A 116,888-nucleotide genomic window follows, 5' to 3' on the forward strand; every position below is an offset into this window, starting at 1 on the left:
GCCAAAAACAGTGCCTGGCACATAGGTAGTGCCCACTAAGTGTCTGAGGAAGGAGCAGAGACAGTGGGTGAAGAGGCTGTTCTTGGGGCCGGGAAGGTGGCGCTAGAGGTAAGGTGTCTGCCTTACAAGCGCTAGCATAGGGCGGACCGCGGTTCGATCCCCCGTCGTCCCATATGGTCTCCCCAAGCCAGGGGCGATTTCTGAGCTCATAGCCAGGAGTAACCCCTGAGCGTCAAACGGGTGTGGCCCAAAAACCAAAAAAAAAAAAAAAAAAAAAAGAGGCTGTTCTTGAGGATCCCTCACTGGAGAAGCCCATGTGACCTGGCAGGGTTGAACCCTGGCCTGTCAGTGAGAGGCCTGATCTGAGGAATGAAGCTCTCAAGTGAAATCATATTGGGTGAACTGCCCAGAGCAGGTTCCTACAGCAGTCAGGTGGGGAAGGTGGAGCTGAGGAGGTCGTGATACTAAACTAAAGTAGTGATAGTGAGCCAGGGAGCAGGAATGGAGGGTTGGAGTCAAAAGACATTTCAGAAGTAGAATTTAGTGACTGACTCAAGATGTACAGGGAAGGGAGGTTTATAAAAATTCATTCTAAGGCTGGAATGATAGCAGAGCAGGTAGGGCATTTGCCTTGTACATGGCCAACCCAGGTTTGGTCCCTGGCATCCCATCCGATGCCCGAGCCTACCAGGAGTAATTTCTGAGTGCAGAGCCGGTAGTAACCCCTAAGTACCACCCAGAGTGGTTCATTCTGTACTGTGAGTTTAAGCAACTTGATGTTAGATTTAAGCAATTTGGTGGAAGTGAAGTTATTCTTTTTTTTGTTTTGTTTTTGGGCCACACCTGGGGATGCTCACTGGCAGTGCTCAGGAAACCATACGAGATGCCAGCAATCAAATCCAGGTTGGCCACATACAAGGCAAATGTCCTATCTGTTTTACTATTGCTCTGGTCCCAGCACCCCAATTTAATTTTTTTTTTTGGTTTTTGAGCCACACCTGGTGATTCTCAGGGGTTACTCCTGGTTATGCACTCAGAAATCGCTCCTGGCTTGAGGGACCATGTGGGATGCTGGGGATCGCCTAATGCCCTACTGCTGAGCTATCACTCCGGCCCCAAGAGATAGAATTTTAAGGGGTCAGAGTGACAACACAGCATTTGCCTTGCATGCGCCCAACCTGTGGCGCATGGATCCCTGGCATCTCATATGGTTTCCCCCAAAAACAAAACAAAAAAAGACATACAATATTACGTATAATAGAGTTAGTTAAAAGCAGATGATTGGGAAAAGAGAAGCCATAAACAAACAGAGAAAAATATTGACTCACAAGGCCACAAAACCTGAGAGAGAAAAATATAAATATATCCAGGAACTGGGATAAACGCCTTGTATGTTCTGGGCCCCTGCAGTATCCCTGCCACTACGTTTTCTCTAGCATTGCAGGGTATATTCCTGGGGCTGGAGCTAGCCTTGGTGATGATCCCCAGCACCTCAAGGACCAAGCAGCACTATATCCTGAGATGCTTGGGAGCCCCCCAATACATATACACATAGACGCGCACACACATTTTTCTATATGTGCCATTCTGTTCACACAGGCTCACTTAGCCTGATCCGCCCCGGAGTCTTAGGACTCAGCGCCCCCTCCTGTCGACTGTGACCCGAAGGAGAAAGAGAATTTCGGGGAGCATCCTGGATCTGCGTCAGGGCAGGACCAAGAAGGCAGCCAGCCATCTTTGTTAAGGGCACAGGCTCGGGTTACGGAGCGCTAGAGGTTCCAAGAAAGTCCCGGAGCTGCCCAGGTAGACGCCGCTGGCCTGGGGCCGAAGCCGGGCGGGGGCCCTGGCAGCCGTTGGCAGAGTTAGGCCGGTCCCCGGCTCGATGGCCCAGGCGGGACGCGCAGGGGAGCTGCCCCCGATCGTCCCCACGCGCCGCAGCACTGGGGAGGAGCCGTGGCAGGCAGAGCCGGAGGTCTGGAGCGGGCGAGAGCCGCGGGGTGCAGCGGGGAGCCTCCCGTGCGTGAAGCCGGGGCCCGGCGGAGCCCCAGCGGCGGTGCCGACCGCGGGCGGCCCGATCCCTCCGGCGCTGATGCGGCTCCGCCGCGAATTGCTGCGATTGCTCCGCGAGCGGGAGCAGCTCCTGCGGGCCCGGGACTGCGCCCGCCGCTTGCAGGCCACCGCCCGCCTCCTGCAGACACCGAGCCCCGGCCCGTGGCTCCGGCTGAGCCGCGACTTGCTCGCCCCGGCCGCCCGGGAGCCGGTGCCGAGGAGAGCCGGGCCCCGGGAGGCGCCGGCGTCCCTGCTCCCGGCCCGCCCCGGCGCACTGGCCGCCCGGCGCCTGGAGGCTGCCCTGGAGGCGCAGCTGCGGGCCCTGGGCCGGGAGCCCGCCAGCCCCGCGCTGTCGTCGCGGCTCGCCGACGTGCTGGAAGCTCTCCCGGCCTTGCAGCGGCTGCAGGCGAGAGCCTGTGCCCACGTGCCGGGGGCCCCGCGCCCCTTCCCCGCCGCCCGGGTGCTGCGCCTCCTGACGGCCGAGCGGGGGTGCCAGCTGGCGGGCCGGCTGCAGCTGCAAGCGCTCCCGAGCTCGGCCGTGCGGGACCAGTTGAGGACGATGTGCCGAGAGGAGCGGGAGCTGCTGCCCGGGCTGCTGGGGCTGCTGGGGGGCGGGCAGGGCCCTGGACTGGGCGGGGCAGGCGCGCTCTGGAGCCAGTACTGGACCTTGCTGTGGGCCGCCTGTGTTCGGAGTCTGCGCCTCCACCTGGGGCCCTGGAGCGACCCCCGGGCAGCCGCGCACCAGCTGAGTCAGGCACCGGGCCAGGGTAAGAGCTAGCGGGGACCAAGGGGGACCCTTAGGTCGGACCCCACTCTCCCTCTGCTGCACCTGAGTGCCGTGGATGTGGGTGCACGGGTCTGCAGGCTCTCCATGAATGCTCAGAGACCCCCCTTTCTCAGTGAGCCCTGTCCCCCACTAGCCCCGCTGCCCCCCGAGTGTGAGAAGGAGCTGGCCCGTCTGTGTCGCTGCCTGTGGCGACAGTGTCTGATCTGGGACTGGGACCAAGGTGAGATGGGAGGGCCGCGGGTACTACGCAAGCACCCTGCGCTACTTGCCCCTGGGGCTCCTTCCACACCCCGCGCTCTGGCCCTTCACAGGCTTCTGCCGAGTCCTGGGATCTGCTCGCGATGACAGAGCCCTTTCCTCCTCGGCCCACACGGCAAACCTCTGGAAGCTGCTCTTCGCCCCACTCTCGGATGCTATCCAAGAAGACAGGACAGACCCCGTGCTCAGTGGACTTACTGGTGAGGTGTGGGGCCAGAGGATCCCAGCATTTCAGGGTGCCCTCTATTCCTTCCTTGCGATCCTACCTCCCACCACAGTGGCTTTGAACTACTCTGTCCTATCCAGGCCCCTGGCCCCTGGCCCTGGGCCTATGCACCCTGCAGTCCACATCACTTTGGTTTGGGAGCCGAGCTAGGCAGCATCTGGCCGCGTGGGCGCCTGGTTCTTTTCTGCTTCTGACCCAGAGGGACTTACCGGTGAGTAGTCAGGGAGTGGGGGAAGAAGGCCTGGAGCGGGACTCAGGCCTCACTCGCTCTCTCTGCCAAAGCCCCTGTTTCAAGAAGTAGTAGCCCTGTGTGGATTGGTTTCCGAGGGGAGCTGGGCCCTGGACATGGATCGGCAGCTGGGGGAGCAGATCCAGAGACTGGCCACACACATCCAGGTGAGGGTTGCATCAGGCCAGACAATGGTACCTTGTGTAGTTGGGGGTAAGAGGCCTCCCAAAAGGTGCTCAGGAGGGCAGAGGTCCCTCCTGAATCCTCAGCCAGCTGCTCAGCACAAGGATCTAGAGGTGCTGTGCTGGGGCTTCCTGGGGCCACCCTTATGGTGTAGGGAACCCATGTGGTGGATAGGCGCACGCCAGGACCTGGTACCTGATGGGCGTGCACCCTACCCACTGTACGGCATCTCTAGCTGTGACAGTGGCTTTTTTTTTAATTAATATTTTTGTTTCGAGGCTACACCCAGCCATACTCAGGGTTACTCCTGGCTCTGCGGTCAGGGATCACTTCTGGCGAGGCTCAGGGACTATATGTGGTGACAGGATCTAATCCCAGTTGGCTACATGCATGGCTACATGCCCCACTGCCCACCTCTCCAGTTCCCTGTAGTGGCACTGTAAGATGCAGCTCTGTGCCTGTCTCTGGAGTTGCTGATGCAGCTGGGAGTATCCTTAGAGTTCTTGTTCAATTTGTTAAATTGATCATTTTGGACTCTGCTTTTGGGAAGTTTCAAATAAATACAAGACATGTACAAAAGTAGAGAGGAATATAGTGGACTGTTGCTGCATTATCCCATCACTCTGGTTTTGACTAAGCGACAACTTCTGGAGGTGCTCAGGAGATTGTATGGGATGACAAGGATCAAATTCAGGTCAGCCACATGCAAGCCAAGCACCCTACTACTGTACAGTCTCTCTGGCCTCCAATTTTCTTTGGATGTTTGCCCCCTCTCAGATTCATTTTGTGCTAACAAGCTCTAATCTGCATTGCCTAGATCAGTGATGGCTAACCTTTTTGAGCCCGCGTGCCCAAACTGCCGCACAAAACCAAAGAATTTCCTCAAAAATGACAGCATGTCAATTAAACCTTAATAACAAGATTGTAGTATCTAAAAACTATTGCGGACTTTCCCGTGTGACAGCTGCAAGGCCTTCATGTGCCACGGTTGGCACATGTGCCATTGGTTCGCCATTGAGGGCCTTGATCCATGCTTTCTTTAGGGAGCACAGAGTGGTAATAGTCCAATTCAGTCATGCCTTCTTCATGTATTAATTGGGATACATCTTTGCCTGCGCTAGGCTATGATGGACTGCGGTTCGATCCCCTGGCATCCCATATGGTCCCCCAAGCCAGGAGTGATTTCTGAGCGCATAGCCAGGAGTAACCCCTGAGCGTCATAGAATATGATCCAAAAACCGAAAAAAAAAATCGCTCTGGCCAGCTCGAGGGGACCATATGGGGTACCAGGATTCGAACCACTGTCAGTCCTAGGTCAGCCGCTTGCAAGGCAAAAACCCCTACCACTGTGCTAGCTCTATCCCCTACTTACTAGGTTTTGATAAAGTATTTATTTTCTTAGATAAGTATTTTTATTAAAGTGATAGCATGTACGGAGTGGAAATGTTAAACAGGCTAACCTGGCTGTAATCTGTAGGAACACATGATCCTCTGAACATCCACTGCCTTGGTGGCACTCAAGAATCCTTAGGGGTTGTGAGATTTGGGGCATCGGTTATGGGAATGTCGCACTGGTGAAGGGGGGTGTTCTTTATATGACTGAAACCCAACTACAATCATGTCTGTAAACAAATTGTAAATAAAGACATTAATAAAGAAAAAAAAGAATTCTCAGGGGCCAGGAAGTATCACATTCTCGAGCCCTCATTCAATTGCTCACTTAGTGCTCCTCCTCCCCCCCACTGCTTGGAAGACTCCCCCCCCCCCCAAATGGCAGGGTATTTCCCAAGATTTCTAATGATAAGCTGGTGCAATAGTACAGGGGGTAGAATACTTGCCTTGTGTGCAACCAACCCAGGGTGGGTCCCTGGCACCTCATATGGCCCTTTAAGCATTGCCAGTAATGACTCCTGAGCATCGAGCCAGGAGTAAGCCCTAGCATGACTGGGTATGGCCTCAAATATAAAACAAAAAAACAAACAAACAAACAAAAAAAAAAACAAAAACTTCTAGTAATGGGGCTGGAGCATAACAGTGTGTGAGGTGCTTGCTTTGCATGTGACCAACCTGGGTTCCGTCCCTAGCACCACTTATAGCTTCTTGAGCCCTGCCAGGACTGATCCCTGAGCACCACTGGATGTGGGCCCAAAAGACTTCTAATGAGGAAATTGCACTTTAACTGCAACCCCACTTCTCCCTTCCTCCCTGTTATCTATCCCTCAGCTTGATATGTGTTGCACAGTGTAATCATTATATACTCTTGGAAGTTTTCTTCTCAATTTATGAATCAAACCATTATACTTCTATTGAAAATTCCTTCCATTCCGCAGAGTTCTTTTTCGTTGCTGTTTGTGGTTTTTTTTTTTTTGGGGGGGGGCAGTATTCAGGGCTGACTCCTGGCTTTGACTGGCATTGCCCACAGATGAGAGGTCCCAAGTGTCCACCTTGTATCTGCTCAGTAAAGAACTTCCTTCGAGCAGATATCACTGATGATGAAAGGGCAGCTGCCTCTATCAGAAGGAAGCAGGAAGGAAGAAGTTTAAACTAAGATGGGCTGTTGAAGGCTATGTACCAGGAGCTGCACTGGTTATTTCTGCTCCAGGGTTCTTTCAACCCAGCCTCTTCTCAGCAGGTTCAAAGACATCCAGTCTCCACTTCATCTCTCCAGAGTTGTCGCCACATACCCCATCTTCTGCAGTTCCTCGGCTCTAAGATGGGTAGTAGAGCTAACCTTTTTGTGTGTGTGGGCTTATCGCTCCTCTATCCAAACCTATCAAAAAAAGTAAACACAAAACTCATAAACTAAAACAAGCCCATGTAGGGACCTTGCCTTGTTTTCTGGGCTACAATGCTCTGAAGAATGGAAGGGAACTTGCCAAAAAAAAAAAAAAATCAGTGTAAGGGCATCCCAAAGGTTTTTGAAGAGTCAGAGTGATAGTACAGCGGTGTAGCCAACCTGGCATTCCACATTGTTCCCCAAGCCCCCCCCCTCCCCATCAGGAGTCATTCCTGAGGTCAGAGTCAAGAGTAACCCCTGAGCATCACAATTGAGACCCAAAAACCCAAGGGTATCACTCTCCTCTTTTCCTCCTCTTCTTCTTCCTCTTTCTCACTCTCTCTCTCTCTCCCCCTCCCCCAATTCCTTGGGCAAACCCAATAAAAACTGGTATGTCCCTCAGAAAATGCCTAAGCCCCAAAACACTGCACCTAACCCTCTTTGGGTTTTTTTTTTTTTTTGGTTTTTGGGCCACACCCGGCGGTGCTCAGGGCTTACTCCTGGCTGTCTGCTCAGAAATAGCTCCTGGCAGGCACGGGGGACCATATGGGACACCGGGATTCGAACCAACCACCTTTGGTCCTGGATCGGCTGCTTGCAAGGCAAACGCCGATGTGCTATCTCTCCGGGCCCGGGTTTTTTTTTTTTTAAATGTCAGAAGGGTCGTGCCCACATGTTGTAACAAGGTTGAAGGGAGGCATATATCATACAGGCGTGTGAAAACCCGATCATCATGCTTATGAACCGGGAAAGGATTCTCTTTGGGTTTTTTAAGGATATAAGGTTTAAACACACAGCTAGAGATCTTGACAGCCCACCGATACACACCTTCCACATTCTCCCTATCTCCACAGCTCCTGCCAGAACAGTGGGGAGACCTGTTCTTTGGGGAATGCAAGAAGCAAACAGCACAGGGCCTTGACATGTACATGCCTCGGGGTCGGTACTGGCGTGGTCAGCTCCGCCCAGGTAACTCCCATTCCAGCCTTTCCTTCCAGTGTCCCCAGGAACTAACAGGGTTCCTGACCCCTCCAAAGTCTACTCCTCTTCTGTCTCCATCCGTGTAGTCACTTTCTAGACCTCCTCTGCTTCTGAAATCTCACCACCTTCCCGAGCACACGCTGTTAGGGGCTTCTGGGCTTCATAACCTGTCCTTCTCTCGTCACTCCAGAATTGCCCAGCATTCCTAGCGAGTATGCAGGGCTGGTGGTCCGCACTGTTCTGGAGCCCGTGTTGCAAGGCCTACAGGGATTGCCAACCCAAGCCCAGGCTCCCAGCCTTGGCCAGGCGCTGACAGCCATCCTGGGTGCCTGGCTTGATCACATCCTCACCCAGGAGATCCGGTTCAGGTGGGGAGCTATGGAGGCAGTAGTTGGGGTTTGACTGGAATCAGAAAAGGTGAAAAGTGAAAGAGGTTGGAGGCTTAATTGGTAGGGCTACACTGTACTTTGGCTTTCAGCTTGCAGGGAGCGCTGCAGCTCAGGCAGGACTTTGGAGTGGTCCAGGAGTTGCTAGAGGAGCAGCGCTGGGGCCTATCTCCTGAACTTAGGCAGACTCTGCTCACGCTCAGCATCTTCCAGAGGCTGGATGGGGCCCTGCTGTGTCTGTTGCAGCAGCCATTGCCCAAGGCCCGTGGACCCAGGAGGCCTCTCTGCTGCTGTGAGTTATTTCCCTCTCTATGCTAGGTATCCTAGCACCCCAGTCTTGTCATCCCCTTCCTCAATTCCTTCAACCCCAATGCCTTACCAGGTGCATGCAATGAAGTCCAGACCCTGGAAATGACCAGCAGCAATCTCAACAGCCTGGAGAGCTTGGAGCCCCCTCTTCGACCTGGAGTGACCCCAACCCAGACAGTTCAGATGCTAAACACATTGCGGGGTGGGAGGCCAAACCCTGAGGCTTACCTGGTGGGAAATCAGGAAGCCTGGCTTGCCCTGAGACTGAACCAGCGCTCTCGCTGGCACTTGCTTTTTCTTTTCTGCCTGGGGATCAGTCCCGAAACATAAGGAACCTACCTGATCAGGAATGTGAGCTCCCCGTTTCTGGCTGGTAAGCGCAGGTATTTGGGAAAACAAACAAACAAACAAACCTATATTTGAGAGCTGGGAAGAAAGCATACCCGAGGTCCACAAACTACACAGGGCTTGACTTTAAAGATCACCCCAGCGTGTGGAATCCAGAGTAAAAGGCAAACTTCGGCCTGTAACAAGGAGGTCAGCACCCCTGGGACACTCATGCGTACATCGGATAAATCTCAGGGCGGAGCCTGGAAGGAAGAGCTAGATTCCAGGAGGGGCGCTTACAGGGTTCAAGCCTTTGGAAAAAGGAAGGAGAAAAAGACAGCCTAGCAGCCACTTTTCAAATCCTAGGAGCTAGGTAGAGTGTCCCTTAGAAACTCGTTAGTGCAACAGGCATTTTGATATCCAGGTCAGTCCCAAAGCCTGGACCCTGCACTCCCTCTCCTAGTCTGAGTCATTTAAGAATATTGGGCTGAAGGGCGATCGATCGTGTTACTTCTACAGCTCTTCCCTTAAGAAAGGGCACACCAGAGCGCAGAAGGGGCCTCCATCTTTAGTGTGCAAAGGGCTTCTTTTTGCATTTTTGATCTTCTCTCTCCCCGTGGCCCAAGCTGCCTATCCATGAGAGGAAGTATTAACTGATAACTGATCCTTTACTTCGGGCTGATCCTTTCCACCGTGGGCGAAGAGCATCGCGCTCCGGCCGGCCGGCCGGCCAGCTGTGGCTCTGCACCCGGGGTCAGCCCAGGCAGGCGCGCGGCTGGAGTGCAGCCGGAAGAGCACGCCCCACCAGCTGTGCCGAAACGTCACTTCTGCCCGGCGCGCGAGTGCTTCCGGGGGCGAAGGTCATCATGGCGGCCTCCTTGGCTCGGCTCGGGCTCCGGCCCGTCAAGCAGGTCCGGGTGCAGTTCTGCCCCTTCGAGAAGAACGTGGAGTCGACGAGGTGCGCGGGCGCGGGCGGGGGCTCGGGGGGCGCCTTGCGGGGGGCGCGGGTCCCCACGAGCGAGCTTGCCCCCGCACCCCTTCCCGCAGGGCCTTCCTGCAGGCGCTGAGCAGCGACAAGGTGCGCGCCACCAACCTCAACTGCGCGGTGACGGCGGACGTGCGGCACGACGGCTCGGAGCCCTGCGTGGACGTGCTGTTCGGTGGGCGCGGCTGCGGGCGGGCGGGGAGGGGGCAGGCGGGCGCGGGCGGGGCGCTGACCCTCTGCTTCTCCCCATCCCAACCTCCAGGAGACGGCCACCGCCTGGTCCTGCGCGGCGCCCACCTCACCGCCCAGGAGATGCTCAGCGCCTTCGCCGCGCACATCCAGGCCAGGGCCGCGGCCGCCGCGGCGGGCAGCGACGACAGCAAGCAGGGCGCCGGGGCCGGGCGCTGACGGGCAGCGGGGCGCCGGCCAGCCCGCCCTCCCGCCCGCCCCTCGACTCCCTGGGGGAGCCCCGGGAGTAGCAGACCACGCACGGCCTCTAGGACTCCAATGCAACCAACCGCCGGTTCTGAGAGGAGACCCGATCGGGAAGGGGTCTCGGCATACCTGCTTTTAGTTCACTTTCTTACCCTGCAGTCACAGCTTCTTGAATTGGGCTTCTTCTGTTCCTACTTGGCAGGTTCCCAGTTTTTCCCCCGAGCCCGTTTCCTCCCAGGTAGATCAGTCATGTAACTCCCTGTGTATCATCTGTTCCTCTTGTTTTTTGTTTGTTTGTTTTTTCTCCTGTTCTCTAACATAAAGGTGTATTACTCTTATTCCAGTTTTTCTTCTCTCTCGCTTTCTCTTTTCAATTCTTGGACTTTTTTTTTTTTTTTTTTTACCTCCTTTTGTCCAAGATCAGTGTTTTCCTTTCCTTTTTATTTTTTGGTTTTTGGGTCATACCCGGCAGCGCTCAGAGGTCATTCCTGGCTCTATGTTCAGAAATCGCTCTTGGTAGTCTCGGGGGACCATATGGGATGCCGGGATTTGAACCACCGGCCTTCTGCATGCAAGACAAACGCCTTACCTCCATGTTATCTCTCCAGCCCCGTTCCTTTTTAATACTACTTTTCTGAACCCCTCCGTTTCTTTCTGCTCTAATCTTAATTTCTGTGCAGTGATCAGCTTATTTGCCTACTGTCAGCTTTCTAATTTTCACCATCTCACCATTTCACCATCTGGATAATCTTACAAACTCATAGTTGCCTAATTCCCTGATGTTCCCTTTCCTTTTAATGGCACCACATCTCAGCAACTTGGGCTAGAAACCAGAATGTTGCTCTGGTTTTGTCTTATTTATCACTTTATCTAAAAATCCAATCCAAAGAATCATCCACAACAAAAAACCTTATTTGTGTTTGAAATGTAATTGCATTGAAAATTTGGTTTGGGGGAATGGAAGTTTCTATACTGTTTTCTTTCGCACAAGTAGATCTCTTTAAAACTGGCAGATCTGGGCCAGAGAGATAGCATGGAGGTAGGGCATTTGCCCTGCATGCAGAAGGACGGTCGTTCGAATCCCATAGGGTCCCCTGAGCCTGGCAGGAGCGATTTCTGAGCGTAGAGCCAGGAGTAACCCTTGAGCTCTGCTGGGTGTGACCCCAAAATAAAAAAGAACAAAACACTAATGTTTTCCAGGTGGTAACTAAATAAAATAAACCACAGTGCACGACCCATTCGACCGCGGGAACATTACAGAGGCTTAGGTCGGCTGGGAGAGGCGGGGACACGCACCCAACCCGACCTGACCCAGGCCCGCGCATGCCCAGTGTGGCCCAGCCCGAGCTGCTGGTGGCGCCGGGCGAGGCGGGACTTCCGGCGGGGAGCGGAAGCGAGACGCGGCTGACACTTCCGCGGTCCTGCGCGCGCGTCCGGCTCGATCGGCGCCGGCATGGCCCGGGCGGAGCGGCGGCGCCGGGGCCCGGCCGCGGACGGCGCCCGGATGGGCGACAAGCGCGCGGGGCCCCGCGCGGCGGGGCGGCGGGGCTCGGGGTGGCCCCGGGACGGCGGCGGTGGCGGCGGCGGGGGCGGGGCTGGCCGGGCTGCTGCTGCTCGGCCTGGCGGGCTACGGGCTGCTCGGCCGCCACCTGGCCTGGCGCCGCGCCGTCTCGCTGCACCCCGCGCCCCCCGCGCTGCCCCCCGGCCCGGCCGGCCCCGCCGCGGCCCCCGACCTCTTCTGGGGCACCTACCGGCCGCACGTCTACTTCGGCATGAAGACTCGCAGCGCCCGGCCCCTGCTCGCCGGTAGATGCCCGGCCCGGAGTGGACGGAGGCGGGAGGCCTGCTGGGGGGGAACTCGGGGGGACCGCGCCCCGTTCACCGACGCTCTTGTCCCCAGGACTGATGTGGGCGCTGCAGGGCGCCGCCCCGGGGACCCTCCGGCTCAGGCACACGTGCGAGCAGGGAGACGGCGTGGGCCCCTACGGCTGGGAGTTGCACGACGGCCTCTCCTTCGGGCGGCAGCACATCCGAGACGGGGCTCTGAGGCTCACCACCGAGTTCGTCAAGAGGCCCGGGGGTCAGCACGGCGGGGACTGGAGCTGGAGAGTGACGGTAGAGCCGCAGGTCAGGGCCTAGGACCCCCTCCTCCTTACAGGATGCTGGTGCTCTTCAATTTGTCTGTCCACACACACACACACACACACACACACACACACCCCGCCTGCTGAGCATCTGGAGGGAGGCCTACTTTGAACCCCGCCACCACACGGAGTCGTTTCTGATCACCTGTGGGTGGAATTCGCACCCCCACCCACGACAAAATTCCTGACCTGTCCCATCAGTCCCATCTGCCTCATGTCTGTTTGTTAAGGTGAAGATTGCAAAGCACCCAACTCACAGGCGTACATGCACATGATGTGAAATGATGTGTGTGAAGCTCTTGGCAGACGGCCCAGCACAGCGCTCTGCTCTGCTGCATCCAGAGAAGCCTGTGGGAACTGTCCTGGGCACTGCCCTGCCTGGCTTACCACGTGGCTGCCACCTGGTGCCCTCTCCTCACAGAGGAGGCTGGTTCGCCAGAGAAACAGCCTAATAGTATGTTTCTTCCCATTTCTGTCACCCAGGCCTCTCGGAATTCTTCCCTCCCTCTGGTCTCCCTGTTCTTCTACGTGGTGACAGACGGCCAGGAAGCCCTGCAGCCAGAGGCTGGGGCTCCTGGACAGGTGAAGTACATTAGTGGGCACAGCAGTGAGCTTGGTGACTTCCGCTTCCAGCTTCTGGCACCAACCAGTCCCGGGAAATCTACTCCCAAGCACAGCAGGTAAATGGGGGAAGAGGGTGTGGGGTGCTGGGGTGAGGTGGCGAAGATGCTGACTCAACCCAGCTTCTGTCTCCCCGCTCGCTACCCTCTCTCCATCAGTCATTTCAATTCTGACCAGGATCTTCCCTTCCTGATCACCTCCGTTTCATTACCATCTCCATCATTTACCCTGGCAGATTACTTTTTTTTTGTTTTGTTTTTGTTTTTGGGTCACACCCGGCAGTGCTCAGGGGTTATTCCTGGCTGCAGGCTCAGAAATTGCTCCTGGCAGGCACGGGGGACCATATGGGACGCTGGGATTCGATTCGAACCGATGACCTCCTGCATGAAAGGCAAACGCTTTACCTCCATGCTATCTCTCCGGCCCCAGAAGATTACTTTTTTATTTCTCGTTTTGTTTTGGAGCCACACCGGGCAGTGCTCATGCCTTACTCTGGCTCTGTACACAGGATCACTCTTGGTAGTGCTTGGGGAACCATACAGGTGATGGGGATCAAACCTGGGCTGGCCGTGTGCAAAGCAAGAGCCTTACTTGTTGTACTATCACTGAGGCCCCTAATATTGCCTATTTTTCTTCTGCCCTTCAAGCTACAATGTCTTCTGGTCCTCCAACCCAGGACTCCCATTGCTGACAGAGATGGTCGAGAGTCACCTTAATCAGTGGTTTCAGCACCGGCCTCCAGGGGCCTCCCCTGAACGCTACCTTGGCCTGCCAGGATCACTGAAATGGAGCGACAGGGGTTCCCATGGGCCAGAACTGGGGCAAGGGCAGTTCTTGATCCAGCAGGTGACATTGAAGGCCCCCCTTTCTGTGGAGTTTGTGTTTGAGTCTGGCAGTGCCCGGGCAGGAAGCAGCCAGTCCCCGGCACAGCTGGCAGGTGACCACCTGACTCAGGCCCTGGAGGACCGCGCAAACGCCTTCCGGGAGCGCTTTGACAGGACCTTTCAGCTGCAGGAGAAGGGCCTCAGCCCCGAGGAGCAGGCCTTGGGCCGGGCTGCCCTCAGCGGCCTCCTGGGTGGGATCGGCTACTTCTACGGACAAGGCCTGGTGCTGCCCACCATGGGAGCTGAGGGCTCTGAACAGAAGGCAGACCCGGCCCTTTTCCCACCAGCCCCTCTGTTTACTGCTGTGCCCTCCCGCTCCTTCTTCCCACGCGGCTTTCTGTGGGATGAGGGTTTCCACCAGCTGCTAGTGCAGCGTTGGGAGCCACGGCTCACGCGGGAGGCCCTGGGCCACTGGCTGGGGCTGCTCAATGCTGATGGCTGGATCGGGCGAGAGCAGGTGCTAGGGGATGAGGCCCGGGCACGGGTGCCCCCAGAATTCCTGGTGCAACAGGTGGCCCACGCCAACCCCCCAACCCTGCTTCTACCTGTAGCCCACATGCTGGAGCGAGGTGACCCGGATGACCTTGCCTTCCTCCGAAGGGCCTTCCCACGGCTGCGGGCCTGGTTCTCCTGGCTCCATGAGACCCAGGCAGGGCCAGTCCCACTCTCTTACCGCTGGCGGGGCAGGGACCCCGCCTTGCCAACACTGCTGAACCCCAAGACGCTGCCCTCGGGACTAGATGATTATCCCCGGGCTTCACACCCTTCAGCCAGTGAGCGGCACCTGGACCTGCGGTGCTGGATGGCGCTGGGTGCCCAGGTCCTAGCGCGACTGGCAGAGCAGCTGGGAGAGACAGAGGCAGCAGCTGAGCTGGGACCACTGGCCAGGATGTTGACGGCTGAGGAGAGCTTGAAGGAGCTACACTGGGCCCCTGAGTTGGGTGTCTTTGCTGACTTTGGGAACCACACCAAGGCAGTGCAGCTGAGGCCCCGGCCCCCCCAGGGGCTTGTGCGTGTGGTGGGCAGGCCTCATCCTCGTCTGCAGTTTGTGGATGCCTTGGGCTACGTCAGTATTTTCCCCTTCCTCCTTCGACTTCTGGGTCCTGAGTCACCCTATCTTGGGCCTCTGCTGGACGTTCTTGCCGACAGTCGCCATCTCTGGAGCCCTTTCGGCTTGCGCTCCATGGCCGCCTCCAGCCCCTTTTACGGGCAGCCCAATTCTGAGCATGACCCGCCCTACTGGCGGGGCGCCGTGTGGCTCAATATCAACTACCTGGCCTTGGGTGCTCTGCAGCACTATGGGCACCTGGCGGGCCCCCACCAGGCCCAGGCCACTAAGCTGCACCGTAAGCTCCGGGCCAATGTGGTGGGCAACGTGTGGCGGCAGTACCAGGCTACAGGGTTCCTGTGGGAGCAGTACAGTGACCGGGACGGGCGAGGCATGGGCTGTCGGCCTTTTGAGGGCTGGACCAGCCTAGTCCTGCTGGCCATGGCTGAAGACTACTGACAAGGGGAGGAGTCAGGCCTGTCTCCCTCTGACTGAAGAGACAAGGCCACCCTGTGGCCACCCCCCCACACCAGGGCTTCAACCCTCCTTTCATCTCAGGTGTCTCCACCTCATCCCATTAGCCCTGGGGTGAATGTGAATCAGAGTCTATTTTTTAAATAAATGGGGAAACTATCTCAGACAACTGCTTTTACCAGCTTTGCCCCTCCCCCCCCAGAAGTCTGCTTAAAGGCCAGGCTTTAGGGCCTGAGTCCTGCCGCTGAGTGGTGTCCTTGCCTAGGGCCCCTTTCTGCCTCACATCCAGTTGGGTGTTTGGTGAGTTGAACTCTGGTCTACCCAAATCACAAGCAGCTGGTTCACGTCTCTTTAATGAGATCAAAGGCTCCTGTGTATGTGCTGAGGGGCTGAGTTCAGAGTTTCCCCCAAACACTGTCCCCTAGCCATCAAGGTGCCAGCACTTTGGGGCAGAATATGGGAGGGCAGGGAGAGGCAGAGAACCCAAGGTGCAGGGTCCAGAATGCCATTCTCCCAGTGCTCACAGAATGTTGTCATCACCAGTTGCCAGCCCCACAGGGGAAACCTGGGGTGTAGGGTCTAGGGGCAGCACACAAGGAGACTGGGTCCCCATGTTGGGTGGGCTGGCATGAGCCGCCTTGAGCGGCTCCCCCTCACTAGAGTCAGGGCAAGGACAGAGTTCGATGCCTGAGTCACCAGTCAGGCGGCGGGAGCGGCAAGACCGGGGTGTGGGGACCAGGCTCCTGCAGACCCCTGGCTCATCCTCCTGATGGGGGGCAGCATGATGAGAGGAGACACCTTCAGAATTGGGTCCCTCACAGTGAGCAGGGCAGCCAGATGCGGAGGAGCGGCAGGTGCAGTCGCAGGCAGTAGTCAAGGGAAAGCCGGGGCTGCGGTGTAAGGAGGGTGGCGGCGTGCCTGGTCGGTGAAACCAACATCTTCATAGGCTGGGGGTTTGAAGGCGCTGAGGAGGCCTGGAAAGGGGGGAGCAGGGTTGGTTGAAGGCAACTGGGGGTCTCTCTCATCAAGGAACAGAAAAAAATGTGTTTTGGCATGTCTGGAAAGGGTACGTTTAAGGGCGACTTCAGGTACTGGAGAGCCCGCTGGTTGTGAGCCCAAAGCTCCAAATCACTCACGAAGGTCAAGCAGTGAACTGGCAGGGGCTGAGCCAGCACCATGGCACGCCCCGTGGTAGGCCAACAAGTTGATCTCCCGCTGCCGCTGCTGTTGCTGCAGTTGGAGTTTGGCTCTGCGATGACGGAAGGCGCAACAACAGCTAAAGAGGATGAGCACAGTCCAGAGGAGCCAGAACCCTGCAGGGGATGAGGAAGGATTACTTTAGATACCTCCCAAATGCAGAGGCGGGTCTTTGAAGTCTGGAAACCCACCGGGGAGACTCACACCACAGCTCATAGTAGTAGGTGCAGCAGCCGCTCTCCCCGCAGCAGTGGCCACTCTCACAGAGGTAGGGCTGGTTATTTATTCCTGGGCACACTTCACGAAGCTGAAAGCAAAGAAACACTCAGAAACAAAGGTGATTCTAGCTGAGACACCAGCTCTCCACCTGCACCCTGCACTGCAAACACGCACACAATCCCACTCCGTGAATCCAGTTTAGCTCAGAGGGCTCTATGGGAAGGAACAGTGGTGCAGAGTGGGGTGTCAAAAACCTGAAGGGCCATCACTTTACGATGGAAGAGAGTCGGGAGACGAGAAGCAAAGAAGGCTGACCCTCGGGCTATTTTCTGTTAAGGAACGGTCTAGCTCCCAAACCGAAACAGCCTTCCTCACCACCCCCCTCCACTCCCCAACTGGATCTTTCTGGCGGGATCTCGGGGATCCTAGGAAAGTGGAGGAGCAGCGGGAGTCCCACAGGATCGCGGTGGGTGATAACGGATGGCACCCAGGGCGCGAACCTGGGTTCCATTCAGCTCTTATCCAAACTGCTCCCTCAAAAGAAGGCGCTGGCGAAGTCGGCCGACAATAGGCACACAAAAACACAGGCCTGCTGCAAGCAAAGGGAGATTCCCTGGGGCCTCGCTGCGCCTCTAGTCGCTGGAGCCACGACTGGGAGGTGGGGGTGGGGTTTCTAGAAAGCGGCTGGAAGGAAGGCCAGCAGCATCTGCCCTACGAAGTTCAGACAAAGAGCAGAAGGGATGCATCTAGGAACCTCACCTCGCCTCACCTGCCCTAGACTCCCCCAAGTGCCTCCGCACCCCCACCCAAACGAAAGGGGAAGGGGCTAGAAAGAAAAGGCTGTCGTGCAGGCTTCGGGAGCGGACGGGATACCTGCTGTTGCAGCACTCGGAGTGCCCCCCCAGGCCTCTTCGCTGCCGTTCCCGCCGCCGGCCCGCGCCATGCCTCCACCTACAGTCCCCGGAGGGCCGCGGCCTCCGCCACCGCCAGCCGCCCCGCCCCTGCCACCTCCGCCGCCACCGCCACCGGCCCTGCCCGGCCCATCTTCGCTGCCGCCATCACTCCGCGGCCCGAGCCTCCATCTGGGCAGCGCGCTGCCAACTGGGACCGGCGGCGCCGCTCCGCCAGTCAGCGCGGCCCTCCGCCGGGCGCGCCAATCAGGGGAGCCCGGAGGCCGCTCCCGGCGCCAATGGGCAGCGGCGCCGCAGCCGCTCTCCCGGGCTCGAGCCGCACAAAGAACGGGGCCAGGCCCGGCCCAGCACCGTGACTGACAGCGCCGCGCGCCAACGAGGACGACGCGCCGGCTCGACGCCACCGGCCAATGGCCGGCCCGGAGGAGAGCCGAGCGTCTGCGGATTGGCTCGGAGCCTGCTCGGGGGGACGCCGGCCGCGGCCTCTCGGAGACCGGCCCAGTCCTCTGGGGGCCGGCGGTGCGGGGTGGGGGCCGAGTGAGTGCCTGGCCCGTCCAGCCCCCGCGCCCCAAGTCCGCACGAGTCGAGGCGCCGGATGACGTTTAATGGGTGGGCGGACACTACGATACGTTAGAAGGGCAGGGAGAGGCCGCGCGGCGGAGTCCAGCGCGGCGGCCGCCGGCCTTACGTGGCCAGCAGGGGCGAGCCCCGGGCCCCTCGGGGCCTCCCAGGCGCAGCTGCAGGTTGAATCCGGTAGCACTGCAGGCTGCAGAGCGCCTGGCCGGTGCGCGAGCAGGCGTAGCGGCGCGGGTGCGGGCAGCCGGGGCACGGAGCAGCGGGGGGCGGGCCCGGCCGGGCAAGTCCGCGGGCCGAGGGGCGCCGGGGCCGGGACGCCGGGGGGGAAGGAGAGGGTGGCGCCCTGCGCCCCCGCTGCAGTAGCGCACCGTGGGGGCGGGGGCCGCAGCCCGGCCCCCTCGCCGCTCGCCCCCCTCGCGGCCCCCCGGCCTCCCCGCCCGCTGGGCGCCGCGGTCTTGGTGAGGCGCTCGATCGTCTGGTTCTTGTGCTCCTCGGCCCGCCGCGCCGCCTGCAGCCTGCGCTTCCGCGCGCGCTCCTCCCGCTTCAGCAGCATCTCCTCGGTCAGGGCCCGGCGGCGGCAGCCCCCCCACGCCATGGGCAGCGGCAGCCGCGGGGGGACGCCTGACTCCTCGCCTTCTGCAGCAGAGCGCGCTGGGGGAGGCAAAGGGAGGGCGTCAGAAAAAGGCCGAAGGGGAAGGACCCCCTCCGGCAGCTTGCTCAGTCTTCTGGCCTTCCTTCGGCCTTGGATCTTTTATGTAAGGGCAGCGAGCATCAGTGACACCGACCTCCCTGCACAGGAGAACACGTCTGCTGCTGGTGGTGGTGGGTCGAACCTGGGGTCTCACACATGCAAGGCAAATGCCTACCACGGATCTATACGTCCCATAGATAGCATGTGTCAACTAACAGCTTGACCTAAAATACCTGGATTCTTTTCCCTTTACCCAGGACACCAATATTTGTCTGCCCTTCCAATAAACCTCGAATCTACCTTATTTCCTCTATCTTCACAACTTCACCTTATTCAAGCTACAACTCCCTCTCACCTGGTCATTTCAACATCTTCCTGGCTGATGTCTTCTTTACTCCCTCTTTCCCCCCAAGTCCAAGTAATCGCCTGAAATGTCAATTAAATCTACCAGACAACCATGGCAGACATGGCATCTGACACTTTTGCCCCACTCCCTTAGCAGATTCCACTGTCGGGGGTCCTTCAGGTCTGCGGGCTTTTCCTTTGGTTGATGAGAAATGTCTCTTCAGAAAAGTCTTCCCTAATAAACCTAGATAACAGCTGGGTAATACTCAATACTCTCCCGTCTTTTTCTCATCACCTATTTTTTTTTTTTTTTTGGTTTTTGGAGCCACACTCCCAGTAATGCACAGGGGTTACTCCTGGCTATGTGCTCAGAAGTTGCTCCTGGCTTGGGGGGGACCATATGGGATCCGGGGGAGATCGAACCGCGGTCCGTCCAAGGCTAGCGCAGGCAAGGCAGGCACCTTACATTAGCGCCACCCTGCGCCCCGGACCCCTCATCACCTATTTTTTGTTATAAATACTTATAGCTTAAACAAATCAAGTATGTAGCCCTGGAGAGACTGTCAAGTGGAAAGATGATTGCCTTGCATGCAGAAGAAATAGTCTTTGATACTCAGCACCAAATATGCTGCATGACAACAGAAATAGGAGTAAGTCTTGAGCAACAATGGGATGATATGAACTAACTGCTACCTCCACCAATTTTTTTTAATTGTTGGTTTTTTGGGGTATAGCCAGGGGGCACTCCAGGGATTACTCCTGGCTCTGCACTCACAAAGTCGCTCCTGGCAGGCTCGGGGATCATCATGGGATGCTGGAATTCGAACTGTCCTGTCTGGCCACATGCAAGACAAACACTTTCAGCGCTGTGCTATCGTTCGACACCCACCACACACCACCAAATTATTAATGAGGCTCAGGTGGTAGAGCAATTGTCTTGGATCTGACAGGTCCCTGGGTTCCATTCCCAGCACCACCCAAAAAATTTTACTACTTATATATCACTTCGATCCCCTATACAGCTGCACTGCTAATACCAGTCCATTGAGAAACATTTTAGTCTTGTACAGGATTACTATCCTCACTGCCCAGCAAAGTTCTTCAGAAAGAAAATTCTGCATATGTACTTGAGAAATGAATAAAGAGTAAACAAGGGGCTGGAGAGATAGCACAGTGGGAGGGCGTTTGCCTTACACGCAGCCTATCCACAATGGTGGTTTGAATCCCAGCATCCCATATAGTCCCCCAAGCCTGCCAGGGGTGATTTCTAAGCACAGAGCCAGGAGTAACCCCTGAGCATCACTAAGTGTGACCCCCCCCCCAAAAAAAAAGACCAGACCAGCTGAAGAGGCAGCTCAATGGTCTGAGCATATACTTTGCATCAATAGGCCAGAGTTCAATTACCCCCCCCCCACTCCCTTAAATACCACTGGTAGGGGCCAGCAACACCACAGCGGGTAAGGAGTTTGTCTTGCATGCCGCCAACCAGGGTTCAGTCCCTGGCATCCCATATGATTCCCCGAGCCTGACAGGAGTAAATTCTGAGTACAGAGCTAGGAGTAACACCTGATCACTGGGTGTGGTCCAACCTGCCCTCCCCCCAAAAAAAGCACAACGGGAATGATTCCTGGAGCAAAGAGCTGGGAGTACCCTCTGAGCACTGTCAAATGTGCCCCCCAAAGCCAAAATTCTTTTGAGAAAATGAGTGAGCGAACCTGTCGAGCAGTGAGTAGCCGTTCATTGATTTCTTTCTTGAGATCACCATTGTCATCCAGCTCCCCCTTCTCTAGAGCATCCAGCCACCTCTGCTCCTCTTCTTCTTCCTGACCCCCCAAGCTTCCTGACAGGTCCCGAAGTGGGGAGGGGGACAAATTACTGTCTTCATCTGCAAAGCAAAGTTGGAGAGAGAAAAGACTTACTCAGGGACTGAAAAGAAAGTTCAACAGGTTAATAATAAGCACATGCTTAGCGTACAGTGGAGATGGGTTCACCAGCACTCCATGTTTCTTCAACATCAAAGCAGAGGAACTCCACTCCCCCAGCATCAAACAAGGAGTAGTCCTCATACACTGTGGAGTGCGGTCAAAAGAAACCTCATCTCCGCAATTGTCACCAAGTATGAGAAACTCAGCTTCCCCACCTCCTCCAAATCCTCACCCAGCCAGGCACGGTACTGCTCCAGGGGAACCCCTTCCATAGGCTCCTCTTCATTGTCCACCACCATAAGGGGAGAGGGGGAGCGAGGCCCCTCGGGGATCACAGTGAAGGTAGGTACGCTGCAGGGAAGAGAAAGTGCTCAGTCAACTCAGCCTTCCCAGAAAGGCCGGGCCCCGCATCCTCGCCCGGTTCTGGCAACCTTTCCATCCGCGGGATCCTGGCGGCAGTGAAAGCCCGGCCGGCTTGTCCTTCTATCTAGCTCCTCGGGTCCCCGGGCCTCGCCTACCTCTTGGTGCCCAGCACCTGGCCCCCCAACTTGATCTTGAGCTTGAGCTGCGGCTTGGCGGGGGACGGCTGCGTGGGCCCCGCCTCCTCCTCCTGGTGGTGCTTCTTCTTGTGCTTCTTCTTGTGCTTCTTGTGCTTCTTCTTGTGGCCTCCGTGGCCGAGGGCGCCCGCCAGGCTCAGCTCCAGCGCTTCCCCTGCGGAAGGTGAGCGGGCCGGGTCGGGTCGGGTCGGGTCGAGCGGGCCGAGGGGTCCCTCCCGGCCCCGAGGGCTCCCACCGCCCCGGCCCGCTCTGCTCTGCTCTCCCCCGGGGTGGCCGAGGACTTCCTCGGGGAGCTCCATGCGGCAGGCGGCGGAGCGTGGGGTCACGGCCGGAGCCTGAACTGCTTACCCGGCTCGGGGGCCTCCATCGCCCCAGACACGCTCCCGCGGCGCCACGGCTTACTCATGGGCTCCCGCGACCAAAGGGGGACTGGAAATGGTGCGACACTGTCCGACACGCCCCTTCCGCCCTCGGAAGAAGCCACTTCCGGTCCCGCGGCACGAGCCACTTCCGGTGCCCGGCAGCCACGCTGGTGCGGGGCGAGCGCGGCGGCGAAAGGCCTCCGCGGGAAACCGGCCTCTTTGCAACAACAGTTCCGGACCCCGCCCCCAGGACTCACCACTGGGAGGGCGCTGGAATCTTCTCCGCTTTCCGCGCGGGCCCTTCGACTGGGACCAATGCACAGGCCCTTGGACTCCGCACCGCCGTCGGGACCAAGGTAGGAGGATGCAAACGTTCCCAGTGCCTCCTAGTGCCTCTTTGCAACTTTGCCTCTTTGCAACTCTTTTTATTTTGCAACTTTGCCTCTTTGCAACTCATTTTATTTTGCGACTTTGTCTCTTTGCTACTTTTTTTTTTTTTTTTTTTTTTTTTGCAACTTTGCGTTTTTGCAACTCTTTGTAACTCCACCCTTCGGTGAAGAAGTACCAAAACTAGGATGCTGGAGAGTAGAGATACAGGTGGCAGCGGGGATTCGAGCTAGGAGTGACCCCCAACACCGCCGGAGGTGGCCACATTTATTTTTTTTTTTAAACGGTAGAAGTGGCCAGAGAGATAGTAGCTACAAATTGCACACGCTTTTCTCACCAAGACCTCACCCCACCCCATCCCAAGATTGGGTCTTGAGTACAGAGCCAGGAGTGAGCTCTGAGCACAGCCCAGGGTGGTCCAGAAACCAAATCAAACCAAAGGGGTGTAAGACTTTTAAGGTATCACAGAGAAGAGATGAGGAGTTAAGGTCCTTGCCTTGTATGCCACAGAATCCAGTTCCATCGTTGTAGATAGTTCCCTGCTGCCGCCAGAGTGACTCCTGAGGTTGTGGCCCCCAAACCAAAGAAAGTAAATATGTTTTATACAAAGAACAGGGTATAACATATGTGCTTGCTCTGTGTGTTGGTCTATGAAATAAGAGCATTGAATTTCAAAATTACATATGATTCTATTTAAAAAGGTATGCTACCAGGGGGCCGGAGCAATAATACAGCGGGTAAGGCTCTTGCCTTGCACAAAGTCAATCCAGGCAGTCTTCCAGCGCCCCTAAACTCACCAAGACTGATCCCTAAGCCAGAGCCAGAAGTAATCTCAGTGCACCACTGAGTGCTCCCCCACACCAAAAAAAAAAAATGCTACTGTAATAGGGGGAAATGAAAAGTGTATAAAATGTAATTAACGGGGATTATCTGGAACTTACACGGCCTAGATCTGCATCCCCCCCCCCCCAGCCATATACAAGGAAAAAAGCATCACCTGTAGACACTTTGCATTTGTTGGTTTGGTTTAGATTTTAGGTTTTGGGGTCACACTTGGCTGTGCTCAAACTCTGTACTCAGAAATTACTCCTGGCAGGCTAGGATATGGTATGCCAAGGATCGAACCCAGGTCAGCTGTGTGCAAGGCAAACGCCTCCCTGCTGTGCTCAGCCCCTTTTGATTTTTTTTTTTCGGGCCACACCCATTTGATGCTCAGGGGTTACTCCTGGCTAAGTGCTCAGAAATTGCCCCTGGCTTGGGGGGACCATATGGGACACCGGGGGATCGAACCACGGGTGTGATCTTTCCTTGGCTAGCCCTTGCAAGGCAGACACCTTACCTCTAGCGCCACCTCGCTGGCCCCTGATTGATTTTTTTTTTTTAAGCCTACAGCACCGATATTCCCAGGTGGTCTCTCATCCTAGTACTAACCAGGCCTGACCCTGCTTAGCTTCCGAGATCAAGCAAGATCGGGCGCCTTCAGGGTGGTATAGCCGTAGACTGATTTTTTTTGTTTTTGTTTTGAGGGATTAGATCCAGCAATCACTGGATTCCAATGCTCTGGAATCACTCCTGGAAGGGCTTAGGGGACCATATGGGGCTTGGGGGATCAAACGAAGGTTGGCCTGTGCAAGGCAAATTCCCTCCCCACTGTATTATCACTCTGGCCCTATAGACAGATATTTAATTACGTATGATGCAGGTCAGCAAAAGCTCCATGGGCCAGTTACACATACTTTGTATGCTAGAAGCCCAGGCTTAGTTTCCAGCATCACATGGTCTCCTGCACTTTATGGTCTCTTTTTTTTTTTTTTTTTTTTTTTTTGTGGTTTTTGGGTCACACCCGGCAGTGCTCAGGGGATACTCCTGGCTCCACGCTCAGAAATTGCTCCTGGCAGGCACGGGGGACCATATGGGACGCCGGGATTCGAACCAATGACCTTCTGCATGAAAGGCAAACGCCTTACCTCCATGCTATCTCTCCGGCCCCGTCTCTTAAGAACCATCAGAATCAGCCCTGGAACACTAAGCCAGAAGTAGTCTAGAAGCACCTCCAGGTGTGGCTCAGAATGTATGTTTTGATAGGGGTTTATGTCACACACAACTGTGCTCAGGGCTTACTCCTGCCTCTGTGTCTTGGGGGTCTCTCATTGCTTGTTTAGGGAACAATTGCACCGTCAGGGATCAAACCACAGTTGGCTGTGTACAAGGCAAGAACCTTAATCCCTGTGCTTTCTCTCTCTCAGTAGCCCCAAAATGGGGGGGGGGGGTAGGGAGAGAGAACACTATAATCCTAAGTATAGCTGAGTGACCAAAAAAAAAAAAAAAAAACTAGGGAAGAGGGAGAGAGACAAAGACAGAGAGAGAAAAATAAAGAAAATGAGGGGACCAGAGAGATAGTACCCCATGTAAGGTGCTTGCCTTGCATATGGCCAACCTAGGTTAGATCCCAGGCACACCCCCCAAATGGTCCCCCCAGGCACTGCAGGAGTGATCCCTGAGTTAGAGTTAGGACGTAAATCCTGAGCTATGACATGGGTGTGGCCTCAAAACAAACTACAAAAGAAAAACTTTAATAGGGTTGAAAGCGAGGACGAGAGGCCGCAGAGCCAAGAACAGAGATTAGCATCCTCTGTAGTTTCATGCAGGGCCACAAAAGGCAAATCATGCTGGAGAGAAAGGGCAAGTGTCTAGCGTCTGAAGAGGGTCACTCTGTGCTGTTCAGTTTAACTTTAGAAATCTACTGCTTGCTAGAATCTGTTAAGCACCCGCAAATATATAATCTTGCTGAAACATGCCTTCTCCCTCTCTGATGACCCCATAGATAGGGAGACGTTATCTATTGTTTTCTGATGAGGAACTGAGGCTCGAGAGATTAAGTGATTTCACCAAGTCCTATGTTTAGGGAGTGGCAGCATCTCAAACAGAGGTTTCTTGGTACTCTCCACAGAATCCTGATACCCAGCCCCAGGAAATGACAGTAGTATAACCACTGGCCTCATTGTTTGTTGGATTTTGTTTTTACTTGTGCTTTGTTTAAAATTTTGAACATGTTTGAGTTAAGCCAAGGAAGTTTGTCTTTCAGAAAAGAGTGCTTAGCTTTATTTGAAAGTAGAAACATCTTGGGGATCGGAGATTTAAAAAAATCTTCCAGTTAGAAGTTAATATTGATACAAAACAAAACAGTTCAATCCACACACACCCCTCAGATCTCATCAACTGACCACTGGCTCCTTTTCTTTTCTTTTTTTTTGTTTTTGTTTTTGGGTCATCCCCCTTGCAAGTGCTCAGGGGTCACTCCTGGCTCTATGCTCAGAATTCACTCCTGGCAGGCTTGCGGAACCATATGGGATGCCGGGATTTGAACCACCGTCCTTCTGCATGCAAGGCAAATGCCCTACCTCCATGCTATCTCTCCGGCCCCTCCTATTCTTTTCGAATTAGGACTCAAATCCAAGATATTTCAGTAAATTTACTTACAATTTTTCTATACTTTTAAATGATGTACTTAGTCCATTTGGTGTATTTCCAAAACAGCAATTCTTTCATGCATTTCTCTTCCTTCCTTCCTTCCTTCCTTCCTTCCTTCCTTCCTTCCTTCCTTCCTTCCTTCCTTCCTTCCTTCCTTCCTTCCTTCCCTCTCTCCTCTCTTTTCTTCTTTCTTTCTTTTTTTTTCTTTTTTTTTTGGGGGGGGGGAGTCACACCCAGCAGTACTCAAGGGTTACTCCTGGCTCTGTGTTCAGAAATGGCCCCTGGCAGGCTTGGGGGACCATATGGGATGCCAAGATTCAGACCACCATCTTTCTGCATGTAAGGCAAACATGCTACCTCCATGCTATCTCTCCAGCCCCTCTTTCTTTCTTCTTTCTCTTTCTTTCTTCTTTCTTTCTTTTCTTTCTTTCTTTCTTTCTTCTTTCTTTCTCTTTTTTCTTTCTTTCTTTCTTTCTTTCTTTCTTTCTTTCTTTCTTTCTTTCTTTCTTTCTTTCTTTCTCTCTCTCTTTCTCTCTCTCTCTTTCTTTCTTTCTTCTTTCTTTCTTTTCTTTCTTTCTTTCTTTCTTCTCTCTCTCTCTCTCTCTCTTCTTTCTTTCTCTCTTTTCTTTCTTCCTTTTCTATCTTTCTTTCTTTCTTTTCTTTCTTTCTTACTTTCTTTCTATATTTCTTTCTTTCTTTCTTCCTTTCTTTCTTACTTCTTTCTATATTTCTTTCTTTCTTTCTTCCTTTCTTTCTTACTTCTTTCTTCTTCCTTCCTTCCTTCCTTCCTCCTCCTTCCTTCCTTTCATCCTTTCTTTCTTCTTTCTTTTTCCCTTCCCTCCTACTTCCTTCCCCTTCCCCTTTCTTTTCTGGAGACCATAACCAATATTATTCAGGAGTTACTCTGCACTCAAGAGTCATTCTTGATGGTGCTTGGGAGTGATATGTGTTGCTGAGAATTTAACCCAGGTTGGTTATATGCAAGCATATACCCTACCCAGTGCTGTCGGTTTTAGTGAAGTTTGAAATGAACAAAATACAAACAGTAAACATGTTTTCTTGAAAGTCACAGTCACACATACACTGCATCTAGACTTAGGGGAGAGTAATAACAGATATCTTCTAGTTTCATGAGTTTCATTAAATACTGGACCTCGCTTGAGGATGGAGACAAGAGGCTAAGTGAATTCAAGATAGAAATGAGATTTGGGGGCTGGGTATATATTATATACCTCAGTGGTATTTGGCTTGTTTGTTTTGTTTGGTCATACCTCCTGGTACTCCAGTCTGACTCCTAGCTCTTTGTACAGGGATCATGCCTGGTCGAGCTCAGAGTGCTGTAGATGGTGCCAAGAATTGAACATAGGTCAAACTCATGCAAAGCAACACACCTTCCATACTATGCTATCTCTCTAGCCCAGTTCATATGTAGCAATTGCCTTGTATGTGTGAGGCTCTGGGTTCAGTCTTTGGCACCATAAAATACAGAAAGAAGAGAAAAGAGAAAAAGGCAACTTTCCAAAAAAGAATATGTTAGGGGCAGGTGTATGGCTCAGTACTAGAGAGCTTGCCTTGCCTGGGTTTGATTCTCAGCTAAAAATTGAAAAAAAAAAAAAAAGAAAGAAAGAAAAGAAAAGAAAGAAAGAAAAAAGGGGCTGGAGAGATAGCACAGGGTAGGGCATTTGCCTTGCACTCAGCTGACCCAGGACAAATGGGTGGTTCGAATCCCAGCATCCCATATGGTACCTGTGCCTGCCAGGAGCGATTTCTAAGCACAGAGCCAGGAGTAATCCGAGTGCTTCCGGGTGTGACCCAAAATCCAAAAAGAAAACAAAACAAAACAAAACAAAAGGAGTGTGTTATTAAAAAAGACATTTGCAGGGCCAATGAGAAAGTATATGGAGTCCCCACTTGCCTTTTACACACATAATCAAGGTTTATATCCTCAGCATCCCATATGGTCACCAAGAGCCCTGCAGGAAGTGATTCTTTTTTTTTTTTTTTTTTTTTCCCTTGTCTTTTGGGTCACATCCCGGCAAGCGCTCAGGGGTTTACTCCTGGCTCTATGCTCAGAAATCACTTCCTGGCAGGCTCGGGGGACCATTTGGGATGCCAGGATTCGATACCGCAGACTTTCTGCACGCAAGGCAAGCGCATTACCTCCATGCCTATCTCTCCAGCTCCAAGAGTGATTCTTGAGCATTTCTGGGTATGGCCCCAAAACCAAAACGTAAACAAATAAAGATGGGCCAGAGAAATAGCCATGGAGGTAAGGCATTTGCCTTGCCTGCAGAAGGTCGGTGGTTCGAATCCCAGCACCCCATATGGTCCACTGAGCTGCCAGGCAGCGATTTTCTTTTTTTTTTTGTTTTGTTTTTTGGGCCACACTGGGACGGGCTCAGGGGTTACTCCTGGCTGTCTGCTCAGAAAATAGCTCCTGGCAGGCACGGGGGGGACCATATAGGGACACCGGGGATTCGAACCCAACCACCTTTGGTCCTGGATCGGCTGCTCGCAAGGCAAACACCGCTTGTGCTATCTCTCCGGGCCCTTTTTTTTTTTTAAAACCCAACCACCCAGGAGCAATTTCTGAGTGCAGGAGCCAGAGCTGATAACCGCTGAGTGTCGCCAGGTGTGACCCAAAAACCAAAAAAAAAAAAAAAGACATGTTTCTATGTTAGATCTTGGAAGGAAACTATGAAATCCATCTTCCTCCCCTAAAGGGATGTCCAATGGCTAACAACAAAGACTAAAGAAAAGCAAACTGGCACTGGCTACCTCCCCTGTAAAGGAGGGAACCCTCAGAGGTTCCAGATTATGTTGCTATGGAATCGAGACCAGCTGTAGCATCCCAAGTCATCTAATTAGAATCTCATATACTTCTTTGCTTTATTTTCTCTCCAAGTCCCTGGTTTGTTTGCTTGTTTATTTATTTATTTATTTTTGTTTTTTTGGGAGGGGTCACACCAGCAGTGCTCAGGGTTTACTCCTGGCTCTGCGCTTAGAAATTGTCTCTGGCAGGCTCGGGGGACCATATGGGATGCCAGGATTCAAACCACCGTCTGTCCTGGATCAGTTGCATGCAAGGCAAATGCTCTACCACTGTGCTATCTCTCCAGCCCCTAAGTCCCTGGTTAATAAGGACTTTTTTTGGGGGGGGAGGGGGGAAGTGTTGTTGTTTTTAGGTCTTGTTTACTTTTGAAGGGAAAAAGGTCCCAAACATTAGGCTGTTCACAAAATCAGCCTATAGGATCAACTTTACGTTTTTTATAAACTTGGGGGGTTGTTTTTTGGAGGGCACACTGCCTGTGCTCAGGGCTTACTCCTGGTTCTGTGCTTAGGATCACTCCTGATGGGCTTAGGACAGGGGTGGAGAACAAGTTCGACATAAAGAGCCAAAATTCTAAACTGTGAGAGTCAGAGAGCCACACCACGCAGTGACCTGCCAAAACAGACACTCACACAAAAGCATCTAATTTTAACAATAATCTATTAAACACATATTGCATTTTACCATTTTGAGTGAGGGTAAAAATCCTGCAGTGAGGGTGTGCTGCATCCTCCACAACAAGAACTAACGGCAAGATGTGACCCAACATGTGACACACGGGTCCCCACCCTCGCTGGCCCATGCTGTTGTTTCCGAGGAATGGGAGACGGGATGACACAGCCTGGGGGTGGGACTCTGCTCAGAGATCTCTCCTCAGAGGTCCCTCCTCAGAAGCAGCAGAACAAAATCCAAACTTGGCAAAGAGCCACTGTATACAAAATAGTGATAAGAGGCAAAGAGCTGCATTCATTTTGGCCAGGAGCCATATGCGGCTCTGTGTTTACCACCTCTGGCTTAGGAGATCATATGTGGTACCACGGTTGGCTGCACACAAAGCAAGCCCTTTATCTGCCTTCTATCTCTCTAATAGTTGCCTAAATACCAGTTTAAAAAAAGCAAATATTTTTTCCTCCTTTTCTGTTCTTTTTGTGTTTTGGGATCATACCCAGCAAATCTTACTCCTGGTTTTGCTTAGAAATCACTCCTGGTGGTACACAGGGGGGCCAAATGCAATGTTGGTTGGAACCAGAGTCAACCATGTGCAAGATGAGGGCCTTTACCCATTCCTGTAGCTATCCCTCTACACACTGCTTTTGGAGCTGGAAAGAGAGTACAGTGGGTGCTTGCATCTGATTGAGGTTGATCCCTGGTTTCCTGTGACTTCCAGGAGTGATCCCTGAGCACAGATCCAGGAGTAAGCCCTGAGCACTCATGGGATATGAATCAAACCTCTCTCCTCAAGAAAAAAGCATCGCTTTTTTTTTTTTTTTTTTTTTGGTTTTTGGCTTTTGGGCCACATCTGGTGGCACACAGAGGTTACTCCTGGCAGGCTCAGGGCACCTTATGAGATGCGCAGGATCATACCTGGGTTAGCCACACACAAGACAAGTGCCCTCCCCACTGTACCCCTTGAATTCCATTCCCCCTTGAATTTATTTTTTGTCTTGGGCCATACCTAGTGTTGCAAGAGCTATTCTCGACTCTTTCCTCAGATGTTGCTCTCAGAGGTACTCCGGGTCATAGCTCAGCCCATCACTCCATCCTTCAGGCTTCTGAGATGGTGCAGAGCACCCACATACTTGCAGCTTCAGGTCACAGGCCAGCTTTTCAGCTGTCTCTGGAATGACAAGCTTCTCTTGGTCCCTGCTAAGTTTACCAACAGGAAGAGGGGGTCATCCCTGAGATTAGTGTGGGCCCCAACAAACAAGAATGGTGTCTTCCAGCTGGGGCAATGGATCTCTTTTCGTGTGTGTGTGTGTGTGTGTGTGTGTGTGTGTGTGTGTGTGTGTGTGTGTGTGTGTGTGTGTGTGAGACACCTAATAATGCTCAGGGGTTACACTCCTGGTGGCATGTGCAAGGCAAACATCCTACCTGCTGTACTATTGCTCTGGCCCCATCTTTTTATACTTGCAAATAATTATGGAGAAAGCCCTGGAAGAGAGAGCTGAAAAACATCTGTGGAGAATTCAACAAGCCAACTTGTCCATAATGCCCTGCAGTTGTAGTCCCAGATTATGACTCACGGCTAATCAGGCTTGTGATGGCGCCATCCTAAAAGTGTCCTGTTGTGTCAGACCTAGGGAAACAGGCATGTTTGAACACCAGCACCCTTGCAAGTAATTGTCTGAAGGGCTGAAACAGTTTTGTATCCACTTTATTTTCTTTGAACCTCAGTCCTTCCTTGGCTAGCGCTTGCAAGGCAGACACCTTACCTCTAGCGCCACCTTGCCGGCCCCATCCACCTTATTTTCAATGCAATGATTACCTCAGCTTCTCTGGGCGTTGGCCATCTTCTGATTATGTCTTTTGGTGGTGGTGGTTGTTTTTGTTTGGTTTAGGGGCAATTCCCTGCACAGGAACTGTTCCTGGTGCTTTGCCCAGGGGAGAAGGGGAGGGCAGTGGATCCCTGCAGTGCCAGGGAGATGATGTAGTGCTGGAGATCAAAGCCAGCCTCCTACAAGCCATGTATCTTTCTTTGAGCTCTCACATGCATATATAATTTTTCCAGGTAAGGCATCTTATTAAATGGGAGAGAGCAACAGGTAGGGCATTTGCCTTGCACATGGCCAACCTGGATTCGATCCTCTGGCATCCCATATGATCCCCTAAGCCTTCTGGGCACCACTGAATGTGACCCAAACTCCCACACCCCTAAAAAAAAATTATCCTGGAGGACTGGGAGAAAGCGTAGAAGGTATAGGATACTTGCCATGCCCATGGCTGACCCAATGCCATCCCTGAGCATCATCAGGAGTGATCCCTGAGTCCAAATCTAGGAATAAACTCTGATCACTGCCCAGTATGGCCCAGGCTCTGCTGGATTGTGAAAGGGCAGGAGTATGTTTTACATTTACAAATTCAGGTTCGATCCCTGGTATCACATTGTCCTCCATGCACCATAAGGGATGATCCCTTTCTCAGTCTCCCTACTCAGCGCTGTGCCAAGTATAGTCCAAGTCCTGGGCACTGCAGGGAATGGATCTAAACCCTGCCCAGTCAGGTGACTGCATGTTCTCAGCCTACATGATACCATGTAGTAATAGCTGGTACCAGCTGGTACTTGGTGCCAGCCTAGACCTGCCCATGATTCTAGAGCACTTACCAAGGTGCCAGCTTTCTCCTTTAATTGATGAATTTTTTTGTTGTTGTTGTTTGTTTGTTTTGGGGCCACACCTGGTCACACTCAGGGGTTACTCCTGGCTATGCACTCAGAAATCACTCCTAGGGGCTGAAGAGATAGCACCGCAGTAGGGCGTTTGCCTTGCATGCAGTTGATCCAAGATGGATGGTGTTTCAAATTCCAGCATCCCATATAGTCCCCCGAGCCTGCCAGGAGTGATTTCTGAGCACAGAGCCAAGAGTAATCCTGAGTCCTGCCAGGTGTGGCCCAAAAACAAAAACAAAAAATACATTGTTCCTGGCTTGGGGGGCTATATGGGATGCCGGGGTTCGAACCGAGGTCCATCCAGGATCATCTGCAGGCAAGGCAAAATGCCATACCGCTGCGTTATCGCTCTGGCCCCTAATTGGTGAATGTTTTCTGGGGAAATCTTTGAAGCTATCTGATGTCTGCTTCTCTCTTCTGGCGGTGCTCAGGTGTTATTCCTGGCTGTCTGCTCAGAAATAGCTCCTGGCAGGCACGGGGGACCATATGGGACACCGGGATTCGAACCAACCACCTTTGGTCCTGGATTGGCTGCTTGCAAGGCAAACGCTGCTGTACTATCTCTCCAGGCCCCAATGTCTGCTTCTCAACGAGACCTTTGCCCACTGGTCTGAGCACCACCATGAATGCTGTCTGAATCTTCTCTACTGGAATGACCACTCAGGAGCCGAGTTTCTTTTGTTGTTTGTTTTATTGTTTTTTGGGCCATACCCAGCTTTGCTCAGGAATTATTTCTGCCAGTGTTCGGGGAACCATATGGATGGGATGTCAGAGATCAAGCAAGGCAAATGCCATCCCCATCTGCTATAGCTCTGACCCAGGATCCGATTTTCTCTTTCCACTATTCTATAGTCATCATTCTACTGTGAAGAGATTTTCCTTTTTGAATATTCATGCATATATGTATTTATGCATGCCCAGAATAATGCTGATCACAACAATGGATAAAAATGAATAATTATCATTTATTTTGAAGCTCAGAAGTCAAGGGGCCCACTAGCAGAGCTCAGGAGCTACTCCTGTCTCTGGGCATAAGGTCGCTATCAGTAATATTCAGGGATGTGGTGCCAAGGACACCAAGGTGCCAAGGATGTGCTCAGTCTGCTGGGCTGCCATCTCTCACTCTTATTTTTTCTGTGCCATTTCCATCACTATTGAGCACTTTCTTCCTAGTATTACAAAATGTCTTGGCTTCATTTTTTGTTTTGTTTTGTTTTGTTTTGTTTTGGGCCACACTTGGTCAATGCTCAGGGGTTACTCCTGGCTCTGCACTCACTCAGGGGATGCTGAGCATTGAACCCAAGGTCAGTGCAGGGCAAGTGCCCTACCTGCTGTCTACCTCTCTGGCCTATTCCTTCTTTCTTTCCTTTATTCCTTCTCTTTTTTTTGGGGGGTGGACACACCTGTGGGTGCTCAGGGTTCAGTGTTCAGAAATTACTCCTAGCAGAATTGGGGCACCATCTGGGATGCTAGGGATCAAACTTGGGTCAGCTTCATGCAAGGCAAATGCCTTCCTTCCTTCCTTCCTTCCTTCCTTCCTTCCTTCCTTCCTTCCTTCCTTCCTTCCTTCCTTCCTTCTTCCTTCCTTCCTTCCTTCCTTCCTTCCTTCCTTCCTTCCTCCTTCCTTCCTTCCTCCTTCCTTCCTTCCTTCCTTCCTTCTTCCTTCCTTCTTCCTTCCTCCTTCCTTCCTTCCTTCCTTCCTTCCTTCCTTCCTTCCTTCCTTCCTTCCTTCCTTCCTTCCTTCCTTCCTTCCTTCCTTCCTTCCTTCTATTCCTTTCCCTCCCTCTCTCCCTCCCTTCCTTCTATTCCTTTCCCTCCCTCTCTCCCTTCCTTCCTTCTTTCTTTCCTTTTCTTGTTTTGGGGCCACACCTAGTGATGGTCAGGGCTCAGTTCTTTTTTTTGGGGGGGGGCACACCCGGTGATGATCAGGAGTTACTCCTGGCTATATACTCAGAAATCACTCCTGGCTTGGGGGATCTAGGTTAGCCACATGCAAGGCAAATGCCTTACTGCTTGCTCCACTGCTATGGCCCCAGGACTCAGTTCTGTCTCTGTGCTCAGGGATCATTCCTGGCGGACTTGGAAGACTATACGTAATGCCAGGAATCAAACCCAGGTCCAGAGTGACAAGCAACTTACCCATGTACTATCACTACACCCTCATGTTGTACTTTCTGGAAGGAGTGGGCAGCACGGGAATGTATGGAGCAGAAACACTGGCCAAGACTCCATGAGTCCCATCATGGACTCTTGCTGAGGGTTTTGGGGCTCACACAGCCTCCCATACCTCTCAGCAGTGACTAGATCCTCAACCTTCCTTGTGTGTTCTTCTCACTTGCTCAAGAATTGGAAGCATTCTAGGGAGCCAGAGATAGCACAGCAAAGAGGGCATTTGCCTTCATGTGGCTGATCCGGTCCAATCCCTGGCACCCCATATGATCCCCTGAGCACTACCAGGAGTGATCCCTGAATGTAGAGCCAGGTGTGGCCTAGAACATCGCTAGGTGTGTCCCAAAAAACAAAACAAAAAACAAAACCCCAACAAGTTGGAAGCATTCAAGTTGGTTGCCCAAGCCCAATGACTGTGAAGAAATGGGGAGAAATGAACATCCTTCTCCAAGTGCCAGAAAGAGAATGCAGCCTCAGTCTACCAACATTATACATAACGGAAGATTGGGCAGACACAAGGAAATGATTTGGACCCTGAGTGACCAACGACTTTTCTCCCGATCTTTGCTTTCATTGGGAAATAAAGATCAGACTGGAAAGAAAGATAGAGGATTATGCTGGGTCAGTAGCAGGGTGGGAAACATTAAATGGAAGCTTCTGGGGCATGTGTCTGAGCGTGTGTGGAGCAGGGGATGTCAGCTCGGATTTGGGTTGTGTAAAACTTCCCTTGTAGGGGCTGGTGAGGTGGCGCTAGAGGTAAGGTGTCTGTCTGCCTTGCAAGCGCTAGCCAAGGAAGGACCGAGGTTCGATCCCCCAGTGTCCCATATGGTCCCCCCAAGCCAGGGGCGATTTATGAGCGCTTAGCCAGGAGTAACCCCTGAGCATCAAACGGGTGTGGCCAAAAAACCAAAAAAAAAAAAAAAAAACCACAAACAAAACTTCCCTTGTAGTCAATATCAAACACATCAGCTTTAAATACGTACTTATATGCCATGTATTTTAACAGCTGAATAGGAAAAGTTTTAATTGTTTCAAGCAATAATTTCATTAAGAAAAAAAGAGACAGAAATAAAAAAAGAAAACTACAGAAATATTGGACCTCTTATTTTTTTTTAATAATTTTTTATTTTTAATTATGAGAACAAAGATGCAAAGAAAGAGGACAAGGTAAAGTTACAGTGGAAGGATAATCACCCATAAACAGAATTCTCAGAGGAAGTCCCCTTGCTGATATCTTTGAGCTTTCAGCCAAAGAACATTAAGATAAATAAAACAGAACCCATGTACAATTACTTTGTACCTCAAGTCCCCAGATTGTAATACATTATAATATTTCTTAGCAGCACACAAAGCAATCTAAAGCCATAAAACTTATGTAACTCTGCGGTGTCCTGAAGCCCCCCCAGGGGGGACCCGGCCAGCAGGAATTAGCTGGGAAGGCTTCTCAGACAACCGCACTCCTATTTTGCTGAGTAGAAGAGCAACCACACCTGTAAAAAATCTGAGAGAGGTTAATAATAAAGACCCAAGGCAGCGTCTCACTGTTCAAGGGTACCTTTATTGGGCTACAGCTCCTTCTTATATAATGAAGGAGAAGGGGGCAGTACAAAGGTGATGTCAGTCATACTTTTGGCGCGAAGGCCCATACAAGGCAAGAATATATTTCAGGTTTCAAGGAACAAAGAAAGTTAGGCATTCTCTAAATAAGGAAGTGGGCAGTGGGCTAGGTGACCTTCAAGTTATGCTGAACGTGCTGTTTCTATGGAAACCTCTAGTGTCCTTCAAGCTGCATTTTTAATTGCTTGATTATCAGGTGGTGCAAGATGTGCCTGCCTCAGTGATCTTGAACAGACAATGTAGCATACACTTATTGATAATAGCCTAGTTCACTCCGAAATGTGGTCTTAAGGAGTGAGGCCTAGTTTCTGATAACGGTACCAGGACAGTGTTGCTCTCCTCCGGGCTAGAGTTAATTATATCTACAGTTGCACATTCCTTTCTCTATAGCTCAAAAACTTACAGCAAGACTGCAAAATAGCTTTTAGGTGAAAAGCTGGAATATGGCAGAAAGAACAGCAAAATGGCCTCAAACAAGTCAGTCCCCAACATCTCCCCCTTTCTCTTCTAATAAAAGAAGGAAAGTCGTGAGCGGGTGGAAGAACCGTGTCTTAGGCATACAAGGTTTGACCAGGTCGGACACGGCCAAAGCCGCAATTAAAAGGTGGCTACAAACGCCGTGGGTGTGCACAGGGATCCGAATTATGCGCTGTAGCCTTTTTGGGCCGTGCCCTAACTGGGACCTTGCTAATCCCGTCGTAGGTGTCTCCACAGCCAAGAGCACAAGTGCCGGAGCGAGCTCCGCTTGTTAGCTATGCGCTCTATCTCCTGGAAACTTAGTGGCTGGAAAGGCGGCTTGGTGACTAAAGCCAAGTTTTCACAGGAGTCACGCGGGGTTAGATGCTGGTAGTTAACCTGAATAGAGGTTTTTGCCTGTTCATCTACCTGGTTCTTAATAAAGGCAGTGATTTTGCGGAAAATCCATGGGCTAAGAGAAAGGAGCAGCATGAGGCTAATGAGTGGGCCCAAAATAGTGGACAAGATAGTGTGAAGCCAAGGAGAAGAGAAAAACCAGCCCTGGTACCAGCCTTGTTCTTCATCGAAATGTTTTTCAAAATCTTTTATACCGTCACCAATGTGTTGAACGCTATTCCTAACTAATCCAGATTTATCTTTGAAAATACAACATTGTTCCTTAAGGGCTACACAGACTCCCCCCTCTTACATAAGGGCAAAATATAGAGCACGACGATTTTGGAGAACAACATCAGCAAGGGAACTAATAGTATCTGTGAGAAATTGCAGACTAGTTTTGATTTCATTAATGTCTTGTTCCACTGCTTGAGTAAGAGTGCGGAAATTGGATTGAGAGGATACAAGAGAGTAGATACCAGTGCCAGCGCCAGTAGCGCCAACAGCAAGGAGCACTGCAAGTGTAACGGAGGTGAAGGGCTCACGGCATTGTCGAGAAAGGGATTGAGAAGAATAGGAATAGGGTGAGGCGGCAGGAGAGGGAAAGATATGTTCTGAGTGAATGGTGATTTTTGGAATGAGAATAACGAGAATACAGTAATCATGTGAAAGGAGAAAAGAGGAACAAATGATGAAAGGAGTAAGGCCAGAAGCACAGGCAAAATAAGTACCATTGGGGGCTAACAGATAGGGTTGTGAGGAGGAAGAATTGTAGATGTCAATAGTTTCGTTGCACACGTCAAGTAATTGGCTAGGAAGCAGGGAGTCGTTAGGCTTAATGCAGAGGCCAGAGCCTACGACTTGACCGACTGTAATGCCATGTTGAGGTTGTGTGTTCCAACGGAGGTCAGAGGGGTTGGAGGTAGAGGAAAGGTTGCCAAACACTGCAACACCTTCATAGAAAGGAGGTTGAGGAGAAAAACAAAGCCAACATCTTTCATAGGCAGGATCTGTAAGGGCAAGAGCAGAAGCATTTATGAGATTGAGAATAACCTGAGAGGACGGAGAAGGACCTGAAGGCATAGTGAGCTGTCTGAGAGAAGGAGAGGCAGATGGAAGAGGATAAGGAGGAGAAGGCATGTGTGATGGACCTGAATGAGGATGAAGAAAGGTGTTAGGACCAACGGCGAGGGGGTGAGAATTCGGCAACTGTTTAAGTAAACGGAGGGAAAAAAGAAGTCCAGGGTCGGTACGCCTAACGTAAAGTCTGAGTCCCCATTGTACGGGTTGAGTCCAGTGATGCTGACGTCCAGCAGCAGTAAATTCGATGATGAGGGGGTTACACCAACCACGGGTAGCAGAGGATGCATCACAGTTCAGAAAAGGAGGAGTTGGGGGGCGTGAAACGGTGATGAAGTCCCAGGAGGAAGAGGGTTTCCAATAAGCAGCTCCGGTGGTTTCACAGCCCCAGGAGGCGCAAAAGTGTTGGTTATGAGCGCCACACTTATAGTCGCTGGAACGGGCCGGTGGTGACCAGGGCAGACGTAGAAGGTGGTGAAGGGGTGGCGTAGTACATCACGGCGAATAACAGAGTTGCAGCCACCGCTAGCAGGGGAGTAATAGTCATCGGGGTCAACAGCACGAGGTTGAGGCAGGCGGAAATTGGAGGTGCCCCAGTATAGGCTTGCACCCATGGTTAGGGCACAAAGGTCGACTTGCAAGACCGGCCAAGGGATGGAGGTAGAGAGGATGGAGGTTGTTGGTGGCATCGGTGGGCATCCAAGGCAGCTAGGCAGAGTGTCTAATTCAGCATTGTCAAAGGTGGAGTCAGTTAGAAACAGGTTTGCAGGAATGGCGTCTAGCAGGAGGTTTATAAGAAAACAGCTTGGCAGAAGGCAAAATGGTTACTTCATATAAAAATTAAGAATTTGCAGAAAACATTAGCAATTTACATTACACTAGTTATTTTTGAATACCACGGGAATGCTATTTGACCTCTGTTAGACTTTGGCATAAAAGAAAATTTATAATTAACAATTGCTAATTAAAAAAAATTTTTTTAAACTGAATATAAAGGATTTTTCTTAAACTTCTAGTTATTATGTTAAAGCTGGATGCTATTTTTTAGCCATAAATACATATTCTATAGGCTTGAACTTACACATAGCAGGAAAGCCAGGTGACTGCAAAGTCCAGAAATTCTCCAGGGAAAAGTTATCCCCGATGGCCATTGAGAAATTTGGGGTTTGCCATTCTCCACACCCTCCGCCATGTTCTTAGAAGGACAAAGCTAGCTTAATACATAATTTTTAACACATGATTTTTAATTGTAAGATGCCAGTTTGTGAACTGACCAGACTGAACCAGGTTGAAAAAATTAATTGAAATTTAAAAAATGGATAAGGCTTTAAAAATTGTATTATTATAAAATGTAGAGATAACAAATAAACAGACAAAACAAAACAACACTAAACACAACATTTCACACTTGTGGCCACTTTCATTCATCACAACAGACACATAAACAGACAAAAGGATTGATTTAAGACTTATTTATAAAAAATTGACAAGCGCTTTTAAATATTTAGCTAACATGTTTGTGAGAAGAAAAAAAATTTTGTAGAAAAACTTTTTTAGTGTTGAGAAGTACTTAATGTAGATGGAGTGGAACTTTGCTGAAAATAAATTTTAAGGTTTAGATTTAACACAAAACATTTTTAAAACAACTTTAATTTGAAGTTTAAAACATTAAGTAAAATGGTTAATGAGCACTGTAGAAGGAGTCTCTACTTGGAAGTATGAAATGATTTGCTGTAAATGAATAGGTTTTCTTTAAATTGGTTTTGCAGTAGAACAGTAAGACAGCTGCAATAAAGTGTTAAAATTTTTATGATTAAACACAATAGCATGAACTATGATTATTAAAGGTATAAAAACTGATTTTTTAAAAAACAAACAACTGTTTTTACTATGAAGACTTTAAGTGAATAATTTGTAAAAAATATTATATACCAAATTAATTAAATGCTTAGATTATTATAAAATATAGTTAAAGACATCTGATGCATTTACACACCTAGAACTTAAGACTAAAATTATATTTAATACTAGTTAATTTGCTTATAAAGTTTAGTTACTTTTATATATTACTTATAAAATTATATATAATATATTTTTCATTTATATTATTTTTTTACTGCGACACAAATATACAGATTTGTATAATGTGCTGATATTTTGAATGCACTTAAAATAATAGTTCTTTCAATGCAGAAATAAAGAACAACCATTGCTGTAGCACAAAGTTAAAACTAAGGGTACTATAAAGCACACCTAGGTGTTTACTGTGCATTAAATTAACTATATTGTTTAAAAAGGCTAACCACATTATTTTTCACATAATTTTGTAAATACTTTAAAAATTAAAATAAAACTTTTAATAGAAATATAAGATTTAAATTTAACACTTTTGTGTTCGTTTGGATTTTAAAACACAAAGAAGTTTTTCTTTTACCAACATTTTGTTATCTGTAAAGTGACAGAATTATGACCTTGCTCTAAAATTTTCTGAGAGGCATGGAAAAAAAAAAGTTTATTGCCCTTATCTTCCTGTTGCTTTTTAATGTTTTAATAATTACTTTACACCACTTAATGCACTAAACCTAATAACACATATTTGACGAAGTGTAGGGCTGACAAGGTGAAGCAGAGTTTTTCACTGATAACTCGGGGAGGGGCCAGCACAGTTAACAGCAGGAAGGCTAGAGGCAAATTATTTACAGCCAGCAGGGTGTAAAGATATAGAGAAAAAAAAAAAAACAATCTTTTAAGATTAATTACTAATTTATTGGAATTAGAGGGAATGGCAACCGAAGAGGGGAGTTTGGGTTGCAAAAGTACTATGGGGTTTATGGTTTTATTAATTGATTTGAGAATATGCAAGAGATGCCACTTTTCAGATTTTTTTTTTTTTTTTTTTTTTTTGAATAACAAAGATTGGGTATTTCAAGGTGAATTGGAAGGCTTAAAGTGGGAGTGGCAGGGCCTGAGCTGGCTGTTTCCCAAGGCTGGCAGGAAAGAGGCTGAAGGAGGCTGAGGATTGGTTTGAGAAAATGTACTGAGTAAAGGGTACATTAGGCTTAGAAGTTTTAACAGCAAAGTGTAGATATCGCAAGGTTTTATGGCTTAGCAGATGATACTTTGTGATTATCCTACTCACTGTGCCCTTAGAATTTTTTGTAGGCACTGCAGCAGTTTCTGTTTTATGGCACTCAGCCTGACTTTTATAGTTTGTTTCTTTGAATTCTCAAGAGGGGGGGCTTGGCCGTGGAATTCAGTGGGCAAAGGACAGACAGCTATAGATTTAGGAGGGCAGGGGAAAGCCTGAAGGGCAGAAACTTGTGAATTAAGAGAAGCAGCCTGTTTTTGAAGGCTTAAGATTTGTTTAAGATTTTCAATTTGGCCAAGTAGTTTCATTTCTATAGCTTTAAGAGGGGGAGCGGTGAGAGGAGGGAATCTGCCATGGTTAGGGACTGAGCGTCTTGGGCATTTAGAATTTTTCCTCTGGGGTGCGGGGGATCAGTGGGAGGCGTTTGAGAAGGTAGCTGCGGAGGCTGCTGAGCAGGCGGGGAGGGGGGGGGTGGGAAGACTTTCTCCATTAGGGAGAAAGACAGGAAAGGTAGCACTGGTTTTTGAGCTAAGAGCAATATCAAGTTTGTTAGAGAGGTGAGAGACCATGGATGTAATTGTGGTGAGTTGGGAGCTTAAGTCAGAAAAAGGGGGGGGGGAGGGAGAAAGCAGCAACAGTTTGTTGCCGGTGTGGGGGAGCTGCTGGAATGCTGGCTTTGGGGAGCGACTTCCAGGCATAGAGGGCAGCAAGAGCCATGTTGGCAAGCTGGGACCTGGAAAGTGTGTGCTGTACCTTTAAGGTATGAAAAGAGGCGAGGCCAGCTATACGAGCTTAGAGATTAGGATTCCTGCCTATTTGCAGGGGCTTTGCAGCGGAAAAAAAAGTTAACTTCCCAAGAGACAAAGAGTTCAGCTTTTAGATTCTAAGCAGGAGAGCGTGTAAGGGGCTTGGGGGCCATAGGAGGTTACGGCTTGAAATGGCTCTTTGAGGCTTTTCCAATTAAAGGCTTTGTATTGATGCAATTGCTGGCTAAGGAGGGGAGGGTGGTGAAACAGGGACGGAGCTGAAGCTAGGGAAGTGAAGAGCTGTTTAGGATTTTGCACAGAGGGTGCAGCGGCCTCTTCTGTAGGGGTCTGGGTGCATAGAGCAGAAGCATGGACAGAAGTAAGGGAGGGATATAAATGAGAAGCATTAGAGAGATCTTTAAGAGCATTAGTTACTTTGGAGACAAAGGTAGAAGAATCAGTGGTGGAGGGAGGACAAGGGGAAGTATTCTCAGAGGGAGAAGGGAGATGAGAGACAGAATTAGAACGAGAGGGAGTCCTGGAACACTCACGGGAGACTTGTTGTACATGAGATTCAACGGCATGGATGATGTCTTTGGCGGTTCCGGCATTTTTAGTTACAATGATATCTCTTAACAGGCTCCAATATTGGAACATAATTTTTTCCTTCTGTGAATCATCATTATTTACAAAATAATCACTCATTTCATGTCCTACTTTGTCCCAAGTGGACGCAACAATTTCTGGACAGGTAATAATAAACCAATGACATACATTATGAATAAACATAAGAAAATTACAAATATTCTTTTTTGGTAACCTCTACATGTCTGGCTTTCAACTCAGACTGAATATCAATAATGAATTTAAGTTCAGTACTCAATGAAAACACCCATGGAAGTGAAGCCAACGGGCAAAGCCCCAAGAGCCAATCAGGGGCGGTGATCAGAACGACTGAAAAAAACTGCAGTTTAAATATTTGATTAAGGCTAACTCGTTTCAACGCCTACCCGGATGGGGTATATCCTGCGATTTACGAAACAGCTCCGGACTCGCCGACCCGTAGTCGTTCGGAGTGTGGCGGTGGTCTTCGTGCCCAGCGTTGGGCGCCAAAATGCGGTGTCCTGAAGCCCCCCCAGGGGGGACCCGGCCAGCAGGAATTAGCTGGGAAGGCTTCTCAGACAACCGCACTCCTATTTTGCTGAGTAGAAGAGCAACCACACCTGTAAAAAATCTGAGAGAGGTTAATAATAAAGACCCAAGGCAGCGTCTCACTGTTCAAGGGTACCTTTATTGGGCTACAGCTCCTTCTTATATAATGAAGGAGAAGGGGGCAGTACAAAGGTGATGTCAGTCATACTTTTGGCGCGAAGGCCCATACAAGGCAAGAATATATTTCAGGTTTCAAGGAACAAAGAAAGTTAGGCATTCTCTAAATAAGGAAGTGGGCAGTGGGCTAGGTGACCTTCAAGTTATGCTGAACGTGCTGTTTCTATGGAAACCTCTAGTGTCCTTCAAGCTGCATTTTTAATTGCTTGATTATCAGGTGGTGCAAGATGTGCCTGCCTCAGTGATCTTGAACAGACAATGTAGCATACACTTATTGATAATAGCCTAGTTCACTCCGAAATGTGGTCTTAAGGAGTGAGGCCTAGTTTCTGATAACGGTACCGGACAGTGTTGCTCTCCTCCGGGCTAGAGTTAATTATATCTACAGTTGCACATTCCTTTCTCTATAGCTCAAAAACTTACAGCAAGACTGCAAAATAGCTTTTAGGTGAAAAGCTGGAATATGGCAGAAAGAACAGCAAAATGGCCTCAAACAAGTCAGTCCCCAACATAACTCCTTAAACATTAAAGGCATAGTATTTTTTTTACATTTCTATGCACATGCATAGTAGTTTCAGTTAACCTAAGAAGTTTAAGTGGGTTTTATTTAAGGATTAGAGTCAAAGGAGCACAGTAAAAATGGTGTTAGAGTGGCAATTATTGTTTGCATAGGCCCACTAAAATATGAGGGACATGGAAAGGAAAAACCTTGGCCTAAATACAAGGAAACCCTACCCCTGAAGTTTCCTGGCATAAGACCAACTCTAGGTTCCAGGCAAGCTAGTTTATCCAATTCAAGACATTGTCTGTAGTGCCAACACACTTTTATTTTTCACACAGTCTCTGTTGTTGGTATCATGTTTCTGTATTAAAGATCCTGGAATCTGCTTATTTTACATTGAAGTCAGGATGTGGAGCGTCCTCTAGTTTCACCTCACAATTAAAGGGCAATGCAGAGAGCACTGTTATGTAAGCATGGATCTCTTATTTTTTTAACTCCTTAGGATGGTCTGAACTGAATTCCCTGACCTTAGTCATAGCCTCGTTTAGCCAATGAATACAGAAAGCTGCCAAGTCATGATCTCAATTAGAACTTACTCAGGTCCCTCCTTTCCCAAAATCATCAATGTTCCATTGCGTTCAAATAGTCAGGCAGAATCAGTATTGCTTGTGGCCCTTTTCCAAGCTCTTCCGCTTTTCCTCCATTCTGTTTTGTTGTTTTTTTTTTTGTTTTGTTTTGTTTTTTGGTTTTTGGGTCACACCTGGTGACGCTCTGGAGTTACTCCTGGCTATGCACTCAGAAATCACTCTTGGCTTGGAGGACCATATGGGATGTCAGGGGATTGAACCACGGTCCGTCCTATGCTAGCGCATGCAAGGTAAACAAACGCACTACCTCTTGTGTCACTGCTCCAGCCCCATCTTCCTTCCATTCTTCTTCCTCTGCTTAGAATTTTGCTTTCCCTTTCCTTGGGCCTGTAGAGAGATCTCTCCAGCCCGTTTCCATCCTGACAGCTCTGAAGATATGTCACATGTTCCAGGTAAGATTTTCTAGGATAAAAGGGCTCTGTTTCCCAAAAGCAGCCTCTGCCTCACAGTTTTTGCTTGACAGTAGGCAAGGCACAGCCTGGTTCCCACACTTACACTCTCCTAGATTCATATTCACTTACGTCAACGCCTGTGATTTTTTTTTTTTTTTTTTTGCATTTTCATGATGCAGGAGATTGAATCCATATGCCAGTGATTTTTCTTGTGCATTTCCTGTGTGTTCTGCACTGATTTAAAGCTGGATCTGGAAGACAGCTTCATCCTGCAGAGCTGAGAATTTAGAAGTCACAGACATTAAGAAACAAAGTCTAGGACTCAAGAAATAGTATAGGAGTTAAGGCATTTGCCTTGCTAGCAGCTGACCCAGGTTTTGATCCCAGCTACCAAATATGGTCCTTCAGCACCACTAGGAGTAATCCCTGAGCACAGAGCCAAGAATAAGTCCTGAGCACAGTTGATGAGGTCCAAAACCCAAATCTAAACCCAAACAAAAAAGATGGGCTAGGGACATAACCCAGTGGGCTGGAGAATGTGCTTTTGTGTCAGCAGGCAGGATTGGATCCTGATTACAGGTTCAGTGGGCCACCAGTGTGTTTCCCCTTTCTTTCCTCTCATGTTCTGAAGTGTGTTTCCGAGGCCACCAGATATTGTGACATCTGTGACCTGCCTTTCCTACTCTCTGAAAGAAGTCCATTCTCTATGCAAATGTTAGTGTTTTTATTTTTCTCTGCTTTTTGGACTACTCTTAGTAATACTCAGGCATTGCTCCTAGTTTTGTGCTCAGAAATCACTCCTGGAAGACTCAGGGGACCATATGAGATATTGGGGATCAAGCCCATGTCTGCGTGTGCAAGAAAAATACTGTGCTATTTGTCCTATTGCACTGTGCTATTGCTCTGACCCCCAAATGCTAAAGATATTTGTTGTTTGTTTTGTTTGTTTTTGGGCTATACTTGGAGGCTCTCAGAAGTTACTCCTGGTTCTGCTCTCAGAAATTTCTCCTGGTAGGCTCTGGGGACCATATGGGATACTGGAATTTGAATCCAGCTTGGCAATGTGCAAGGTAAATGCCCTCCTGCTGTGCTATTGCTCTGGCTCTGTTTGTTGTTTTCTGTCTAGCATCCAGCACCTCGCTCTCTGGTCTTAGTATCTGGAAAATACTGAAAAGGTATTTTCAGATATTTTCAGAAGGCACTGGAAAAGCACCTTTTCACTCATCTTTCCTAGTTTACTGGTTTCTGTTGGACTCTAGGAGTGACTTGGCTTGGCTGACTGACACACAGGACTGGCTTTAGCCAGCAACTGGTTTAGGCACAGCCAGTCCACTGCCAAGCTTGGTTTGACCTGACAAAAATGATTCCCGGTGGCCCCTAGCAATCCCAGCCCTGTGTGGGAGCTTCAGGAAACAGATGCTGTCTCCCACAGGAACTAAGCATGAGAAGAGAGACCCAGATTTTTCTGGCAACAATCTTGTTTTGCTCTAGAGAGGGAGGGAACATGGAGGAAGGTTAGTCTGATGATGAGAAAGTGGAAATTTTGGGCCATCTAACGGCAGTCCTTAACCAATAACTTTCCCATCTTGCTAACTTTTTTTTTTTTAAGGCCACACCTAGCTATGCCCATGGCTTATTTCTGGCTCTACAATTAGGTGTGGCTTGGAGAAACATATGAGGTGCTGGGGATTGAACCTGGGTCAGTGGAGTGTAAAAAATGCACTTTACTCCCTGAATTCTCTTTCTAGCCCCTTTGCAATTTTTTTTTCTTTTGGGCTACACCTGGCAGTGCTTAACCCTGGTTGGTTTGCTTAATTTTAATCAGGTTTTCTAGGAGACCATCGAGTCATTTTCCATAACGGCAATTCTACCTCATATTTTGAAAGCTTACATTAATTTCTCTTGCTATATCTACTATTGGAGGAGCCCAGCATACTCCTCTCTCTCTCTCTCTCTCTCTCTCTCTCTCTCTCTCTCTCTCTCTCTCTCTCTCTCTCTCTCTCTCTTTCCCCCCCTCTCTCTCCCCCTCTCCCTCCTCTCTCCTCTCTCCTCTCTCCCCTCCCCTTCTCTCTAGCTGCTCCTTAAATTTCAGAGCATGCTGCATTTGAGGTCTGCAAGTAAACTCTGCCGATTCTTTTTCTCCTCTTGCATTTGTCTGAAGGGGAGAGTATCTGGGGTGGGGAAGGCTCTTTGTGGTGAGGAGGGGCCATACCGTGTAGATCCCAGTGCAAGCCTCCAGCCCTTTGAGTTTTGTCTTCTGCTTTTAACTTTGCACTTTTGGCTTTGTATTTGTTTTTAGGCTACAGAAAGTGTCCTCAGGGGCTACTCCTGGCTCTGCACTCAGGAATCACTCATGCTGGGGCTCCTGGGACCATAAGGGATGCCAGGGGTGGAACCTGGGTTGGCCATGTGCAAGGCAAGTGCCCTTCCCACTGTACTGTCTTATCTCGCTAGCCTCTAGCTCTGCACTTTTGTGTGTGTGTGTGTGTGTGTGTGTTTTGGGTCACACCCAGCAGTGCTCAGGGGTTATTCCTGGTTCCAGGCTCAGAAATTGCACCTGGCAGGCACGGGGGACCATATGGGACATCGGGATTTGAACCGATGACCTCCTGCATGAAAGGCAACCGCCTTTCCTCCATGCTTTCTCTCCGGCCCCATCTCTGCACTTTTTTTTTTTTTTTTTTTTTTGGTTTTTGGGCCACACCCGGTAACGCTCAGGGGTTACTCCTGGCTATGCGCTCAGAAGTCGCTCCTGGCTTGGGGGACCATATGGGACACCGGGGGATCGAACCGCGGTCCGTCCAAGGTTAGCGCAGGCAAGGCAGGCACCTTACCTCTTGCGCCACCGCCCGGCCCCATCTCTGCACTTTTTTAAAAAATTAATTAATTTTTATTTTGGGCCAGACCTGGCAGCGCTCAGGCTCTATGCTCAGAAATTGCTCCTGGCAGGCTCAGGGGACCATATGGGATACTGGGATTTGAACCATCGTCCTGCATGCAAGGCAAATGCCCTACATCCATGCTATCTCTCCGGCCCCTAGCTATCCACATTTAAGATACTAGTGCTGCTAGATACTGGTGTCCAAGGACTCCCAAGTTGTTCCACCAGTTTCGTTTTCTTTTTACTCCTGACTCTGCTCAGAAATCGCTCTCAGTAGGCTCCAGGGACCATATGGGATGCTGGTGATGAACCCAGGTCTGTCAACCCAGTCCTCCCAAACCCCCCCCCCCCCTTTCTTTTCTTAAAAGTGCCTGTCTCTTGGCATTTTGCACTCATTCGCATATGCAGTTCTTCGCTGTTGGAGTGGAGACTCCGTCCCCATTGAACAGAGACCCAGAAACTGAAACAGACCCTGAAAGTTCTAGGATGGGCCTGCGGCTGTTCATTTCTTTAATGACAGCAATGGTTTGGTTTATTATTTCTTGGTTTTTGGCCCACATCTGATAGTGCTCAGGGGTTACTCCTGGCTTTGCACTCAGAAATTGCTCCTGGCAGGCTCTGGGGATCATATGGGATGCCTGGGATAGCATCTGGGTCCATCCCGGGTCATCAGAGTGCCCTACTACTGTGCTATAACTCCGGTCCCAACAGTGTAGGGTTTTTTTCCCCCTATAGTGTAGGTTTTTTTTTTTTTTTTTTTTGTGGTTGTTTGTTTGTTTTTGGGCCACACTCGGTGACGCTCAGGGGTTACTCCTGGCTATGCGCTCAGAAGTCGCTCCTGGCTTGGGGACCGTTCTAGGCTAGCGCTGGCAAGGCAGACACCTTACCTCTAGCGCCCGGCCCCAACAGTGTAGTTTTAAGGGTCAGAGATATATAAGGGGATGAAGGTACTTGCCTTGCACTTTGCCATACCAGGTTTTTTTTTTTTTTTTTTTTTTTTTTTTGGTTTTTGGGTCACACCCGGCGGTGCTCAGGGGTTACTCCTGGCTGTCTGCTCAGAAATAACTCCTGGCAGGCACGGGGGACCATATGGGACACCGGGATTCGAACCAACCACCTTAGGTTCTGGATCGGCTGCTTGCAAGGCAAGCACCGCTGTGCTATCTCTCCGGGCCCGCCATACCAGGTTTTATCCTTCGCATTGTATCAGGCCCCTACATAGCTAAACAGAGCCAGGGATTTGCTTTGACACAACCGGTTGTGGCCCCTAGACTAAAGCCAAACAAAATTGAAAAGCCCAAGATGAGCTTAAACACAGCCCAAGTTTTGTTTGTTTTTCTTTGGAGGCCCCATCTGCAGGTGCCCAGGGTTTAATCCAGGCTCTGTACGTGGTGCCAGAAATCCCAATCCCAGTCGCCCAGGCCAAATGCTAGGCTAGCGCCCTTCCTGCCCTGCCCTGCTCTCTCCAACTGCACTGCTCAGCATGTGACCGCAGGGGATGGGCAGAGAACCTGGGAAAGGAGCCTAGATAGCTGGGAACACAGAAGGGACTTTGGGGACTGCAGAAAGCGGGTGAATCACGTTGGTGATGCCTGGGAGCGAGCTTGGGTGCGCTCTCAGGGTGCCAACGCTGCGAGTCCCTGCGAATCCCGTGACCAAGGGTTTTTCCGTACCCAGGTTGGGCTTCCTCTGGGCACAAGGGCTGGGGCGGGGCGGGGCGGGGCTTCTTGGCGTCTGCTTCTGTCCAGGTGAGGCGCCCACGTCCGAGGCCCGGGAAGCGGTGCCCCTCACTGTGCCGCTGGCATTGGCGGAGGAAGAGGGGGTGCGCCCTGCTAGCCTAGGTGTCTTCGTCGCTGTCCGGGGCGGGCTCTGGGCCTTGGGCGGCGGAGATTCTGGCCCGACGGGGCCGACGGCGTCGAAGGCCCGAAGCAGCAGCAGCGGGCAGTGGAGTGCGTTTCGGGGCGCCACGGCATGTTCTCCCGAAACCACCGCAGCCGTGTGACGGTAGCTCGGGGCTCGGCCCTGGAGATGGAGTTCAGACGTGGCCGCTTCCGACTCAGCGTGTTCTGCGACCCGCCCGAGGTGAGGGGTCCCGAACAAAGGGGCTCAGCCCCTGTTGTTGACTTTGCGGGCGAGTTAGCGGAACCGGGGCCACCCCGACGCTACCCGCCAGGAGCTCAGCCCCTCCAGGTTGGCCGGCCTCTGCGCCGGGACCCGGGTCTCATCTGCCGGATAAGCCCGTGGCCGTGGCAAGGGCCGGTGTCCACCGCAGTGGGCACCGCCTGTCTCCAGGCCTGGGTAGGTAGGGGTCTGTCTCCACTGTCCCTCTCCATTTCCAAGCCGGACACCTTTGTCCAAGCCCCGCCCCACTATCCCTCGGGCTTCGGATGGGCTTCTGGGCGCGATTTGGGGGTAACCATCCCCCAAATCCAGGCTCCTTTTCTGGCAGGCAGTGGAGTGAAATTTCCTCCCGCGCCCACACAGCAGGGCGTCGCCAGCTCCGAGCCCTACCTACCTGGGTCTCCCCGAAAGAAAGTGCTCGGGAGGGGCGGACGAGCAGGGGGCCCGAGCTAGGACCCGGAGGGGAGGGGAGAGGAGGAGAGGGCGCGGGGCGCGATTGCTCCGTGTCCCCTGGGTCACTTCTCCGCCTCTGCAGCGCCTGCAAGCGGTTCGGTTCGGCCGGGGCTGGTGGCCTTCCTCCCGCCGGGGTCCCTCCCCTCCGGGATTCCTGGCCGGGCTCGGCCCCCGCCCCCGCGCCCCAGAACAAAAGGCCCTTTCACGCCCGGGCCCGCCGCGGACTCCCGGAATCCGACGGCCTTGGGTCGGGGGCGCCCCACGACAGTTTCGCGTGGGGGCCTGAGCCCAAGAGGCATGGCGTGCGTGCCGGGCCGCCCCCGGGGTCAGCCCGGCCTTCGATCAGGGGTCCCCGCGCCTCGGACGGAGCCCGGGCCGGGCCAGCTAGCTACCTTGGAGGGTGGCTCGGCGGGCGGCGGCCCGGCTGCTTCTGGCCGGGGGCCGGAGCCGGTTTCCTGTCTGGGCAGGAGGGAAGGGGCCCGGCAGGGGAGCGGCGGGGAGCAGGGGCGAGTTGTGCGCCCCCGAGCCGCGTGGCGCGGGCTGGTGCGCACCGGTGGGCTGCAAGTCTTGGTGTGTGTGTGTGGGGGGCTCTGAGTTCGGGCCACTTTACCCACTTTGTGCAAACCCCGCTTTGTGGGTCACCGGCACCCTCCAACTGAGCAGGAAAAGCCCAGCCCGGCCAGCTGCGCCTGCCCCTCACCCGGGCCGGGCGTCCAGCACACGGCCTCTCTGTCCCGGCCCGGAGGGAGGTGGGCGGGGGCCGGGGAGGGGCCAGGGCGGAATGAAAGGGCCCTTTTCTTCCACAGCTGGGGCAACAGCTGCCGCCGAGCGAGGGGCACGGAGCGCAGTGTCCCGGTCTCTCCCTCCGCAGCGGCCTCCCGTCGCCCGTCTGGGCGCATCCCGCGCGCGCCCCACCTTCCTCTCCACTGCGCCCGCCCGCGCGCGCACAGCCAGCCCCGCACAGCCCCGGGGGTGGGCGCGGAAAGTTGCAGCAAGCCAGAGCTTGGGGCGGGGGCGGCTGCGGGGGGGGGGGGGGGGGGCCCGCAGCGGCAGCCAAGACGGGCTCGGCTTCCAGGCCGCGAGGAGGGATCCGGGTGCACCGCCGGCCGCTCTCCTCTTCGCACCCTTTTGGGGAGGAACCCGAGGGCCAGGGCGCGTGGGGTCAGCGCGATGCAGGACCGATTGCGCATCTTGGAGGACCTGAACATGCTGTATATTCGGCAGATGGCGCTCAGCCTGGAGGTAACGCCCGACCCGCCTGCGCTCCCCCTGCTCCCCGTCGTCCTCCGCTCGCTGCCCCTCCGCTGCTATCTGCCTCCTGGCCCCGCAGGAGGAGAACGGAGGGTCTGTCTGCTCGCCCTGCTCAGCCAGGGCTCGGTGCCGTCCCAGTCCCTGTCCCAGTCCCAGTCCCAGGCCGGGCCGAGTCGCGCTCCGAGCCAGGCCTTTTCACCAAGTCTGGAAGCGTCGTGGGTGGCGGTGATGTGCCAGTCGAGCGTCTTTTAGGGACTAGGGACGGGGAGACCAGCTCAGCGGGCGAGTCCAGGACCCTCTCTGCTGGCTCAGGACAGGGCAGCGTGGCAGCGTTTTTGTTTATGCTTTTGGATTGGTTTACTTGCCTGCCTGGGAGCTCGTCGGCTGCGAACACAGCTAGCTAGACGCACCAAGTTTCTTCCTAGACTCCGTTTTGTTTTTCTTTAGTTTTGTGCTGGGTTAAGGGGGGGCCCCCAGGGGGTGTTTTCTCCGGCAGGCCCTGTCCATTGAGTTCTATCTCTCTGGCCCAAGATCGCTTTATTTTATGTTATTTTTACCATTATAATTTTGGCTTGGTTTCTTTTGGGGGTGCTCAAGGGTTACTCCTGGCTCTGAGCTCAAAAATCACTCCTGCCAGGTTCAGGGATGGGATCCCGGGGATTGAACGTAGGTGGGCAGCATACAAGGCAAACGCCTTCCCCGCTGTGCTATCGCTGTGGCCCCTTATTTTATATTTTTAGGGACAATTATATATATATTTGGGGGGTCACACCCGGGGGCGCCCAGGGGTTATTTCTGGCTCTGTGCTTAGAAATTGCTCCTGGCAGACGCGGGGGACCATATGGGATGCTGGGATTGAACCAGCGTCCATCCTGGGTTGGCTGCGTGCAAGGCAAATGCCCTACTGCTGTGCTATCTCTTTGCTCCCCCAAAAGAGTGATTATTCAGTGCAGAGTCAGGAATAACTCCTGAGCACCAGTAGGTGTGCCCCCAAATTAGATAAACAACTTAATTAGTTAATTCCTTTTTGGGGGTGTGGGCCACACCCTGTGGTGCTTTCTCTTGGCTCTGTGCTCAGGGATCGATCCTTGGCAGGGCTCAGGGGACCATATACAGTCCTGGGTATCAATCTTGGTCAGCTGCATGCAGGGAACGCACCTTACCTGCTGTACTATGGCTCTGGCCCCAGTTAACTTATTTTTATTGTCTCCACCATCCCGCCCCTTTTTTGTTGTTTTGTTTTTGGTTTTGGTTCACTCCCTGCGCCGTCGCTCGGGGGACCATATGGGATGCTGGGAATTGAAACCCGTTTGTCCTGGGTTGGCTGCATGCAAAGCAAACATCCTACTGTTGTGCTATCACTCTGCCCACCACCCTTTTGTAAGTGCTGGGATTGAACCCAGGCCTCATGTATGCATGGTGGGAACTCTTTGGCTGGTTAGCATGGCTTGTCTTTCATAGTGGCAGCGATCAGGGCTGGTTGGGATGCTTGCTGCGTTTCACACATCAGTTTGTGGTGCTGGGTCCCATGAAGTTTTGCATTTCTTTAGTTAAGTAGCACAGTGTTCACTGGGGCCATACTCCCAGCTAAGGCTGGGGAGATTAGGCTAGTACTCTGTGGGGCATTTATATGTGCTCTGGTTCACTTCCCCCCCCCTTTTTTTTTTGAGTTTTTGGGCCACACTCAGCAATACTCACATACTCATGGGTTACCCTGGCTCTGCACTCAGGAATCCCTCTTGGTGGTATTGGGGGAACATATGGGATACTGGGGGTTGAACTCAGATTGTCAGGTTGTCAGGGAGAGAGACAGAGACAGAGATAAAGAGAGAGAGAGAGAGAGAGAGAGAGACAGAGAGAGACAGAGAGAGCATTTTGTAGTGCTCACATACTGGGGGTAGAAATTGTGGTGCCAGTGATCACACAGCTGAGCTGCAGGATCACATTTGTTGCATGCAGAACCCTGGAGATTGATCCCAGGGTCATGTGCTCACACTTAAGGGCAGGTGCTCTGAACCCCTTCGGGTTCTGTCCTGTGGGCTCGTGAAGGTCTCTTTAAGTGGGAAAGTACAGACCCCTGCAAAACATCGATCCCCCAGGTAAACTCAGAGCTAAGACTGGAGATGTTGGAAACAGCAAGCAGGTGAGGGGAGGCTGGACTGCTGCCGAAGGGGGTGAGTCTCTCATGCGTGAGACCCTTTTGTTTTGCCTTTATTTGTTTTTATATGTTTTGTTTTTGGGTCACACCCGGCAGCGCTCATGGGTTACTCCTGACTCTGTGCTCAGAAATCACTTCTGGCAGACATGGGATGCCAGGACTCGAACCACCCTCCGTCCTGGGTGCATGCAAGGCAAACAGTCTTCCGCTCTGCTGTCTCTCCGGTCCCAATGTTTTGCCATTTTTTAATAATTATTTAAGCACTATGGTTACAAGATTGTTCATTATTGAGCTTCAGTCATACAATGTACACCACCCTTCACCAGTGCATGTTTTCTGCTACCAATGTCCCCAATTTCCCTCCCAGTCAATTCCCCAACCCTGTCTGGGGGCATTTTACTTCTCTCTCCCCCCCCCCCCTTTTTTTGACAATGTGGTTTGTACTGTTAATGAAGGGGTACCATTCCTACCACTTTACGCCCTTTCAGCATCCAGTTCTTGTCCAGAGTGATCAGTTCCAACTCTCATTGCCATGGTGGTCCTGTCTCTGCCCTAACTGCATTTGAGCTCTTTGTCACAGGCTTCCTACCATGGACTGGTCCTCCCAGCCCTCATCTCTATTGTCTCTGGATATTATTACCATATTATCTTTTATTTTTCTTCTATCTCACAATGAGTGAATTATTCTAGTCTGGCAGTGCTCAGGGATTAACTCCTGGCTCTGCACTCAGAAATTACTGGCAGTGCTCAATGCAAGGCAAGTGCTCTTCCTGTTGTATTATGGATCCAGCCTGCAAAAAAAACTTTTTTTTGGTGATACTCTGTAATCCTTGGGGGATATTTGTGATTTGGTGCTCAGAGGGGCTGTGCAGTGCTGGGGATCAAACTTGGTGTGCTCGGCCTTTTGAGCTTCCACTGGCACCTTTGCAGAAATCCACTTGCACTCAGTGGGCCTAAATACTCAAGTGGTTTAATTTGGAACTGGAGGCACAGTAGAAGGAGAAGGCACGTGCTTGGCATGAGGCCACCTTGGCATCTTCCTGGCACCACATATAGTCCCCTGAGTACTACCAGAAGTGATCCTCGGGTACCACCATGAATGGTAGTGGTATCCCCTCTCCTGTCTCCTCAACACTGATGCATTTTTTTCCTTGTGGGAGGTTCTGCTTAATTTTGGGGCAGAAGAAGATTCTTTGTTTTCTTTTTGGTCATTGCTTTTTTCCTCCCTGGATTGGTGTGCTATTCGGAAATTCTTTGTTCCTCAAAAGGTCCATTGAAGTTTTAGGAAATGGCAAGAGTAGTAGCCATGGAAGTGAGGAGTAATCCAAGAACAGGTTTGGAAAGAGGGCGGCTTAAGCTGTGAGTGGGGGAATAGGTTGTTTTGAAATATGCTCAGGCCAGGAAGAGACCCTTACTTTCTTAGTTTCTTACTGTGGGTTGGGAGGGTCACACAACCTGAAAAAAATTGGGTGGGGGGATTGTGATGGTTCTGTGCCCAGGTATCCCTCCTGGTGAAGCTAAGGACCATATAGGGGTGCCAGGATGGAACCTGGTTCTGCTGTGTGAAGGCAAGCACCCTTCCCTCTGTACTAATCTCAGTACTCCGGGTCTACTACCAATTTTTTAAAAATAAATTTTTATTATTTGGTGACTTATGGAGGGACCAATACCCATGGCCAAGTAGTGTTCAGGAGCTACTCCCATTTCCCTGCTTGGAGGGTTCTTGTGTCTGCTTTGGGTTCACAAGGTACTGGGGATCGAACTCTAGTCTTCTGCATGCAAACCATGTGTCAGCTGTCTCTCTGGCCCTTTCTGACTTATCAGTGAATGTTTGACTCATAAACCTGTTTTATGTGTCTATGTCCCATGGTTATTTACACACTTCCTAGGCTAAAGATATTTCTAGGAAGCCCTAGGTAGGGGTTAGACACCCCTACCTGTGCTGGGAATGACCCTGAATTCTTCCACTCTGTTTATAGACCTAACAGGCTGGGAGATGACTAAAATGGCTCAGAAACCAGCTTCAAGTGGTGCTGGAGCCCTGGTTCTGATGGCAACAGTTCCTTCATAGGCCCCTGTGCTCTGGGTGTGTCCCTCCTCCCAAGACCCCATAAATCAACAACTGGGGCTCCAGACCTTAGAGTTAGTTAGTCTCTAAATGGATCAGAACTTAGCATAGGTAGAGGAGAGTCTAGGAGGACTGAGGTGATGAGCAACCGAGCCAGACGTGAGACGGGAAAGTGATCCCAGGGCAAATGCTATCGTGATTCATCCGCCTCCTGCCACTGGACTCGCCCCAGACCCATCGACTCAGCTCTGGGCTCTCCAGAGGGAGTTAGGGGGACAGCCTGCCCAGCTGGTCAGAGGGACTGTGTGTCAGGTGAAGCAGGTGCCTGCCATGCTGGGGGGCTTGAGGAGGTGACCTCAGTGCTTGTGGGTTGGTTCCCTCTCCAGACTGGCCACCTGACTTGATGAGCTCCCCCTTACGCATGCTGCCTTCCTACAGACAGAACAGGGCTGTCTGTCTGCCATGCCTGGGCCTCCTGGGTACCAGCAAGAGGCACACAACTGAGTCTGGAGAGTTTGGGGCTGATGTCACCACTGCAAGCAAGCAGAGGGGCACCAACCTCCCCTGGCTACAGAGCCTGGGCAGCCTATGGGCAAGCTGGTGAGTGCCTGGGTGGGGACTGCCAGCTGCTTGAGTCAGCCCTGACCCCAGAAGGTCCTGCTGCCCTCTCACGTGTGTGAGTGTGAGGGTGTGTTTGTGTGTGTGTGTGTGTGTGTGTGTGTGTGTGTGTGTGTGTGTGTGTGTGTGTGTGTAGCAGGAAAGCATTCCTGTTTCTTTTTTTTCCCCTTCTATTTTTGGATGACACCCACCAGTTCTCCAGGATTACTCCTGGCTATAAGCTCAGGAATTAACGCCTAAATGCTCTGGGCATATAGAATGCCAGGGATCAGACCTGGGTCAGCTGCATGCAAAGGGAGCACCTCATTGATGTGGTCTTAGGAAAGATCCCTTAGCAGAGGTGGGACTCAATGCAGACTCAACTGGCAAAGAGGGTGGGCTGGAATTTTTAGTTTGGAAGGGCTGCAGGGCTTCCTGGTGGAGGGAGCATTAATGCTGGATTAATAAGCTGTTTCCGCAGGATCAGACAGGGAAATGGGTGGATAAGGCTGGGGTTAGAGGTGATGAGAATCTGGCCAGAGCCAGGAAATAAACCGTGAAGGGAAATTCAAGAGGGAATTGGACAGATATGGCTTTTGGAGGGTGGAATTCATTGAGTTCAGGCCTTGGAGATGGAGCTGAAGCGGCCAAAATCAGAGAAAGGAGGGATGGTGGGAGGGAGGGAAGATGCTCTGGTCTTCTTTGGGCTTTGGTGCTCCCTGTATGTGCTCCTCCAGGTACCTGGACAGTGTGTGTGTGTGTGTGTGTGTGTGTGTGTGTGTGTGTGTGTGTGTGTGTGTGTGTGTGTGGCATCCGGCTTTCACATCTGTGTGGGAAACAGCATGAGTGCCATGACTCCTCCCTGCCCTCTCCTCTCTTCCCTCCCATCTGGATTCTAGGTGGGAACCTCTCATGATCTGGGTGAAATATTCTCCCTGACCTCCAAACACCCCAGGTACTGGGCGTTAGGCTAAATGTTTTATGAGACAACCTTCCACTCTATTCCCAATCTTCTCTTGCAGATGGAGAAACCAGGGCAGACAGGTTCCCAGGGCTACTGCTCTTAAATTTCTTCCCAGTTTCTCTGCAGTGATAGGGCTCTGACTTCCCTCCAGTTTTGTTGCTCAAACTGTTGTCCTGGGGCTGGAGCAATAGCATGATGGGGAAGGCAATGGCCTTTGATGTGCCTGACCTGGGTTCAATCCCTGGTATCCCATATGGTGTCCTGAACACCAGGGGTTAATTCTTGAGTGTAGAGGTAGGAGTGACCCCTCAGCATTCTAGGGCGTGGCCCCCAAGCAAACAAAATCTGCTCCCCGACTCTGCTCTGGGCCACATTCCTTCTAAGCGAATGTTCCTGAGAAATCCTGGTGCTTCTTTTGGCCCTTCTACTCTGGCCCTTCCCATGATCCACCAATCTCACTCTTGCCCTGCCTCACTTACTTTTCTGTCCCCTCTGTCCTTGCCTTTCAAGCTCAGGGGCCAGCGGGCTGCACATCCATTAGGTTGTGGTGTGTTCAAGGTTCTAAGAATTTGGAGTGTGCCTTTCCATGATGTCAACTTGATAGATGTCCTTATCACTTGAGATTTTGGGATCACTCAATAGCTTTTGCTATCTGTATTATTATTGTTGGTTTCTCTGGCCTGGCTATATTTCAGAATCACTTGGAAAATTCTAAAAAATTTCATAGAGTCTAATATTCCATGATACAGGATGTCCTGCAGCTTACTTAACCAATGCCTTCTAGAAAGGCTTTTAATGTTGGTATTCAAAACAGTGCTGCAGTCAATATTTTTGTATATATTACTTTGTCAAATGTGTAACTATATATGTATGTGTGCATGATAAACAATAAACTCTTAGATACTGACTAGTTAGATAAAAGGACTTATGAATTTGTATTTTTCATAGACTTATCCAAATGGCACCCAAAAGAGGTGGAAGGAATTTATCCTCCCCGTCTGCACCCAAGGTATTAGAATGTCTGTCATTTCACCGCAATTTTCATCTTATTTTCAGGCATCTTATTTTCAAAGCATCAAGCCCTGCTTTGGAGTTGTCTCAAACCCTGTTCTTGTCATATTTTCCTGGGCCCCAAATACTCTGGGGGTATGTCTGCTGCATCCCTACTGATGGACCCTTCCTTCTTTTTTTTGCAGGACACAGAGTTACAGCGGAAGTTGGACCATGAGATCCGCATGAGGGACGGGGCCTGCAAGCTGCTGGCTGCCTGTTCCCAACGTGAGCAGGCCCTGGAGGCCACCAAGAGCCTGTTGGTGTGTAATAGTCGCATCCTCAGCTACATGGGGGAGCTGCAGCGGCGGAAGGAGGCGCAGGTGCTGGGGAAGAGAGGCCGGCGGTGAGCAAGGGTGTGTGTGTATGTGTGTCTGTGTGAGTGTCTGCAGTGCAGTGTGTGTGTGCACAGAGGCCTGATGATCCATCACCTTCCAGGAAGATGCCTGGAGAACGCCTCATGGTTTTGCTACTGCTGTGTACCCCCCAAAGGCACATGGGTGAATCCACTGGCCCAAGCTCTGAGGACAGTCTGACAGTTCCCTCCCTATGCCAGGAGGCTTGGCAGGCTGGCTCCGGGGAATGCCAACTTTCTCAGTTCACCATGTGATGCTCTTTTTGCACGTCACGTTTGTGGAGGGGCCAGCCAGCCAGCCACAAGCTGGCAAGAATGCATTATGCCTGGACTTCATTCTGGGAGAACGGGACTACGAACCAGGGCCATCGCTTCCTGGAGGTTGTGCAGATCTCTGTGTGTGAGAAACTCATGTTACCCTGACCTTAGACTCAGCTGCCAGATGTGTTTGAGTGAAGTGACCATGTCCATTCTGTGAGAAAACTAGAATGTTTGGGGGACTGTTTAGTCAAGTGGACCCTTGGGAATCAGCCTGTCTGGGTGAGCTGGTTTAACCCCTGGGATGCAATGGGAGAGAGCACCTCCCTGGGGTCAGAGTGATATCACAGCGGGGAGGGCTTTTGCCTTGCACATGGTCAGATTCAATCCCCAGCACCCCATAAGGTCCCCCTGAGCCTGCCAGGAGCAATTTCTGAGCTCAGAGCCAGGAGCTTCATAGGGTGTGGTTCCCGGCCAAAAAGTTCCTCCCTATGTACCTCAAGGTGCCCACCCCCCCATAGTCCCTAGTCTTTAGATCTGCAGATCAGTACCCATAACCCTATTACCAAATCCAAACTACAGCTGTGGGGCTGATTCTCTCGTGCTGTGCGGTGGCTGTGAACCAGCCCTGCCCTGCCTGAGCACCTGCGTAAGGCCCACAGTGGTTCTGAGGTGTACCCTAGGACCCTGGGCATATGGTACCTCAGCATTTACTAAAGGCCTCAGGGAGTTGCCATGACTGCGTATGAGTCAGTTGGGTCAATGACATTATCTTAGGCACTGAAACAGCCGGCTGACTCCTGATGTGGACCTGAATCAAGGGATGTGAGGCTGGGGGGGATCTTGGGCCACTGGGAAGACCCAGAAAATCTAGGCAGGATGTCAAGTCTGAAGCCAGTGAAACACATAGTCCCTGTTTGAAATCTGGATTTTTGTTTGGTTTTATGGGCCACACCTAGTGGTGCTTAGAAGTCACTCCTAATGGGTTCGGGAGACTCTATGGGATGTGGGGGATCGAATCTGGGCGCCATGTGCAAGGCAAGAGCCCTCTCCCTGCGCTATTGCTCTGGTTCTGAGTCTGGAGTTTCTGGTTGATTCGATCCTCTTGTGAGTCCGTGGTAGTTCGTGATTAGAAATTCAGCCATCGCTGGTGCTGGTTGGTGTGGTGGGTGGAGGATGCTAAAAGGGCATCTCTGTGGGTGCCTGAGCCCTGCCAAGGTGCGTGTTGGTAGGAAAGTGCTGAGGTGGGGTGAGTCTTCACAGCGAGGAAGCTCGCTAACATGCTCACACCATCATCCCTCCTGACTGTCCCTCAGCCCTGTCGTGGGGCTGGGAATAGGAAAGGGAGTGGGAGATGGGAGAGAGGGGCCAGGCCTAGAGCCTGGTCAGACTCAGAACTCTGTCCTGCCCCAGGCCTTCTGACAGCTGCTCGCCTGCGGACCGCACTGCCTGCCGAGGCCGGGTCTGCATCTCGGGTAAGCAGCAGCCGCTGCCTTTGCCACCACTCCCTGTCTCATCACAGGCTCTGGCAGCCCAGAGCAGCCTCAGAACTTATGTCCTCTCTGTCCTGCAGACCTCCGGATCCCACTCATGTGGAAGGACACAGAATACTTCAAGAACAAGGGCGGTGAGTCCCACCCAAGCTGCCGTGTGTGTGGGGAGGCCCAGGGCTATAGTGGAGGTTTGCAGGGTTCCTGCTTGACCAGCTTTGGTGTCCCCCCTCCCCCAGACCTGCACCGCTGGGCGGTATTTCTGCTGCTGCAGCTGGGGGAGCACATTCAGGACACAGAGACAGTGGTGGTGGACCGGACGCTCACGGACATCTCCTTCCAGAGCAATGTACTCTTGTGAGCGGCCCCACGCCCCTCCACCACCCACCCCCTTGGGAAATGGATCCGGCCTCTGCATTCGTGCTTCTACTGTCACCATCCTCCTCCTCTCTGTCCGCCTACAGTGCTGATGCAGGGCCAGACTTCGAACTGCGCCTGGAGCTGTATGGGGCCTGCATGGACGAGGAAGGGGCCCTGACAGGTGCCCCCAAGAGGCTGGCCACCAAACTTAGCAGCTCCCTGGGCCGTTCCTCGGGGAGGCGTGTTCGGGCATCTCTAGAGAATGCTGGAGGTTCTGGGAGCAGCCCCATCCTGCTGCCCACCCCGGCTGTGGGGTAAGGCCCTACCCTGCTCCCATCCTGGCCCAAGTGACCAAAAGCAAGCATCTTACCCAGTATACAGTCTGTCCAGCTCCTGTTTATTTTTGGATGTGCTCAGAACTTCCCTGAGGCTTGAGGGGCCACATGCAGTACTGGGAATTGAACCCAGGCAAGCAAGGAAAGTGCCCTACCCCAGTGCACTATTGCTCTGGCCCTGGGCACTTTTCGGGGGTGGGGGCATTGAACTCACACTTGGCAGAGCTCAGAGATCACTCCTGATAGGGCTCAAGGAACCATATGGGACAACTGAGATCGAGCCAGATCAGCTGCGTGGGAGGCAAGCACCTTCCCTGCTGGACTGTCCCTCCACCCCTGGGCATTTTTCTAACTTTGCTACGTCCTGGCTGCCAGACTGTCCAGGCGCAGGGGTCCTCAAACTTTTTAAACAGGGGACCAGTTCACTGTCCCTCAGACCATTGGAGGGTCTGACTATAGTAAAAACAAAACTTATGAACAAATTCTTATGTACACTGCACATATCTTCTTTTGCAATGAAGAAACAAAACAGATACAAATACAGTATGTGGCCCGCGGGCCATAGTTTGAGGACCACTGGTCCAGGGAGTCGGCAGAGAATCTGGCAATTCTGGGCACTCAGGACATGTTGGGCCCCTCATGATCCCCTAGGGAGGGTGGGCCATCGCCTCCTGTCATGGGCCCCCCCACTGGCTGTGTCCCACCTGCCCATCCTCTGTAGGGGACCCCGGTACCACCTCCTGGCACACAGCACGCTGACCCTGGCCGCAGTGCATGATGGCTTCCGCACGCATGACCTTAGCCTTGTCAGCCAAGGTGAGTGGGGGGCTAGGAAGGGGGGAGAGGGGCCCCTAGATCTCCTAGTGCCTCATGCAGCCTCTCTTCCCTACAGAGGAAAACCCTGCTTGGCTGCCCCTGTACGGCAGCATCTGCTGCCGCCTTGTGGCACAGCCTCAATGCATGGTGCAGCCCACAGTTAGAGGAGCCCTCAGGGTGCAGGTATGAGGGGCCCTGGAGGAGAGGGAGGCCAGAGAGCAGGATCCTACAGGAACCTGACTCGTGGGAATGTCAGTCTGGCTGGAGGAAGGTGGGCAGAAAGCAGGGGGAAGCAGGAAGGAAGGTTCTCAAGGGGGTTGTGTGAGACCTCCCTGGAAACCTTGTCATTTCTGCAGCAAGCTGGGGAGCTGCAGGAGTGGGTTCGGGTCTACGGAGTCCTGAAAGGCACAAACCTCTTCTGCTATCGGCACCCCGAGGATGCGGACACTGGGGGGGAACATCTTTTGACTATTGGCATCAACAAGGTGTGCTGTCAGGGCCCCTGGTGGGGAGGGGGGAGGGTAGCTCCCCCTACTCTAGTCTTCTCTGCCCAAGCTCTGGGGCTTGGCAAATGCCTCCTAGACTTCCTCTGCGCTTCCCTGAGTGACGAGTGATGAAGGTGGCAGCAAGTGACTTCCCACTGCAGGACACCCGGGTGTGGTCGGGGGAACTGGAGCCAGGCAGGAGCCTGACCCTGAGCATCAGTAACCAGTGTGGGGAGGAGACGGTGGTACACACGCTGCAGACTGAGAGCCGGGCGGCCCTGCAGAGCTGGAGGGAGGCACTGCGGCAGCTCTTCTTCGACATGAGTAGGTGTGGGGGGACCTGGGTGAAGGTTGGGGCCTGTTTGAGGCACTGGAGGGGACTGCTACCCCTCCCATCTGTGCTCCCCACAGGCCGGTGGAAGCAGTGCTGTGAGGAAATCATGAAAATCGAAATCCCTGCTCCCCGGAAACCACCGCAGGCGCTGGCCAAGCAGGGGTCTTTGTACCATGAAATGGGTGAGCAGAGGTGGGGACCTCCAGGAGGAAAGGGGAGCTTTCCAGGAATCCCTGACAGCGAGACAGAGCACGGGCACACCCCAGGTGAAGGCAGGCCCCGGGGACCTTAGTCCCCTTAGTCCTGTTGTATTTTTTTCTATCCTCCTGCACTTCTAGGACCCACCCAAGTCCTAAAGAGAACCCAACCAGCCTTGTTCCAGGAATTTCTCTAACCTAGTCCTTTCTGTTTCCCTTTCTGCATGTGGATTCCTGAATCTGCCGTTTCCTTTTCCTCCTCTCCCCTGTCTCCTCACCTGCTCCCACCGCCCTCATCTGTCTGTAGTCTTGTCTGAGCCTGGGGCTACAGGGGGCCTGGGCGAGGCACTGCTCCTGCAGGATGGTGAGGTCTCAGCTGAGATCCAGGCTCTGCTGTCCCCCTACTGCAGTGGCAGGTGATGGCCAGGGCGACCCAAGGCCGTGCTCTGACAGCCCCTCCCTCCCCCCTTCCTGGTGCCACACACAGCAATTGAGCCCCTGGATGACATCGCAGCAGTGACGGACATCCTGGCCCAGCGCAAAGATGCAAGGCTGGAAATGGCCCCGCCCTGGCTTGTGGTATTCTCAGGCCAGCCAGCCAGCCCCCCCTCTCCTGCCCCCCCGCCCTGGGGGCGTCCACGGACCCTGTCCTTGGACTCTGTCCCCTCAGACCGTGCTCCAGGGGTGCCCCGTTCTGCTGCCCCTCGGCCTCCACAGACCAGAGGCCTCTTCAGTAAAGGGGCCCCCCACATGTGGTTCCAGTCAGCAGTGTGAGCACCAGGATGAGGACTCATGTGCAGCAGGACTCGGGAGTGGTGTGCTGGGCAGCACCAAGCTCTGCCCAAGAAGACGGTGTGGGGCCCTTGCCTGCCAATGTGAGGAGGGGACCCCCCTCCAACCCCAATTCCTGGGAGGAAACTGGAATCAAGCCTGCCCGCCCACTGGCCACTGTCCCTGCACTAACTGGCTTTAGACGGGGCACCGGGGCACAACCCCTAGAGCCACATGTGGTTCATTAAAGTATTTAACAGCTGCCTCCGCCTGGTCTGGACAGGTTACCTCCAGCAGGGTGGCCCTGTCCCTGCAGAAGAGGCGTCGCAGAGTGCTCACACCAGGCCGGTGGGGGTCGGGGAACCTTTATAAATAGCACAGGGACTGGGGGCTCTACTCAGGCTTCGTGGAATCTCAGGATTTCCGTGACGTCATAGCCAGTGACAGCGAAGGAGCTGCCAGAGGGGTCGCAGAAACGAACACCACACAGCTGAGTGTCAGGGATGCACTCCCCGTGGCAGTGCTGCACCTGGCGGGAGAGGGTGCTCAGGGCCTGCTGCTGGCCCCCACCCGTGCCACTCCACCCTCCCCCATACTCACCTCAATAGCGCCGTCCTCGGGGCTCCTGCTGAGCTGCCACAGGTGCACAAATGTGTCCTCGGCTGCAGACAGCAGCTGAAGTAAGGTAGTAAGGCTTAGTAGGGTGAGAGGCCAGCCCTGTGCAGGGGGAGTGGCCAGGGCATGGAGTGGGACTGACCTTGCCTGTCTCTGGAGCCAGGTCCAGAGCGCATACAGCGCGAGCATGTGCACTGATCTGGGCCCGCAGAGTTCCGGTGCTGGCTTCGTACAGGCGCAGCTGCCCATTGCCGTAGCCGGCCGCGATGATGCCCTGCCACAGCTGCACCGACGGGCATGGCACCCTGCCAGGGCACAGCCCCTGGAAGTCTTTCTGCCGAGCACTCCCCTCCCAGTCACCCGACCACTATAGGGCTGTCTCAGGCCCATCCTCCTCACTTACCCGAATCCTGGAATTCGGGCCAGTAATTTGAATTCATGCCCGGACCTCCAGACACACAGCAAGCCCGAGTCATCCGCTGTCACCACGTTGGCCACGCAGTCCTAGGGGGAAAGGCCAGCTTGAGCCTCCACTTCTGTCCACACTGAGCACAGGGCATGAGGAGCGGGGCCAGGGTTGGTATCTGCTCTGATGGTGGAGCTGCATCAGGAGTCCAGCTAAGGGGGACCCCACTGGGTCTGGCTGGCCCCAGTCTGGAGGGGAGCTGGGCAGTGCCTATAAGGAATTCAGCTCCCACCTGCTGCCACGCAGGAATGACACAGGCCAGATGGGTTGTTTTTTTTTTTTCTCAGAATGGGTTGAATAGAGAAAACAGGCAGGACGGAGGCCAGGGTCCTCACAGCAAAGCTGGTTGGAAAATCCAGCCAGCTTCCAACCATCAACCAACACCAACCCCCCAACCAACTCCAGCTGGGGTTCCGATCCCCTCTCCCTTACAGCTTCAATTAGACTCAGGAATCTCTAATTAGAGTGTTCTTCACTCTTAAAGGGACAGACCCCCCCCTTTTTTGGGAGCAACATGATATCCAAGAGCACCTTGGAAGCCATCATTCCCGCTCCTTATGCTTCACTGGCACGGAACCACCAGGTTCAAGTCTAGGAAGTAGCCTTCCTCACTGCAGGGGGGACAGGGTGGGGGGAGGTCCAGTCACCTGTCCTTCAGCAGGCTCAGAGGCGATGTCTGTGACTGGAGTCTGGTGTCCATCCAGCTCTTCGCTCAGGACAATGTGGGGGCCCTTGGCCGGGATGTCAAACACCAGCACCCTGCCCGACCATGTTCCTGAAGGCATGACGTCATCGGGTCCTCCTAGGGCTCTGTCCTGCTGAGCTCTCCTAACCAAGCCCCCTAGCCCTCTTCATACCCTCAGCCTACCTGATCTTGGTTTCTGGGAGTCTCAAAGGCCCCACCCTCACTCCCTCACTCCCTCACTCTTCCAGCCCTAGGACCTCCAGCATTCTCCAAGCCAAAGCCCACAGCCCTGCTCCCCCGAGTACCCCCAGCACTGGCCTATCCTCACCCACACAGATGAAGCAGCCACTGGCAGCAATTCCACGGGCAAACACAGCCTGTCCTGGGTTGGAAAGGGGGAAACTGAGGCACAAGAGCATGCACAACAGAATCAGCTCTTGACCCACCGTCTGGTACCTGGGGTGTTGTCTTCTGGGTGCAGCGCGTGCCAAAAGACCATGACGGAGCCGTCAGACTCATACATCTGGGAAGAGAGGAGGAGGCCACAGTCCTGCTGACCTCAGGCTCTGGGAGGCGTGTGTGTGTGTCACACCCAGCAGTGCTCCTTGCTGTGTGTGTGTGTGTGTGTGTGTGTGTGTGTGTGCATCAGTGATAATACAGCCTTGCATGCAGCTGACCTGGGTTCAATCCCATATGATCCCCAAAGCTTTCGTGTGTGTGTGTGTGTGTGATGTGTGTGTGTGTGTGTGTGTGTACATCAGTGATATAACAGCCTTGCATGCAGCTGACCTGGGTTCAATCCCACATGATCCCCAAAACTTTCCAGGCATGACTCCTGAGTGCAGAGCCAGGAGTAAGCCCCGAGCACCTGAGCAACTCTGGACAGGGTCCCAAAGCAAAGCAAAACCAAACAAACCACACTCAATAAGCGCACACTACATAAGGGCAAATGTCTCATCCCCTGTACTGTCTGCGAGCCCCATTTAGCTGAGGGGTGGGGGAGTGAACTGAAGAAGCCAGTTGTAGGCCAGCAGATCGGGAGGGATGTGGCAGGTCTGGGAGATGGCGCTTGATCTGAGAAACGGTGAGGGAACAGGTGGGAAGTCAGCGAGCGTTCAGGGCCCAGGGGCCACGGCGGGAAGGCCCCTGCTCGCAGCTCACCTGTATTCCTCGGTGCGAAGTGAGAACCAGCAGGACTCGGAAGGGGAGGACGCACCAGTGGACCTGATGGCGCAGGGACAAGTGGTCAGGGCGCGGGGGGGGGGGGCGGCCGGGCGAGCGGAGGGCCAGGGCGGGGAGGGGCGCCTCACCTGCGTGATGAGCGGGGGGCTCCCCCCGGCCCTCTCTTTGGCGTGGAGCTGGCGCTGGGCCAGGGGCACCCCGTCGCTCACGACGCTGAGAAGCTGGGCGCAGGGCCCGTGCACCACGGCGAGGTGCGTGAGGTTGCGGCCCGGCTGCTGCAGCACGCTCAGGTTGTTGCACAGCGCGGCCGCCGAGCCTCGGAGCGGGATGGCGCGGTCGCGGCGGAACATCCTCGGGGCCAGGGCCGGGCCGGGCCGGGCGCCCCGGGCGAGACCCTCGGGGCTGGGTCCGGGTGCGAGTGGAGGGGCCGCAGGTCAGGGGAAGAAAGGCGCAGAGCCGCGTCTCGGGGCGATGGGGGCGGATGCAGAGAGAGGGCGCGAGTGACAGCAGCCGCAGTAAGGTCCGCCGGCCCGACCGACGCCCGGCTCCTGCGCTCCGTCCGAACCCGCCGCCACCATAGAGACGACGCACGTACGCACGGCGAGGGGCGGGGCGAGCGGGCGGAACGTGCGGAGCAGTTGCTAAGCGACGGGAAGGACCAATCCGCGGTGCCCGGTGGTTGCTAGGCAACGGGCCGACCAATCCGCTGAAAGAGGGATGCAGTTGCCAGGCAACGGATCGACCAATCCGCTGAGCGCAGGATGCGGTTGCCAGGCAACCAAACCACTGAGCGCCGGACGCCGTTGCCCAGGCGATAGCGAGGCCGCAGCGCGCCTAGACGCCCTAACTCCCCGAGGTGGGAGCGACACCTTCGGCGATGGCGCATGAAGGCTCGGTGAGCGTCAGCTTCGTCGCGGGGTGCGCCAGAGCTGGGTTCGGCCCTTAAAGTCGGCGGCTGGAACCGCAGGCCAGCGTCGCTTCCCCCCCACCCCACTCCGTGGCTGCTCCTTTCGCGGGAGCTCAAGGGGTGCACCGCACCTCTCTCGCCTCGTGGTTCCCCGGGGAGAAAACCACACTCGCACCGCGATCGGACACATCAATCGCAGTCACTTTTTATTTATTTATTTATTTATTTATTTATTTATTTAATGGTTTTGGGGGTCACACCCGGGGGCGCTCAGAGGTTACTCCTGGCACTGAGCTCAGAAATCGCTCCTGGCAGGCTTGGGGGACCCTATGGGATGCCAGGATTCGAACCACAGTCCTCCTGCATGCAAGACAAATGCTCTACCTCCATGCTATCTCTCCGGCCCCACAGCCACTTTTTAATTTTTGTCTTATTTGGGGGCCACGCCCTGCGATGCTCAGGGATTACTTCTGGCTCTGCACTCAGGGATCACTCCAGTCATTCCTTGGGGGGACCTTAAGGGGTTACAATGCGAACTCAGATTGGCCACGCACCAGACAAGCGCCCTCCCCGCAGTCCTGCCCTCTCCGGGAGGAGATCTGAGAGATCTCTGAAATCTGAGACCTAGGGAAAAGGTCAGATGAGTGAAGCAGACCGAGACCAAGGAATGACTCTGGAAATAGTGCACGTAGTTATCCTCCTTAAGGGACCTGATCAAATGGACAGATGAATAAACACAACTAGTCTAGGAGCACTAGAAGGAGAATTGTAGAAAGAAGAAGCCATGGGTCAAACAATCCTAAGGCTACTCCTGAAATTAAAATAGTTTAAGAGGTCAGAGTGATGGCACAGGGGTAAGGAAGGCATTTGCTTTACACGCAGCATCGCATATGCTCCCCTGAGCACTGCCAGGAGTGATTTCTGAGCGTAGTCAGGAGTAACCCCTGAGCATCGCTGGGTGTGGTCCAAATAAAATAAAATAGTTTAAAAAAATAAAATAGTTTAAACACCTCCATGATGTTCAGGGCTGGCATGCGGTTTAGTGGAAGAGCATGTGCCTTGCATATGTAAGGGAGGCCCTGTAGTTGGTTCCCACTCACATAAAGATAACCAAGACCTTGAAACTAAAGAAAACATCTGAGAGGCTGGAACAATAGTACAATGGGGAGGGACTTGCCTTGCACATGGCTGACTTGTGTTGATCCCTAGCATCCTATATGGTCCTCCTGAATGCAGAACTGGGAGTAACCCCTGAGCACCACTGGGTAAGAAATGCCCCCAAAACATTTTTTCTTTTCTTTTCTTTTCTTTTATTTTCTTTTATTTTCTTTTCTTTTCTTTTCTTTTCTTTTCATTCCTTCCTTCCTTCCTTTTCTTTTCCTTCCTTCCTTCCTTCCTTTCCTTCCTTCCTTCCTTCCTTCCTTCCTTCCTTCCTTCCTTCCTTCCTTCCTTCCTTCCTTCCTTCCTTCCTTCCTTCCTTCCTTTCTTTCTTTCTTTCTTTCTTTCTTTCTTTCTTTTAAACATATCAGGCCTTGTTTATTCTAGCTTTTCTTTTTCTTTTTTTAAGCTTTGCACAATAATATCTGAACCCTTCTGGTCAGGTCACATCAAGCAAAGTCAGTGTCTTGCAGTGGAAACCCCGCCCATGCTTCCTGTCTGCCTTGAAAAAGCTGGGTTGGCTCTGGGCCATTCCAACTATCAGAGAGAGGAGAGGAACATACCATTTAAGGGATAGGGGCCCTTGTGAGGCTTAGAAACAACAGATTTGGGGGTGATCTAGTTTTGTAGAACAGTAGATGGAGGTAATCATGTTGGTAGTAAGGAGACAAAAGGTTTGGGAAGATCATGTTTGTAGGCAAATGGAAACAAAAGGTTCTGGGTAAATGTGGAGGAGTGAGGCAACTCTTGGGAGTCTATTAATAAATTCCAGTATCTCTAAAATAAAAATTAAGGGGGCCAGAGCAGTGGTGCAGTGGTAGGACATTTGCCTTGCATGTGGCTGACCTAGGACAGACCATAGTTCGATCCCCGGTATCCCAAAGCCAGGAGCTCCTCTTCTTCTTCTTCTTCTTCTTCTTCTTCTTCTTCTTCTTCTTCTTCTTCTTCTTCTTCTTCTTCTTCTTCTTCTTCTTCTTCTTCTTCTTCTTCTTCTTCTTCTTCTTCTTCTTCTTCTTCTTCTTCTTCTTCTTCTTCTTCTTCTTCTTCTTCTTCTTCTTCTTCTTCTTCTTCTTCTTCTTCTTCTTCTTCTTCTTCTTCTTCTTCTTCTTCTTCTTCCTTCTTCCTTCTTCTTCTTCTTCTCCTCCTCCTCCTCCTTCTCCTTCTCCTCCTTCTTCTTCTTCTTCTCCTCCTCCTCCTCCTTCTCCTTCTCCTTCTTCCTTCTTCCTTCTTCTTCCTTCTTCCTTCTTTCTTCTTCTTCTTCTTCTTTTTCCTTCTTTCTTCTTCTCTCCTCCTCCTTCTTCTTCCTTCTTCTTCTTCCTTCTTTTCTTCTCTTCTTTCTTCTTTTCTTCTCTTCTTTCTTCTTCCTTCTTCTCTTCTTCCTTCTTCTTCTTCTCCTCCTCCTCCTTCTTCTTCTTTTCTTCTCTTCTTTCTTCTTCCTTCTCCTCCTCCTCCTTCTTCTCCTTTTTCTTCTTCTTTTCTTCTCTTCTTTCTTCTTCTTTTCTTCTCTTCTTTCTTCTTCCTTCTTCTCTTCTTCCTTCTTCTTCTCCTCCTCCTCCTTCTCCTCCTCCTTCTTTCTTCTTCTTTTCTTCTCTTCTTCTTCCTTCTTCCTTCTTCTCTTCTTCTTCTTCTTCTTCTTCTTCTTCTTCTTCTTCTTCTTCTTCTTCTTCTTCTTCTTCTCCTGCTCCTCCTTCTCCTCCTCCTCCTCCTTCTCCTCCTCCTCCTCCTTCTCCTTCTCCTCCTCCTCCTCCTCCTCCTTCTCCTTCTCCTCCTCCTTTTCCTTCTCCTCCTTTCTTCTTTCTTGTATTTTTTTTTTTTTGGTTTTGGTTTTTGGTTTTTGGACCACACCCGATGATGCTCAGGGGTTACTCCTGGCTCTGTGCTCAGAAATCGCTCCTGTCTCAGGGGATTATATGGGATGCCGGGGGATCGAACCACAGCCTGTCCTGGGTCAGCCGCGTGGAAGGCAAATGCACTACTGCTGTGTTATCGCTCTAACCCCAAACCAAAAGTAAATTCTTTTTTGTGTGTGTTTTTGTTTTTGGGTCACATCTGGCAGCGCTCAGGGATACTCCTGGCTCTAAGCTCAGAAATCGCTCCTGATAGGGTTGGGGGAACCATATGGGATGCCGGGATTTGAACCACCATCCTTCCGCAGGCAAGGCAAATGCCCTACCTCCATGCTATCTCTCTGGCTCCAAACCAGAAGTAAATTCTGAGCAAAGAGCCAGGAATAACTACTGAGCCAGGAGTAACCCTACCTGTGGCAAAAACAAACAAACAAAAACCTATGGTGTTGGGCCCGGAGAAATAGCACAGCAGTTGCAAGCAGCTGATCCAGGACCAAAGGTGTTGGTTCGAATCCCGGTGTCCCATATGGTCCCCTGTGCCTGCCAGGAGCTATTTCTGAGCAGACAGCCAGGAGTAACCCCTGAGCACTGCCGGGTGTGGCCCAAAAACCAAAAAACCAAAAAACAAACAAAAAAATCCCTATGGTGTTATTAGTACTTTCTTTTTTGTTTTGTTTTTTTGGGCCACACCTGGCAGTGCTAAGAGGTTACTCGTGGCTCCTGGCAGCCTCAGGGACCATATGGGATGCTGGATTTGAACCCGGGTCCATTTCTGGTTGGCCGCATGCTATGCAAATGTCCTACTGCTATGCTATCGACCTGGTCCCTAGTCAATGCCTTTTTTTTTTTTTTTTTTTGGTTTTTGGGTCACACCGGGCAGCGCTCAGGGGCTACTCCTGGCTCTACACTCAGAAATTGCTCCTGGCAGGCTCAGGGGACCATATAGGATGCCGGGATTCAAACCACCGTCCTTCTGCATGCACTGGAAATGAACAACCTCCATGCTATCTCTCCAGCCCTTAGTCAATGCTTTTTAATTTGTGTGTGTGTGTGTGTGTGTGTGTGTGTGTGTGTGTGTCTGGGGACCACACCTAGCAGTGCTCAAAATCACTCTAACAGGCTTGGGAAACCAAAGGATGCCAGGGATTAAACTCCAGCCAGCTGTGTGCAAGGCAAGTGCCCTCCACATTGTACTAGTGCTAGTTGTGGTGTTGGCACACACCTAGTCTGTCACACAGCAGAGCTGCCAGATCTGTGGCATGTGGGCAGAGCCAGAGATTGAATAGATACTTGATTTTATGCTGGCAGGGCAGGTGCTTTTAGCCGCCAGTTGTTGCCTGGCTTCCTGTGCATCTTTCTGGATATTGTCCTAATATGTGTGTGGGAAGCAAGGTAAGGTCAAACCGCAATCAGATAAACCTGTGTTTGAGGATCATGGAGATACCTTGCCTTCTGTTGTGTCTCTGATTCTCTCCTGGCACTACAAGGTTCCTGAGCACTGCTGGGTATGGTCAAACATTCTAAACACGCCCCCCCCCCATAAAAATCTCACACACACACACACACACACACACAAAACCTAAGCCCCAAACCTCCCCCAAATTGCATATAACTTTATTTTTTTTGCATATAACTTTATAAGTCTTCTACTCCCTTGTGTGATCTCAGACACATTCTGTAAAATGGAGACAAAATTAGAATGCTATGCAGTCTGAAAAATGGCAAGAAATGAATGTTGGTGACTAAGATGCTTCATTATTGGATCTGTCCCACTTGGCCATGTTTGGAGCTTTTCAGGGCAGTGCAGAGGAGTGACCACAGATCTTCTGATCTCGTCCACTGAGCTGTCTCTGTCCATCCTTATTTTGACTTTTATGCTTAAACAGACTTTTCTCAGTGAGAAACTATTCGATTGTTTAATCTATTTTGTTAGTCTCATGCTTTTAAATATATTTGGTTTTCGGATCACCCTGGCAGTGCTCAGAGGTTACTATTGGCTCTGTGCTCAGAAATCGCTCTTCTGACAGGCTTGGGACCATATGGGATGCCGGGATTGGAACCACCGTCCTTCTGCATGCAAGGCAAATGCCCCACCTTCATGCTATCTCTTGGCCCATGCTTATATATTTTAGTTAAATCTTATTAAATCTTTTTTTTTTCTTTTTGGGCCACACCTGGTGATGCTCAGGAGTTAGTCCTGGCTATACGCTCAGAAATCGCTCCTGACTTGGGGGACCATATGGGATGCTGGGGGATCGAACCAGGATCTTTCCTAGGTTAGTTCATGCAAGGAAAATGCCCTACCTTTCACCATTGCTCCGATCCCTAAATCATCATCATCTTTTTTTTCTTTTTGGTTTTTGAGCCACAACCCAGCAGCACTCAGGGATTACTCCCGGCTTTATGCTCAGAAATCGCTCCTGACAGGCACAGGGGACCATATAGGACGCTGGGATTCAAACCACTGTCCTTCTGGATGCAAGACAAACACACTACCTCCATGCTATCTCTCCGGCCCCTAAATCTTCTATTTTTTTATTTAAAATTTATTAAAAGTTTTGTTTTATTTTGGGGGCTATACCTAGCTGTGCCCAGAGCTTATTCTTAGCTCTGCGCTCAGGAATCAGTCCTGGAACATCCCAGGGACCATATGGTGCAAGACAAGTAAGTGAGTGCCCTGCTGTCACTAGCCCCCTCCCCTATTTTTGTTTTATCTGTAGGTGTGTATCTATCTTTAACCTGGACTTAGCTGCTTTGCGGCGAGATGGAGAGTGGACTAATCAGCAAAAAATTCTAGAACTGTTTATTGGGTCTGCTCTATCATGTTCTGTGGATACTCAAGAACTTTGAGCCATGGGGCTGGAGAGATAACAGAACAATGTGGTGTTTGCCTTGAACACAGCAGATTCATGATGGACAGTGGTTCGAATCCTGGCATCCCATATGGTCCCCTGTGCCTGCCAGGAACGATTTCTGAGCACAAAGCCAGGAGTAACCCCTGAGCACTGCCGGGTGTGACCCTCCCCCCCCCATAAAAAAAACTTTGAGCCTTTGGAATTGGAACCAAGAGCCAGGCACTCAGGAGCCAGAGCTATGACATAACCTGGATTTTGCCATGTGATCCCCAACGTGTGATGTTTAACTTATGTCAGTGGGCCAAAGGTGGTGATGGTGTGTTGTTTAAATATAAACTATAAAGTCCTAGGGTAGTGAGGGGTGAGGCCTTTCTCAGCTTGGCCCGGTCTGAAGGTGCAGATTAACGGATCACAAGCATTCAGTTGAAGTTTCAGGAGATCCAGCTTCCTTCAGGAAGTTTCAGGAGATCTTCCTTCCTTCCTTCCTTCCTCCCTTCCTTCCTTCCGTCACACCCTAAGGCGCTCAGGGATTACTTTGGCTCTGCGCTCAAAAGTTGCTCCTGGCAGGCTCAGGGGACCATATAGGATGCCGGGATTCGAACTGCTGCCCGTCCTAAGTCGGTTGCGTGCAAGATTCACGCCTTACCGCTGTGCTATCTCTCCGGCCCCTATGCTGAGCTTTTTCAAGCAGCCTTTCTCTACTGTTCTCCATGATCCCTACTGCATCTCCTCTCTCTCCCTTCTCCCCAGACAACACTTTGATTACCAATCACAGACCCCTCCCGGCTGTGGGTGGGTCTGACCATCTAGGTATTAGCATAAGGCATTGGGAGAGGGGTAACCACGGTACTGGTGGTGGAGAGAACCGAGGATAAAATGAGGCCCAACACCTACAAAAGTCCCCAGCACTTATTAGGTGCTTAGTAAACCAGCCCTTTCCGAGACGTGTTCCTTTCCTTCTCTACGGACCAACCGCGCGTCCAGCTGCGTTCCAAGGTCCGTTTTCGGTCCCTAAAGCCCAATTCCCTTCCCCACCCACAGAGACAGGGCCGGGACCGCGGGGTGACCCGATCCAAGGCCGAGAAGGCGCGGCCGCCCACCGTGCCGGTGCCGCAGGTGGAGATCGTGCCGGGGCGGCTCACGGAGGCCGAGTGGCTGGCGCTGCTCGCGGTGGAGGAGGGCGAGGACGTGGTGGGCGACATCGTGGCGGATCTGCTAGACCGCGTCCTAGACTCGGCCTTCAAAGTCTACCTGAGCCGGCAGGTGGGTGCGGTGGGAGGCCCGCCCGTCCCCGCGGCCCCAGCCCGGGTCCGGCCCCTGCGCCCCACTCGCGGTGGGGAGAGCTGAGCGCGCCCGCCCGCCCGCGCAGTGCATCCCGTTCACAGTCAGCCAGGCCCGGGAGGCCATGCTGCGGATCATCGAGTGGCGCTTCCTGGCCCGGGACGACGGCGAGTCCGGTGTGGCCGCGGACCCGACGTGGGGCGAAGACGAGGAGCCGTCGCCGTGCGCCCCGGACTCCTGGGCGCAGGGCTCAGTGCCCGTCGAGGATGCCCGGAGCGATGTGAGTTGGGGCCGGGACCGTCCACCCCCGAGCGCCTCGGGTCCAGGCCCTGCACGACCAGCGCGTCTCCGCGGTCCCTGTCTCCTCCAGGGCGAGTTTTCTAAGAGGCACGGGAAGAAGAGCCTTTTCGGGGGGTTTTCCAGTGCCAGAGGCGCACAGGCGCCGCCCCAAACTCCGGCGCCTTCCTCCACGCTCGGGGACTCCCCCTCGGAGATGGAATCAAAGCTGGAGCCCCAAGCAGCGCCCGAAGGTTCTTCCTCGGCTTCGTGGTCCAGATCCCTGAGCCTGGGCTGCCCATCGTCGCTGGCGGTGACGCACTCAGACAGTCCTCGCTCTACTCTGGACCCGCTGGGCAGGGCGGAGAAGCCGGGGTCCCTCAGCTCCCAGGCTTCCCCGCAGGACCGGCCCTGTCGCAGGGCCGCGCCGGGCGGGGCCAGGGACCGGCAGCAGGTCGGGAAGGTGGAGAGGGTCTGCTCCCACTCGCCGGTGGACGCCTCCTTGGCCTTCCCGCCGTCGCAGGGCCCGCGTCCCAACGCGTCGCAGGGCTCTCCGTCCCTTAGGACGGGTCAGTCGGTCACGATGCTCCTGGACGTCGCGCGGATGCCGAGCAGCCGGGTGTACCCGCTCGTGCAAGTACGGGATCCCTGCTCTGGGGCACCCTCGCAGAAAATCCGGGAGAAGTTTTCCGCCTCAGCCCGACGGGCCGACTCCTCTCCGAAATCTCGGGTCCCTTGCCCACCTGGTGGTGGGTTCAGAGCCTTGGCCAGCGGCCCCCGACACCAGTTACCTCCTCTACACCTCCGCCCGTCTTCTCACAGTATCCAGACCATAACCCAGACCCCCAGCCCTGCGCTGAGCTTTCTGGCTACCCACCAGGTGGTCCCCACCCAAGGAGCCCTCAGCCCTTCCTCCGAAGTGTGGCCCAGAGCTGACTGGCCCACTGGCTGGGAGGGCGGGGTCGAGCTGCTGGGTCAGATATGGGCCGGTGGCCATCACCCCCACACGGTCACCAAGAGTCCTTCGGAAGTGGAGACTAAAGATGCGCTGCCCTGGCCTCCTGCCCAGCCGGGCATGCTGGTGCCGGCCAGACAGCTGCCCTGGAAGCCCATATTCCTGCCAGAAGCAGCGACGTTGACTCCTGGGGTGACCATGTGGAACCCGGTCACCCAGAGTCTACACACGGCCGAGGTACCCCCGCTGGAGAGCGATGAGTGTCAATCCCTCTTTCAGGAAGAGCTGCAGACCATCCAGACAGAGCCCCCCCCCAAACCCAGGTGACCATGGAACAGCTCCCCAAGAACTTGGTCCCCAATGTGTTGTCAGTTCTCACCAAGGGCTCGCACCCTCCTGAGCCCTGAGCCTTGGGCACCAGGAAGAACTCAAGCCTCCTTCCTGCTTTCCTGCTAGGAATAAATATCTGACTCTCCCAGAGTCTTGGTCTAATGTGTCTCCTCGATTTCCTTCCCAGGGTGGGGGCACAGGGCACCAGAATGGCAAGGGCTTCTCCTGCAGAGGAGAGAACACTGGTTTCAGTAAATAGCTCCCCAAGTCCCCCCCCCCCCCCGTGACCCTTTAGGCCATGCTGCTCCCAACAGGACCACTTACTTTCTGCTGCTTCCCCTCCTTGTAAAGGAGAAGACCTAAGGGTGTGAGCAGGCTCTGCCTCCATGGGGCAAACTTGAAGACTCTCCCTTAGTGACAGTCAGCCTCAGCACAGTGAGCTCCAGACAGAAGGAGCCCAGTACCTGCCTTTCGAGGTTGCCTGTCCCAGACTTTGTTCCTCCAGTGTTGACTTAAGCCAGGCAACCTAAAACATCACTCCAATTTTCCTGTCCTGTATACAAGTTCACTTAACCAAACATCCCAAGACAGAGGCCTGGGGGGATGACATGGTAGGGAATCACAGCCAGTCAAAGCAGCTGAAGCTCAGGCCAGGATTAGGGGCTACAAGAGCTCCCCTGGAACATTGGCATGTGACCTATAGCAAGGACATTGAAATTAGAATATGGAAACAAGTACAGTAATGGCATTGGGGTTATGTCCAGCAAGGACATAAATTAAGTAATTTCAGCAGGACATTACAAGACAAGGGCGTTTACATCAAGGGAAGTTGGGAAAAGTTATTCCTGGGAAGAAAAAAGGAGTTCCCTAAAATAAAGGACTCTTGTAGGCTTGTGGTAAGCAGTGTACACAAACAAGTCATAAATCATACATTACACCAGTGTCTGAAGGAAATATTTATTTGTCCAAATTAAGGCTGAGAAACACAAGCCAATCCCCAGGTGTTTTGGTATGTTTTGGGGTATCTCTGCAGTGCTCTGCACTGAGGGTCACTACTAGTGGGCTCAGGTAACCTTCTGGTGTAAGGGGAGAAGTGTTCCCTGCTTGTTCTGACTCTACCCACTCCTTAGGGGTCACTTCTGGTGGTTGTGTGTGGGGACCCGGGATAGAACCTGGGCTAGCTGCATGCAAGACAAGTGCCCTACATGGTGTACTATTGCTGGCCCCCAAAAAGCTTCTTGTTATTCTTCTTATTTTGGTTTGGGGGCTACACTGCTTGTGCTTAGGGTTTACTCTTGGCTCTGTGCTCAGGAGTCACTCCTGACTGGGCTTGGTGGATCATGTGCCAGGCTGGGAGAACTTAACTGGGCTGGGTCATAAGCAAGACAAGTGCTTTAACTCCTCTTGGGGCTCCCTCATAAGATTTTTGTTGTTGTTGTTATTCAGATCTGGCCTATATGACAGATCTGGCCTAGAGCTTACTATAGACTCTTTATAGCCCAAAGGGAGGCCATCATTTTATTCTCACTTGTTTCCATGCTGACTCATATCCCTGCAAATTTACATGCTCTGTCCTCAGATTTACAAGTCACTCTTTCATATAACTTTCCCTTGGAGACAAATGTAGGCTACTGTAGGACTTGGGAAGTTGTGTCTCTTTAATAGGAAATTTAGTTTAATAGGAATTCACCTCAGGCCCTCCCACAGGCCAGGCTGGTCTCTACTACCACATAATAGTCCCACTATTTTTTTCTTTATATTAAACAAAATAATTTTTTTTTTTTTTGGTTTTTGGGCCACACCCGGCAAGTGCTCAGGGGTTACTCCTGGCTGTCTGCTCAGAAATAGCTCCTGGCAGGCACGGGGGACCATATGGGACACCGGGATTCGAACCAACCACCTTTTGGTCCTGGATCGGCTGCTTGCAAGGCAAACGCCGCTGTGCTATCTCTCCGGCCCCCACAAAATAATTTTTTTATAACACTGATTTACCAAGTTGTTCATTAGACAGTTGTTTCAGGCATTAAATTTTCAAACACCAATTCCATCACCATTGTGACCCTTCACCAGTGTCCCACCCACCATTCTAGCCTGCCTCCTTGCTGGTGCAAATAAATTTACTCCACATTGTGTGTTTCAACACAAAAGCAAATGAAATTATCAAAACTTAGATCAATGGGTCAATTTGAAAAGATTGTTCTCTCTCTCCATGGTGCTACTACAGTTAGTGTTTAAGAATTGACTATGCTGTGTGGTTGGTCCTAGTTAAGCATTCTGTGTTCAAGATCATTGAGCTTGGTAGATTATTATGTAACATTCTCATCAGGTGTGCTGTGATCCCACTGAACAGACACTACTATGAAATTTTGAGGTGTCTCATGGCTGCTTGTGGCCACATTTTCCAGGATCTACACAGTGGTGGCGAACAAGTTTGACACAAAGAGCCAAAATTTTAAACTGTGAGAGTCAGAGAGCCACACCACGCAGTGACCTGCCAAAACAGACAAACACTCACACAAACGCATATAATTTTAATAATAATATATTAAACACAAATTGCATTTTGCCATTTTGAGTGAGGGTCAAAATCCTGTTCACCACCCCTGTATCTGAAACAAGTTTGGTGGATTGGTTAAGTTGTGAAATTGGGACATTTCTGTTAAGGCCCCAGATGGACCAGACAATACCAGTAGATCTAGAAAGTATTGACAGCCATTATTTTCTTTGTGAACTTGGTAGAGGAGCTGGGTCATTTTCCTGTCAGGAAGATGGCAGGTGTGGATAGAGGCTGTAGAGTTTTGTGGTGGTGGTGGTGGTGTGTGTGTGGTGAGAACTTGGCCCACCCTATTCTAAAATATTCCAGTTTTCAGCCCATAGTCTAGTCTCACCTGAGAGGGTTTTGTTGCTCATATTATTGAATTCAACCCTAGAACTCCAACTCTGTTGGAGGGTAGAGGGGGTGGCTCTGAGCTGTTGTAGTTGAAGCATAAGGAGAATTTGCCCTTACCCATTCTGAAAATGCCCTAGAGGGATCAGTCTGGACTCAGCTTCCTGGGCAAAGTCGATGACCAGAGAGATGGTGGGTGTGGGGCAGAGGCAGCTAACAGTCCCACTATTTGTTTTTCTAGCAATCTGGAATGATGCAATAAATAAGATAAGATCCATGGGGTGGTTTGTGGGGTGGCTTTTCTTTGGTTGTTGTTGTTGTTGTTACCCAAGGTTCATGGTTTTAAGAAGCACCTCCCAAGTCCAGAAGGTCAGAACAAGTCGGGGCGGGAGGAGTGGGATTCTTAAGATGTCCCTTATAAATTCTAAGCCTGAAGAGTCTTCAAAGTGAAGAGAACCGGGACCGGGAGAGGGTGGCCCTTTCCCTCGGCAGCAATGCCTGCGATGTTCTCTCTGGGAAGTACTCTGCTGTGGGGTCTGTCTCCTGTGCTCATCATCTTACACTCTGTGTTCAGTCTGGGCCTGAGGCGCTGGGACAGTAGGTCCTGGGACCTTCATCTCTGCCCTACAGATCTGACTGGGAAGACTGCTGTGGTGACTGGGGCCAACAGTGGTGAGTCCTCCCTGTGCTCTCAGCAGAGACATGGCCCTATGCTGCCTGTCCCTGTCCCTTTCCCTTGCTCCACCCCAGGCCCAGTCCTAGAGGTGTGTCTCTGTCCTCCACAGGCATCGGGAAGGCTGTAGCCCAGGCACTGGCTCTCCGTGGTGCCTGTGTGATCCTTGCCTGCCGGAACCGGGCATCGGGGCTGCAGGCTCTGACTGAAATTCAAGCGGCAGCCAAGGGGAATGGCCGCGTCGTGCTTGGGGACGTGGACATGAGTTCCATGGCCTCTGTCAGGAGCTTTGCTAGGTGGCTGCAGAAGGACCACCCTGAGATACACCTGTTGGTCAACAACGCGGGTGTCTCTGGTATGTGTCCTCCTTGTCAGCCCCCCCCCATCCTATCTAAGCCAGGAACACTTCCCCTCCAAAGAACTGCCCTAAAGCCCCTTCCCCAAGCCTTCTCTGGGCCTCCTGCCCAAAGGAATTCATCCCTGTTCTACCCCTTGCTAGTCCATCGCTCAACACAGATTCTCCAGAAACAGAAATAAGTGAAAGTAAAGAAAGAGCTCAGCACTGAACTCTGAGAGCCCTGAGCCCTGAGCCACTCGCAGGGGTTTCAAACTCGCGGCCCAAAAGGTCCTCCGTACAACATTTTGTGGCCTTGCCCTAGAGGAATCTTTTTTTGTTTTGTTTTAATTGTTGGGTCACACCCCCAATGTTCAAGGCTTACTACTGACTTTGCACTCAAGGATCACCCCGACTTTGCCTCCTGTGGCCCCAGGTAAATTGAGTTTGAGACCCCTATAAATTACTATCCTTACGAACAGGGGAAGACAAGGCCACATTCCTAACTAATCTGAAGCAAATACAGGGTCCCATGACTCCAAGCTCCCTTTCCTTCAGTTAGTTAACGACCGTGGTCACCTTTGATTTAGATGGTTTATTTTTGTCAAGCTTTAGTTTTGGCTTCTCAGCTAGGCGCTTGGGGGACTACTCTGTCTCATACCTTAGCACCTCACAGGCCACTTCTGAGTGCCACAGGGTGTGACCCCATCTTCCCCACCAGCACAAACCAAACAACTTAAACAACAGCAACCCTCAAAGACTCACTTTTGCTTCTTGGTCATCATCTCTGCATAGATATGGTTCTGTGGCATTTCAGCCGAACCCATTAGTTTCCCCCAGACCCATCCCCATCTTGTCTCCCTGAGGATAGACATCCCATCTGCTACCTTCATTCTTCTCTCTTTTCAGGACTACCCATAACACTTACCCCAGAGGGGCTGGATGTCACCTTTGCCACCAACTATATTGGCCCCTTTCTGCTCACCAATCTTCTCCAAGGTAAGAAAGGCTGGGCCTCGCCCTCTGCGCTGCCTTCTTCTCCACACTAGCCTGCCTACATTTCTATGGTTCACTGTGTGCTAAATGATCAACCAGTGCCCTTTCCCTCAGATAGTGTGGGTGGGGAGCTCCTAGTTAGAATTTCCAGATGGTCTCCAAAGGCTCAGTAACTTCTGAAGAAGAAGAGCTGGAATGAGACCCAAGTCCTTTGATTAGTAAACTGTTGAGAGAGAGAGAGAGAGAGAGAGAGAGAGAGAGAGAGAGAGAGAGAGAGAGAGAGAGAGAGAGAGAGAGAGAGAGAGAGAGAGAGAAGAGATATAGTGTACAGGAGGGAAAGTCCTTGCCCGCTTGCTGCCAGCTCTACTTCAATTCTTGACACCAGCAGCAGTGACCCTGAAAACTAGTCCAAGAGTAATCCCTGATCATTGCTGGTTGTGGCCTAATCCCCTTTCCCATTAAATAAAGTCAATTTCTTTAATTATGATTGTTATGTTTTGTGGTACTGGGGGTTTAACCCAGGACTTCATATTTCCTCTACTACCCTCTGATCCTGGCTCAATCCCAGGCACTGCATAATCTCCCAAGCACCACCATGAGTGAGCCTGAACCTAGATCTAGGAGTGAGTCTTAGAACACAGAACCAGGAATAGGCCCTCAAATAGGAGCTTGAGTACAGTGGGTAGGACATTTGTCTTGCTTGTGGCTGACCCAGATTTGATCCTTGGCATTGCCAAGTGTGATTCCTTAGCAGAGTCATAAGCAAGCCCCAAGCATTGCTGTATGTGTCCAAATCACCCCCACAAAAACAAACCTCAACAAAAACCTTTTTTAAAATTCAGAAAGTCACTGGAGATGCGACTCAGTAGTAGAGGAAATAACATGGTGGGCCCCTGTGCTAGCCTAGGTACCTGGGTAAAGGTTCACCAGCTGAGAAGGGGCCAGAAGTTCCAGCAGGCCATGGCATGAAGGTGCCTCTTCTTTAGGGGCTCTGCAGCGGGCACAGGCAGCCCGTGTGATCAACCTGTCTTCCTTTGTGCACACAAGTGGGTTCTTTGATGAGAATCACTTCACGGGGAGTGGGAAGCCTCTGACCTTCAACCAGAACTACTACTGCACCAAACTACTACTCATCTCTTTCACCCGGGAGCTGGCCCAGCGACTGCAAGGGACAGGTAAGGCCTCCTTCAGGCCCTGCTCTTCCAGCTCTGCCTTCCCCATGTGGCTCTCCTAACCTGGCCATGAAATATTCCGAAACCCGAACTCCCCCAACTCAGCTATTAATCATCTGTACCTCCTAAATTTCTTTCAATTCCATCTTCAGATTTTCATTTCATGAGTTTTCTTTTCTTTCTTTCTTTTCTTTTCTTTTTTTTTTTTTTTTGATTTTTCGGGCCACACCTGTTTGATGCTCAGAGGTTACTCCTGGCTAAGCACTCAGAAATTGTCCCTGGCTTGGGGGGACCATATGGGACACCAGGGGATCAAACCACGGTCCTTCCTTGGCTAGCGCTTGCAATCCAGACACCTTACCTCTAGCGCCACCTCGCCGGCCCCATTATTTCATGAGTTTTCAATTCTCGTATCAGTCACATCGCTCTTTTAGTGTAAAATAAAAATCCACAAGTGATAAGATAGCCCCAAATGCTGTGTTTCTAACCCCTTAGGCAGACAGGTCTGATGAAGCAGTGTAGTGGCAATGAAATAATACCAAGTCAATCAACAAAAGATATTTATCAGTCAGTCTGTTTTTCACTTCATGGCCTCTCTCTGCCACATGCTCCTTCTGTGCCAGCCAAAAACCAAACTCTAGTATTTTTTTTAATTTTTTTATTTTTAATTATGAGAACCAAGATGCAAAGAAAGAGGACAAGGTAAAGTTACAGTGGAAGGACAATCACCCATAACATAGTTCTCAGAAGAAGTCCCCTTGCTGATATCTTGTTTTGTTTTGTTTTGTTTTTGTTTTTTTTTTTTGGGTCACACCCGGCATTGCTCAGGGGTTATTCGTGGCTGTCTGCTCAGAAATAGCTCCTGGCAGGCACGGGGGACCATATGGGACACCGGGATTCGAACTAACCACCTTTGGTCCTGGATCAGCTGCTTGCAAGGCAAACGTTGCTGTGCTATCTCTTCGGGCCCCCCTTGCTGATATCTTAACTTTGAACTTTCAGCCAAAGAACATTAAGACAAACAAAATAGAATCCATGTACAATTACTTTGTCCCTCAAGTCCCCAGATTGTAACACATTATAATATTTCTTAACAGCACACAAGGCAATCTAAAGCCATAAAATTTACGTAACTCCTTAAACATTAGAGGCATAGTATTTTTTACATTTCCCTGTACATGCATATTAGCTTAAGTTAACCTCAAATTTTAAGTGTTTTTTTTTAAAGGATTAGAGTCAAAGGAGCACAGTAAAAATGGTGTTAGAGTGGCAATTATTGTTTGCATAGGCCCACCAAAATATGAGAGGTGTGGAAAGGATTAACCTTGGTCTAAACACAAAGAGATCCTACCTCTAAAGTTTCCTGACATAAGACCTCCTCTAGGCTGCAGGCAAGTTAGATTGTCCAATCCAAGATATTGTCCGTAGTGTCAACACACTTTTCATAGAGTCTCTGTTGTTGATATCATGGTTTCTGTATTAAAGATCCTGGAATCTGCATATCCTACATAGAAGTCAGGATGTGGAGCGTCCTCTCGTTTCACCTCACAATTAAAGGGCAATGCAGGAAGCCCTGTCCTGTAAGCAGGTCGTTGTTGTTGTTAAGTCTTCTCAGTGTTAAGGGAAGTCTCTTTTGAGCAGGTCGATGTCTGAGCAGTGGTAGGGTCTTCCGTGGTAGAGGATTGCTTCCAGGTGACGTTATAGACAAACTTGGATGTTTCATGGATGTCTTCTCTAAACTCTAGTATTTTTAAATTTAATGAATTACATTATTTTTTATTTATTTATTTTTTTTTTGCTTTTTGGGCCACACCCGGTGACACTCAGGGGTTACTCCTGGCTATGCACTCCTGGTTTGGGGGACCATATGGGATGTGGGGGCGGGGGGAGGAAGAACCGTGTTCTGTTCTAAGTTAGCGCCTGCAAGGCAAACACCCTATCGCTTGTGCCATTGCTCTGGCCCCTATTGAATTAATTCTGACTTTTTTTTTTTTTTTTTTTTTTTTTACATCTGCCCCTGCTTAGGGCTGATTCCTGGCTCAGAGATTCCCTCCTGGGGACAATACGTGTGCCAAGAACTGAACTTTGATCATCTACATGCAAGGCATATGCCTCATCCTCAGTATTATCTCTTTGGTCCCTCCCAGTCTTTTATGGTTAATTTAGCTTAATATTTCTGTGTAGTTTTGGGCCACACCCAGCAGTGTTCAGGGGCTACTCCCACCTAGGTCCTTAGGAATTGCTGCTGGCAGTGCTCAGGTGCTAAGAAATCGTGGGTGGGGGTGGAGGTGGGGGTTCCTATCTGCTGAGCCTTCCCCACCTCCTTGAGCTATGTCTTTGGGCCTCTCCCAGTATTCCATGAATGCAGAGCTGGCTGTTACATTATTCTTTATTTTTTGTCACATTATTCTTTTTTTTTTTTTTTTTTTTTTTTTTTTTTTTTTTTTTGTTTTTTTTTTTTTTTTTTTTGGTTTTTGGGCCACACCCAGTAACGCTCAGGGGTTACTCCTGGCTATGTGCTCAGAAGTTATTATTCTTAATATTCAATAATTAAAAAAGATTATTAAGGTATTTTATTTACAAAATAATTATGTTTCTCTATTACAAGTACCATCTTATCACCAATCTCAATATAATTTAGAGGGGTCGGAGCAATAGCACAGCAATAGGGCATTTGCCTTGCATGCAGCCGACCTAGGATGGACCTGGGTTCGATACCTGGCATCCTATATGATTCCCCGAGACTGCCAGGAGCGACTTCTGAGCACAGAGCTAGGCGTAACCCCTGAGCACTGCTGGGAGAAGTCCCCAAACCAAACCAAACCAAACCAAGCCAAACCAAAAAACCAACCTCCCCAATCAATATTTAGAATAAAAATAAGATTGAAACAACATAAATGCAACGAAACACAATCAAGGTTTTCACTTTCTTCATGTAGAAAATTTTGAGGTATTATTGTTTAAATGTTACAGTTTTTTTTTTTTTATTTCTTTCTCCATCAACTTGTGTTTCAATTGAAGGCAACATTTCAAAGGCTTTAAGACTTCTGTTTCTTGTTCTTGACTCAGAGGCCACCTGGTCCCCTTACAGAGACTGGGTGTCCCTGGCAGCAGCCCTAATCTCTGCCTGCTTCTGCTCCCCCAATTCGGCAGGTTTCTTCCTTCAGTGCTCAGCAGGTGCCAAATCCCCCATCTCACCACTCTATTCTCTGCAGGTGTGACTGTGAATTCGGTGGAGCCGGGCATCATCTACACTGGCATCATGAAGAATTTGTCTTGGTTTTACCGCCTTTCCTTTTGGTTCTTAAGCTTCTTTTTGAAGGTGGGTAGGGGAGAAGTGGACTCGGCTATGTTGTGTGTCTCCTGCCTGCTGTGACTCTACCCCCTGTTGTATCCCATGACACAGGGTCCTGAGCAAGGGGCGGTCCCTGTCCTCTACGTATGTTTGGCTCCGGAGCTGGACGGCATTTCTGGGAGATACTTCAGCAGGTCATGTGTCATCACTCTTCCTTCGGAACTGGCCCTGGACCCTCAGATGGCACAGAAGCTCTGGGAGGCAACAGCTCAGCTGACAAACCTGGACAAGACCAAGTGACCTTCGGTGATCCCTGTCTCCCTTGGCTCTGCTCTCCCTGGCCTCCTCAGATGCATGGCCTCATCCATATGAAGGTCTCTCTTCCTCCTCCTCTTTCAGGTCAGGCCTCAAGAGCTCAAAGCAGCCAGGTGATGGGCTGCTTTCTTGTTCTGCGTGGAAAAACCCTGCCTAGGCACTGGGACCTTCTGTCAGCTGTTGGGGTGGTTCCCAGCAATATTGGCCACCTTATTGGTACCAGGTGCCTGACCTGGTGTGTCTACACTTGGCAAGAGATAATGCCCCACAGTACTCTCTGGATTCAGGCTGACCCCAGCTTCTCTGGACATCATCACCCCAGCCATACAGGTGCTAGATTCCTTGCTAATCAGTGTGGATAACCCCCTTCTGTCCTGGCTGGGGCTCTCTCATGTGGGACTCACTCTCCCCATAACCCCTGGCCTTTATTCTACCCTCTCTCAGGCCCTTGCTCCTGGGTGATGAGTCATGAAATAAGACCAAATAAGTCAAATTCTGGATGTGTGAGTGCCTCATTTCTTCTTTGGTTCTTGGCTCACCTACATAAACTGCAGTTGGGCTGGGAAGAGAGGACAGTGGGTGAGACACTTTTTTTTTTTTAATTTTTTTAATTTTTTTTTAAAATCTGCAAAAGTCATTTATTCTGAGAAATCTAAAATCTGGACCAAGAATATTGAACTATTTACATACAAAAAGCCTACAGGGGATCTTACTAACACATTAACCACCGAAGTTTATAAACAAAACAAAAAACCAGTAAACAAAAACCAAAGAAACACTTTCAAACTTAAAAAAAAAAAAAACATGATTTTTTTTTTTCCAGTTGGTCTGCAGTGATGTGATTTCAAATTTCCCTGTTCTGTTGAGGTATGAACTGCAAATTTTGGTCAAGTGAGAAAAAAACAAATTCCATCCCCAAACACAAAACAATAGCCAAAGGAAAAATCTTACACAACACACACACACACATACTCTCACACCCCAACCTAAGTTACACTTTTTCAATAACATATACAGTAACTACAAAAAAAAAAAATTCATTCAGCCAAAGTGTTCGTTTCTTAGACAATAACAACAAAATAATAATATATATCCCCTTTGTAACTCTCAACTTGTGGGTTGAAAATTTAATTCTGATACGGGTCGACAGAACCCAAGACCAGCTCTTAAGAGCTCTGGCAGCGGGAAAAGCGGTGTGTGTGTGTGTGTGTGTGTGTGTGTGTGTGTGTGTGTGTGTGTGTGTGTGTGTGTGTGTGTGTGTGTCGACCAGGCGACCCGACAATGCAGTGCTAACGAGTTGAGTTCTGGTGCATAGGATGACACACTGAACCCCAGGCACTTTAAAACATGGCTTCAAATTGGGGGGTGGGGGTGGGGGGAAGACGGTGTGTAGGGCTGACTGCATGGAGAAGGCTCTGAAGAGGTAGTTCTAGGGAGGGGAACCGGGGAGAGGGGCTTCAGTTCTTATCAACGTGGGAAAAGGCCTCGATTTACGCAGTGTAGACTGTAGACTGGCAGTGTAGTAGACTGGGCTGGTGAACTGGATGCCCTCCCCTCAGCTCACACCTGGAGGGGGGACGGAACAGACAGGCCCCCCCACACCAGGCCTGGGAAAGCTGGTTCTGGACCCTGGGTAGGTGCCTTTGGGGACGGGCTAGCAGGAAGCTTTGGAACTCGAATTCAAAGCCACACCCTCATCAGCCTCCACGTGGACTTCTTTCCTGGGCCTGTCCCTCAGAAAAATAGAAATTTTGAATTTTATGCTTGTATGCTTGTTGGCTGGCTGGTTTTATGCTGTTGAGATGAAAAACAAAAAATACGTGTCTTGAAGAAAAAGGTGGAGGTGAGCTAAAAGCTGGAGAGGTCCGACTTTGCCTTCTTTTCCCTTCAATTCCTAAAACTTTATATCAACGGGGGCAGGGAGGAAAGAAGGAAAAGGAAAGGAAAAAAAATAAGGGGAGGGGGGCAAGGCCACAGAAGCCAACAGGAAACCCCATCAGGAAGACGAGGCTTTTCGAAGGGCCCAGGGAAGAAAGAGGCTGGCAGGGGAGGAAGATGGATGCAGGCTTTTCAGGGACCATGGTGTGCTGTGTCCTGCTAGGGATTACTGTTGACAGGCACACCTGAGTCAGCTAGTTGTCATTTTTTTTTTAGTAGCAAATAGTTGATTAGCACAGGATTTCAGTGGCAATAATATAATAAACAATAATATAATAACTAATATAATAAATACACTCAGATACAATAATTGGATTGAAAGAATAAATGTGTGCTGATTGTCAGAAAAGCTGTGGTCATTAGAGCTATCACATAGAAACTCAAAATCACTCAGAGACCAAATCTTAAAAATAATTGTTCTCTTGGGGCCAGAGTGATAGTACAGCCAGTGAGATACTTATTTGCTTTTAACCTGGCTTTGATCCCCAGCATCCCATGTGCCTCCCCGAGTATTGGAAGAATTAATTCCTGATTGAAGAGCCAAGAATAATTCTGAGCATTTCTGATTATGGCACCAAAACAAGCAAAATTTTTTTGTCTTTTAATCCACAGGGGATATCCTTGAATCTACAGAATGTTGTAGATTATCACCTTCTAATTACACATCACCTGTTGGCTCCTCACTGGTTGTGTGTGTGTGTGTGTGTGTGTGTGTGTGTGTGTGTGTATGTGTGTTGCACTCATGATATAAATCTTGTTTAAAGCTTTAACAGTGTAACTATAGCTTTAAAAGAAATGTGATGGATTAATGGCGAGGACTTTGTCTCCTTGCAAATCAATTGCTTACTCACAAACACAACACTAGATTTTGGGTCCTTTGGGTTATTTTTGCAATCACAATGTCCTCATTTTGTATACCAGAAATGTGTCAACATATTTTTTTGGGGGGTACACATGGTGACGCTCAGGGGTTATTCCTGGATATACACTCAGAAATTGCTCTTGAGGGGAGGGAAAAAAAGAGAAATTGCTCCTGGCGTGGGGGACTATATGGAAACCGGGGGTTCCAACCGTGGTCTGTCCTACGTCAGCTGCATGCAAGGCAAAAGCCCTACCACTGCGCCACCGCTCCCATCCATTCTTTTTTGTTTTTGGGTCACACCTAGAGGTGCTCAGGGGTTACTCCTGCACCCAGGAGCCATTCCTGGTGGTGCTCGGGGAGACCATATGGGATGCTGGTGATAGAACTTGGATCAGCTATGTGCAAGGCCAAGGTCCTACTGACTATGCTGTCACTCTAGCCACATTCAATTTTTTGAGTAGTTTCAGGGCTTCCAAATAAATAAATCACCTAAAGGTATGTCTCAGAGCATGTATGAGTGTTTCATGGTCTCAGGATTCCTCAGGACCAAAGCACAGGTCTCAGTGGCTCTTCTCACCTGACCACCTAGATGCATTGTTTTGGAGCAGGTACATAGTGCTCATATGAACATCTTCCACAATAAATTGCTCCGAGATAAAAGCAATCATGTGTAGTGAAACTGCATGCAGCAAGCTTCTTCTTTCCTGAACAATCTCTATTGCCTATGGGGGTTTGTTTTTTACTGTTTTGATGAAAAAGGGGGGGGCAGTGGGTATAACAGTCTATCAGCAGCTGAAGAGATTTGGCAGCCAGTAGTGTCTGATGGGTGGTGGTGGTGGTATTTGGAAGTGAGGGGTGGGTGATCATACTCAGGACTCCTAGGTACAGAGCATCCTCTCCAACTCTGGGGTCTCTTGCCCACTTAATGTGTATTTTAACAATAAATGTTTTTATTTTGGGGGACTTGGGGGTCACAATTGGTGGGACTCGGGTGGAAGCCTCATTCCCTGATCCAAGGGGATTGGAGGAATACGGGTCTGGAAGCAAACTCCGATGCAGGAAATAATCCACACCAGTTAAGGGGAGAAAGCAGGTTCAGGAACTACCATGCACAAACCTTCTGTTCCTAAGAAGCACATAGCTCAGTGGTGGAAAAACTGAAACCACTAGCGATTTTACTCTGAGACCCAGGGTCTTTATTAGGGAGCTCCTGACCAAAGAGTAACAAGCATATCCTGAATAGGATGGAAACAGATTAACCCAACACTCAGGGGCTTTCTGGCCCTACGCAGTACCTGGGGTCTAGCTGGGGTAGGAAAGACACAAGGAAAGCAGCCAATGGCTTTAATTGCTGCAGACGTGTTGCGTTGCTAAGCAGAACCTTTGTGAGGTCCGGGAACCTTTCACAGGGAGAGAAGCGGGAGCACAAGTGGACGAATATGAAATATGAAAATGAAATAAATGAGACCACACAAAATGCATTGTATGGGGACCCTCGTCCAAGGGACGAGAGACAAATTTACTTTTCAGCAGATGATATTTATAAGCACAAACTCTGGTATGCAAGGTGTCCTCAAAGAGCAGGAGAGCAGTACAATGGGGAACCAGGCCTTAAATTTACATATTAAAAGACCGTTCTTCAGGTGAGAAAGAACTCTGCTGGAGGGCAGTGAAACCAGAGCTAGAGATGTTTTCGGTTTAGCAAAAAGCAGGTTTTTCAAGAAACCAGAAGGAGAGAGACAGAGATATTTATGATGTTTATGTAGTAGCTGGAAAATAGATTTTAGGGGGAACGGAAATAATTGTTTCCCATCATAGAGCTAGACTCAGAAAAACAAGCTGCTGGCGCCAGGTTATACAAACTAGCCAGCAGGGAACTTTTGGCGGGTTTTTGGTACTGACGGTTCTTTGTAGGAAAGCTGAGGCTGGATTTCTATAGTGTCCAAATAAAGAGAAAATGTAATGTTACAGCCATGCTAGAATTACTGCCAATGATTCACGCAAAGGGTCAAATGATTGACTTCGCTAAGTGGGCCTTTTGGCAAATAATTCTTTGGGAGGGAGGCACTGCCCCAGGAAGGCAAAAAGTCATGTCTGGTGCATGCCCCCCTAAGTGGGGGATAACATTTAACTATTTTTTTGGGGGTCACAACCGGCAGCGCTCAGGGATTACTCCTGGCTCCACACTCAGAAATTGCTCCTGTCAGGCTCAGGGGACCATATGGGATGCTGGGATTCGAACCAATGACCTTCTGCATGAAAGGCAAACGCCTTACCTCCATGCTATCTCTCTGGCCCCTGGCTTTAACTCTTTATACTATCTGTTAGACCCACAAATTTATTTATTTATTTATTTATTTTTTGCTTTTGGGCCACACCCGGCATTGCTCAGGGATTCCTCCTGTCTCTGTGCTCAGAAGTCACTCCTGGAAGGCTAGGGGGACCAATGGGATGCTGGGATTTAAACTGGGGTCTGTCTTGTTTTGGCTGCGTGCAAGGTAAATGCTTTACCACTGTGCTATCACTCCAGCCCCACAAATTTGTAATTTATTTCATTTATTTTTCAAGAAATTTCCCCACGTGAGAAACTATTCATGACATCAGTTATTTACTTCCCCAAAGACCAACTGTAAAACTGGTTTTAACATAGTGGGGCCAAAGAGATAGTACAGAGGGTCAACTCTCTTGCATGTGGCTGACCTGGGTCTGATCTCTGTCACCCCATATGGGTCTTTGAGATTTCTAGAAGTGATCCCTGAGTGAGGAGCCAGGAGCAATCTCTGAGTCCGGCTGGGTGTGACCCTCAAACCAAATCCCAAACAGAGACCTCCTTTGTGCTATTTGAAATAAGGGCTCCACAGGCCCTTGCAGGTGTCCTGTGGGGTGAAGGCTGAACACAGGCCCTTTCCTGATCGTTAAGAGCTAAAACAACCTTGGTTTGCTGACGTTCCCACGCCTGTGACCTAGTCATCCTGTTGTAGGATGAGAGCTAGGATGGGAGACTAGGCTGGGGGGGGGGTGCTGCAGGATTTGGGGCTGGGACTTCCCTTCCCCTTGCAGTCGTCTGCTAATGTAACTCCTTGAAATTCTTCAACATTTTCAGGACTCCGAGTCTCTCCCTGTATGTGACCTCATCATGCCTCTGCAGGAAAAAGTCCTTATCCTGGGGATCCAAGGGACTTCAGAGGGGCCGGTGAGATAGCACGGAGGTGGGGCGTTTGCCTTGCATGCAGAAGGATGGTGGTTCAAATCCCATATGACATCCTATAGGGTTCCCCGCTAGAGCCTGCCAGGAGTGATTTCTGAGCATAGAGCCAGGAGTGACCCCTGAGCGCTGCCAGGTGTGACCCCCAAACCAAACCAAACCAAACCAAACCCCAAAGACCCTAGGCCTGGGGACCTCCCAACCCAACCCAACCCAACTCAACCCAACCCAACCCCAAAAACCCTAGGCCTGGGGACTTGCGAGTCCTCCAGCTCCAGCGCGCTGCCCTCCGCCCGCCAGCAGAGGGCGCTGTCCCGCACCGCGGTCCGTAGGGTCCTGACGGGCGGCCCCGCCAGGCACGGCGCAAGCGCGAGTCTCGGGTTGTCCGGCACGGTGCCTGACCGGCTGGGACAGGCGGCGCGCCGGGCAGCGCTGGAGGGGTGGGGCGGGGCGGGCGGGGCGGGTCCTCGGAGTCCGTGGCGCCGGTGCGGACGGAGCGGCCGGGAGGGGCGCGGAGCCCGGACGCCACAGGTACGTCCTCGGGGCGGGTGGGCGCCCCGGTCGCGACGGCACCCCCGGCCGGTTCTCGAGCCCTGGGCGCCTCCGGGTCCCGCCGCGCCCAGATTGGCCCCCGGACCGGACCGGGCAGAGACGGAGAGACAACCGTCGAGCAGGCCCGATGACCTCTGGGGGTGCCCCGTCGGGGTCCCAGGTGCCCCCCGGGCACGCCCCGTCTCCGCTGGCAGAGCCCAGGCGCTTGGGTTCACTGCAAGGAGAGGATCTTCTCCGGTGTGGCCGGAGAAGCGACTTGGAAATAGGCGCCTGGGCTGCAGCCGGCTGGTATCTATCGATCACCTCCTGTCGATAAGTGATCGATAAATGTCGTCTCCCAGGTTCACACACACACACACACACACACACACACACACACACACACACACACACACACACACACACACACCTCATGGTTGGGGCCTTGCCCAAGCCCTTTCGGGTTATGCCTGGACTGCAGCTGGCTGGTATCGATTACCTGTCGATAAGTGATCAATAAGTTTCGGCTCCCTGGTTCACACACAACACACATACACAGATAGACAGACAGACACACAGACAGACAGACACACACACACACACACACACACACACACACACACACACACACACACACGGACAATTTTCATGCTTAGGGCCCTGCCCGAGCCCTTTTTGGTTATGCCTGGACTGCAGCCGGCCGGTATCGATCACTTCCTGTCTATAAGTGATCGATAAGTTTTGGCTCTCTGGTTCACACACACACACAGACACACACACACAGACCTCCTGTCGATAAGTGATAGATAAGTTTCGACTCCCTGGTTCACACACGCCCGAGCCCTTTCTGGTAAGCCAAAAGGAAAGCCCAATCACTCACCACCCCCCTTTGAAGAAAAGGTATTTTGGGATCAGATTCGTTGGGGCAAAAGTCGGGGTTAGTGTTCTCTTCGGTCTATTTCTGAGTCTTCGGGATGCTCACGGCTCTCACTGGAATTACCTCATGCCACCCCAGTGTGACAAAGAGGAACAGGGTAGGTAAATGCAGATTCAGTATGGGAAGCTCCAGGTTGGGAAGGAATGTTGATAGTGCAGTTAAGGATCTTGTTAACTCTAGTTGAGGCTACATTGCTAACAAGTTTCCAACTCCAGTCCCCAGTCTCCCAATCCTTGGACCACAACACTGAGTAGAATGTGCATACAGATCATGCCTTTGAAACTTGGGTCTGATTCCTCTAGGAAGGCTTCCAGCCTTTTTTTTGTTGTTTTGCTTTTGGTTTTGGGCTGCATTTGGTGGTGGTGATCAGGAGTCTCTCCTAGCAGGCTGGAGGGGACATTTATGGGTGGCGGTGGATTGAACCCAGGTCTGTTGCTTGCAAAGTATGCGCCCTATCCACGGTCCTATGGCTCAGGCCTCACTAGGGTGCCTTTCAAATAGAAAGTGATGGTAGGACGGTAGGATGGAAAGGTGGTTGCCGTACTCAGCTTTTGATTCAGCATAGGATCCCTAAAGCAACTCCAGGAGTGATCTCCAAGCACGAATGGGTGTGGCCCAAACATCCAAAACAAAATAGAACAGAGCAAAGAAAATGCTGGGATCCTAGCCGAGTTTCCTTTGTAGAAGTTGAATTTCATCTGACCTTACCCCTGCCAAATGGCCATTTTGGGCTTGGACCTTTTTTAACGGGAATGTGCCTTTTGAGGCATTCTGATGCATCTTGGGAATAGCTTAGTAGGTACTTTTCCTTGCTGCTGTAATATTACAGTTCTGCAATTCCATTCAGTTCTAGTTGTTTTTTCAGAATTAAGGGAAGAAAAAAAGCCTTCTTTACAAAGATGATTTTTTGTTTGTTTGTTTGCTTTTGGGTCCCTGCCCGGTGCTCAGCTTAGACTCTAGGAGCTTAGGTGTGATGCCTGGGTGACCATATAGTATGCTGGGGATTGAACCTGGTTGGTTCACAGTGTGCAAGGCAAGCACCCTCCCCTCCTATACTCTCTCTGACCCCCCTCCAAAGGTCATTCTTTTTTTTTTTTTTTTTGTGGTTTTTGGGTCACACCCGGCAGTGCTCAGGGGTTATTACTGGCTCCATGCTCAGAAATTGTTCCTGGCAGGCACGGGGGACCATATGGGACACCGGGATTCGAACCGATGACCTTCTGCATGAAAGGCAAACGCCTTACCTCCATGCTATCTCTCCAGCCCCCCAAAGGTCATTCTTTTTTTTTTTTTTTTTTTTTGGTTTTTTGGGCCACACCCGGTAATGCTCAGGGGTTACTCCTGGCTATGTGCTCAGAAGTTGCTCCTGGCTTGGGGGACCATATGGGACACCGGGGGATCGAACCTCGGTCCTCCAAGGCTAGCGCAGGCAAGGCAGGCACCTTACCTTTAGCGCCACCGCCCGGCCCCCCAAAGGTCATTCTTAAAGTAGTAAACCATAGCTGTTTTCTCCACATCAAATGCTTCATGATTCTGTGGCAGTTGTTAAAAATTCCTCAACATTAGGTTCAGGGTGCAGGAGCCAGTGGGGAGATTGAGCATACTCTTGTTTTTGGGGCCACACCCAGTACTGCTTAGGGGTTACTTCTGGCTCTACACTCAGGAATGGTGATGATTCTCTGGGGACTATATGGGATACTGGGAATTGCATGCAAAGCGAAGACCTTACCTGCTGTACTATTGTTTTGGCCCCTTGGGCTGGACTCAAAGGAGGGGTGGGTCTTATAGGACATGGGCAAAAGTTCCTGGAGATGACACAGCAGGATGGCATTGCTGGTGGCAAATGGCATGTTAGAGAGGTAGACTGTGAGCCAAGCAGTATTGCAGAGGGTCTGTCTTTAGTTGTCTTCCTAAGATATTAAGGGTTTAGGCACGGAGAGATAGCACAGCAACGTTTGCCTTGCAAGCAGCCGATCCAGGACCAAAGGTGGTTGGTTCGAATCCCGGTGTCCCATATAGTCCCCCGTGCCTGCCAGGAGCTATTTCTGAGCAGACAGCCAGGAGTAACCCCTGAGCAATGCCGGGTGTGGCCCAAAAACCAAAAAAAAAAAAAAAAAAAAAAAAAGATATTAAGGGTTTGTCTGGGTTCTGGGGGTCACACTGGACTGAGATAAGTCTTACTTCTGGATCTGTTCTCAGGCTCACTCCTGGTGGGAAGCCAGGAGATTTTTAGGCGGGATGGGGGATGGGACTGAATTTTGGGGAACTAACTGTAGAAAAAGAAGGGGGAGATCTGCTTTAGCATTGTCCAGAGACAGCCTGGCATCACGTTCTCAGAATCAGGTTAGCAGGGAGAGAGGAGGAGGAGGAGTTGGGTCTGAGAGAGGCGAGACAGAATTAACCTGACACATGATTAATTGGCTGTTGGGAGCAAAAGGAGCGGTTGAGGATGATTCAATTTCCTATTTTGGGCGGATGTTGGTACCAATAGAAAAGAGGGAATATGGAGGGAATTTGCATTTCTTGGGGGAGGGGTAGAGATCTTGCATGTGTTTTGGGCCAGGTGAGTTTGGAGGGTGGACCGAGCCAAGCAGATTGGGGTCAGTGTGGGTCAGTGTAGATCCGAGAAGCATAATAGTATGTGCCTGGAGTGGGGTGTAGACAGTGGGAAGGATCGAGGATAGCAGAGGAGATATGAGGGGGGACATGCGAGAGAGGGAATGTGGTCCCTGAGCCAGGAGGGGGCGTGGGCCAGGATGGAGATGCAACCCTGGAGCTGGGCTGTCCATGAGCCTAGGACGCTTGTGAGCAGCTTCTGGGGCATGTCCAGGCTGGCTGACAGGGAAGTGGTCCAGAGTTGGTACCTGCTTGTGAGAGATGTGGCAGAGCTGAGAGTTGTTGCCTGGTGGGTGTGGGTACCTGGAGAGGTTTGTGGGGTTGGCTCTGGATGGGGGCCAGGGTTCCTTTGAAGAGAAAGGACTGAAGGGCGGGAAGGCTGTAGGTGATGGAGGCAGCTAGCTAGCAGGGAAGTGTCCAAGGGACTTCTATACAGCAGGGTTACCCACAGAGGTCTGGGGGCGCTGGCATGGCCTCTGGCAAGTGCCATGGCTTAAAAGGAGTGTAGGAGGTTTGGAACAAAGGGGAAGGGAGAGAGAACAGAGCCGGCTTTGTGTGTGTGTGTGTGTGTGTGTGTGTGTGTGTGATATAGTGTTAGTGAGTGAGAGTGAGTGTGAGAGAGTGTGAGAGAGAGTGAGAGAGAGAGAGAGAGAGAGGAGAGAGAGGAGAGAGAGAGGAGAGAGGAGGGGGAGGGAGAGAGAGAGAAAGAGAGAGAGAGAGAGAGAGAGAGAGAGAGAGAGAGAGAGAGAGAGAGAGAGAGAGAGAGAATCTTGGACTACCCCATCCCTTGCCTTAAGAAAGGCTGCTTCTCCAGCCTCCTGGAATTCTTATACTCCTGGGCTAGAAGGATCCCTCTTCAGCAGTAGAGGAAATCGAGGCTTAGGTTTGATGACTGACATCTGCACAGCTTTCCCAAGACTGCAGAGTAAGCAGAAATTGAATCCCGGGTTTGCCCAATACATGGTCAATCTATGTATTGACCATTTCTGAGCTTCTAGGAATAGGCGTATGAGTTGGAGGGAAGTAAGAAAGAGTGAGAATGGATATGTGTGTGTGTGTGTGTGTGTGTGTGTGTGTGTGTGTGAGAGAGAGAGAGAGAGAGAGAGAGAGAAAGAGAGAAAGAGAGAGGGAGGGAGGGAGAGGAGAGGAGAAAAGAACTCCACTTACTGAAATGCTTGAGTGCTGAGAGAGGTGAGAGAGAAGAGAAAGGAGAGAGAGAAGAGAGAATCCCATTTACTGAAATGCTTCAGTACTTTCTCTGCACCCATGCCGGAGAGACAGGTGACTACTGCTGGCTACTGGGACTGGCCCTGACAGTCACCAACGGAGCCCATCACCATCAGCCAGAAAAATAATCATTTTTCCTGCCAGCTGTGGGGCTAGGCAGACCTCCGGCCTTACATAATGGCACAAATGGAATGCATCCCCAGGTAGAGCAGAGAGACTGCAGGGAAGGGCCAAATCAGGCTGGCCCTAACGGGGAGAAGCCACCTCGACTTACCTTTACTGCAGCCACTGGACATCATTTCCATGTCCTTCCTCTGGAGTTGCCATGGATGTGCTTTTGCGTGGGGCCTGGAGGCTGGTTTCCTTTTTGATCTGATGATGAGGCAGTCTTTAGGAAGAGAAAGTGGCAAGGACTGTTCTGCTTCTGGGCAGGGTCCAGGAGCCCCTAAATAGCAGGAGTGCCTCCCCCAGGCCACTGCGGCTTTGTTGGTGGCCTGGGCTTTTGCTGAAGTTGTGAAATGGTGCATCTCTCCTTTAGGGCGCAGGCTCCCGACTCCCTGTCTGCAGGGTCCTAGTGCTCATTCCTGGGAGCTGCTTCGGGAACTTTGAACTCGAAGTAGGGCTCCCCACTGGAGGGGTTGACCTTCTGGCATGCCTTGCTGTGCCTAGGATTCCCAGCTAAAGTCCCTTTATGGGAGCTCTGGGCGGCCTTTAGCCTGGTGTTCCTGCCTGGCACCAGCCCATCTGAGGTGGTCACTGTGGCTGCAGATTCTCTGGGAGGAAGCAGGAGCCTGGGACGGGGAGAGAATCTGAACCCGAGCTGCCCTGGGAAAAGGCTTTGATTGGGGCGAAGACTTTGATTGCTTCTGTCAGGCTGTGAGTCCCAGGAGTCAGACACAGTCAGTCCTTCACATCCCTGCTTCCTCATTGGCACTTTCAGAGGTGTACTGCCCCCCCTGCTTGAGACAAGCGGGCTTGGGGCCTCAGGCAATTGGATTGGCCAGAATCAAGTCTAGGTAGGTGAGACAAGAGGAATTTAGGGCTCTGAAGCTGCTGGGGTGCTAGGAAGTGAGGCAGAAGGATGGAACCTTGAGGTCAGAAGTACTCCCTTGCCTCTGTAGCTCAACAGTCTGTTTCCTTCTCTGAAAGGCTTTCCAACCAATCTTCGTTGGCTGAGATTGCAATGCCAGTGATGGCATTCAGTGATGGCTAACCTTTTTGAGCCCGAGTGCCCAAACTGCCGCACAATGCCCGGTCCTCCGAATGGCCAGTCTGGCCCTGTTGGTGCATTCGCCTCCCGCTGCACCACATATCTTAATTGTGGACCTTCCCTCGTGCCAGCTGCAATGCCTTCGCGTGCCACCGCTGGCATGCATGCCATAGGTTCGCCATGGAGGCTCTAATTGAACCCCCGTAGCATCACTGTGTGGTAGGCACGGTTTCCCCCTCCTCAGATGGGCTAAGTGGAGTGGGGAAAGCTGTCAGGATGCTGATAGACAGTGAGAGTTGGATGTCAGGGCCAGAGCTGTGTGGGGTCTGACCGTGTCTGACCCAGTCCCCCAGCCTGATCTTGCTCAGGGCATCTGCTTGGACTACTTTCTACTTTTCATTTTTCTTCTGCAGGGGTAGGGCTTGGCTCTGCGCTCAGGAATAACTCTTATAGGAGGAGCTCAGGACCACATTTCGAACCAGAACTTGATCTGGAGATGACGGGAAGCAAGACAAGCATTCTAAGCAGTGTCCTGTGTCTCTAGCTCTAGACCCCCTTCCTTCCCTTTGTGGTTTAGACCCCACTTCCTTTGCTCATTATCGTGACAGCCTTCTTGTGGTGCCCTGTGCTCACTGAAAGACCTCCATCCCAACTCACTCTGATGGCCAGCTTAGTCTTCTTGGATAATTTCCAGTGGTCAGCTCCTTCGTCTCTCGAGTTCAGTTATTCATTAACAACGTGGGGTTGTAAAGGAGAAAAGATGTCGGCTCTGTTTCGGTGATTCATTAGAACTCATTCAGAGTTCTTCACCTGGCCAAGCTATTTTTTAAAAACAGTCCTTACTTAGTCAGGCAAAATGATTTCTCTACTCAAATGGGATAAACATCTCACCGTGTTGGCAAGGATTCTCTCTCCATCTGGGGCTTGAATCCTTGAGGTGCTCAGCAGATGGGTAGTTCCGAGGAGCAGTGCATGGCCCTGCCTACCTGGGTGGTGCATAGAGAGGGGAGATTTACAGTTAGGAGAGCAGCTTTTCCCGGTCCATGGCTGGCTGTTGGCTTTTGTTTTGTCAGACTGTGTGATTTGCTTAGGAAAGAGGACAGATGGATTACAGGTGCTTGTTTTGTATGTGCGAGACCCTAGGTCCATCCCAGAAAAAGGAAATTGGGGGTGAGTTGGGGGGAAAGGCTCAGTTTAGAAACCAAAGACAGCGTAGGAAGGCACAGAGAGGGGGCACAGGCTCTGCCGGCCACTCAGGTACGAGGCTCTGTGCTGAGCCCACCGCACATGGAGAGCTGATACATGGAACCAGGAGGCCTTGAGAAGGAGCCTCATCATTCATAGCTATCAAATGGACGCAGGTCTGCTCGATTTCTGAGAAATGCTGAAAACCAGCCAGACCGTCCTGTTCCTTCTGTCCTTCCTGTTCAGGTGATGGCTTGCAGGCCAGGCCGGTGTAGCAGGGGCTCCTGTCTGGCAGGGGATGGTGGGACCCTGCCCATCCTCCGTAAGGTGCACAGAGGAGCTCAGAAACTGCGGTGGTAGGTAGCGATCGCTTCCGGCTGTGCCAAGCTCTGGCCCCAACTCTGCTGCGCCCTGTAATTGCCCTTTTATTGCCCGTCTGTTGGTCTAGTCTGGTGTGCTGTGGTGGGTGGTACCCGCCCCTCTGGCCCAGTTGAAACCTTAATTACAGGGTTGGCACCAGGTTTAGGATGGGGAGGGCCAGAGAAGAGTCCCAGAAAGGGGGATAGGTGGGGGGGTGAGACCCTTACTTAGGAGCTGTAGAAGCTCCAGGTACTGATTATTCTGAGGTGTCACTTGAAGCCCATGAGACTGTTGAGTTCATCCTGGGTCCCAGTGTGTGGGGGTGGCCACGGTGGTCAGGGGGTGCAGGAGGAGCCCAGGATGGGTGACCAGGGTCTGCACAGGGGCCTGGCCAGGTGCAGCAGCAGGACACTAGGACCCAGCGGCAAGCAGGGTTTCCTTCAAGTCTTCCAGCTCTAGCGCAGTGAGACTCATCAGCTGCTCCCAGCTAGTCCTGGTGCTGGGCAGGAGGGGACGCGGGAGGGGATACGTGCTCGGAGGGGACCTGAGACACAGCTCAGGGTCCCCCCCTGCCTTGCAGGGCCACCGAGTGCGGCCCATGCCCTGGGAGCGCCGAGACCCTGGCTAGCGCCTGTCCATGAGGGCCTGGTGCCCAGACCCCCCTGCTGGGTTTCCACCTTTTCTCTGTGCCCAGGGTGGCCGGGGGAGGGGGCAGCATGGCCCAGAGCAGGCGGCACGCGGCCCCCCGGGTAAGTGGGGGTAAATGGGGCCTGGGGACTTGGCCAAGGTGGGGGCTGGGTAGAGGGGGGGGGGTGAAGGGATTCGCTGGACCGACCCTCCTCTGGCTTGGTTGGCACCAGGCGGGGCAGCATGCCGAGGCCTGTCTTGGCCTCTCATTGGACCCCAGGCCAGACAATTCCGAGGGTCTGGGACCAGCTGGGGACAGCAGACTGTGATGGCGGTGTGGCTGTCAGAGGGACAGGCCTTTCTCTGGAGCTGCTTTGTTGGCTGTGGCCCAAACAGTCTGCCCTGGCCACATGGTTGTTACTGAGGTTCTGTGGGGTTGGCAGGTGCCTGGGGTCAGCCCTGGTGTCAAACTCAGTCCGATGCTCCAAAGCCCACCTTGTTGTCACTGGTGTGATTTGGGGTCTTAGAGCCTCTCCTTTCTGGGTGCATCTTTGGGGAAGGAATGAGGGGTGACAGGCTCCGGGAGGCTCCCCCGGATGCCAGGTGGGGATTGTACAATATTTAGGACCATGGCGCTACTTATTCATCAGTTTGCTGCAAGGGCCCAGGTTCACTGAGGGAGTGGCTCTTGCTAAAAAAAAGTCTAAGGTGTGACTTTCTCCCAGGCCCCAGGCCTGATGTGGATGGAATTTGGAGGTGTCAGGTCCTGTCATCACAGTAGAGGGCCTCCCAGGGACAGATACTTCCTGCATTCCTTGACCTAGTCTGTCTGTCGGGTGAAACGCCTCCTTCCTGCGCCTCTGACAGAGTTGGAGACCCAACCCTGCCTGACTGTGTTAGTGTGACAACAGAGACAGGTGGGCCAGGCTCTGCCAGGAAGAGGGGCCAACAGTAGGGAGGCTGTGGGACAGATGTGAGGGAGGCCAGGCGGCCAGGAGGGGTGCGGTGGGCACACAGGATGCATGTTGCGCTCTGGAAGGGGAGGGGAGGAGCCGTTGGAGATGCCCAGGAGGACAGGGACAGTGTGAAGGGAGGTGTCCTGCAGTCTTGCCTGTGCCCAACCCAGGCTTCCAAGGCAGACACTAGCTAGGTCCTGGGGTGTCTGGTTTGAACTGAGATGCTCCGTAGGAGCTTCTTTCCCCTCCTGGGGCTACTTCTGAGGCAACAGCCATGTGGGGACGCTCACAGGTCAGCGGATTTTGATTCACTATAGGATTTCAATATAAAGTCTTAAAGATTCTGGAAGGCTCAGAGGAGTTTGAAGAAGTCATCCCTAGTGGTAGTGCATCAGGAGGGTGTTTGCTTTCCACATAGCCAATTTGGGTTCCATCCCCTTATTCCGTAGGGTCCTCTGAGCCTGCTGGGAGTGACCTCTGAATACAGAGCCCTGAGTAAACCCTGAGTACAGTTGGGTGTGGTCCCAAACCCCAAACAAAAAGTAAACCAAAAACACAGAACACATGACTGACATTTTTCAAAGGGGCCCTGGGTGGGGGCTCAGGAATGATCCTGCTGCTTCCTTCTCCACATGTCCCATATTCTGCCCACTTGCTTTCTTCCAGACGCAAGGCGGCAGCAGGATGAGTGCGGAGGCCAGCGGCCGGCCCCTGCGGGTGGGCTCCCGAGTGGAGGTGATTGGGAAAGGCCACCGAGGCACTGTGGCCTATGTTGGCGCCACCCTCTTTGCCACTGGCAAGTGGGTAGGTGTGATCCTAGACGAAGCCAAGGGCAAGAACGACGGGACTGTCCAGGGCCGGAAGTACTTCACGTGCGATGAGGGGCATGGCATCTTCGTGCGCCAGTCTCAGGTGCTCACTTACTCCATATGTGTGTATGTGTGCGCATATGTGTGTGGCATGCAGGAGGCATGTGTGCAGACGTGTGCCCAGGCTCCTGCTTTGTTGTATGTGTGCTGATGTGCGCATGCTTTCTTCCTGGCCCTGAGCAGAAGCATCTGGTTGGGAGTGTGGGAGGCCGCAGGGGAGGGGAGATGGGCATCTGTTTGGGGGAGGCCTGGGGAGGGCCCCTATTTTAGCCACCCTCGACCTGCTTGTATTGAGCCTGCCCTGTGGCCTCAGATCCAGGTGTTTGAAGATGGAGCAGATACTACATCCCCAGAGACACCGGATTCTTCTGCCTCTAAGGTCCTCAAGAGAGGTAACAACCACCTGCTTAAGTTACCTCCCCCTATCTGGGAGTCCCTGGCACTTGTCCCCATAACACGGGACCACATTGGGCCCGGAAACGTTTCCCTTGATGCTGTGTTCTAGCTTTTCTCCCCTGACACGATGTTTTTTGCCCCCACCTCGGTGGCCAAACACGCTTTGTTTGCTTTTTGCAGAGGGAAGTGATTCAGCTGCAAAGACCAGCAAACTGGTGAGTGGTTGGGGGTATACAGAAGGGGGTGTGGGTGTAGGGCTCCCAGGCCTGGAGTCTTCAGCTTTCCTAAGAAGGCAGCTTTCCAGAGTGAGTTGTTGCTCCAGGGGCAGAATTGGGTGGAGGTGGGGGACATTGTTAGAGCCTGAAGGTCAGGGTCGAATGGGTTGACAGAAAGGACAGGTTTTCCTCTGTTGCCACCTTCCTGTCTTTTGTTTTGTTTTTGGACCACAACTGGGAGGGCTCAGAAATCATCCCTGCAGGCAGGCAGGCTTTGGGGTCCATATGGGATTCTGGGGATTGAATCTGGGTTGGCCATGTGCAAAGCAAATGCCCTTCCAGCCCCTTTCCTGCTTCTTGGTACCTGAGGCTGCCAGGGCCTAAAGGGGCTGAGATAAGGGGGAGGAGGAACATGAGGAAGGAGAAAGGAGTGGGAAGGAGCCTTGTGGGACTTCTGCTTTAGGCTTAGGGAGTGTGTGTGTATGTGTGGACCTCTGCTTTAGTCTTTGTCCTCACCTTCCTCTGCACAGAGCAGGGAATGTGTGTGTGTGTGTGTGTGTGTGTGTGTGTGTACCTCAACCTGTCAGGGTATGATGTCCTGGTGTGTGTGTATGTGTGTGTGTGTGTGTGTGTGTGTGTGTGTGTGTGTGTGTGTGTGTGTGTGTGTACCTCAACCTGTCAGGGTATGATGTCCTGGAATCTGGCCCTGAGTTACTGAGAAGCTGGCTTGATCCCTGCCTCTCCCCCTTTGCTGTGCCTGCCAGTCAGATCACCGACTATCAATGCCTTACTGTAACTCTGTGCTTTCCTACTCATGCAGCGGGGAATGAAGCCTAAGAAGGTGGTGTGTTCACTGTGTGTGCCTGGGCGGTGTGGCCCCCAGCCCACCCCCAGCTGTCCTGCATGCCCTTGGCCATTGCATGTATGTGTGTGACCTTGAAGTCAGGCTTGCCAGAGGAAATGGTGGCCCTGGTTTTCAGAGTTCCCTTGAGGGGTGCAAGGACATGAGACATGGTGTCCAGGCCCAGGTAGTACTCCACAAGGATAACCCTCCTCTCCCCAGCCCCAAACGCCTCTGCTAGGACAAAACTGCAAGCATTTGACTGTACATGGAGTGATTCTCATTTGGCTGAACTGGGAGGATTGGGAGGAGAGACTGGGGCGGGGGTCAGCATCAGGGAATTATCCAGTAAAGTGACGAATGCCCCTTGGAGGATGAGGAGACAGGAGGCCAGGAACAGTACTGGGAAGTCCCCACTGGCCAGGCAATCTGCTCTGTCCATCTTGCTCTGCCTCTTCCTTCCTCTGCTGCAGATCCCTAATGTCCACTCTGCCTTCCGCAGCTTTCCACCAGCTAGGGTTGGGAGTGGGGCGCAGTGGCACCTCCCTCCCAGACGCTTTACAACTCTTAGCATTGTTGCTACCACTTCCTCTGCATGCATGCACTCATCTATCTGGTCTGCTTGTGTCTCTGCATTACATCCTCGGCGTGTCCTTGTCTCAGCCTCCTGGGGCCCAGCTGCCTGGCATGAAAAGAGGGGTGGCCCTACTGAGGCGGTGGATTGGGGAGAGTCAATCACGGGCCTCTTCCACTCCTGGTGGAGCTGTCCTGGCTTTTTTTTTTGGAAGACGATGCGCTGGGGAGGGGGGACGGAGGAGGAGAAGGCTCCTGGGCACGGAGACGTGACTTCTCTCCTTTCTTATGGTGGAGTCCTGGGCCTTCTTCACTCGCAGTTGGGACAGCCGCTAGCTATCTCTGGGTGGGGACCTGTGCTGGGTTGGGCCCCCAGCAAAGCCTAGCACAGGGTCCCCGCTGGCACCGGCACCGTGGGCCCCGGGCACTCCAGAGCAGAAGAGACTCCAGCGGCTTCTGCAAGTGTTCAGCTCCCCCGAGAGGTCCTGGGGGTCCGTGCATGGAGACCAGAGAGGCCCCACTGAGCCAGGTCTGCGCAGGGCCCGCCCCGCCGCTCCCTGCGCAGACCTGGCTCGGTGGGGCGGGGCCAGGACAGACTGTCCAATCAGGGCAGGGGGCGGGACCTGAGAGGGCGGGCTCAACGTGGACCCGTCCAATCGGGAGGGGCGGGGGTGGGGCCATACCGGCGGTTGCTAGGTGACGCCGTGGCCCCGCCCCACGGCCCCGGTTGGCTGCATGACGTCATGCAGGCCGAGCTGCCACCGCGCCGCTGCTGCCGCTGCTGCTGCTGCTGCTGTTCCTGCGGCCGCAGCCTCGGCCTTCCCCCCCCACGGCCCCCCGCTTTCGGCCACCCGGCTGGGAGGAAGTGCAGGCCGCGCCCTTGAGACCCCGATGCTCTACTAACCTATCTCCGCCGCTTCCCTCTCTCTCTTCGCTCCCTCCCTCTCTGTGCGTCCGTCTGTCCGTGCGCGCCTGTCTGTCTGTCCGTCTGTCCGTCCTCGCTGCCCCTCCGGCTCTCTGGTTTTCGGCCATGATGAGGCAGGCCCCGGCAGCCCGAAAGGTACTCTCGCTTGCTCTTGCTTGCTTGCTCTGGTCCTGCTGCGGGGTTGCCGGGCGACGGGGCCCCCCCACCCCTGGCAGCCGGCTGGGTGGGGATGGGGAGGAGAAAAGGCAGGTGGGGGCTGGGAGAGTGTGCTCCTTTTCCCCCTTCACCCCCAGGGTCCCCCGGGTGTGTCAGGAAAACCCCCAGAACTTGGGCGAGTTAGCCCTGAGCATCCCATCCCGGGAGCAGTCCAGGCCCAGTGCCCGGCCTCTGCTGCACCCCTCACTCATCACTCCCACTGGGCTCTCTCTGGAGGGATTGCATTCTAGGGGCTTGGTGGGGAGCGTGGAAGAGCCCTTGCTTGCTTGGCCCAAGGCAGAGGCTGGCATTGCTTTCTCGGGTTCGGCGTCTTAGATCCATAAAAATAAAGCTCCGAAAGGAAGCCCCTTTCGGAAACCCCTGGGCCTTCTGGCACCTTGTTTAGGGGTTGGTTCAGGGCAGGCTCAGGGCAGTGATTTCTTGGTGCTTTTTGCCCATCCCCACCTTTTCCTCCCTGGCAGCCCGGTGCAGGGTTACTCTGCTGAGCTGAGCTTCTGGCTAATGCATCTTCACCAGCCTGACACCTGAGCCCACTGCCCTAGGGATGGGGGCGGTGCTGGAATGGGGCCTGGAGGGGGGAAGGGGAGAGACTGAGGCTGCTTAGCCTATACTCTCTTGGGGGGGCCGCATCTCCCGAGACTGAACTTACAGCTCCACTTTTGGGTCAGAGTCGACTCCAGTGCAGAAACCAAGGGGCTGATTCGGGGGAAGCCTTGGGGATGGCAGGTGAGGGGAGGTGCCATCTGGCGCAGGGCCATGAAAGAAGTTGATGGAAGAAGAGCTGGTCTCTCAGGACCCCAGCCAGATGCCGCCTCTAGTCTCCCGTGATTCAACCTAAGAGATGGACTTCTGGACTGGCTGGGACAGTTGAGGGGTTGAAGTCTGCAGCAGTTGGGCATAAGTTAGGGCTCAAGAACTGTTGGCCACAGGAGTTCAGAGATCTTGGAATAGGAGCGAGGCAATTAGTAGTGGGGGTGAGGGGCAGGGCCAGGTACCCAGACCTCCATTCCTGCTCCTTCTGCTCTCATTGCTGTCCTGTTTGCTGTCTTTCTGCCCTTATTCTTCCTCTTCCTGATTCTCCTCTGGCTCGTGTTGCCTGTACAGACCACAGCTCGGCGGCCCAAGGTGAGGAAAGAAAACAGGCCATAGTTGAGCCAGTGCATGTGTGTTTCTGGCATGTGCATGCTTGTGGGCCACAGTGTAAATATTGAGCATTTCTGGGGAGTGAGTGGCCAGGAGGTGAGCCCCTGCTTCTGGGGGACATGACTTCTGGCTTGTAAGGGTCTCAGCTGCTGCTTTGAGTGCATGGGACAAATGACAGCTGATGTGGCTCGCAGAGGTGGGCCTTCTGGAGAACGGCTTCCACTGCTGTTGCTGTGGATGAAACTCAGAGGAGCTGAGCAGCATTCAGGAGCCAGGAGTGTGGGACTGGCTGTGCAGGGCTCTGGGTGCCAGTTCAGGCTCCCCAAGGGCTGGGTACTTGCACTGACCCCCATCTGATGGATGCCTTGTTTCCAAGTCTCTCCTGTTTTCCACCTGGGGTCGGCAGGTGACGGGCAGAAGGTTGATGGGGCAGAGGTAGAGGGCCACTGTCATCCTGGCCTGGTTCCCTGCAGGGTCTCCTCTGTACCCCACTCCAAGAGGGAAGGTCAGTTAGGCTGTGGAGAGTGAAGCACAGGCCAGGACTGGCTTTGGCACAGTGCAGACCTGTCCCCCACTTTCAGGCCCGCCTCCTCCGGACATACTGGATAAAGATGTTGCTGGGAGGATGTGGGAGGATGTGGGGTCCTTGCCAAGGGAGGAGTCTGACACTGCTCTCTCCCTTCTCCCCTGGCCCTCCTCTGTCCTTGTCACTTTCTCCCCTGCTCTCTGCCTCGGCTATTGTCTCCCTTCCTCGCCCCACAATCCTGCTCTCTCCCAACCCCTGCCGCCTGCTTTGACCTGCACTTACCCCTCCTGGTAGTCCACTCGTCCAGCCAGCACCGGGGTGGCTGGAGCCAGCAGCTCCCTGGGGCCCTCTGGCTCTGCATCAGCAGGAGAACTGAGCAGCAGCGAGCCCAGCACCCCAGCACAGACGCCTCTGGCCGCCCCGATCATTCCCTCACCGGCCCTCACCTCTCCCAGCACCACAGCCCCTCTCCCTTCCCCGTCCAAGGTAAGGATGGGGCTGCAAAGGGAAGTCCTGGACACAGAGGGGCCTTGCTAGGTCTGGGGGTTCACTGGACCTCTGCCCTTCCTCATGCTTCCCAGCGGCCCCAGGTGCCGCTTGGCTTTTGCTCCGGGACTGGAATGCTATTCGCACAGGCTCTTTTACCCCTCTCCATGGCATATCTTGGGCCGGGGCGGCTGTGCCATGTCTAGTGTTCCCTGTGCAGGAGGAGGAGGGCCTGAGGGCTCAGGTGCGAGACCTGGAGGAAAAGCTGGAAACGCTGCGTCTGAAGCGGGCGGAAGACAAGGCCAAGTTGAAGGAGCTGGAGAAGCACAAGATCCAGCTGGAGCAGGTGCAGGAATGGAAGAGCAAGATGCAGGAACAGCAGGCAGACCTGCAGCGGCGCCTAAAGGAGGCGAGAAAGGTAGCACAGGGCAGTGGGGTGGGAGCTCGGGGGCGGAACTCGGGAGGGGTGCAGCCCGGCTGGGCCCCCCATCCCCAGCCCACAGAGTCTTGCCGCCCTGCATCTCAGGAAGCCAAGGAAGCACTGGAGGCCAAGGAGCGCTACATGGAGGAGATGGCTGACACGGCCGACGCCATTGAAATGGCCACGCTGGACAAGGAAATGGCCGAGGAGCGTGCAGAGTCCCTGCAGCAGGAGGTGGAGGCACTCAAGGAGCGTGTGGATGAGCTCACCACGGACCTGGAGATCCTCAAGGCCGAGATTGAAGAGAAAGGTAGGGGCCAGGGATGGCTGGGGCCTGGTGGGGGCTGGGGGTGCCCAGCTGATCTGCCCTCTACCTGATCTGCCCCAGGCTCAGACGGGGCAGCATCCAGCTACCAGCTCAAGCAGCTCGAGGAACAGAATGCCCGCCTCAAGGACGCCCTCGTGCGGTAGGGACGGGCACTGCCGCTCTGGTGCCTTCTACCTCGCACCAGCCTTCCGTGCCCTCGCGCCTCCCCCCCCCACCCCAGCTTTCCTTTTATGTTATTCTTTTCTGGGGCTAGGGGGATGGCCACATCTAGTGACTCACTCATGGCTCTGTACTCTGGAATCACTCCTGGTGCTGCTTGGTCGACCTTATGGGGTGCTGGGGATGGGATGCCATTAGCTGAGTCCTGCCTGTTGTCTTTTCTCTCCTGCCCTTGGGCACTCACCTTCCTTGGTGTCTCCGTAGGATGCGGGATCTGTCTTCCTCTGAGAAGCAGGAGCATGTGAAACTGCAGAAGCTCATGGAAAAGAAAAACCAGGAGCTGGAGGTCGTGCGGCAGCAGCGGGAACGCCTACAGGAGGAGCTGGCCCAGGCTGAGGGCACCATCGATGAGCTGAAGGAGCAGGTCTGGGGGCCCAGGGTCCCTCTGTTGCACTGGCCACCCCTGTGCTTGGCACCTTCCAGCAGCCTCATTTTCCCTTTTCCTCCCCAACCCAGGTGGACGCTGCGCTGGGTGCGGAGGAGATGGTGGAGATGCTCACGGACCGGAACCTGAATCTGGAAGAAAAAGTCCGGGAATTGAGAGAGACTGTGGGGGACCTGGTATGGAGAGTCGGCCCCCGCTTGGCACTGGCGAGGGGCACACGTGCATGTGCGTGGAAAGGGCTTTGCTGGGAGGTGGTGTGTGGTGAACGAGCCCCTCATCTGCCTTCCCTGCCCCTGCCCTGTGGCTCCCAGGAAGCCATGAACGAGATGAACGATGAGCTGCAGGAGAACGCTCGAGAGACCGAGCTGGAGCTGCGTGAGCAGCTGGACATGGCAGGCGCTCGGGTGCGCGAGGCCCAGAAGCGGGTGGAAGCGGCCCAGGAGACGGTGGCTGACTATCAGCAGACCATTAAGAAGTACCGCCAGCTCACGGCCCATCTGCAGGTGCCGCCTCCTCACCCGCCTTTTGGGTTTGTTTTGTTTTTGGAGGACCACACCAGTGATGCTCGGGTTCTTCCTGGTTTCTTATTCAGGAATCACTCCTAGTGAGCTCCGGGGTCCGAATGGGATGCAGGAGCTTGAATCCGGGTTAGCCATGTGCAAGGCAAACACCTTCCCTGCTGTGTCGTCACTTCAGTCCTTGGTGACCCACTTGTGCCTTTTTCTCCATTTCTGCTCCCAGGATGTGAATCGGGAACTGACGAACCAGCAGGAAGCATCAGTAGAGAGGCAGCAGCAGCCGCCTCCAGAGACTTTTGACTTCAAGATTAAGTTTGCCGAGACGAAGGCCCATGCCAAGGTCAGGAATGTGGGTGCTGGGAGCATGGGGGAGCCTGGCCTGGTAGAGTTGTGTACGGCCGGGTTGTGGGATTGGGACTGGGATGTGTGTGTGGTGCTGGAAGCTTCCTGGCCTGTCCTGGAAGCCGGGATTTAGGGAAGCCGGTTCCCCCTGGGATTCAGGTCTGCAGCCTCTCAGCCCCTTGCTGAACCCCACACAGGCCATCGAGATGGAGCTGAGGCAGATGGAGGTCGCCCAGGCCAACCGACACATGTCCCTGCTGACAGCCTTCATGCCAGACAGCTTCCTTCGTCCGGGTGGGGACCACGATTGCGTCCTGGTGCTGCTCCTCATGCCCCGTCTCATCTGCAAGGTGCAGCCAGCGAGTACCTCACTCGCTGGGGAACGGGCCTGGTAGGGGACGGTGGGCAGCATCCCTGACTGGTCTCAGAGTAAATGAGCCAGACTGAGAAACCCAGAAGGGCCCCTTGAGAGACATAGTCAGGGGCAGCAGTGATCTTCGAGTGGAGACCCAGATGTCTAGGGGTCACTGGGGGGACTCGTCAGTTGGCATTTTGCTCTTGGGGTCCTCTGAGCCCCTGGATTGCCAGTGTTTGGCACCCTTCTTGACACATGAGCATCTGTGTTCAATTGCATGCGGAGGTCAACACTTTCGCCGTACTCGGGCCCTGCACCACTGTTTGGGGACTGTGGCCGCTTCCTCTCAGCCCCGGCCCCGGGGATTTCTCCCACAGGCTGAGCTAATCAGAAAGCAGGCCCAGGAGAAGTTTGAGTTGAGCGAGAATTGTTCCGAGCGACCGGGGCTGCGCAGTGCTGCAGGAGAACAGCTGAGCTTTGCTGCGGGGCTGGTGTATTCACTGAGTCTGCTGCAAGCCACGCTCCACCGCTATGAGCAGTAAGAGGCCCCTTTGACCCTGAACCCCAACCTGACTCCACGCGGCTGCAAGCTTGTGGCCCCCAGCGGGCTTGGTCCTCATGGCATCTCTCCCGGTCTGCAGTGCCCTCACTCAGTGCAGTGTGGATGTGTACAAGAAGGTGGGCAGCCTGTACCCCGAGATGAGCGCCCACGAGCGCTCCCTGGACTTCCTCATCGAGCTGCTGCATAAGGACCAGCTGGATGAGACCGTCAATGTGGAGCCTCTCACCAAGGCCATCAAGTACTATCAGGTGTGGGCAGAGCGGCACAGTGGGGAGGGAGGGAGGGACAGGCTTTTTCTGCCTGGCCCAGGACGCAGGCCTGTTGGCTTTCAGATTCTGCTCCCGAGTCCCACACTCCTGAGCCTCCATCCGAGGTGGAGGAGAGGTCTCCTTCCTTTTCCCAGGCCTGATGGCTGTCTGTCCGTTTGTCCTTCTTCCTTCCTCCTCCTCAGCACCTATTCAGCATCCACCTTGCCGAGCAGCCCGAGGACAGCACAATGCAGCTGGCTGACCACATCAAGGTATGGTTCCCGGGCCTGTGAACCCCAGCTTTCTGCTTGGGGCTGAGTGGAGCCCAAAGGTTCCTGGTGGTTGGCATGAGGGCTCAGTGGAGGTGACTGTGGCCTGCTGGTGGGTGGAAGGGCTGGTCAGGGTGCTGATGGCCCGGTGTCCTGTCCTCACAGTTCACCCAGAGTGCCCTGGACTGCATGAGTGTGGAGGTGGGCCGGCTGCGAGCCTTCCTGCAGGTGAGATGCTGATGCTTCGGGCCCAGCCCACTGCAGTCCAGACCCCGCTGTCCCTCTCCCCACTGACAAGATGTCCCACTTCTGCTGTTTCCGGACTAGGGTGGGCAGGAGGCCTCAGATATTGCCCTACTGCTCCGGGACCTGGACACATCTTGTAGTGACATCCGCCAGTTCTGCAAGAAGATCCGCAGGCGCATGCCAGGAACTGATGCACCTGGGATTCCTGCTGCCCTGGCCTTTGGGCCACAGGTATGGGCCCTGTTGGGGTGGGGCAGTGCCTGAGGTCAGAATCTGTTGGGCGGGGGCAGGACAGTAGTGGGGTCTGGTTGGACCAGTAGTCGAGCAAACAACTGTGTGAAGAGTCACCAGGACATGGGCCTGTCTTGCAGGTGTCCGACACCCTCCTGGACTGCAGGAAGCACCTGACGTGGGTGGTGGCTGTGCTGCAGGAGGTGGCGGCTGCTGCCGCTCAGCTTATTGCCCCACTGGCAGAGAACGAGGGCCTACCTGTGGCTGCTCTGGAGGAGTTGGCTTTCAAAGCCAGTGAGCAGGTGAAACTGGGAGGTTGGGTGGGGGACTGTGGCCCGACCGTGGGTTGGCACTCACTCTGTTCCACGGCTCTTGCAGATCTACGGGACGCCGTCCAGCACCCCCTATGCCTGCCTGCGCCAGTCATGTACCATCCTCATCAGCACCATGAACAAGCTGGCCACAGCCATGCAGGAGGGCGAGTACGATGCTGAGCGGCCCCCCAGCAAGGTGGGTAGCGGCACCCGGTGGGCTTGGGTGGGTGGGCTTCGGGGGTTTGGGGACTGCACCCAGAGCTGGGGAAACCACAGCTCATCTGCACACCTGTCCCCAGCCACCCCCGGTGGAGCTGCGGGCCGCAGCCCTGCGGGCAGAAATCACAGATGCCGAGGGCTTGGGCTTGAAGCTGGAAGATCGAGAGACTGTGATCAAGGAGTTGAAGAAGTCGCTCAAGATAAAGGTTTGGATTCCGGGCTCAGGGGCGGACAGGAGAGTGGTCACTGTGGTGTCCCGTGGGCCTGGGAAACGTCTCCTGCCCTGCTGGGCTGCACTGGGGGAGGGGGCACTGATGCTCTGTCCATGCAGGGTGAGGAGTTGAGCGAGGCCAATGTGCGGCTGAGCTTGCTGGAGAGGAAGCTGGACAGTGCTGCCAAGGATGCCGACGAGCGCATGGAGAGAGTGCAGGCACGGCTGACGGAGACGCAGGCGCTGCTGCGGAAGAAGGAGAAGTCAGCTCCCACCAGGCGCCCCACCCCAGGGCACATCTACCCCAGGGCTCCCACCTAAGGGCTCACCCACCCTGGGCTCTTTCCCCCACCCAGGGTCATGGCAGGGCCAAACTTCAGGCTGGCTCTTCCCACAGGGAATTCGAGGAGACCATGGACACGCTCCAGGCAGACATCGATCAGCTGGAGGCCGAGAAGGCAGAGCTGAAGCAGCGGCTGAGCAGCCAATCTAAGCGTATGGTCGAGGGGCTTCGGGGCACCCCACCCTCCGGCATAGCCACCCTGGTTTCCGGCATTGCCGGTGGTGAGTGAGTGCTGGGCTGAGTGGGGTGGCCCTGTGTGGCTCGTCTCCCTCTCACCTGTGCAGTTTTTCTTTTTCTTGTGTGTGTTTTGGTCCACACCTGGCTTCTGGCTCTTTGCTCAGGAATTACTCCTGGAGGTGCTCGGGGGACCATATGGGGTGCTGGGGATCGAGCCTGGATCAGCTACGTGCATGGCAAAGGCCCTCTCCACTGTGCTTGGAGATTTGCCCCGGAACGAAACCCCTGGATGTCTGGGCCTTGCCTACTGCGCCCTGCCATGTCTTGTCAGCTGGCCCTTCTGGGGTCTGCTTCTCCCCAGAGTCAATGTCATTACTGCCTTTTGGTTTGGGGCTCAGGGACCTTTTTATACCCACAAGGTTCCTGTTCCTCTTCGGGGGGGTCTGCGGAATGGCCACATGGTATTACTGTTTGAGCACAGAATCTTTTTTGTTGCTGGTTGTTAAGCTTGAGGCACTGTGATTCTCAGTGTTGTTAGGGACTGGATCCCCAGGGCTTTTAGGGATGGGATCTCATGCAGTCTTCCAACACCAGTGCCACCACCAGAGAGAGTGTCCCCCTCCATCCTACCCCCAACCCAGCTCAGCACAGACTGAATGTTCTCTTGGGGTCTATGAACTCTCTCACTGAGTCCATGCCTTCTGCAGAACATGGGACTGGGAGGAGCGGTGGGAGGTGCTGCTGCTCAGTTTGGGGATCTGGAGGTTGCTTGTCACTGCTCCCTGGAGGTGGGGGAGGCACGGAGCCATGGGGGCCGGAGTGGCCTTACCCAAGAGTCACCTGAGCACTGCTCCACCCTCGCCCGTCTAAGGGCCTTGCTTGCCCAACCCTCATGCCCTTGCTCTTTGCTTGAAGGCTGCGGCTGAGGCAGAAGGGGTGGGGTGCTTGGGACTTGTTTTTGAGCAACACCCTGTGGTACTCAGGGCTTACTCCTGCCTCTGCTCAGGGCTCTCTCCTGCCTCTGTTGTTCAGGCCTCACTCCTGGCAGGGCTCAAGGAACCTTTTATAGTGCCTGGACTGAACCAGTGCTCTGGCTCTGGCCCCAGGTGGGACTGTCGGGAACATGGGTCTTCATTAGGTAGTGTCCAGATTCCTGTGGTGTGAGCGTCCCCTGAACCCCAAGTCATTAATCTCTCTCCTCTTTTCCTGCTGCCCATGGGTTACCCCGAGCACAGAAGAACAGCAGCGAGGTAGACATCCACAGGCCAGCTCCCAGGGCTGGGCGGGGTGGAGTGCAAGGGTGGCAGGGGAGGAGAGGTGCCGTGGGAAGGAGGCTGAAGCTTCTCTCTGTGGTCCCTGCAGGAGGTGCTGCTGGGCAGGCCCCGGGCCCCGGGATGGTGAAAGACTCACCGCTGCTGCTCCAGCAGGTCTCAGCCCTGCGGCTGCACCTGGCCCAGCTGCAGCATGAGAACAGCGTCCTCAAGGTGGGGCTCGGGCAGCCGTTCGTGGGGCGGCAGTGGCCTGAATGCGGGGCTGGGCTCTCCCTCACCAAATCCCTTCCTTGTGTCTCCTTAGGGGGCCCAGATGAAGGCTTCTCTGGCAGCGCTGCCCCCTCTGCACGTGGCCAAGCTATCACTGCCACAGGAGGGCCCTGACACCAAGCTGGGTACTGGAGCCCTGTACCGCAAGACCAACCAGCTCCTGGAAACTCTGAACCGGCTTAGTGTGCACACACATGTTGTGGACATCACACGTGCCAGCCCAGGTAGGGGCCAGATATGGGCCCCAGGAGGACCTGCCCACACCATGGGCCCTGGGAGGACCTACCCACCCCCATGAGTCCCTCTCCCACCCCTGCAGCCGCCAAGAGCCCATCGGCCCAGCTCCTGGAGCAGGTGGCTCAGCTCGAGTCCCTCAGCGACACCATTGAGAAGCTCAAGGTGAGTCCAGACCTCTTGACATCCCAGGCTCCGATGGGGGGGCCAGGGAGGAGAAGGCAGGTCCCTTGGGGCTCACTGTCCGTGGATGTGGGACCAAGTGCTCCACAAAAGTGGGGTGGGCGAGAAGTGCCCCATTTTCTCAGCACTGTCAGCTTGAGAGTGGGTGAGTACAGGGGTTTGGCTGGTCCCAGGGCCGGAGTCTGAGTTGGTAAAAGCCAAACAGGATTTTGGCTGGGTAGGCTGGAGGTGACAGCAGCAGTACAGGTCCCTGCACTCCAGGATAAGTCTTCGTAGACAGACCTGTGTGGGCTCGTCAAATGGACCTTTGTCCCCTCAGGATGAAGTCCTCAAGGAGACAGTGTCGCAGCGTCCTGGAGCCATGGTCCCCACAGACTTTGCCACTTTTCCTTCCACGGCCTTCCTCAGGGTAAGGGGGAACTCAGGTGCTGGGAGGGGGGCTGGCAGGTGCTTCCAGGTCCAGAACTCGAGAAGCCTCTGAGGGCTCAGGGTCCCTGGGGGAAGGTCAGGCCAGGTCCCTGCCATGACGCTAGAAATGCTAGTTTGTGACTGGTGCCAGGAGGGGCTGCAGTCTCCCCCTGGTTCCATGGGCCCTGCTTCTGCTCTGACGACGCTGTCCCCTTGCTGAGGGCCTCAGAGCTCACAGTGTGCCAGCCTCGGTGCCCGAGCCCCAGGTCACTGGTCACTGGCACATCTCTGACCTGACACCTCTGTCCCCACCAATTCGTAGGCCAAGGAGGAGCAGCGGGAAGACACAGTCTACGTGGGCAAAGTGACCTTCCCGTGTACAGCCGGCCTTGGGCAGCGGCATCGGCTGGTGCTGACCCAGGAACAGCTGCATCAACTCCATGGCCGCCTCATCTCCTGATCGCTGCCACTCCCTCATCCCCTCCTGTCCCCTGGGGCCTGGACAGCACTTAATGCACCACTGCTCCACCGGCTCCCCGCCTGCTGCTCTGCTGGAACCCGAGGCTGCTTCCTGAACCCATGGGGGCCGGCTGAGGCCCACTGCCTCAGGCTGAGTGAGGCCCCGGTGAAGACTGACTCCTGTATTAAAGTGACTTCTGCTTCTGTGTGTGTTCGTGTGTTGTTGTGCTGAGTTGTTTTGTGCCAGGGCCCCACGCACGGAGGAAGGGAGGGGACCAGGAGGCAGGGCAGGAATTCCCATTACTTAGGTCGGTGTGCATGGCTTGTGACTGGAGTGACCCCAGCTCCTGCCTGCCCTCACCCATCTGCTTGACTGCCCCACCAGTGTCCTGATGTCTGTCTCAGAGCCATGTGGGGTGACAAACATGGTGTCTCCTGTGCCTGTCCTGCCTCCTCTTTTGTTTGCTTTTTGGCAATACCTGGTGGTGCTCAGGGGTTAACATCTGGCTTTGCTCAGAAGTTACTCCTCAGGCTCAGGGATGCCAGGGATTGAAAGCAGGTTGGCCATGCAAGGCAAACATCCTCCCCGTTGTACAACGCAAGAGGAGGGGAGAGAGAGAGAGAAGGGGTGGGGAGAGCAGGAGAGGAGAGGAGAGAGAAGAGAGGAGAAAAAGGGTGTGGAGAGAGACAGGGAGGGAAGAAAGTGTGTGTCTAGAGGAGGCCACCATGGAGCAACATCCTTCCACTCACCAAACTCAGGAGAACTATGCAGGTGACAACAGCCCCCTTGGGGTCTCTTTCTCTGGGGGTTCTCAGATGGCTTCAGCCTCAACAGAGCTTTCACAGCTCGTCCCTAGCTGAGACTTGGTCATGAGGCAGCCAGCATCTTCCTGCGGCTCAGTCCCTCCCTGATCATACATGACCTGGAGCCTGACACAGCTAGGCAGGAAATCTGGGGAGGGCTGATGCCGAAAAGGTGTAAAGAGGGTGCAGGTGTGGCACAGAGGGCCGGAGTTAGGTTTTGCATGTAAGCTCTGCTGGGAGTGACCCCTGAGCACTGTGCTAGGAGAACCTGTGGCACAGAAACCAATAAGGAAGAAAAGATAAAAAGGAAATGAAATAGCAAGTTTCTGAGACAACATCCTCTTCTCCAGTCATCATGTTTGAGCCCAAAGCCAAGCCAGTCCTCTGCACCATCCAATCATCTGCAAGTCTGCTCCTGCTGTGCCCTCAGGCACCTAGCTGCGATTAGAGCATTAAGTAGGACCAAGACCTGGG

General features: G+C 52.6%; 9 protein-coding genes, 2 non-coding genes and 1 pseudogene across 22 annotated transcripts; 5 read left to right on the forward strand and 7 right to left on the reverse strand.

The window, feature by feature from the left end:
• Positions 1-1,882: 1,882 nt before the first annotated feature.
• On the forward strand, positions 1,883-8,970 carry CCDC142 (coiled-coil domain containing 142). The gene is made up of 9 exons (XM_049784349.1): positions 1,883-2,816; positions 2,970-3,056; positions 3,148-3,294; positions 3,401-3,531; positions 3,603-3,716; positions 7,363-7,477; positions 7,680-7,857; positions 7,968-8,167; positions 8,258-8,970. Exons 1-9 carry the CDS (start codon positions 1,883-1,885, stop codon positions 8,512-8,514), a joined length of 2,163 nt encoding a protein of 720 aa, XP_049640306.1. The 3' UTR covers positions 8,515-8,970.
• LOC126024922 (small nucleolar RNA U13) lies at positions 7,161-7,264 on the reverse strand. The gene has a single exon (XR_007500999.1). It is a non-coding gene; the product is annotated as a small nucleolar RNA U13 (small nucleolar RNA).
• A 400-nt stretch (positions 8,971-9,370) lies between the features above and the next one.
• MRPL53 (mitochondrial ribosomal protein L53) lies at positions 9,371-9,924 on the forward strand. Its single transcript, XM_049784383.1, has 3 exons — positions 9,371-9,469; positions 9,559-9,671; positions 9,759-9,924. Exons 1-3 carry the CDS (start codon positions 9,378-9,380, stop codon positions 9,902-9,904), a joined length of 351 nt encoding a protein of 116 aa, XP_049640340.1. The 5' UTR covers positions 9,371-9,377; the 3' UTR covers positions 9,905-9,924.
• Positions 9,925-11,666: 1,742 nt separating this feature from the next.
• On the forward strand, positions 11,667-15,271 carry MOGS (mannosyl-oligosaccharide glucosidase). The gene is made up of 4 exons (XM_049784343.1): positions 11,667-11,737; positions 11,832-12,058; positions 12,559-12,755; positions 13,344-15,271. The coding sequence occupies exons 1-4, from the start codon at positions 11,704-11,706 to the stop codon at positions 15,085-15,087; spliced, it is 2,202 nt and encodes a 733-aa protein (XP_049640300.1). The 5' UTR covers positions 11,667-11,703; the 3' UTR covers positions 15,088-15,271.
• A 157-nt stretch (positions 15,272-15,428) lies between these two features.
• On the reverse strand, positions 15,429-17,461 carry WBP1 (WW domain binding protein 1). Its single transcript, XM_049785029.1, is given in 8 exon segments — positions 15,429-16,033; positions 16,036-16,076; positions 16,239-16,415; positions 16,504-16,606; positions 16,656-16,660; positions 16,976-17,027; positions 17,029-17,066; positions 17,392-17,461. Coding segments are annotated over 8 exon segments (897 nt in total). The 3' UTR covers positions 15,429-15,622.
• Positions 17,462-18,113: 652 nt separating this feature from the next.
• INO80B (INO80 complex subunit B) lies at positions 18,114-21,945 on the reverse strand. The gene is given in 11 exon segments (XM_049784366.1): positions 18,114-18,137; positions 18,140-18,175; positions 18,177-18,254; positions 18,256-18,357; positions 18,359-18,415; positions 18,418-18,618; positions 18,621-18,656; positions 20,757-20,926; positions 21,199-21,317; positions 21,485-21,677; positions 21,872-21,945. Coding segments are annotated over 11 exon segments (1,074 nt in total). The 5' UTR covers positions 21,930-21,945.
• A 171-nt stretch (positions 21,946-22,116) lies between these two features.
• RTKN (rhotekin) lies at positions 22,117-63,586 on the forward strand. Of its 7 annotated transcripts, none has more exons than XM_049784360.1 (12): positions 22,117-22,241; positions 58,070-58,269; positions 59,950-60,011; positions 60,110-60,163; positions 60,266-60,383; positions 60,491-60,700; positions 61,443-61,537; positions 61,614-61,720; positions 61,894-62,022; positions 62,184-62,346; positions 62,434-62,538; positions 63,041-63,586. In XM_049784360.1, the coding sequence occupies exons 2-12, from the start codon at positions 58,109-58,111 to the stop codon at positions 63,325-63,327; spliced, it is 1,491 nt and encodes a 496-aa protein (XP_049640317.1). In that variant the 5' UTR covers positions 22,117-22,241; positions 58,070-58,108; the 3' UTR covers positions 63,328-63,586. The 7 variants fall into 7 exon arrangements, with proteins under 7 accessions (XP_049640317.1, XP_049640310.1, XP_049640314.1 ...); XM_049784353.1 differs by lacking the exon at positions 22,117-22,241 and adding an exon at positions 49,116-49,343; XM_049784354.1 differs by lacking the exon at positions 22,117-22,241 and adding an exon at positions 50,691-51,077.
• Positions 23,656-23,773, reverse strand: LOC126025049 (uncharacterized; annotated as a pseudogene).
• LOC126025409 (small nucleolar RNA SNORA22) lies at positions 39,819-39,948 on the reverse strand. The gene has a single exon (XR_007501416.1). It is a non-coding gene; the product is annotated as a small nucleolar RNA SNORA22 (small nucleolar RNA).
• Positions 63,587-63,673: 87 nt separating the features above from the next.
• Positions 63,674-66,797, reverse strand: WDR54 (WD repeat domain 54). Its single transcript, XM_049784367.1, has 9 exons — positions 66,401-66,797; positions 66,252-66,314; positions 65,547-65,613; positions 65,419-65,472; positions 65,053-65,180; positions 64,343-64,443; positions 64,082-64,244; positions 63,925-63,999; positions 63,674-63,853 (listed from the first exon to the last, which is right to left on the reverse strand). Exons 1-9 carry the CDS (start codon positions 66,620-66,622, stop codon positions 63,722-63,724), a joined length of 1,005 nt encoding a protein of 334 aa, XP_049640324.1. The 5' UTR covers positions 66,623-66,797; the 3' UTR covers positions 63,674-63,721.
• Positions 66,798-91,801: 25,004 nt separating this feature from the next.
• LOC126024597 (translation initiation factor IF-2-like) lies at positions 91,802-92,953 on the reverse strand. The gene is made up of 2 exons (XM_049785030.1): positions 92,589-92,953; positions 91,802-92,416 (listed from the first exon to the last, which is right to left on the reverse strand). The coding sequence occupies exons 1-2, from the start codon at positions 92,640-92,642 to the stop codon at positions 91,802-91,804; spliced, it is 669 nt and encodes a 222-aa protein (XP_049640987.1). The 5' UTR covers positions 92,643-92,953.
• On the forward strand, positions 92,023-115,823 carry DCTN1 (dynactin subunit 1). Of its 6 annotated transcripts, none has more exons than XM_049784334.1 (32): positions 92,023-92,089; positions 101,874-102,119; positions 102,390-102,468; positions 102,653-102,687; positions 103,508-103,528; positions 105,144-105,161; positions 106,347-106,367; positions 107,206-107,397; positions 107,618-107,815; positions 107,924-108,128; positions 108,207-108,285; positions 108,570-108,729; positions 108,822-108,926; positions 109,062-109,253; positions 109,492-109,608; positions 109,808-109,960; positions 110,343-110,503; positions 110,607-110,775; positions 110,979-111,047; positions 111,210-111,272; positions 111,372-111,521; positions 111,662-111,823; positions 111,900-112,031; positions 112,135-112,260; positions 112,386-112,528; positions 112,663-112,829; positions 114,021-114,035; positions 114,148-114,269; positions 114,361-114,550; positions 114,646-114,725; positions 115,063-115,152; positions 115,474-115,823. In XM_049784334.1, exons 2-32 carry the CDS (start codon positions 101,892-101,894, stop codon positions 115,609-115,611), a joined length of 3,780 nt encoding a protein of 1,259 aa, XP_049640291.1. In that variant the 5' UTR covers positions 92,023-92,089; positions 101,874-101,891; the 3' UTR covers positions 115,612-115,823. The 6 variants fall into 6 exon arrangements, with proteins under 6 accessions (XP_049640291.1, XP_049640292.1, XP_049640287.1 ...); XM_049784335.1 differs by lacking the exon at positions 92,023-92,089 and adding an exon at positions 99,490-99,510; XM_049784330.1 differs by lacking the exon at positions 92,023-92,089 and adding an exon at positions 100,137-100,373.
• The last annotated feature ends 1,065 nt before the right edge of the window (positions 115,824-116,888 follow it).

This window comes from Suncus etruscus, chromosome 12, assembly GCF_024139225.1.
Source record: "Suncus etruscus isolate mSunEtr1 chromosome 12, mSunEtr1.pri.cur, whole genome shotgun sequence".
In the NCBI taxonomy this organism is placed as follows: domain Eukaryota; kingdom Metazoa; phylum Chordata; class Mammalia; order Eulipotyphla; family Soricidae; genus Suncus; species Suncus etruscus.

What these genes read in the sequence shown, in the direction of transcription:
- DCTN1 (XM_049784330.1), top strand. Translation starts at nt 100,341, where the DNA reads ATGGCCCAGAGCAGGCGGCACGCGGCCCCCCGG. An exon ending in AGACGAAGGCCCATGCCAAG is followed by an intron (nt 109,609 to 109,807) that starts GTCAGGAATGTG and finishes AACCCCACACAG; the next exon opens with GCCATCGAGATGGAGCTGAG. An exon ending in ACACCATTGAGAAGCTCAAG is followed by an intron (nt 114,726 to 115,062) that starts GTGAGTCCAGAC and finishes TTGTCCCCTCAG; the next exon opens with GATGAAGTCCTCAAGGAGAC.
- RTKN (XM_049784353.1), top strand. Translation starts at nt 49,233, where the DNA reads ATGTTCTCCCGAAACCACCGCAGCCGTGTGACGGTAGCTCGGGGCTCG. An exon ending in AGGCCGGGTCTGCATCTCGG is followed by an intron (nt 60,012 to 60,109) that starts GTAAGCAGCAGC and finishes TCTGTCCTGCAG; the next exon opens with ACCTCCGGATCCCACTCATG. An exon ending in ATACTTCAAGAACAAGGGCG is followed by an intron (nt 60,164 to 60,265) that starts GTGAGTCCCACC and finishes CCCCTCCCCCAG; the next exon opens with ACCTGCACCGCTGGGCGGTA.
- LOC126024597 (XM_049785030.1), bottom strand. Translation starts at nt 92,642, where the DNA reads ATGTGTGTTGTGTGTGAACCAGGGAGCCGAAACTTATTGATCACTTAT. An exon ending in TATTGATCACTTATCGACAG is followed by an intron (nt 92,417 to 92,588) that starts GTAATCGATACC and finishes ACTTATCGACAG; the next exon opens with GAGGTGATCGATAGATACCA.
- CCDC142 (XM_049784349.1), top strand. Translation starts at nt 1,883, where the DNA reads ATGGCCCAGGCGGGACGCGCAGGGGAGCTGCCCCCGATCGTCCCCACG. An exon ending in ACCCAGGAGATCCGGTTCAG is followed by an intron (nt 7,858 to 7,967) that starts GTGGGGAGCTAT and finishes TTTGGCTTTCAG; the next exon opens with CTTGCAGGGAGCGCTGCAGC. An exon ending in CAGGAGGCCTCTCTGCTGCT is followed by an intron (nt 8,168 to 8,257) that starts GTGAGTTATTTC and finishes ATGCCTTACCAG; the next exon opens with GTGCATGCAATGAAGTCCAG.
- MOGS (XM_049784343.1), top strand. Translation starts at nt 11,704, where the DNA reads ATGAAGACTCGCAGCGCCCGGCCCCTGCTCGCCG. An exon ending in CGCCCGGCCCCTGCTCGCCG is followed by an intron (nt 11,738 to 11,831) that starts GTAGATGCCCGG and finishes TCTTGTCCCCAG; the next exon opens with GACTGATGTGGGCGCTGCAG. An exon ending in TCTACTCCCAAGCACAGCAG is followed by an intron (nt 12,756 to 13,343) that starts GTAAATGGGGGA and finishes CTGCCCTTCAAG; the next exon opens with CTACAATGTCTTCTGGTCCT.
- MRPL53 (XM_049784383.1), top strand. Translation starts at nt 9,378, where the DNA reads ATGGCGGCCTCCTTGGCTCGGCTCGGGCTCCGGCCCGTCAAGCAGGTC. An exon ending in AAGAACGTGGAGTCGACGAG is followed by an intron (nt 9,470 to 9,558) that starts GTGCGCGGGCGC and finishes CCCTTCCCGCAG; the next exon opens with GGCCTTCCTGCAGGCGCTGA. An exon ending in CTGCGTGGACGTGCTGTTCG is followed by an intron (nt 9,672 to 9,758) that starts GTGGGCGCGGCT and finishes CCCAACCTCCAG; the next exon opens with GAGACGGCCACCGCCTGGTC.
- WDR54 (XM_049784367.1), bottom strand. Translation starts at nt 66,622, where the DNA reads ATGTTCCGCCGCGACCGCGCCATCCCGCTCCGAGGCTCGGCGGCCGCG. An exon ending in CCCAGAAGACAACACCCCAG is followed by an intron (nt 65,473 to 65,546) that starts GTACCAGACGGT and finishes TTTCCAACCCAG; the next exon opens with GACAGGCTGTGTTTGCCCGT. An exon ending in TGGCTCCAGAGACAGGCAAG is followed by an intron (nt 64,000 to 64,081) that starts GTCAGTCCCACT and finishes ACCTTACTTCAG; the next exon opens with CTGCTGTCTGCAGCCGAGGA.